A 144,059-nucleotide genomic window follows, 5' to 3' on the forward strand; every position below is an offset into this window, starting at 1 on the left:
AAAAATAGAGTGCCTTTTGAAATATTGGATCAATAGCACTTCCCGTGTCTGTATAACAGAGCATTTATTATGATACATAAAAGATTATACTTAAATTGTATTCATAAAAAATGAACAAAAGGAATTCCAATTGGTCGATTTATTTTATTAAAAAGCAGGGCATGTATCATGTTATGAATAACACAATCTGTATATTTTTCTCAAATTATACATCGTTTTTAATTTAATATAAATTTGGGTGAAGCCAGATTAATTGTCACTGGTAGTTACATTAGTATATCAAGAGTTAGTACAAAATGGCCAATCTGCAATAGCTGCCCTATGACAATTGACAATTTCTGCATTTTATATTGTACACATATCTAAAGATGCAACCCATGGCAGCTATTGGAGGCAGTACCTTCATCATGCATCGGTCCAGTCTTAAATCAGAACACCAATTCTGCATTTTTCATCGCTTACAGCAATGAATTAATTAACTTTCTATATTATAATAGCTAACCTATTTAGTATTCATTTTTCATATGAAATTGTTTTGAACTTTACATGGCATGAATGTCAACTTATGATGTCGTTTTTGAGTTGATGATGCGAATAAATAAGGCTGATGAAGACGAAACTGGAACAGTCACAAAATGCAGTGATCAGAAGCAAAATAGTGAGGTCAAGATTATTGTCAGGGTATTTGGATTCATCAGATTCACATTAGTTGTGTGAAAAGTAGTCATAATAATGATCATACTAGCATCATAATGATAAGAGATGGAAACCTTGGCGATCATAGCGACTTAGCAGTCAGTTTTGAAAAATGCCTCAAGAAACTCAAATGTCAGTGTTACCTTTGAATACCAGCACATGGTAATTTGGTGACAATTCTGCCAAGAAGAGTGTATTGGGTGAGATGGTGTGAAGAAATTGGCTCTATTTTATTTATTTGTTTGTTTGTTTGTTTGTTTGAATGGATGTGTTTTTAAGATATTTATTAAAAATTAATTGTTAATTTCAAAATTTTGACAATTTTAAAGAATTTTTTAGATGGAAAGCAACATAAGAGTAGGATTTCCTGGTGATATCGGTAGATATAGGGAAAAGATTAATTTTGGAACATTTTGTGCCTACCAATCAAACCTTTGAATTTGGTCAAAATTGGAATGACATCAGAAGAAAATGATCTTGGTTCCAAGTTATAAGGGGTGGTGCAATAATTAAGTGTACTACCCTGGGGTGGTGAATTATGGGGGTGGGGTGGGGTTGCAGGACAAAAGGGGGGGTACAAACAAGCAACTTTTGGCACAGATGTTTTGGGCACCATTCTATATTTATGCCTAGAAAAAGGTGTAGGAAAACGTTAGGAACATGTTCAAATATATGTAACAAAATTTATATTTGGGTTCCCAAAAATCTTCAAGAATTCACCACCCTGGTGGTTCAGATAAATATTGCACATCCCCTAATGGTTTTAACAATAATATTGTTGAAAGTTTAGGTAGTATCATGAATTGCACTTTTTTTGCTTGAAAAATTCACATAATTTTCATACAATTTTAACACGTGCCACATTATGTTGCAAAACACAGGGCACTAATTGGGTTGAAAACAGCACTTTTATTTGTTGATCTGCAGTGACCCATGGGTTCTGACATCATGAGTAGAGAAAATTGAAATGAAATTATATATCCTTACTTGGTAAAATCTTCCATTTTGCATAGGATTAAGCCAAATTTACACCACAAATTCCTATACATGTACATCACTTTTAGCACGGAAATCCATTAGACTAATAGATAGATAGCTTACTTGGCCTCTTAAAACAATATTTTTAGATGAAACCCTTCAGACTGCAAAGTACATTGTAATAATAATAATCATGATAATAATGAAAATCCAGGGTTCGGAGAATTTTACAAAATGAGAGCAATTGAAGGCCAAATGGCATTTTGCAGTGATTATGCACTATAGTAACCTGTGTAACAGTCCTAACCATAAACCAACAAGCTTCATTTCATAAATAACAGAATCCCGGTGAAAAATAACCAGTTGCCATGGTAACATAACAAAAATAAGTCAGCTGCTCTGCTGATACGACCATGCTGTGCACGGTAGGTAGGGGAGCAGTATTCTACATATATCACCGAACCGTTAGATTGTTTACTCAAAAAGGGAGTTTTGCTAATTTTGGAAGAGAGAGAAAAATTAGTTTTTCTTTGCCGTAACTTCCCTGTTGATTGAAAATCGGGATAGCAGTGAAAATGGGACATCCTGGGGGTTCTATATTTGACCATATTTGGGACTATTTTTTTCTGTTTTGGTGTAATTACGTGAAGGAAATTAGGGTACTTGTTTGTGATAACCAAACAAAGTAGCAAAGTGTTATGAAGGAAGAGAAATATTTCTTCGCTACGAAGCATGATTCCACAAATTTCCTCTGAAATCTAGATGAAGCTCTTCCTGTTTAGGAGGAGATGTTCTAGCTGTGAGTTTGTTTAAAAATCTAATTACTCTAAGAATGTGTATTTTTAGTTTGATAAATTGAAGGGTATGAAAGAAATACTGTCGTTGGGAAGGTGATTTTTTTCTCAACTCGTGCCTTTTTGACGTAAGAAGACACATTTTACAAATGAGTGAGTTATTCACTCATTTCTGGTTGCCATGGCAATTAATGCAAGTGCTTGGTAAACATGAAATGCTTTAATTGTGGCAAAAATAAATGCAACAATAAATGTATGGATTTTAACATTTGAATCATTTATGGCAGTGATGTGGTGAAGGTGGTTAGGCTTGGTGCGAAGATAGTAATTACATTTAATTATCATCTTGGCTTGTCCGAGACAGAAATAGGGGTCACTTTAAGGCGACACTGACCGCAGACCTGGAATAATAAAATAAGCCAAATTTCCCTCTAAAGTAACAATATTTTCTGCACTTTTCTTTTGTTTTTCTTTATTTGGAGAAGTCTACAAATATGCCAAAATTTCCTTCCATATTCCAAAATTCCCCTTCAAATTTCCAAAATGTCCATGCAATGCCAAAATTCCCCTCCATGTCAAAATTTCCCTGAAAGCAGCACCGTATTCCCAGCCAGGTTTGACTGAGCATGGCCTGTCAGTTGGTTTAGGCAAGTCACTTTGCACTCATTTGAAATCCAACTATCATCTTACTTCAAGAATGTAATAGGTCTTGCATTGCATGAATGCCATACAATAGCTGCTGTCTGTCAATTTTAATTTTAACCCCCATGAGAACTACCTGCCGATTGGCCAAAAAGAAGTTTCATTATCAATTGGCCCAATCAGCAACATTGTTAGAATAATTTCACCACGCACAAAAATTGGGGCGAATTATTTGCAAACCTCCATTCTGATTGGTGATTGAAGTGAAGATATCATGATGTAATTGACCAATCAGAGGCAATGTTAGATTGGCAGGTAGTGCTCAGGGGGGTTAAAACTACTACTTTCTAGAGTGAAAATAGTAAAAAAGGCAGACATTTAACAAAAAATTTTTTTGAAGAGTTAAAGTCCACTTTTTATGCAAGCCACACCCATCCACATTTTTAACCAATACGGTGGCTACTAAGGCCAAGTAAAATAAATAACATGTATATCGTCCCTGCCCTCACCGATTTTTGGAGGTTTTCCAATATTTTTGGTATTTTTCTTATTTCTTATCTACCAGGACACAGTTCTTTAATCTATGTGTGTACATTCATACAATGACCTATGGTACAAAAATTCATACCCCTACAACTTGAGGTCAAATTGTAAAGTGGTTACTGAACTGTGCCATTGGAAGTGAGGCCATTGTGCTCAAAGTGCAAGTCTTGGCAATTTGAACCATTTCCTTGTGCCAGTTTGAGGCTACTCATTTACATACTGTAAAGTCAAAATTTCTGCACAACAGTAATTTTCACATTTCATACGCTTTCCTAAGCTTACACAAAATTAAAACTCACCGAAAAACAGGTTTAATTAGTCATGAATTTATGTAGAAAACTTAAAATTAGCAATAAATAAGTAAAAACCAGCAAAACAAAATAAAAATGTATAATTTTAAAACATTGATGCAAAAATTTGCACATGTTATATTACAGTTTGCAGATCGAACATAGTTAGGCAATGACATTGGTATTACCTTAGTGCTAGTTTGATCATCATTCTTTTAAAAAAAATTGGACAAATGAGATATTATAAACATGTCCAACTTGAACACACTGTATATCATGTTGTATGTATAAATAGTAACTTTCACATGTACAATACTGTCAGTATTTGCAATTTAGACCATTTCTGAATGCCAGTTTTTGTCCCATTATGCTGTTTACTGTGGAGATCTTTTCTAAGCCGTCTTGATCCTTTCCCTGCTTGGGGCTACTCACATTCATGTATTTATACACCACTAAACATTGTCATGTGCTCTACGTAATACTTGTACATAGCACTGATAGATGGAAAATGTGACTGATAAAAAGCTTTTATGTTTTTATCTTCAGGTTTTTTTTTTTTTTTTTTCGTACTGTGGCCGCCCCAACTCCTTTGGGCTGAAGAAGAAACAATTTTGCCGCCCCTTCCTTAACAGCCCGAAAAGGTTGACCTAATTTTTTCACGGTCGTTTGAAAAAGTGAAGAGCAAAAAAAAAAAAAAAAGGAATTCAGGCGCTAGCGTCCCAAAAACAACCTTTTTCCACAATTTTTTACACTTTTTCAATTTTTGGCGCCTTTTTATTTGCTAATTAGTTTTGCCGCCCCTTCGTTTTTTGCCGCCCTGTTTTTGCCGCCCTTCTTCTTCCGCCGCCCTTCGTTTTTTGCCGCCCCTACTAAGACCCGGGGCTGGCGCCCTAAAGCCCCCCCAAAATACGCGCATGCTATTGCCGTGGTATTTTTTTTTAGACCGGCTACAGTATCATTTAGTGTAATAACCGCAAAGATAATAGTTGTAATACGTATTTTATTGATTTCTCTTTATTATCACAGAACACTGGCTACATGAACTTATGACGGCAAGGGCTTATAAATGCAGTTGAAAATTTGCAGTAATTCATAGCAAATCATGACTGACAAATGCTCTGAGTGAAGGTAAGCTGTGTGTATTGTTTTACTTTCATATTTAATGTCACTTTTGACATTTTTAGAGAAATTAGACTCAACATTTTTAGAGAAATTTGGCATGTTATTGTAACATGGTATTTTTTCAAACATTCTTAGCCTCGTTAAGGAAACATTAATTAGTTTATGCTGCATTAATGTTATTTCTGCTTTTTCACACATGTCCAAAGTGCAACATGTATACACTGAGTACAAGTCACATTTATATGTTTCACCATATCATGTATATGTGCAATGTAAATGGTAATATCTGTTGTAATTTTGTCAGTTTTGGATGTCTCACTGTGACTTATGAGCAAACCTTTAAATGTGACAGTCGGACCTGATGAAGCAAATCAGGACAATGGGCTATTCCAGTTAAAATCCACACTACCCCCCCATGTGGAAGATTTTGGAAATATCTTCTACAGGGGGAGTATGAATTTCAAATGGAATGAACACATTAGCAGCTCCATTTGAAACACACCCTCCCTCAGTGGAAGATTCAGGTTGAATCTTCCTCAGAGAGTGTATGAAATTCAAATGGAGCTGCCTAATGTGTTCATTCCATTTGAAATTCATACTCCTCTGTGTTAGATATTTCCAAAATCTTCTACAGGGGTAGTGTGACTTTCAAATGGAATAGCCCAATGTTGCTAAAGGTGTTGTCGAGTTGTCCTCTGTTGTTTTTATTGTTCTTGGTTTTTTATCACAGGCACCAACATCTTAGAGTATATATTTTGTGTCACATTTTCGTCTTATTGTTTGTTTGTTTAAACGGTTGTTCCATGTGGAGACACACTTGGGTCCTGATGGGACCAGGCTCAAACAAAATGCTCACGCCAGGCTATATGCCGATTAATTGTGAGCAACATGGCCCAACCTCTGTTATATATGTTTGACCTATGTAACAAAATTGTAATGTTATACATGTAAAGTAGAAAAGATAATTGCATAATAAGGACAAAATCAAGCATTTTAAACATAAAAATTACAATTACAGGTATAAGGTAAGGTACTGGTAGTTGAATTCAGAAACCTTGAAAGAACGTGAGCAGTTGTTGCTTATATGCAGACAGCCATTAGCAACAAAAAAAAATGATATAATTTGCAATATTTGATGAAATTTGTATATGAGCCAGTGATCAAATTGACCTATTTATTGTAAATTGATCGATTTGTTGAGCATTTTGCCGTACTTTTGTCTTCAGATAGAAACAGTTGCTATACTAATTTGGAAAAAAGATGCTACATTACATATTGTGGTTGGGTGCTGTTGAACATTCCATTACCGCACAATTTTAGATGGTGGGTGAGGGAGGAACCCACTAATCTGCTCTCAAAATGATTTAACTGGCAGATTTGTTTGAAGTATGTGAAAATTGGTATAATTTGGTTTATCTCAAGTTCGGTAGTGACGTAGGTGCCTATTTCGCTCGCTGCAGTATCGAATCGCAAGACGCATAAAGTTAAACGCCTGAGTGTACACTCACGCAGCATAGGGCGGTTTGTCAGGACGCTATATGGCGCAAATATGAAAGAGCATTAGCGTCACTACCAAACTTGAGGTGAACCAAATTATAATATCGTTATGAATTTGCCCATAATTATGTCAATTTGCAGAATTGAGATTTCTTCAACATGTTATGCTCTTGGAGATTTACGGAATAAACACCATGAATGGCACTACTTGGAGGTTAGCAAACAAGCTATGCTCCAGGAGCTCTGCATGTTGATGATATTCTCAAATGTTCAGGTAGGGAAACAGGCCTGAAGGAACATACACACAGCAAGTTTTGATTGATTTTAGCTTTTGCCCTAATATTTCGAGCTGATGGGTGGAAGTAAGTTGACCCCTTCCCCCAATACCCCTGGCTAGTGCACCACTGATCCATTTTCTGAGGGAGTTTGGAGTGAAATTGCCCATGCTAGTCATCTTATCCATCTCACCTGTATTAGTAGACACCTACCTACCCAGGGTCCCAATTGTATGACAACTTCATTAAATTGTGTACAGAATGAAAGTAAGCAGTCAAATTATTAGACAAATTTTGTCAAGAATTACCCAGTAATGAACAACTTCCTCCACAGTGACTCAGCCCTAGTATGGCTACAGTGTGTCCCGGAGAAATAGGTAAACACTGCTAAGACAACAAGTACAGAAGATATATACATCAAAGTGATTAGACCCAATATTAGTACCAATACAGAATTGCATGTGTGTAATGCTATGGTAAAGCCGCCATCTAGGTTTGTCACTCATGGAGACCAAAAAGTGTAGCTCCGTCATTTATCGGCAAGCGCCTGAAATTAAACAATAATTTGCATCTTTGAGAATAAGCGTTACAAAAGTTTGCATGTGTAGTTCTTAGTACACGTTATTGACACAGTGTACTATCACACAATGCACATAAACCAGAGGTACACTACTTTGCCCTCCATGAATGACACAAAGATGGTAGAGTAGGTACTCTCTATTTCTAATCTCTTTAATTGATATTGATAGGTTTAAGCAGGGAAGTGGGACTTCCCTGGTTTAAGGGTCAAGATTAGGTCCAGGATCAGTTTTAGAAAGTTAGGTCCAAGATTAGGATATTTTGATGTTGAGATAAGAGCTAGAGAATGGTGGTCGAGTGCTGAATCGTGTAACCCTAACCCGCTAACCCTAACCCATTGGTTTACACGATTCGACACTCGCCCGTGTGTTAGGGTTAGTATTGAAATGGCATCTAAAGTTGCTCTGTGAAACTTTAACCTGCTATTTTTTTTGATACACTTTAGAAGCACATCAAGAGGTGTAAAGTAATAAAGTCCAACAAGGCAAAGACAAGGTGACATGTAAAGCACATTATTAACAGTTTGATTGCCTTTGTGTGTAGTGTTGCCTAGGATGTAGATAAGACACCCAATTGGGCTCCGTCCAAGAAATGATGGCATCTTACTTGCAAGGAGTTGAATACATACAGCTCTGGTTTACATACATCTATTTCAACTGCAAAGACTGAAAATAATAAGTCCATTTGATCTGTCCTCTGCTCAGCATCATCATCAGGGGTCCATTTCACTCAATTTTGCGAAGCTTCGTAAGTCTCAAAATCATTCGTAACTTACGACAAATCGTAAGTTCCATTTCACTAAACATACTTACGAATGGTACCCTTCGTAAGTAATAGGGATTACTACATAACCCTTCGTAAAGTTGCGTCTAGTATTGGGTATTCATACAATTCGTAACTTTACAAACAGTTACTTGAGTTACGAAGGGTTAAAATTTTAGTGAAATGGACCCCAGGTATTGTCAGCATCTTCAGTGTCATCCTTCTAAATGTGTTGTGATGAAGTCAATTTAACAAGAGTCATGTTTTCACTAACATGAATATTGATATGTATTGCCAACAAGGACCATTCAAGGTATTTTCTTTTTTTCCTCAACATGAAAAAATAATCTTATGTCCGGAGCAGAAGAAGTGCAATTTTGAGGGGATTTTCTGTTTATTGTAACTTGCTCAATGGATAAAGGATAAGCAATGGTGGGGTAAAAGTTGGAATTTGCTCAACAAAAACATAATTTTGCCCATTGACATTTTGATTTCAGTGATTTGGGTGGCAAATGTTTTCTTAGCAACTGTATTTTCCATTAGATAATATTAGCTCACTTTGCAAGGAAGACTGAATTGCCCATTACATGTTTGTCACCTGAGTAAAAATAACTGATAAAAAATGTTATTTTTGGTTCATTTGGACATGTGTGTACTAAATGTTGATTGCCAGGATCGCTATGAACCAGATAGAAAGTGCTCTCAATGTCATGCCCTCTGTGGTTCCCTTTTTATTTCAGGAAATTTGGAATGGATTTTGGTGCAAATGAGAATTATTTCATCATACCTCCATTGAGCAGGACATCAAATAGTAGGCCTAAATGATTGGCAGATAAATCAGTGATCCTTCTAAGGATTTTCGGAGCAATTGCGGAATAGGGTGCAACTGTACTAGCCTTACAAGACTGCCCTACCCCAACCCTAAACCTTAACCCTAAACTCCGTAAACGAGGACTGGACTCAAATCTAGCAAGTTGCACCCTATTTGGTAATTGAACCAGATTTTCAGCTTTGGCATGTTTGGGGCAAAATTGCCAAAAGAGCAACAAAAATTCAAATTATTGTTATTATTTTCTATATATGCTAAACTCAAATTGTGGACCAATTTCTTATCAACTTGCTGGGCCAATTGAGCATCATTTGGCCCAACATGTAGTGGGGAACACTGAGCAGATTCATCAAAAAAGTACCAGGGATTTAATTGTGTGGCAAAAACTTGGGTGAAAAAACTTTGCAAGAATCGTTAAAAATGACCTTTTATCATCAAACAAAATGCTTTTTTATTCTTTGTCCATCATTTATCGTCTCCATAGAGTGCTCTAAACTACAGCATTCGTACATACATCTTATGATGCGATTTGGTTGAACTTGTCGTAGAAATTCTTTCTTCTTGCCTTTACCCCCGCAGGGTTTCAAACAAAGATTCAAATAATGAGTTGATTGACTATCTCTATGTGTCCAACAAGATCTGCAAAATACAATCAATAACTTTACATTACCTGACAAGAATGAGCGTAATTGCTAACCAGTTCATGAGGTTTACCCTCAAAGAATGAAGCCAAATTTCCGATGATGTACGATCTATAAGGAGATAGAATTGCTAAAAACACCCCCTGCTCTAGGTTGTGAATAATGCGCAGTGCATGTCCAGGGTGAAACAGAGAAGAGCAGTTTGCTTTCAGAATTTGTTGGGTTTTTTTTTAATGTTTTATGTACAAATTTTAGAAAATGGGTTCAGGAAGAAATAAAATACTATTAAATGAAAAATTGGTGTGTTTTAATGGAATTTGCCCATCAAACTCGATTTGAGTCGATTTGCTTTTCATATCAGATTAATCATTGTTAATAGCTAATTTTAGACAGTAACTTGCAACATCATTTATAGGCCAAATTATCATTTTGGGTAAACCAAACTATCAGATATTATGATATGAAAGGTAGGTTGTTAAACTGTATGTTGTACAGTTTGTTTTAACCATGTTGGTATGTTGTAGGCCGACACAGTTTGTTGAACCATGATAAAAATGAAGAGAACTGAACCAGAAATTGTCTAACTAAACCAGGGGTGTGATTCTTCAGGATTTATCCAGATTTCCTGGAGTTTTTGTGGCCAAAATTTATGCAATATTATTGATTTTCAGCTTGGTTTTTTTTTGGGGGGGGGGTATTTTAGCCCAATTTCACGCTGTTGTCAGGATTTTCTACTCCTTCCTGGATATTTCACAAGCTTTGAATCACACCCCTGCAAAACTGAGGCAGAATGTTCCTCAGAGTAGGGGAAAAACATTCTTGAGAACTTTGTTTTACTCCTTTTTCGTAATTTTAATTGAAATAGATGGAATGAAAAGTTGTTTCATTTTGCACTCAGTGTATGTAAACTAAAGTACTCCCATCCTCATCCTTGTTGCTGTAAGAATTGACAGCAGCAGAACTCATGTAGTACTTGGTTGGTTGAACCAAATGTGAGAACATGCAATAGCTGCCCTTGGTAGATTATCAATTGTTCCTCTAAAACCACTATCAGAATCCTATGCTGCTTAGTGTGTAGGATTTTGTATAAAGTAGCTTGTGCAGTACCTGGTAGGTTGATAAAAATGTGAGAAGATAATAGATGTTAGATTATTTTAATTGTTTCATTAAAATCACTCATAACCCTATGCAGATATGTGTGCAGGATTTCACAAGTTGGGAGGCTATCATTGTGGAAGACTATTCAATAATGTAGCTCTTGTAAGTACTTGGTAGGTTGAACCAAATTGAGACTGTGTAATGGCTGCCGTAGGTAGATTTTGTAACTATTTTAGTCGTCAACTATCAGAATCCATCTGTATGCTGATTCATAGAATAAGCCCATTCGCAATTTCAGATCATGGTGCATCATGGGTAATATTTGCCGATAAAATTGGAGATAAACACGATGAGGCTACTGTACATTTCCAATGCGGTGAACTGTGCCGTTTGCATAAAAACATCTTGTACTGGGATTTTGCCAATTATTTTGTCGTTATTTCTTCATGATAACAATATATTTAATCAAATACAATGTATCATGAAGAAATAAAGACAATATAATCGGCATAATTCCAGTACAAGATGTTTTTATGCAAACGGCACAGTTCACCTCATTGGAAACGCACTGCAGCCTCCTCGTGTTTATCTCTCGTTGAAGAACTGTGTGACGATGTCTGAGCATGCGCAGTTGCAATTTTCCGAAATTGCGAAAGGGCTTATACTAGTTTGGAGGAGTGAAGTCTTGATTCTCTGAACTCAGATATCCCCAACTTCAGCCAAATTGAATAGAAAATGAGGTTAAAAAAACCCTTAAAATCTGCCGATTTTCTATACTCGTACACTGCATCAAAAATTATGTGAAAAAATTATAAACAACTTGGGATGTAGGTTTCCTGAGATGTGACTTGTCAAGTAGTTAAAAACAGTAAAATACAATGTAATTTGAACACTTCTTTTATCCATGATTGTTTTTAGTGACAAAATTTGTTTCTTACGGTTACAACAAACACAAATAGTGAAATACCAACACGGCAGCCATTCACCATGCCGGCTTTTTTGTCGTAATACCCCAAGCCCCAGGGGAAGAGCTTAAAAGAAATTGTCAAATTTACTCCAGCTAACCCTAGGGACTCCATTACTAATACCCCTACTACTTTTGGCTGGCTATTGCTTGTTTCCTTAAAGTTTCCGGAATTGCTTCTGAATTTTGCGTTTGTCACTATCGTATGTATCGAAAAGTCATGAAATATGTGCTATGTGTGAAAATGTGTAGGTAGGATGCATTCAAGGAGGTTTGTTTGAAATTCATTGTGTTTTGTGGTTTTGTTCGTTGACATGACAATTTCAGCACTGATAATTAAGTGCATAAATTTCATGTTTGTATGAACATTTCAGTTATGTTCACATCATTGATTTGCGAGCGAGGGTTATTTTGTTTTGCTAAAATAGATTTTAGAATAAGTGTTGAATTTGCCACTTACAGAGTAGGGTTAGGTTTAAGCAGTGCGGGTGCAATTAACACAAATTTAATACCATACGGGTATGCTCCCTGGAAAGACCCCTGTTTTTGGATCGCATAGCTCCGAAAGACCCCTGAATGTTACAAAACAGAGTGCTGAAAGACCCCTGATTTTAATCATTTTAGCTCTAAAAGACTCCTAAATTGCTCATCCCTCACATTTCTGGGGTTTTTTTTGGAGGGGGGCAATTTTCAACTAGAAAGCCAAGAAAGACCCTTGATTTGGACTGATCGCAGCTCCCAAAGACCCCCCCCCCCACATCTCTGAATTCCGGGGAACATTGAGGACCCACCAAAAAATTGATGATGTGTTCCCACCCGGTAAACAGTGGCATAGACTTCTTTTTGACATTGAGAAGGAAGGATGTTGGTGAAAAATCTGGAGTATTTTTTCCCTGAGCAGATATGCACAGAAATTTGCCATTTTTAAGTTAAAATGGTCAAGTATGACGTTAAACCAGAACAAGTGCGCATAAAGTGCAAGAAAATTTTTTATGTAATTTTGTACAGCTATAGTGGTCTTGAAATAATTTGGTAAAAAACATGCATTTGTAGAGTAATTAGTATTTGGGGGGGGGGGTGATTGCATAGATCAACCACCAACGCTAACTTTGCTGACCCGGCAGAACCCAACATTCCTTGAGTGGGTAAGGTGGGCAACACAGGGTACCTCCATCCAAACCACTCTTAGAGTTGGTATTAATCTTGAAAAGTGCTAGAAAATAATAGGGCAACTTGTAAAATACGAAAAATTACTACAATTGTCACCACTAAGAAAATTGTATCCAAACGGTTACATTTCAGCACATCACATCAAAGCTCCCATTGGGCGCCCCATTCCTTTTTAAAGGAATTTTTATTATGTGTGATTTTGTCATTTTGTTTTGTCTAATGCTCATACATCAAAAGGCCTTAGTTTTAACTCACAGAAAATTTCTGATATTTGCTCGTTGGTTCTGAGAAAAGTAAAATTATTTCTATGGCCTTTCATATAATGAAGTCAAACTGTTTAATTTCCAAGTAAAACTAAGCTTCAAGACCATAATTTCAATAGCGTATGTTTGTATAATACGTCAACAAACACTATAGAAATAGACTGGCAGAGTTTTCTATATAATGATAGTCCAAATACAACATACTAAATGTAATGAAACTGATCTTGATGTGATTATTTTCAGCGCCAACGAACCTGCAGTCGGGTTTGCTTTTTAAAGCTACTGGTACCGGAGCAAATTACCCTTGCTTTGGCTTATTCTGAACTTTAGAAGAGACAAAACCAACAAAAATATGCCCATGAACTTGAATTTCTGAGTGAGGATGGTATGTTAGCATTGTATGTTCTCATCTAATCATGCTAATTACCATTGATATGGATGTATTCCTTGTGGCCACAGGACATGATTACTTCAACATTAGTCTTTTCTATTTGTTATGATGCAAAATAACATATTGCATTCCATGAGTAAATTCACCAGCAGACTGTCGTGAAATGTAATACATCGGACAGTGAGCTGAACTCGGGATGGGATGGGTTTGCGAGCGAGAGTGTACGAGGACATTTTGAGCACAGGTGCTGATATTCAATTTTAGCGATGATAAAGGCCATCTTTGAATTAGTAAATTGAGGGATAAGTCAGTAGTTATTACTAGATGGGGATATGAAGCTAGTAGGCCTCTGTGAATACTAGAATCTCAATCGATCCCATGTACCAGGGCACAGTTCCATAACCTCAATATATGTGTACACTCATATGATGACCTCTGAGTGTAATGAGTACATAAACTCATACTCTGCATCTTGAGGTCAACTTTGAGCTATGCTTTGTTGATGGTTGATGAACTTTGCCACTGGGGATGAGATCATTTTAGATCATTGTGTATGCAATGGCAAAAAAGGAGTCATTTGTGAACTTGTGATGGAATGGGACAAGGTTGGGATTGTCTCCGAAATATGCAGATCTATGTGGATGTTTAATTTTGAGATAATAAAGGTTGTAAATTGAAGGGTAAGTTTAGTAGTTACAAGCATAATTTGTGCAAGATAGTTTCAGTAAATTATGTCATCTTCTTGGGGATAGGGGATAACTTGGACATTCATTGGGATGGGGGAGGGGGGGGGGGGGGCAAGGATTATGTATGCTACGGTTGCTACCTAATCATCTGGTAAGGTCTTGGAGACTTTATTTTCTCCCCCAAATCTGGCTCAAGGAAATGGATAATCCTAGCTTTAGTCAACTTTGATGATGAATGAAACAAAAATGGAGAACTTTAACTGATGCAAGTTGATAAGGGGGTCTTAAGCAGCAGGCAAGGATCCTGAAGTTGTGGACAAGGCAGGACATACTCATATGCAATATGCATACACGCTATCATGTTGGGTTTGTCTTATTAGGACGATCATCACTCGACCAGCAATTTTATATTTTAAAACAATAAACTTAATAGTTCAATTATTTCAATCAAAATTTCACTCCTCTCCTTATAATGACAAATGATATAAATCAAAGCACCACTGTACTACACCTTTATTGTGACAGTTCCTCATTTTGCTCGCCCTATTCCTTTTAAAAGGAATTTTTATTTATGTGATTTGCTTAATATTTGGTGAAATTTGGTAATGAATGCTAATTGCAATCTCGACTTCATCATCACAGAAAAATAGTTTCTTTTTGAAGTGTAATCGTTGGCTGTGGAACTGGATGAACTTGAGTACTCTTGCATTCTATATACTGTAATTGTAGATTAGATACACACCATGATCAGAATGAATGGAAGAGTGATTGGGTTGTTAATGGATTATTCACTTATCAGAGCAAATCAAGCAAACTTAATGAACATCAACAAACAAATTATTTGATGAATTGTGCAGAAACAATGTGGCTGAGTTGTGTCTTCCACCCTACTCACTGACACTGTCAACCTCGTTGAAGGCTTAGGGATGGTGAAGTCATATTTATCTGTTTCCTTAAAATGTCTTCATGAAAGTCATCTGTAGTGTTGGTACATTATGATTTAAGGAGGAGAGCGTTAAATAGCTCTTCTGTGGCCTTCAAGGAGAGCTGTTTAGAGCATTTATAATAAAATGTAAGGAGGGAATGGTCAACTAAGGAGAGCTAAATATCACTCTCCTGTATCAGATTTAAGGAGAGCAGTAGAGAGTGATTGCTCTTGATCTCCTCAAAAGGCAGTCCCTGAATTTGTATATGGTCATTTTCACAGTAAAGGGTGTAACTTTTGATTTTTAGGGTCAAAATTTCAAACCACTTAAATTTGTTTCTGTTTACTGTAATCATGCATAGAAGCAACTTAAATTCCAGTAAAATAGTGTTTCAAGGCTTAAACCTTTTGATTTCTGATAAAAAATTTGACATTTCCATAACATTTTGGTTAAAATCTAAGAAAAAATGTATTTTACATAAGCTCAGAAAATTATGACATGAAAGCTGGAATACATGTGAAATCCCATTCCAAAGTAAGTCAACAGATATAAGTTAAATTTTATACCATGTTTTGCTATGTTTGTAATTGCAATTTTGAAAAATTTTAACATCAAGGGTCATTTGCAATGGAAATTTCCCAACCTTAAACATATTTTTTAAGTTTTAATTGGGTTCCTAAAATAATTTAAATGTCTAACTTCATGTACAAATACTACTTGATGAAAGGAACCTCCCAGCCAAGTTTCACAGAAATTGGAGTTATTTTTAGAATTGGCAATTCAAGCGATTTGTGTTTCGGAGGCTTCAGTTAACAACACAGGTGATCATAAAAGTAAAATATTTGGCTAACTACTACAAGTTGACATGAAAAAATAGGTAAAAAATATCACAATTACCAATTTTCATGCTTTGCTTCTAAGTATTGAATTTCAGTTGTGACAAAATTAAATTATCACAGCAAGTCATTTTTTTGTTTCGAGGCTTCATGTTAACAATGGTTAAACATTGCAGAAGTAGTTTTTTTTTGAAAACAACACTGTTGGGATCATCTAAGCTGTTATTTTCTTGTGTGTATTGAATCAATGATTCTATGCGGCAGATATTGTAGATTTATAACATGGTAATTTTTTTCACCCATTTGTTAAGTGTGGTGTTATTTGCATGTGAAGCCTCCGTAACGGGCTTTCTTGGATATCAGTATATTTTTCAAGCGTTAACCATAATATCAATTTTTTTTTCAATTTATGACATTCTGCACATATCATGCAACAATTACAATGCAGATATCAATATGGACCATACCAATTTAGATATGCATAGATGATAATTAAGCTTACTGTTGTTTCATAGGCTTCATTTGTTTCGGAGGCTTCAATTGTTAACGGAAAGTTTGTATTGGGTCCCATTTTCAAACGGTGATATATATCTCCATGATTTAAAAACAAGTGACTTGAGGATCTACTTTGCTACATTTTGATAAATAGATTGGATGAGCTCTTTTATTTATATTTGCCCAAGCTTGCTGAACAGTTTGTTTCGAGGCTTCAAAAAGTTAACGGAAAATCGGCTCTTTGAAGTCAAGATTTTATAAAAATTTTAAAAGCTTGCAAATCAACTAATTTTTGTTACCCATTTCAAGTTAAGATATCAACTGTTATGAATCAAGAAGAAGTGAAGAAATAACCAAGAATTATGAACCAAAGCTATACCCACAAAGTTTGTTAACAATTGTTAACGGAAAATGAAGCCTCCGAAACGACAAATATCGAAGTCCTGTTCTCAAAAATACAGGGCTGTTCACAATTAAATCTAATGTGGCAGTGTTTACTGAACATATGACCGTACTTTCAGGATAAGAAAAATTATCCATGAACTAACTGAAGAAAACACAGGGTTTTACAAAAATGTTACTGTTTTTTACAGTTTTTCAAAATGGCAATATTAGGTACATTTAAGCCTGCTAAAACTGAACGCAGTAACTCCCGAAGATGATTATGCTACCCAAGGTAGCTGCTAACTAGATGACTTATGTGGCCACAAATCATGGAATTCTGTGGCTTTATTAGAAAACTACGGATCAAAATGTTAAAAATCCAAAGTTACACCCTTTACCGTGAAAATGACCATATAGATGGGGCATTGGGGAATTAGCCCAATTTTGTGTATCTTGAGCCAAAATTTCCCAAAATATTTTGCCAAAATATGGGTCTCAGGTATAGAGATGGGTCCCATTTTCAGTGAAAATTGGTATTCATAATACATAATGGGTCCGGCACACTTCTAGACTTCTAGGCATGTTCCTACCAAAAACCAAGCCAGCCCATTCCCACCAATATGCAATGATTGACGCACATATGACTAAATAGAATCATGAACATACGACTTAATTATTGTAGCTATAACTTACAAGATTGCAAGATATCACACTTTCAACATTTTGAACATGTCCTCACAATAATTGCATTAATTGAACCATACTGTTACAATATTTTTGACTGTACAAACATGTCTTAGATCAGTGATTTCTTGAGAGTCGTTGCCATGGCATCCAAAACCTAACAACAACAACAAACATGGGAAGCTACAGTTACTGATATTAATGCGACACAAATTTGACAGAGCGTGCACTAAAATTACAACCAAAAATGTGGGCGGATCCCAATTTGAAAAGTCTTTTGACAGAAAGCCAGAATTATGAAAAAAAGTGAAATCTAGGGTGTTGAAATAAAAAATCATAACAACAGACATGACGCTTGATTACCCGCTTAGAAATTATCTGCCATAGACGGCATGTTTGCGAATATTTGTACATGGGAAATGAACTGCAGATAGAGAAAACGAGTTTAGGAAATCAGACAAAATTGGGTGTACCTTGTATAAATACGACATTTTAGACTAGTGTTTTCATTGCAAAGACTCCCAAAGTCTTGTTACTTCAGACCTGGGGCTTTAATGATTATTAATATACTATATACCTGGTTTTAGCCATGCGAAGAGCGTCGTCGGTCGTCATCACAAGGTGGGTCTTGCATGTGTGCAATTATGTGTTTGGCATGTTACATTGTTTGGCTATCAAGTGTATGACTTATGAATCAATCGTAGACATTTTTTTTTGTTTTCAATAACTGAGGGATGGTGGTGATTTGTTGTGACCGACGTGATCTGTTTTGTTTTTATTGCAGGAATATTGTTTTCATAATAAGATTTCCCTCGCTAAGAATGTCAGTTTATCCAAATAATGACGCAAAAGTCGAGCCTTGTACTTTTTAATCTTGAAAAATATTATTTTAAGAAGTGTACTTTATTATAAATAAGTATTTGAATAATGTTTGATCTTCAAAATAATGGCCAAATCTTGGAATAGTTTGCACTAGAATTAGGTTGTGATGAGGACCATCGGGTTAGGCACCTCAAGGTTGGCGCTGTCTTGCATTTTGGGGTTTAGGACAAGATTTTTTTTCAAAATATTTGTAAATTTTTCTGTTTTTCACAATTTAACACAGAATAAAGCAAAACTCAGTCTCACTGCAAAAAAAAAAAACTGAAAAATCAACTGATTTTACCACATGCGTTACAAATATGATGTACAAAAAAAAATATCACATCCAGGACCCCAGGTTCAACCACTTGGAACCCCAGAATATAACTTCCATACTACTGTAGGGAAATGTCTCTGGACCCACAAGCTTAACCATAAAGCTGACAGGACTTTTTGGTGCTGGGACTAAAAAGTCAGTTTTAAAGGAAGGAAATGATGAAAGAAGTTGTTTGTCTCCCTCAGGATTCAAACCCCAGACCTCTAGGGTGACAAGCATGCCATCGGTGACCAGTAGCCATGGGTGTTTCTCTGGCCCAGCCAACAACTTGGGGTGATTGCGTCATCGCAACACATTGGGCATGCATGCACAGTGGCTTCGCTTTGTAAATTTTGACCGATATATTAGCATTAGGGTTAAAAGACTTGCAATATCCATTGTTACAGTAACAAATAAAAGCCAATTTCAATGTTTTTTGTATATTTGACACAAAAAAATTAAGCCACTAGTTTCACATGATTTCATTCAAAACAATAAAAGTACAGACTTTACCCAAGTCTAAGCACTTAATATAATACTGAAATATTAATTATTTATCAAATTTGTTTACCATGATATCAATTAAATCAGAATATGTAGGCATTATATTGTCATGGCAATAACAGAGTCTGTGCATACAGAAGGGAAAGTACTAAAATGCAGGTGTCTTTGGTCCCTTTTTATTGAAAATTTTCTGGATTCTGGATGTTGGTTTTCATATTTGGCTGCCACTAAATGAAGGTCCTTTTTGATGAAATGAATTAATATTCTTGAATTCAAAATCATTTGTGCTGTATCGTACAACCCCCTCCCCAGCCCCACCACAAACACACCCTGGTTGTCAAATAATGCAATATTTTTATTTAAAAGTCTGGGTACCTGAAACCATCAAAGATTTATTTTTCAATTAGCCATCACTTTAATAAGAGGTCTATTAAAAAACATTGCATAATTTTTTTTGATGCAAAAAAATCAAAAACCCATCATTTTCATGATTATGTTTTTCCCAAATCCCAATCTTCACTCAAAGACCTATTTACATAGCACACTCACTGAATGCCCCCTTAAGTTCTAAGGTGTGCAGCATAACTATTACCCACTATCCATTCCAAGCATTAGTTCCCCCTTTCCAAATGATTGATGTCTTTTATTGGTTGAAATATTGACTCTTTTTTTAGGGGTCAGGGTCCCAGCGGAGTAACCAGTCTTTTGGGGGAGGCAAGGGGGGGGGCACCATGTAAAAGTGGGAGAAATCGGGATGTGCAGTCATGCTATAAACTGCCAGGTCATTGAGTTATTATATCATACACCAAATTGTTTAGGGTTAAGTGTAGGGGTTAGTGTTAAGGGTTAAGGGTTAGGGTTTAAAGCTAGAAAGTGAGAGTGTCAGTCTCTTTCACACTATCACAATTACACTCCTATACTTTTTACATTGGAATGACCATGGTCAAAGGAACCAATTTAGTCGCATGATATAACTGGGTCATTTGTGGGGGAGGGAGGAAAATGCCCCCTCAGCTCCCCTCTAAATGACCCCTTCCCCCTTTGATGCCACGAGAAGGGTCCACCATAACATATTTGGCTTGTACTTTTACCATTGTCACTCACTCATCGTGCACAAAATTTATATCTTATCAATCTTGTACCTTGGTACCATAAATGTAAGTTATGTTAAATATTTTATTGAATACATCTATGACGTATCTGTCATTTTGATATATTTATAGCATTTAAGAATCTTTTTCTGGATATTTGTGGGCTAGCGAAAAGCTATCCAGGAATCCTTGAAATAGAAACAGAACAATTTGCATTTACCAAGATGTATTGTCGTTATTACTGTAACGCTGCACTTTATAACATATTTCTACTTAACTCATTTTTTTTTTTTTTCTATTCTCGAGTCTCCATCGGTATTTTTCTAAAATTATGCATTCCAAACTTGGCATATTTATTCAGGCTATATTTCCACTAGTATGCCCGTAGCACCATCATTGAATTAACAAAGCATAAACAGTTAACATTTTAACAGATTATAATTCCATCCAGCGAGTCTCTAGAGTAGCCAAAAATAAAAAAAATGGGAAAAACACGAGCCCGACCGTTTTGTGCCACGGGAGGCTGGAAGGCAGGCGTTTTTAAATGGAAAGCGGCTTATTCGGCACCATCACCATATATTTTTTATTCAGTGTGCTATTGGCCTTAGGAATTTTATGACCTGTTTTCATAAAATCTTGGCAGAGACCTCTGAAAGATGCATGGAATTTCATATGACATCAGTAAGAAATGCTATTTGACCAATCAACCCTATTACAGCACGAATCCGATACACATGGGGCCCAAGTCAGTAAGCAACGGTGCTGAATCCATCGCTAGCTAGCTATCTCTGACTGAGAGCTCTGTTGGCTCGACTCTGTATAGGATAGGATAGATTGGGACGAGATCTGGTAAATATTTTCCCTTCTTCTCATTTGAGTATGCACTGTTTTCTTAATTATATGTGAAAACAAATATTGTTGTGTGTGGCCGTCTAAGGTATCTTATTTGGCACTTGGCTTTAATTTACATGGTTTATAATTTGTATCAAAGTTGTCCGGTGTGATAGATGTTATTTTGCGCAATAGTTGTGTTACATGGTGTTTGTTGTTTGTTTGTTGGACTACTTGGGGTTGTCTATTTGGAAACAGTGTTTTAAAAGTTGGGTGCATGACAGTTACGTATTTATTCGATACATGTATGGACGTCGTCTGAGATGGCTGAGGTTTTTATTCATGTATCATAAGTGTTCCTATACCTTGCTTTGTGACATGGCGTGATATGTTGAAAATGTGGACTTTTAAAAAAGTTGCAAAGATATTATGTCTGTCTCTCTGTATTTCTTTCTTTATCTCGGTATGACTGTTTTTTGTTTGTTTGTGTGTGTCTCTCTCTCTCTCTTTCTCTTTATGCCCATTCTTGTTCTCTCCCTCTCTCTCATGATGTCTCGCTCACACTTGTCTGTCTCTACCTCTCTCTTACTTCTTTCTTCTCTCTCTCTGTTTGTCTGTCTGTGTGTCAGCCTGTCTGTCCAAGTCTCTCTTCCCTCTCTCCCTGTCTTGCTCTCTATCACACTTGTCTGACCCTGCCTTTCACCTTCTGACTCTGTCTCCATCTGTCTCTATTTGTCTCCATCAATCTGTCTGTATGTCTATCTTGCTCTCAGTCTCTCTCATGCTGTCTCACACACTTGTGTCTCTGTCCCTTTGCCTCTTGCTGTCTCCATCTGTCTCTGTTTATCTCACTCTGTCTCGCACACTTGTGTCTCTGTCCCTTTGCCTCTTGCTGTTGGTTTATCTCAATCTGTTCCGCACACTTGTGTTTCTGTCCCTTTGCCCCTTTCTGTCTCTGTCTGTCTCTGTTTATCTCACTCTGTCTCTCACACTTGTGTCTCTGTCCCTTTGCCCCTTGCTGTCTCTGTCTGTCTCTGTTTATCTTACTCTGTCCCGCACACTTGTGTCTCTGTCCCTTTGCATCTTGCTGTCTCTGTCTGGCTCTGTCTCCGTACTTTTGCATTAACTTTCTGATCACATTCCTGTTCACATTTCTAATAATTCTTCATGTCTTATTGGATTTATTAATATTTAATGCATGAAATAAAAATAGGTATTGTCAATATATGCATCTTAAATCAATTTAGTGTTTTGTGTTAAGCCTTGAAGTTAAACAATTTTGGGTATTGTTGAATCCTTGAAGAAAGAAAATGTGATGTTTAAAATTGACATAATTTGTTTAAATATGTGAGAAGTAACTGAAGTTAGAAGTTTGCATGTATTACTTCTAGACTTCTTAACACTATCTCTTTTCACGCCAATTTGTATTTAGAAATTGAGAGCAGTACAAAGGTGGAATTATGTTGCACTTATGTTATTTATGTAACAAATTTGTTAAACAAGCAAAAATGTTTTGAAATTGAATCAGCTTAGAAAATTAATCATAGAAAAATTCCTATTTGTACTGTTGATTAATAATTGAGAACAATCTCTTTGGGATGTTAGGACATGAGGCTACTGGTCAAGACGGTGTTCATCATCATTGCTGTGTGTTCATCATCCGTATCACACCCTCTGGCTAAAAAAATCATCGTACTAAGGATGAACCTTTCATACTCTCATTTCCCAACGCGTAGGTCTTTAACCTTAAATCATCTATGAAGTGTTTACAATTGACCTTTGGATTGAGGATGATGAGTTATGATACCCAAAATGTAAAGTCCATTTTATGAGTGGTGCTCATGTTGAGGTTAATGAACTATGGCTTCAGGAGATTGGAATATAATTGATAGAACCAACATAGGAAGTGTTCTGACCTCTGGCTGCACTTGAATTACATCAAACTTTATTTCTAAACAGAAAATAAGAGAAAAAAATGTTAACTGGATTATCGCTCTCATCAGCGAAGTCACCCTTGTTCATCAGAATCGTGTGTAATTGGATTGAGGTCGCCATTTTTATTGTTTTTTACTTAGAAGAGGACAGTAGTGGCATGGAGTAGTGGAAATGAGGCTGAAAAATGTAAATTTTATGCAGTTAAGGGAAATAAGCTCTACTAGCGGTGACCTCTTTTGAAATGGTAAATCAGAGCTTTTAAGCTCAAACTGAATGCAAAAAAATACTAAAGATGCAGAAAAAAAGGGGTTTCTTTGAAATTTTGAGCAGAGATGAGTTTGTCGTGGATGTAATAGAATGGTTTTAGCGGTAATTGAATGCCCTGTGGTAAGAAATGTTGGACTGGATTAAAATGTTAGTGGGTAGTAACGGAGACCAAAGTTGTATTAGGTTGAAAAAGAAAATGTCTGATTTGATATTGGACCCAATAGCCCATGGTATGGTGAGTTAATGTAAAAGGACGATAGTTTTTGTGTGCAGTTTGTTTCTTGCAGATTTTCATCATATATTGTTAAAAAATATATTTTACGAGTATTGGTAATTTTGTGGAATATGTGCCATCTTTAGTGAACGTCTGTTATTTATAATAGTGCATGGCTTTATATTCTCATGATCAGGTTGATTTTGAAAAATAAAAGTATTGTGAAAATAATATCTTTATACGGTTAGTATATCGCAGAGTAGACGTTTAAGCATAGGGTTTCTATCTGACGAAAATGTGTATCTTTTGCTTATTTGTTTGTAGGGGTGTTTGTGTTTGTACTTCACCATGTTAGCAGTTTCACTCTAACCACAGATTATATAGAAGGAACCTATAAATTATGTACTCTAACCATAGGTGTAAATCTGGGGGAGGGGTAAATCCCCCCAATATTTTTTATAAGGGGGATGGACCATCCATTCATCACCTAAATGTTGATGCCTGTATGTGGATTTCTGACCAAATTAACCTCATATTTGGCCATGTTAGCCTAAAAGTGTTTAAAATTTTAGTGCCTACAATTTTTTTAGCTCTTCTACAATATTTTATCATTTTAGCTTCCATAGGGCAGCAATTTTCACATGCTTTGCATGCATTTGTACCATAAACTTATTCTGTTGCCAAAAGGTATTGGATTAACCCGGGATTAACTATACTTTTCCATTTTTTATCCTCCTCCCCCCCCCATTTCAAAAAAGAAATCTATGCCACTGGTTCTAACTTTGTCAGTTTGTTCTGCCAAGTCTTGAGTTTCAGTGATTCGCCATGATCACAAAATTTACAAAATCATCAAAACTTGTAAATGGTATATCTTGAGTGCTACATTAAAATACTCTGCAAATGGCACAATCCAAAGCAAACTAAGGTGCATCTTACCATTTTAGTTTCATCTGTATGGACAATTTGCAGCCATAAACAAAATTTTGGAAAACTTGTAAATGGTATATCTTGAGTGCTACATTAAAATACTCTGCAAATGGCACAATCCAAAGCAAACTAAGGTGCATGACCATTTTAGTTTCATCTGTATGGACAATTGCAGCCATAAACAAAATTTTGGAAAACTTGTAAATGGTATATCTTGAGTGCTACATTAAAATACTCTGCAAATGGCACAATCCAAAGCAAACTAAGGTGCATCTTACCATTTTAGTTTCATCTGTATGGACAATTGCAGCCATAAACAAAATTTTGGAAAACTTGTAAATGGTATATCTTGAGTGCTACATTAAAATACTCTGCAAATGGCACAATCCAAAGCAAACTAAGGTGCATCTTACCATTTTAGTTTCATCTGTATGGACAATTGCAGCCACAAACAATTGGAATGATGTTTTCTTTCTTTTTGTTAATTTTTGATCAAAATGTTATATATTTATCTTTCACTTTCATGCTATTTCTGAATTTGTTAACATATTTCTACAATTTCGCAAGGATCACTGATTAAGTGAGGAGAAGCGGGAGGAGAATTAAGCAGACAAAGTTCTTGCCGTAAAACCCTCCTCAGAAAACCTGCCATTGTATTTCCCTCTCAGATGATAATAAATTCATGCAAACACTCTCATTTCAAGAGTGCTGACCAGTATGTTGTATGCAGGATTGCCACACTTTTTTAGACCAAAGAGGCAGCAAGTAATCTTCAAGTAGCCCAATTTCCAGTCATAGGAAAAGGCACCCAAAATTTTAATATTTGGGTGCTTTAACTGAATGTTGTAAAGAAATTACCCCAATTGGGTGTAAATCACCTGGAAGTCAGCACTTTTGTGATTTGAAAACCTGTAAAACTTAGCAAAATAAAAGAATTTACCATCAAACAATCTTGTGATCTTTAATAATTATCATTCTGAGGTACCTTCAAAAATAACCCAATTGGTGAGGAAATGTAGCATCACTGGTTTAATGTTATATAGGGTTGCCAAACATTTTCATGCTGAATCGCTGGTCAAGTCATCAAAACCTTGCACAATTTTTGGGACTATTTTTTCTTTAAAAATTCTATCATGGGTTTCTATGGGGCAAGAAACTACCATAAAAATAAGTCGCAGGAGCCAATGTTGAAAAGTCACCCTTTTTTTTTTCTTCATCATTGGTGTCTAAGGAACAGTGAAATGGGTGTAAGTCATGAGGAACATCATCAAAAGTCACCCAATTGGGCTACCAAATCACAGGTGTGGCAATCCCCTTAGTAGTATGTTGAAATACAGCTCATATTTTACCCTCATTTGGTGGTGATGATGATGGAAATTTATGTAAAACCCTCAAAGGCTGATGACCATCATGGTTCTTATTGATTCATCTTCTGAATTCCAATATTGATTATGAATTTTGAAATTGTCCTTTTCAAGATTAGAAATTGTCGTGAAATTAATAAAGGGGCACACATGTTTTGTACATCTGCCTGCATTTGCTATTGATTTTAAGAGAAGACAAAAACAATTCTTTTATTGAGATTACATTGAGAAAAGAAAATTGTTGGTGACAAAGACAGGAATATTTAACTGATGTTTATAAGTCAATTATGATGTGCATATCTGTGTGTGGGTAGAACTTGATCCGATTTTTTACTACCTTAAATTGGGGTCACACCTGCAACCGAGGATGTCCACCGTTGTCGGAATCCACCGAAAATGCAAAGCAGCAATTGATTCGCTGTGTACACCAATGTTCACATTTATCATGTTTACAGGGGGACCCCTTGGAATGTAAAAGTTTGTTTAGCGGATGTCCACGGTTTGGCAGTTAATTTTGGTCCACGGTTGGTTGGTTATTTTCTGCTAAAAAGGTCCAAGCGGCAGGTCTTTACAAATAATGTGGAGTGAGTGAGGGGTGTGGATTGGTGCCAATTGGTTTAGTGCTAGCCTATGTTAGTTTGGTGGACCCGAGTGTGTGTGGGGGTTCGTATACGTTGTTGTTACTACTGAGGACTTGCACATGACAACACATCAACACAATGAGGACCACATGCATGACAGTCAAGAACCTAGACAAGGGTCCTCAGAATGTATGTCCTCAGAAAACATAGGAAACAGGGCCACAGGGTCTTATACCCTACTATATCTATAGATATCATCCTTCTGAGGACTAGTACTTCCACTTCTCAGTACCAGAACTGGGTGCAAGTACAATAGCTGCCCTGTGAACATTTGCCAATTTACACACATATATTGTACTCATCTACACATTGCAGCTATATTTGCACTTACCCACTTCTGGCACTCAGCAGTTGGCTTGTTCAGTATTACCGAATTGGTAAAGCCTTAGTAATTTTCCCGGTAATTTTGGACCTCAAAAATTCGTCACTTTTCAGGTCCTCGGATTTTGCATAATACAAGGGTGTGTGAGTACATGTGATTAATTGTTTTTGTCTGTGACTTGATCAGTAATACCAGAGAAATAAAAATTCAGAGGAAGCAAATCTCTTGATGATGGTGCAATAATAATGATGATAATACCAATACAATAGTTTAGCGCAAAATTAATGTTAATTGCCACAAAATAAGAGACCATTTAAAACATTTTACCCCACGGTGTGCTTACTTTAGATTACTTCAGTCCATTTGGGGCAATTTTGGTAGCAATGTTTGTCCGTTTTGTAATTTCAATTTACACATTATCCAGCTAATGATAGCTTTCAGTGCATCATTTATAGAGATCCTATTATTGATTTATTCCTTGTTAATATCAAATCACTCAATGCTTATTTTCTGCTGGGTTTTGATCATTTGTCCATCTCATCTGCTGTTATGATGACTGCCAAACCAATTGGGGTCTAGTAACAATCAATACTGTATACTTTTTATGCCCAATACAGTCATTTATGCTTGTTTAGTATTGAGCAAGTCCATTTCACAACCACTACTAGTAAGTAGTGCTAGCATCTTCACTTGGGCTCTCCATAAACATGATAAGTGGTCACAAATTGCATCAAGTTTTTGTGTGAACTGTGCACACCGAAGGAAAATCTTGAAAAGGAGCCTACTATACTGCAGAGGAATATACAAAAAAAAAAGTGTGGAGTGTCAGTAGTGAGAATAAATTGGCTTAAAACGCACACGATGTATGCAGGGAGAGAGAAGGTATGAGCCGAGTTGGGGAGTCCCATAGCATATTGGCCGAGATCGGTATGTGAAGTCATGTTTTTGATTCTTTTTTGGAGTCTTTTCTTGTTTTCTTGAATGCACTTGTCTTTTTAGCGGGGATGAGGATCCTCGCTTAGTGCCTTGGGCTAAAGAATGACTTGTTTACGAGAAAAATCCTGTGCTTAATTCACGATGATGATTGGGTTGATGTTTTCCTGTTTAATTTGATTAATGCAATTTCTAGTGTGAGTGTATTTTGTTTGTTTGTTTGCTTGGTTGTTTAATGTGTGTGTTGGGGTGTGGGGTGTGTGGACACGATGGTTGGGGGGTGTTATGTGTGTAGGCGATGTGCAAGGAAGGTATGTGCATGGGCACCTATGCCTAATGTGTTTCACAGCAAAAAACAAGCTCTGCAGAAAGTGTTGTTGCTAAAATTTAAATACTACTCAATAGGGGGACTGGGGCTATATAGAGTGACCCCTTTCCTCTTCATTAGGTATGTTACTATTTAGGTGGAGCCAGGGAGATGAAACCTTATTATGTAAGATGGACACGAGGCTTCATTCTGTTTGATGTCAAATATCAATTAAATTTTTGATCAAGGAATGGATGTCTGATACATAATGATTTCTGTATCATGTTTAAAATTTGGCAGGGGTACTCTTTTAATCAGTGGGCCATTTAAATATTATGACCCAATTTGTAGGAATGTCAGATTGTGTATGATGTGCAGGGATGCAAGTTTTCAGGGTTTTTGTAGTCCAGACTTGCACACTTTCTAGTATTTTCAGCTCATTTTAATAGGGCCATTCTGGTCATTTTCATGCTGTTTTCAGGCTTTTTGTCAAAAGTGGACTTGCATCCCTGGATGTTACATGTATGAGAGTTTGGAGGTAAGGCCATCAATATCTGCCCCATATTGCTGGCTTTAAATTGACACATATTTTCTTATCATATTCCTTATATTTGATGAGAAAAATGGATATTGGCCTATATCGCTTTTTGCCCTTAGCATCCACACTCTTCAAATGCACATGCCTTTGTACACTGTACACCCTATGTTTTTGTTGTTTTCCCTTTCATAGATGCTCACATACATTTTATAGAAATCTTCTTCTTAGTTTTTAATGAAAATGTGAAAATGTGTTTTAGAGATATTGAAGTCTGGCCATTTAATTACCATTTCAGACAAGTACCACAGAATGCTGGTATAATTGGTAAAAGCCATGTCTGAAATACTCATTACATGTCTGCTGCCGAAAAAAAGTGGCTATTTTTGTCAACACTTGTTTTTATGAGTTATTTTGCTGGTAGGTAGCAAGGAAGAAAGCTTATTATCATTCTATCAGCGAAGTGTTCACACATTAGGAATACGATTATGATGACAATTAGGCAGACAAGCTTATATGTTAGGATGGAAGGAGTCTGTGAGGTAGCCAGGTAGGGACACTATGGACCACAAGAGCCTCATCCCAATGGCATAGTCCAATAACCTCAATTACATAATCATAGTGCAAAATTTGACCTCAAGTTGCAGAGTGAGTTTTTGTACCCAAATTTTCAGAGGTCATTCAATGGATATACGTATGTATTGGGGTTAAAGAACTGTGCCCTGATAGATGAGCATGTTGTGGATCCTAGTGTTAAGGATGGAAGGAGTCTGAGTGAGGTAGCCAGGTAGGGAGGGTTTGTGTACTATGATGACCTCCGTATAGCCCATGCTCAATTACCTATTTTCATTTTCTGAAGGAATATAATAAAGAAATGCATGTAGTGTGTAGTTGTTGTATGACATGCGATGTGATGATCGCAAGATGTCGTTCTAATATTACAGGTGCTGGCCTCATTTTTTAAATGTGGCGCTGACCGGGTTATCTGTTGGGTTGTATTATTAGTTTGAAAACAAATGGGGTGAGTGTCAGTGTCACATTAAAGTTACTATGAAAAGTTGCGGATAATTCATTACACATGCAAGCACCCCTACCTACGCCTGCTGGAAACTGCAGAGAATTTGTATTGCTAACAAACCGAGGACATTTAATTGAAAAACCGAGGACCAAAATGTGGGAGTTTCCATGTTTAGGCCCTATAATAGCTGTGTATGATACACAGGGGTTAAACCGAGGTCGATATATTCACTGAATCGAGGATGGTGCTTGTTTACAAGTAGGTCCACGGTTTAAATGCAAAAGGTCTTGTGTTGTCCTCGGTTACAGGTAGACCCTCACACACCCCCACCCTATGCACACACACCACACCCAATCATATATGGCTCATCTTGAAACCCGTGTCACAGGATATAGACCATAATGACGATAAGTATTCTGCAACTTTTTTTTTTGATGGAGCCAATCAGATGCTGACTTCTTTTTACCCCCTGGTCATCTAACAGCATTTCTGATTGGTTGATAACTTGAAATGTCATTTCAATTGCCAATAATGACTAGGCTTTAAACTATTTATGGTCAAACTTGCATTTGCCTATGATCTTATTAATACCCTCCTTTATTGGTTCAAACTTGGACACAATATTCATTTTGGCCAATCGGTAGGTAGTTCTCATGGGGTTCAGGACCACACTTTTGTTTGTTGAAACTCACTCTCTTAGCGAAATGATGTGAAATGGTTGTGATGGCAGCAAATTCAACCTAATTAGTGATCTGGGTGCTGAAGTATGTTCTTATTATAAGGGGGTTTCTTAATACCATAATTTAATTGGTACTGAATAAAATGAAACAAAAAAATGGATAAAACAAAGGCTGTCATCAGTAAAATTCAAATCCCATATTACTATGGACCACAATGACCTCATCCCAATGGCATAGTCCAATAACCTCAATTAGTAAAAAATTTGACCTCAAGTTGTAGAGTATGAGTTTTTGTACCCAAATTTTCAAAGGTCATTCAATGAATGTGCAAATTTTTTCGGGTTAAAGAACTGTGCACTAATATATGAGAATGTTGTGGATCCTAGTGTATGAAACATCCGCAATTATGTTCTGGCTTTGACCCAATTCAATGGAACCTAGACAGATCTAAGTTACTGTGCTAACTAGTTTGAATGTACACAAAATAAAAAGTAAGTTAAATGAAAAGACTTGATCACTTTATCATTGAATTTTGGATTTACACATTTGTCAACATATTCATGGCAAAACGTCACAAGTTGCAATTTCACTTAAAGACGTCACGCTGACAGGAGGGCAAAACCAATACCGTATATTTCTCTTTAGGATCCATGGTATACATGTATATTGGATACTGACACGATGTTGACGTAAAAAAATGTGTTTGTATGTATATGGGCAAAAGTCACAAGTGATATTGGCAGGGCAAACATGGTGTATTGTTGTCAGTGGAGAGGTAAAATAGCTTGCCATTTCCACATCACTTGATCATGTGTGAGTGTGAATATGAATACACCTGGGTTGGTTTGGTTGGTTATCATGGATGCTCTCAACATAGCTCATCATAGCTGCTATACGTATATAAGAACATTTCTGAAGAAAGGAAAAATATAATCGTTAGGTGATGATAAAAACACTTGTTCTACGGTTGGACAGACCGTTGGTCAGGGGGTTTTTTTGGGTTTTTTTGCAAATGATTAAAAATTAAAGATCTGCAGAATCTCTAACAAATTTGTAGTTTCCACTTGCTACGCTTTGTTAATGTTTTTCAGTCAGAATCAATCAATTTTCACCAAAAACAACTTTAACATTCATAACAAACACATATACCAAAACACAAATTCATGATCAGTCAGGCATGTAAAACATGTTATTTTTTTGTGGGGGGTCATCCCCTTAGCCCATACCTAATCATGAGTAGGCAAACTATCACTCAAAAACGATGTTCAATACTATAAAACAGATTAATTAACACTGTAATATACACATTTTGAAGATGTTTCAATTGGTAGAATTACTTTCTTTATCTTTCTCAAGGCCCCCTCCCCTCCCCAAAAGCTCAGTTGTGGTCACATTGCAGTGGCATTTGATATCAGTCCCACCTTATATACAATTTTACAATCATTCTTTAGAAAAGGAACAGTTTGTATCTGGTATTAAAAGCTTTATTTTATGCAAAATCTGTATGCAGGTAATCATTTTTTTTCAAATGTGTGTTATTATGTACACAATCGCTATGTAATATATCCCAATGGTAGACATTTCTTGTCATGTTTCTAATGAGAAAGACCTCGCCATCACAGAAAAGTCAGTGCATATTCTTATTTCTTATTTCTATGCATAAGAGGCACAAAGCAACCCCAAAGTGGGGACCTCAAATTTATGCTCGAGTCTGTAACTAATGGCTCCTTCATTGAACAAAAACAAACAAATACACTATTACTTGCAACAATCCATACTTTGTAAGTGGCCAAGCCAAGTTTGACCAGGCCCTGTACATTTAGCACCTCGCCAATTTTATCCATCTCTGTTCCGTTGGCTAATGTTAACATCTCCGTTACACAGTCTTAAAATTTATACTCACACTCAGGCAATTTGTAATGACACGCTGTCCATTACAGCGACTTTTGGGTGAAAAGTAGCTCCAGAAATAAACTTGAGTGCTTTTTTCAAGTGAGAGCGAAGATAGACGATGAGAGGTTACCATTAAGAACACAACTCCTATAGCCGAGACACTTGTGTTTTGAGATGCCCCATGCTTGTAGTGCTAGTTAGCTCTAGTTATCACTGTGCACCAGAAATGCTTTAGTATTTTCATGTAATTCAATCAAATGTGTGGTTGAACGGCAGTTGACACTGATTTTCATCCTGTTTCTTGCGAGTTTTCAGTTCAGTGAATCTTTGAACGTTGAGCAGTACTGAAACTGGCCGGGTGTCATATGGGTCCATGTGACATGACAGTGTCAGTGGTCAATACGCATTTGTCCAGGTCTTTTTTTACTTCAAACTTGTGCAGTAAAGCGAGGTGAAAATATGATTAATTCTTTATTATGAAATACTTTTGTTTTTGGATTTAACTGATATACTGGCAGCACTAAATGTGCTAATTAAAGCTGAGCATTAGCATCAATCCGTCTTCAAATGTGGGTGGGGGGCATTCAGCCTGAATTGTCAAGAAGTGGCGGAAAAGAACAAAAATGGGTCATTTTGCCAAAAGGTGGGAGGTGGGGGAACACATCCCCCTGCCCCTGCCCCCCTTCCAAGATTGACACCCATGGTTGTGTGTGACAGCTGGTATCTACAAAATCGGTTGAGGAGTGGGGTTGCATAGCTTTCCAACTCCTGCTTGGCCAATTTTCATCCAACTTTTGTTTGGCCATTTTAGAAATTGATGTATTGAGACTTTTGGTTGGAAATCAAATCAGAAGTGTAATTTTGATACTAATATAGATGTTAATGTTTGATGCGAAAGTTAACATCAATACCCGGACATGATACGGCTATATATTTCCATTGTTGTCATTTTAGGAAAACTTCCGTCCGGATAATGAAAAACTAGTACCTAAAATTGACCCTGACTAAGTTGCCCTCACCTACATCGTGAGTGTCATATGGTTTAAATACAGAAACTTCACATTAATGTGCATGAATCCAATTGAAGTCGTTCAAAATTGGTTTTGAAAACGCTGAGTGACTCGATAGCACTACATTTTCAACGATGTTTGGAGCCTTCGCTACTTAACCGGAGGGATAGCGCAGGGGGCTTGGATTTTTTACACAATTAGCGTTCCATATTAAGTATAGGGGTTTTGCGGATTGTTCAAAATTTTGACCAGTGTTGTGATTTAATATTCGTGTATAATTGAATGAGGAGGACAAGTATGTTTTATATTTGGACTGGTCAAGGAGGCATGAGCCATGAGTGTTAAGGAGGCAACTTCTCCTCTCATACATAATGTTGTTAATTTGCATCTCGGAGCATGCTTTGGATTAGTTTGAACATTTCAAATTTGAAATGGGGACTGGACCATCTCTTTTTACTTGATATTTCTCCATCTGAGTGGGCATGGGTTTGAATATGCTGTGAGGACAGTGTGACACCTTGTTGAATAAGGGTACTTGCAACAGAAATTTGTGAACTGGACTATAAGTAAAATATATAGATCTACAAGATCAAAAGGGAGCCACTCAGAGAGGCCAGGCCCAGGTGGGGCTATATGGTCTATGGTGGATGTAAATCTGCAACTTATGAGGGTCTTGTCTGTGAGGGGAGCACAAAATAAGGGGTCTGTATGGACAGATACATAGCACAGTATCCCGAAAGAAGCTCCATTCAATGAGATCATTTATTTTAAAAAAATTTTAAAGTTGATCAGTGAAAATAATATATTGGTCATCAGAGAAGACTGAAAGCAAAAATAAAAGAAGTATTTTGTCTTTCATTTCATGTGAAGAATATACAAGGATATTGCATATACTTTGATCAGCTTGTAAGTTGTAATGGGCTTGAATTATTGGGCTTTTACCACTACGTCGAATGGTAGACCCACGTGAAGAAGGATATAATTGCTCTGCCTGGTCTACATTTTCCGTGTTAAAGAAAGTAGACAAACTTATTTGTAATACTTCTGGCGAGATGTCACAAGACAATTCTCCAAATAAAATATATTGATATTAATCTGCGATGTTATAAGGCCCACCGATTACGAGCTGATCAAAATATAGCTTCTTTGCGCCTAAATGGAATGAGCCAAATTTGGGTTTTTTTGTCAGGGTATGTCATATTCAGACATAAAGTCGATCCCCATAGAATGATAGAACTCCACATTAAAATTAAATAGCCAAAATAGCCAGTGGGGTTTCAGTTTTCTTTCACTTTCCCTTGTTATTTCGGCTTAAAATTGACAGAATCCTTTCCTGACAGTTATTACTAATTTTTTTTGCGGCATTTTGAGTACATAATAACACAATTAAAATTTGATGGAAATCCTACATTATATCTTTAAGAGCACATCAAAAATATGTATGGGGTTATTAAATGCTTTCATTGCTTTGTTTTGCATGACCCCAACAAATGTACTGTTTAATATTCTAAATTTAAAATAAGATAATAAATTTTGTATTAAATGTCCGCTACAACAACACAATATTGATTATTTTTTTCTCTGTCTATTAAATTAATTTTTCCAAATTCTAATTGAATATGTCAACATTCAGTTGATAAATTAAAAGTGCTGTGTAAAATAAACCAAAATGCCCTTTCAAATCAATACCATTTTTTATATGATTTTAAAATATTCTAACAATTTGTTAACAATACAAACTCATAATTATGCGGAGAATAATTATAAATCAACATTCTATAGTCAGTAAATTGCTATTTCAAAAGCATATGCCTTTCATCAAAAACTAGAGCTGTGTATCAATACCATCAATTATGTTTTATCCATATAAAAAACGTCCAAATATTTGCATTGAAAAAATGAAAAATTTGTCATCTACTGCTGTGATATGTATTAATTTGTGGATAAAATCATTAATTATAAATCAACTTTAACATTTCAGGAGCAAATGCTAACTTCTCATGCATTTTTGTGTGCTTTGTATTAATACCAACATTGATCATAAAATTTCACACGTTTTAAAATAGAAACTTAATTAAAAATTATCTATTGTTCACATAAAATTTGAAAAAATTTTGTGAAGAGAAATAACTCCACATTAGGTGATCCATTTTAGTAGAAAAATTCTGCCTACCCATTACCAACATATGGTCTGCACTTATAGCTTTTAAAATTCACCAGACTGGTCAATTGCTATTTCAATTTACGCAAATGGTACGTTTCGAGATAACCAATGTCCTTGCTGCGGCCAGTGTTGCTAAAAAAATTAGCCCAATTCGTGGGACAAATCAGCGAAAAGTGGCCCAATTATTCCCTTAACCATTGTTCTCTATGGGACAGGGAATGACCGAAAATCACATGAGCCAATGTGGAAAAGTCACCCAATTGTTTTTCTTGACTGAATTCTATGTGATTGAAAACTGTCTAAAGTGAGAGAAAATCATTAAAAGTTGCCCAATTGGGCTACCAAAATACTCAGGTTTTACTAACCCAGGCTGCGTCGTATATTTTCAAATATAACAAGCACATTCATATTTTGTCGTGCCATGTTTCATTTCCTTAGTCTGTACACGGCATCCTTTTATAGATATAGCAAGGGGCTAGTGGTCATGCTGGTCGTGGAATAAAATCCCATGTACAACATTGCTGATTAAATTGAAATCAATGTGCGGACGGAGGGAAAAAAATGTTGAAATGTAGGAATGCAAAATCAATTTGTGAGATGAAAAATATGTAGACATAGGAAATGCATAATTACTAGTAGCTGGCGATGGAGAGTGGTCATGTATAAGCTTGGATTCATTTGGGAAAATATGGACAGGTAACGCTCAAAAAAGGAGATTAAATTTGAGGAAAATTATAGCACTGTGTTTTTCTTTCTTTTTGATTATTTACAATGTACAAATGGTAGGATCTCAAACATGACAATCTCTGGGACACAGTTCCTTAACCTCCAATATGCTTCTACACTCAAATAATGACCTTTGGATGTGGTGGGTACAAAAACTCATGTTCCACAACTTTGCTTGTTTAATGAGGGTCATTGAGCTATGCCATTGGGTATGAGATCATTATGGTTCATAGTGAAAGGAGATTTAGTCTACTTCATAGGCCCTTTTGTGAAATTCATATTAACTCATCTCATATTGATTGCAAGTTGCGACGCCCGAGGAAAAGGGGCAGAGCGGTCAGTGGGAATGTGTTGTGTTTTATAGAAATGAAATAGCTTTTATCTAAAAGGGAATAAAAGCAGTCTAACAGAAATGTAGCGCTTGGACATGAAATAAGAACGTAAATTGCATTAATTACATCTACATAAAACCCATTTAATTCATGTGTATTAATTGTATTATCTATCATAAAAATTCAAGTTGACATACAGTTTATCTTATGACGATAAAGATCTTAGCCTTGGCATTACCCCTCTCAGAGAAAAACTTAAGTGGTACTAGTCAGTGTGCTAGTGAACTAGACTGAACCCCGCCCACCCCCTAACCATCCTACCACACCGACCAATCCAACAATGCTGAATGAAACAAGAGCTATCAAATTCTGCGTTGCACGTTCCTTCCTTCCGCTATTATGAAGCTATAATATCACCGAGCCTAAATCTCGCGGGAATCGGCTCTCATTAGCAAAAGGCTCAAAAGTTGCACTCTCTTTACGATATCTATATTCTTTCTCTGGCTCTGCCTCATCATCTTCTCATGATCTAAGCAGTTTATCTTTGGCATATTATTATTGGGCTATTCTTGTTGAAATACATACACCCCCTGTGAAAAACATGATCTTAATCTTCCATGCAGGGAGTGTGAATTTCAAAAGGAGTTACATGATTAGGTGATTCTTTTTGAAATTGACACCCAATTTTGTGGGAAACTTAAGAGCATGTCTTCCATAGAGGGTGTATGGATTTCAATTGGAAGAGCGTATTATCAAAAGCAACTATTACTCCAGGCCGAACTGCATTGGAATGATTACAAATTAAAATTTTGTTGCGCTAAGTTGAGGAAATGAGCTTGCACGTAGTGAATTATTTAAACTGAGGCGTCATATCAGAATTTATTTTAGGGACCTCTTATTTGAAAATATATATTTTGTTCAATTGTTGACACCTATCTGCCGCATAGTGTATTTTATGATATTCGTTGTCTGCTGCACCTGTACCAATTATTTTTATTAAATTTCAAGATTACCTTTATATCTGGTGGCAAATATTTTCAAATTTATTGCATTATTTTCCATATATGCATAATGAAATTAATTAAATTAATAAACATAGAAAAATATAGAAATTTTTTATAACAGAAAAGTAAACAAAGCAAAAGCAAAGTAGACTTTTTTTACAAAATTAATTGTCAAAACTAATTGAAATATTTACAAATTTATTGAAACATATAATTAGGTCATTGGTTATTTAAAAAATCAAATCTGTTTTGTTACTGAATCACAAACCGTGCATATACGAATATAAAATAATAATAAATATGATAAAGATAAACTTGGTTTATAATATATCCATGAAGTTTAATTAAAAATGACATCGCAATCGAAAAAAATCATGCAATCAAATATTCACTGACCCATGAGTAAGATACTGATAAAAGAATGAACTAAAATAATATTTTTAGTCTGATAAATATCATAACTTTAATAAAAGTATTAAAGTTGGAAGCATTTCTTTTTCAGAATACTGTCTGGTATCAGCGAACATATCTGTCTCTTCCCAGAATCCTTTGCAACATGCATCTCCTCATTACACCAAATGAAGCTCATATTGCAGGTTCCGTTTGTTTTCATGTTGAGAATAGACTGGCTAAACATCGGTCGGTAGTCAAGAAATCAACATTTTTTTGCAAGATCTGGATGTGCTCTGTTCATTGAGGTCATTTTGTCACTCATATCGACTCTTGTCGCACTTATAGCAAATCAGTACAGAAAATTGAAATGGAAGAAATGCATTGTGGGAAGTGTAAGATATCTTTTCTGGTGCGGGATACTGTACCTATTTTGAAACCTTCTAAAAGTTGTTGAAAGTTTAATGGTGAATTAAATAAATTTCCTGTCTAAAACAAAAAAGGGAAGGGAAAAAAAGAAAAGGAAAGGAAAACAAAATAATACAAGGAAAAAAATGCTGAAGAGACAAGATGTTACGTGTATTTATAATCTGCTGATTTAACATTTTAATAACATTTATATGCAAATTTAAAAATGGACTAGTAATAGATGGACAAACGGAACATAAAATGTATATCAATTATCATCAGCAATTTAAAAGTAACAGTCCCGCACAAATAAATAATATTGTGAGAGAGAGAGAAAGAAATTATCCATGCATTGCCGACCCTGTTGGAATGTGTTCTGTTTGCACAAGCAATATCATCTGATCTGGTCATTATTGTCTTAGATCAGTCCTTTGATATCTAGCCTCAGCAAATTTGGCTATTCTAATTGAAATCCATACACCCCCTATGGAAGACATGACCTTAATCTCCCATACAGGGGGTGTGAATTTCAAATGGGTTTACCTAAATGGGTGACTCCATTTGAAATCTACACCCCTTGTGTGATAGATTGAGGTCATGTCTTCCATAGGGGGTGTATGGATTTCAACTGGAACAGCCCAATATAGAGACAGTGACTGGCTGGCTGGAGGATGGACTGGGGTATGCAAATTACTTACGCAATCAAACGCTACCACACTAAAGCATCATGCTACTTGTGCCTTTTATGGGCATGCTTTATACAGACCAGCTAGGCGAGAAAGTGTGTTTAAAATGAAAATAACCATGGCCAATATTATTAAAGATGCATGCGGATTATTGCAGGAGGATTTTTTTTCTGTCTCTCTCTTTCACTTAATTAGTAGTAGCGCCATGTCGCAACCAAGGCCATTTTTGGCGTGGTATTAAGCTGGATAGGTTTATTTTTTTGGTTTTTATTTAATAATAAATCATTTTGGATTCTAACACCGAAACAGGCGGCTTATGATGAGTGGTATCTCTCTCACTCTCTCCGTTGTAGCATAAATTGGAAAAATTGGGCCGGCTTACAATTCATGCAGTAGTGTAATTAAAATGGTATTGAAGATAAAATTGGATGTTTATTTGGCAAAAAAGTGGACTGGCGGGCACGGCAGCATGCACGTCATAGCAGGGGTTTTGACAGGACTATAGGAATTTGTGCTGGGGTTAGTATCACTTTCAAAATTTGTTCAATATTGGCTGCGTGCTATGTTTAGTGGCGATTGGGTAAATTGTGTTAATATTATAATGTGGTTTATTGTACAATTTGAGTGGGTTTATATTATTGTAGCTTGTGTAGTGGAATTTTGTGTTCTGTATTTTATGTAGCGACTGTTTAAAAAATAATGTTATTAAATTTTCTTTGTATTAGTGTATAATGTTTGTATTATTAATTGTAATTGTTCGAACTGTAGATGAGTTGATGCAATGATGCAAAGTTATTATTTTTATTATTATTGTTATTATTATTATTGTTATTATTATTATTATTCTAAAAAGGCCAAAAAAAATAATGGTTTGTCTCAAAGCTCACGAGTGGTTTGAAAACAAATGCGAAATGCGATTTATTTTTTTATTTTTTTTTATTCCCAACTTTTTTCATGGTATTTGGAGAAAAAAGTCTGATTTTCACCGAATTTTTCTGGAAAACTAAAAAAAAAAAAAATTGAAATAAAAAAAAATTCTGCATTTCTTTTTTTCCATATCTCACGATTTTACAAATGCGCGCGCGAGCTTTGGACAAACCATTTTTTTTTTGCCTTATAATATTGTTATTATTATTATTATTTTGTATATCAACAAATTAACAAATTATTAACTTTCACTTGATGAAGGGTTTTTTGTTACACAACTTGTACAGTTCCTTCTTCATGGACAATTTGCTGTGTTTTTGTCTGTGTAATTTCCTGAAGACTTTAAGTATTTTTCAGGGGAATATATTTTACCAAAGGACTGATTTTTGCATGCATTAATTTTCAAGAGATATATTTATTTTTCTATGACTTAAAATGTTTTTAAATGTTTGAAAGGGCTTTTTTCTTCCATTGGTTCCAAAAGTGCTTATTTTTTTCAAAGTTCCAAATGTTTAAATTTAAATACCCATGGTATTTTTTTGTGGGGATTGTTTGTTTAGTTTTAGGCAAATCACAATTCACATTTTAATGTTTAGAAAACTTGGATCCCTTGAATCTAAGACTTTGGCATTGAAGTGACAATTTCTCCTCCTGACTCCTCATCCTCTCTTTGAGCCTCTATTGCCATATTTGGTATGGTACAGTAGATTCCAACAGTATTATGAGTCTGACCTCAAGAACTGGTTAATAAGCAATCACCAGGAGGCCAAGTCTTGTGTGCATAGTACGATCAGGCGGCTAATTTTGGTGCTAAATATCCTGACAAAAAGGACGAGTTAAGGAGGAGATCAAGATTGGTTTTACACTTTGGCAGGAATTAACAAATTACCCGCAGAAATCATTAAAAATAAATACACAGGCAGGTGTAGAGGTAAAATCATAGCCCGGCCCAAATTTAAAACTTGAGAGCCGCCCAGTTAGTCATTACGGCTGCTAGTGTTGTAAACCTGCCGTTATTACTCAGGTGCGTTACCTGTACTGTCCAGGGATTGTGTTGATTTGGGGCAAAAATAAGTGTAACTTTGCTATTTTTGACTTTATATAAGATCTGTTGGTGTGCATCAAGGTGTTTTGATCCAAAATAGATAACGTGGATATTGCTGTGTTTGATCTTGAGATCTACTGATGACTAAATGTTGAAATATTTGTCATCACTTCCTTGTTGAGAAAACATTAATTAGTGTGAAATTATAAATGTGTTTAATCTCAAATAAGGCTCATTTAATTATAAATGTGTTTCAAGCTCAAAGACTTAGCTTTTATACATGCTGGTGTCATTCAGTCATTGGGAGATTTGAAGTCCTATTGAGATATAGAATTTAATCTATGTATTTATTTATATTAATAGAGCCCTATTTGTTTGCTAGTTTATTTATTTGTTAAGATTTTGTTTGTTTGTTTGGTTTTTTTTTTTTTTTGTTTGCTCATAATAGTAGGGTGGAAATTGAACCATTTGTACAAATTTTATTGTGTTTTTTTTGTTGTTTTTTTTTGTTAAATTTTTCCATAGCCAATGAAATTGCTTTTAGAGTTAAACTACTTCCTGAATACCACGGAAAAGGACTTTATATTGAGAACTACAAAAAGAGAAAATAAATACCATACGTAATTAATTAATTAATTTAAATAACTTTCAGCTGCTCGTTAAGGACCAAAAAGATTGCGATCGTTAAGGAAATTCTTCACCATTTGAGAAAGACTAACTAAGGGAATTCAAATCACTGTTACATAATCAGGACTTATTAAAAATTATTGATTTCCTCTACAGCACCAGCTCATTTTATGATGTAATGGCAACAAATTTGGACACATTGAAAAGAAACAGTTAACAGTCCTTTTATTTTTTCGTTAATTAACGGACACTGGATGTGTTATTAACAGCTTTAAAGTAATGCCCGTCGCCAAGGGTTTTAATTGCAATTTTAATGGCGTTGCATAGTTACGTCATATCCTCTACGGATCATGTGAAAGTGATGATGAATTAAAATTACAATAATTAAACTGATTTTTTTTTTTTTTTAATTAAACACCACCATTTGATGCTTAATCATTGATGAACGTTATAATGTTGTGCATAATCAAGAAAATACTTATTATTATTGGATTGAAAAGAGCTAGGCAAAATCATAACAAAAAGGTGATCAAATGTGTGAAGAAACTAATGTATAACAATGGATTGGGAACTCATATCTATTTATATTGATAAGCAACCAGGACTAGATAGTTAATCGTTGCTAAGGAAGAGGCCTCTTGATGGCGAGATGGATGTTTTTGTCAATTCTGCGAGTAGATCTTGAATAGCCTGATTTCCACGCTACATCATACATTGCCATGGTAGTTTTCTATGGAAATTGTATCGCGTTGCTATGATGATACTGCAGGATTGGCAGTGAGAGCTATTGCACAGATGGTGTTGGTAGGAGTTGGAGGAGCTTTGTAGAAGCAGCAGTTTTGGTATGGAATAACTTTTTTTGGAAATTATTGTCTGTTAGATATCAAGGCTGAAGATATATCCAAGCATTTACTGAATGCAAAGTTTCTCTTTCTTTAAAGGTGAGCAAATTTCTTGTTTTGTAAGAAATGTAACTTCAAACATTTTCTATACAAATTGTTGCTATGCTGCTGTTTGGAATGGGAGGGAGCGCTATTACACAGCTGTTTAGGTTATAAAAGAGCCCATGTTAGGAGTTGAAGGAGATTAGTACAACTTGAGCAACATTTTTGGTATGGATGAAGTTTTTGGAAAATGTTTATATGTTAGATTGAGGATGATGATGTTCAAGGGTGTCCTGGATGGAATGGAAAGATTCCATCAAGGTGAGCAAATATCAATGTTGTAAGAATTGGCTTGTCAATCATATATGATTGGCTAATTGCTGCGCCAATCACCCACCCTGCAACCCAGTTGGATAGTACTAGTAGTAGTCTGTCATAGGTTGATACACACAGTGCAATCAGTATTATGATAGGGTGCTGATTGGTAAGATGATGTTGAGAGGTAAATGATGGGCACTTGACAGACTGATGGGTTATAACAATAGATGTATTGTTTAAGGAGGTGTTGATCTTGACAATGCCCTAATGGGTTGGTCATTTAGAGCAAAGTGGAAAGCAATTACTACTCAAGTTAGACCATGGATTGTTGGTACTTTATATCAGCAGTACTGCAAGAGTTCTGTTGGACCCTGAGCTCATTTGCATGACCATTGAAAGCAGCCATATTCCAGTGAACAAGGTGTTGAACTTGAATGTGATTAGGCCCCAATTACTGTTTAATTAAATTTTCACATGGGCCTAAGGTCAAAAGTCTTTGATGACGCATTTGTATGTGCAATTTTCACTCTTTTCAACCACATTGTATAAAGCATTAACTTTGTGTTCTTCCAGTTTAATTTATATTACAACAATTAAAGACAGACTTTAATACTTACTAAGAAGAGTAAAATTACGTATTTATTTTATTAATTTATTATTTATCTATTTATTTATTTATTTATTTATTTATTTATTTATTTATTTATTTATTTATTTATTTATTTATTTATTTATTTATTTATTTATTTATTTATTTTATCTAAAGCTTATGAAAAAATACTGGTTTGTTATTTTCATAAATTGTAATTTTATTTATCTATTTATTCATTCATTCTATTTTAAAAGTTAATATACATAGGCACACACACAAAATAATATAACTTTGGTTAAAAGTTTAATACACTTCAATAGCTCACAATTTATACAAGAAGTTTTAGAGACATAAAGAAAGGAAAATATGAGAAAATAGAACTTCCCATTTCCTTTCCTATAAAGTTTGAACTAAATTTGCATAAATGCTTGATCAAACAAGTCACTTAGTAAACATTACATCAGGTACACAGCTCATTTTCTTTGTCCCGTTTATTGATTAATCTTCAAGCCACTAAAAACACCCTTCTTTACTACCCTGACTAATTTGCCTGTTTACTCCACTACACAATCAAAATTAACATGATTACTGCTAGAGGAAGACAAAAGTTATGTAAAATAGGAAACAGATAATTTGGGTACAAAACGGCTGTATTTTTAACCAATCCACGCTTTTGCCTGAGCCAATTAGGACTTCCTATCTGTTGTAAAGGAACTCATAAATTCTTGTGTTATGCTTCCTTTGTCTTTTTGCATGCAAAACACTCAGTTTCCTTGAGGGCTGTGTTTGCACAAACAAACTCACTTCAAGTGTGCTGCATGTGTACTGTAGCATTGCCTGCATGTCTCTCCAACTTTGTTGAGTTCATATGGACACAGTCTGTGCCTTAGCACCCTTGGACTAAACTTGAAGTAGGAGGAGTTTGCCAAACTTGTTTCTAAAGTTTGGAACTGGAGGGTTATTTGCACCCATTTTTAGAGAGTTTTACCTGGCCAAAAGGCCACTTGGAAGTTATTTTGTATGTCTTTGCTCTGCGGAGATGGCTAGTTTAGTGGAGAAACCGCCAAAATTGATGGCTTGGGGAGAGCTAGAATTGGAGGATAGTTGGTGAGTTAACTGATGTTTATCTGTAGATTTAGCGGGAAAAGGCCTACAAGTACAATGTAGTGTATTCTGCTTTGAAAATTAGTGTTTTTATTTTTGTAGATATTGATCATGTTTAAAGCAAAAGTTGTGTAAGGCAAGGTAGCAAGAAGGTATGGAAATGGAATGATTTTGGGGAACTTTCCCCACTAATTTTAATTTTTCCTTTGACCTAAACTGCAGTCTATGGCCCTCGACAGACTTGGCAAATTGGACTGTGTGGTCAGTCTGAAGGGCTTGACTGATTGTGAAGCCCAAGTCACACCTTCTCTGAATAGTCTACTACATAAAGCAACAGAGCCCAAAAGTAGTGGAAGTTGTAGCGCTACTCATTGACCAAGTTGTATATAGGCCTACATTATTATGCCAAACTTGCATATTACCTCTCTTAATTAATGTTTCATTGTTGTTCTTGATATTGCCATTGTTGTCATTCAATGATTTTGAATTTATAGATGTAATTGGTGGACTTTCAGAATACTTGTGTCCCAAAGAATATAAGGCCTAATCATGGGAAGAGGAATAGTGAAAATCCTGTACTGAAGTATAAGACCATTAAATTGCATTCAAAGTTTCCAATTCCTTATTAGGTGTAAAAAAAAAGAATAGTCATGTGAAATAAATATTTTCATTATGTCTTTGGTCAATGTTTGTCCTTTGTGGTCACGGTCTCAATAAATCCAATGGTTCTTGGCCTAGTAATAATATACAGAGTATTAATAAGCTTGCATGGGATGGTATTGGGAGGAAATGAGCTGGAAATAAGTGTAAATTGAGCCTATTCTTTGTGATAATTAGCTGAATTCAGCTCAACTAGCTAACACTAAAATTATCACATTTAACTGAAATAAAACATTTTTGTTAATATTGATCATAAAGATTCAGTTTCATCATGGACACATTGGGTTTCATCTTGCACTACTTGACTTTCCATCCCATCTCCTTCATCTTCATTTCAACCGATGCTATTTATATATTTTTTTCCTTTTCCCCTGCCCAGCCCCTATCCAGCGAATAAACCATATGTTGTTTATCATGTCTTGCTTGAAAATGTGCCGGTTTGCACATATGTAAGAGTGTTTTTAATTATTTGGTTGTTATTATATTGTAATGACGGAATGGTCAGAAGTAACGTCAAATGCAGACCTTCAAGCTAGGTGACTGACTCATGTGATAGTCAAATTGATTAGAGAATTATTGTCAGGAGATGAGTCAATTAGAAACTTTTTTTGTTAAATTTTAATTAACACCAATACATGTAGATAAATATCATGGTTTTCTCTGTTAAGGGATTGGGAGGCCTTCGTTTGATACAAATATGCAAATATTGCCTTACTGCTCTGTCCAGTTTGCATTGGTCCTCATATTTTGGACGCCAGATTTATTCTTTTTTTAACACTAACCCCCTTCATATGAAGAATTAGGAGAAGAAACTCAAATTGATCATGTGGGGTACTCCATAGTTGGGGGGAAAACATTTTTCATCAGTTTTCTACTTTACCCCCCAATCCCTCCACATCACACATCACGGACACTGTTAACGGCCATTCACCTAATAATAAAAAGAAATCAAGATAAAACCTCCAGTTGGATGAGTCAATTTTAAGATGTTTTTCATGTTATTATTTTAATTACACCGATAGAGAAATGTTTTCTGTCATAAAGACGGCATCTGTTTTTCTGTTTGGATCAAATTACATACTTGGTCGTCTGATAGCTAGGCAAAAAAAGGGTTTCACTCTTGATCAGCGTGGTGTAGAAATGCGGTAAGCAAGCATAGTGCCATCAACCAACAAAATGCCCTGGAAAAAAATTAGCAAAATAAGATGATCGTGTTTCTGCGCAATTAAACCAGAATTCCTGGTGTCTCGGTTTCAATGCTAAATTTGGGTGTAAACTTGGTTGGTATTGGTGTAAAATTCCGATAAAATGTGTCAGTTGGCTTTTTTGATATCACTTTTCGTTGACTCATTGACACTTATAATGTTATATTTTCCTGTTTTGTAACCTTATTCTTCTCAGAAAAAGGGTTATTTTATTATATTATCATGTAATACTGCGAGTGAAAGTCTATCATTTAGTTTTAATTGGTTCAATAGTCTTAATTTTGTGAGTGTTAAAACAGAGACTTTAATATTTCTGTATAACTACAAGTTTGAGTTTCTATGGACTTATATATTGCATTATATTTTCCCCAATTATGCAATTTTCTGAGAAAGTAGATTGTTTGCGGGTGATAGTGGAATAAGATATATTCCTTTAATGAGGTTTCATACCTTATTTTTCCTTTTATATAAACTTATATAGGCCAATATCTTCATTGTTTTCTTTCTATTGTGTTATTGTTTGGACTCACAGTAACCTGTATACATGTATACATAGTTGTAGTACAGGTTACTTTGTGTTTTGATTATTTGTGTATTTTGTTAGCAACTTGTCCTTTTTGTTGTCCAATTTATAGTGAGCAATTCCAGTTCAAATCCACCCTCCCCATAGAAGACATGACCTTAATCTTTCACACAGGGGGTGTAGATTCCAAATGGAGTCACCCATTCAGGTAACCCCATTTGAAATTCACACACCCTGTGTGGGAGATTAAGATCATGTCTTCCATACGGGGTGTATGGATTTCAACTGGAATACCCCAATTATTTTGTAAACAGTGTTGCCTGTAGTAACACCTTTTTATGAAATATGACAGTGCTTTGGATAAAAAGAATATAATCCAAGCGATTAATATGGTACATCCTTCCCGTATGCTACCAAAATACTGCCCGATATCAGGGTTGCCACCTCTTTTATCGCACCAAGGTGCAGTTGCTGCCTCTTTTATTGCACCAAGGTGCAGTTACTGGCTCTGTTATCGCACCATGGTGCAATCCAATGCAAAGTTATCCAGTTTCTATGAGCCAGTGATTCTGTGTCATACAAAAATGTGAATCAAGGTGTGACAGGGGCTTGAAATAAGTTGGGATAACTTGTGGGTTTCAAAAACAGCCCAAATTGTGCAGAGAGTAGGATCTATGGCAACACTGTACCATCTTTATTGGAGCATTATGAAGCTATTTAAGTCAGCAGACCATATGAATTGGAGTTCAGTTCCTAACCAGTTACAATAGTGAGAAAATTGGACAGGAAAAAGGAGTGATTTTGAGAGTAAAATGTGCCCCAATGGTTTGGCATGAGGCATTCATCCCCATGACTCTCATTTTCTGCTCCCTTTGTTTAATCTTAACTCTAATCATAACCCTTGTCCCCAACCCCACTGTAATCCTATCCTTAAGCCTTACCCTAAATCAAACCCTAACCTTAACCCAATGAGAATTTCTAAACCTAAGCATATACATACATTTTGTAAGAGCATGCAGGGTATGTGTTCTATGCAATTGGGCTATTACAGTTGAAGCCCACGCTCACCCTGTGGAAGATTTAGCTAATGTCTTTCACAGAGGGAGTATGAGTTTCAAATGAATAGACAGTTGGGTAATTTTCATTTGAAATACTCACTCCAGTTGTGGAAGATATAGGTAAAGCCATAATTCAGGGGGTGTATTATAGGTTTCAAAATGATTAACCCTGACCAATTGCATTTGAAAAACATTCTCCCCCTGTGGAAGATATTTCCAAAATCTTCCACAGGGGTAGTGTGGAATAGCCCATAGCCCATTAAATATGGTTCCCAGATGGTGATTTTTTTTGGGGGGGGGAGGGGGGGGGGTTGACGGGGTGTACCTTAACGTTTTGTCAAAATATTTGCATTTTGGAAAAATAAGTACCGGTATCCACTTGTGGTTCTTGAATGTCTTAAAATGTGTCTAATGCGAGCAAATTGTGCCTGAAAAGTGCAATCACCTCCTTTTCCCCTTCTTCCATATCCCAAAAGACGGGGAAACTTCAAACTAAATCAAAGCGAAATGAAATGAGAAGAAAAAAAATTGCACATCATTCTACATTGCCGTCATCATCTTCATCATCATCGTCTTCTTCGGTAGTAAAGATGTCCCACTGGCCTCTTGTCAAAATTTGAGACATAACAAATCAATTTGTGCCAAATCGGCCCGGCTTTCTCACATTTCCACTGCGCTGATCAAAAGCACAGCCACAAACACTCCACACTACTCGAGCCACACTTCATGTACAAAGTAAAATTGCCAGGTCATATTCCAGAGATTTTATAGGGGATGATTCTTTGCACCGTTTTATGTTCGCAAATTCTGAGCATCAGCATGTAAACTTGATTTCCCAGAACATGAGAAACTATTGTTAAAAATAGATAAATTAAGTTATAAATAATGGTATAGTTTATTTTTAAAAGTGAAATGGTGAATTTGTTGAAAGGTGAAATTATGAGTATAGTTGAAGTGTGGGAGGGAGAGACGAGATGAGTATGTAATTATGTTGCGTAGTATGGTCAGGAGATGGTGACATGACCTACTCGCTACAAATTTGAAACCCATCGAGCGAAATTGTTTCAGAATTGACCGGACATTTTAACCCTGTGTGCACTACTGTCTTTCTTACAGTGCCTCTGATTGGTTTATTACACAAAGTATTAAATCATCCCAGTAACCAATCAAAATAGAGCTTTTAGATCGTAACAATTGTAAGCTATCTTACCATATCTCCGATTGGTTCAATACATGATATAGCCCTCTTTGTAACCAATCAAATTAGATCTTAGATGCTGATAATTTGCCAGTAGTACCAGCGGGGTTACCTGTATCTCTATGTATAGCTTTTCAATTGGTGTAAATCTTTATTTTTGATGTCCATAGCGATGAGTCTATAGCTGGTATTTGTAACATGTGAATTATATTATGTATTACATGAGATGAGAAATGGATACTATCTGGACAGATTTGAAACCTATTATATGAAATTGTTTCAGAATGGCCAGAGAGGAGTATTCATTTCTCTATGTCCAGAGTTTTGAACGTGGTTCAATTATTTCATATAAACCCCAGTCATTTTGTGTTTGGAGATAATCTTGTTTTGTTTAGTACATTATGAATTGTGTGATTCTGGAGAAATGGCATAAAGTGAAATTTTAAAATGGAAACTTTTGACTCTTGATGGAATTAAAAACTGGTGCTTTCAAAAAAGACCTGCAGTTAAAATTCAAATAAAATGTTTAAATCATGTCTATGTAAGGGATATTAAAGAAATATTAATTTACTAGGAATATTTTTTTTTTTAAATGAAAAAACATGCAATTTTTGTACCTGTGACCAAAGCATGACTGGCAAATATCGACAAGTTTGCTCACTAGAATTTGACTTTTTTTTGTGTGTGAAAAATACATCATTTCCATGTCTTGACAAACTAGCATGATTTTGTTATAGGAACATTTTAATCCCTGGAAATAAATATATTTTCCTCAGCCCAGACACATTTGTGAGTTGGACATTACACAGCAAATTCTTGTGTGTATTCCTGTCCTTTAGACTTGAATTTAGTATGCTTATCGGTGTACCAATGAAATATAAAAATAGAATATTATAGATCAACATTTTTTGGATGAAAAGAATGCAATATGATGGAAAGAATTTGACGCCACCTAAGGGCTTGCAGTACATTTTTCACTTACTAAATCCGAGGCAATCATCTTAAATTACCATGTCATTTCTTGGCTGCACAACAGGAGAGTGGGGTCGAGCTAGGACAGCTAGAATCCATGTTATTTGCCCCTCTTTGATGTTATTGGAAAGATGACCGGGTAAGCCCCAGATGCCTGCCCAGTCAATTGCGATGCTTGGATTTGATTAGACACTAGGATCCAAAACATTCTCATCTACCAGTGCACAGTTCTTTAACCCCAATGCATTTGTACATTCATTGAATGACCTTTGAAAATTTGGGTACAAAAACTCATACTCTGCAATTTGAGGTCAAATTTTGCACTATGATTGTTTAATTGAGGTTATTGAACTATGCCATTGGGATGAGACCATTGTGGTCCAAAGTGAGAGGAGAATTTTTTCATTTCTATGATGAAGATGGAATGACGGGATATCCATCAATGTTGAGTTGTGGCAAAATACAGAATAATTTTGATTTTCAAATTTAAAGGTATAGGATTTTTTCCATTTGTAAGTTCAAAGAAAGACAGACTCCATAATTCCTGATCAAATATGTGACAATCAGCTTTTGTTTGTATTTTGTTTTTCAAATAAATGTTATAATTTGTTTTAAATTGAATTTAAATTTGTTTTGTTTTTCAAATAAATGTTACAATTTGTTTTAAATTGAATTTAAATTCAGAGAAAGCACTGGCATAATTCCTGATCAAATAGGCACGTATGTGAAAATTTACTTTTGTTTTACATTTTTCTATGTCTTTCAAACATTATGTACTTTTCAAAGCTACGTTTTGCCAAATCTCAAGTTGTACATGAATATGATCATTACAAAGCTCTAGTTTCAAAAATTATTATACAGTTAGATGACTGTCCAAAGCTGCTTAAATCTCCAAGGCACAATTTATTTTAGGACAGAGCAAGAACAAGACACTTCTTCAACAGAACTATGTTATTTTCCACATAACGGAAAAGTCATAATATGCAATTTAAATAAAGGAGAAACAATATAATTTGAAAACTACCACTTCCATTATATCGAAGTTACCATTAGAAAGCTCTATTTTACTCCAGCCAAGTTAATGTCCAAGTGGCTGCAATTCTCCGGGGCACATTTTACGCTAAAACAGAGCAAGAACATAGCAATTTCTTGTATCAATTTTCATCAGAAAATGACACTACTTCGGAGGTTTTATTACTGGTCTCAATAACCGGGATTGAGGCATTATGTTCGCCAGGTTCTCCACTGGACAACGCAAAGTGCTGTCCGTATTACTTCTATTTTTACTCCACCGCAATTTTTACATTTTAAGCGTAATGTTAACTAGATGCAAAAATTCAAAATGTAGCAAACCACATTCACATTGTGAACTGGTTTGCATTCAACTTGGATTGGAGCAAGTATTGAAAATAATGTGTTAGGAATTATTGAAAAATTAGATTCCGTGAAAATTACCGTTTTTAGCGTATTCGGCGATGGACTTTTTTTTTATTAGCTGTCATTTTCTTGCAATAGTGTATCCCGGTGATGATAATCGGTCTGCTAGATATATAAGAAAATGTCTAAACATGCATTTAGATTAGTGTTGGTACTGGGTAGCTGGCTGTAGACTAGCAACACATGTGGATGGGTGATGGACAAATGCATCTAGGAAGGGGTAATGTATTTATTTGTGATGTGCGTTTATATTGTGTGATTGTATTTTTATGGAGAAATTTGCCTCAATTTTGATTTAAAACTGGTTTTAGACTTTAAATTAACCATTTCTGTAAGAGCTTTATACATGTAGAGTTAGTTTTAAATCTTTGTATACTTTCATTGCAACCAGCAAGTTTTATTGTATTTTTTTTTCTGGTTTTTTTTTTAACAATAATTATTATCATGTTCATACGAGTGTGAAATCCTGCTCATTTTTTTACTTCATAAACAATGTTACATGTACTTGAAATATGGGCCATGATAACAGAATTTTATTTTCGTTCACTTCTGGCGTTAATAAGTTGAGAGCGACTGACATTATATATTCATATGGCACATACTTTCTTATAACATGTACAAATGACTTGATGGAAGTATTTGTAATGTTTTGTTTTTTCATTTAGTCAAATGAAGAGCTTTATTTCAAAACCCCTTACATCCACTTGCCCAATTTTGAAAACAAATCAAAAAATCATCAAAATAAGTACTGATATTGGGTGTTTTTCAACAAAAGCAGTTTTTCGCGGGATGCTCATCCTATCCAAGCATCCCGCCAAAAACTGTGTTTGTTGCAACCCCCCATATATCAGTGATTTTTTTGATGATTTTTTGATGTGTTCTCAAAAATGGGCAAGTGGATGTAAGGGATTTTGAAACAAAGCTCTTCAATTCAAATATTAACTTTGTTCAGCAAATGCTTTCACCCACCCATAGAACCAGTCTGTACCTCATTGTAAACAGAACTAAACTTGAGCAGTTTCATTATCGGTGGCAAAAAAACAACATTTTCAGTTTAAACATGCATGCATGATATAAATTTCATACTATTAAGTATTATTTCTGCATTGTTTGATTAAAGCAACATACTATTTCGAGAATAACAGGATTGAGACTGTATGGGTCAGGTAATTTGGGGCAAAGTGATCCCAAGTTAGGTCCCTGCCAATTCCTGTTCAAAACTGGGCTCTCTGTGAGAATTTTGTGGTCAGGAAGCAACAGTGTAATACAGTAGACATTGTGTTTTATTACATCCATATATGGGCGTAAGGGGAAGGAAACTTATACCAATCTGATATTAGGCAAAATGGGATGTTCTCATTGTTCTGTCAAATTTGGGTTGTGGATTTTTATTTTAATATGAAAATGATTACTAAGTTGATATGTTTTTCAGTCAACCTTTGTGGTTTACAAACAACAGGAAAATCAAATGCAATAAAATTACAATGAAAAAATGGTAATAGATTGTTTTGCAAATTGTTAGCAAAGTGTATAATATTCATTGTGTGTACACAGAAAAAGGAGCATTTTGCTTGGATTAAATTGTTATTTTCAGATTTTATTCTATGGAACATAAAGATTGATGAATGCAAAATTGGATTTTAAAGAAGTGTTTAGTTCAGAAATCAGAGGCATTTGAATTTTGAAAGGCTACTTCGAAAGCATTCAGCTCCAAGTTGGTAGTCTTTCTTTTATTTTATGTAACAACTTTACTAGGCTTATTTCACAGTATATACATTGTTTTCATATTATTATAATGACCAAAGTTGCACACCTTGCACATTTATGATATTTTACATCATATTTACTTTTACTGGTTTGGAGGTAATAAATGAAGGATGAAATGTTTGTCCATTTACAGAAAATAAAAGTTTGTAACTGAAGTTTGTGGAGATGTTACATGCAAAGGGTCGTGGATGTGAATTATTGAAAATATCATGTCACTGAAATATTTTTGCTGCGGGGCATTAAGTCCAAAAGTAAAATATCATCATAAGTGAGCAGAAGTATATGGTACTAGCGGGTGTGCATAGCTACTTCAGTGTAAACATGAGAAACAGTGAAAGCATTGGCTCTAGTAAATTCTATCTATTGACTCACAAACCATTTGAAACAGCCAGTATTAGTAGCAGTCGACTTGGTTGTGGTCGTCCGTAGGGCTGCCAACTTGTCCCGAGTCATCTTCACAGTGATGTGTATGTTGTACAACATTGGGCCGTACTAAGCTATGTTTCCATGTGCTAGTAACACCATGGTGTATTATGCTGACCTGTATGGTCGGTTGGACCCACCCACAGTGGCGACTGCTAGGCAAGGAGTAGACAGGTAGGGTGTCGCTATTATTTAGATGGCCGCTACGAGGGGCTGTATGGATAGTGGCAGTACTGGGTGGGGATACGCTGACTGGGGATACAGATTGGGTGGGGTGGGGGTTGGGCAAGATAACACATAGGAAATATAATTGTAGGCAGGAAGAGTAATAGTTTGTTGGTAAGTTCATTGAATAGGGTGTGTATGACAGGACTGGAGAGACATCAAGGTTGGGTTATTTCAGTTGAAATCCATACACCCCCTATGGAAAAAGGGGGTGCAGATAGGCATGTCTGCCATAAGGGGTGTATAGATTTCAACTGGAATAGCCCATTGGAGAAGAGCCTTGGTCTCAAAATACTTTTGGCGTGCAGTGGTGTGCGCAAAGGGCAGGGGGCATGTGGCCCCCAAGTTTTGTCAAAAAGTCGGAGGAAATGCACTCAATTGGGGGAAAAATTGGGTAAATAGCTATAACAGGAAAGCGAAGGGAGTCGAAAATTTTAAAACAGTCAGGGGAATCAAGACCAGTGCACCCCCCCCCTGACTTTTGAAAACCTGCGCACACCACTGGTTGAGGGGACTGTTGTAGACAGATTCTACCAAAAGGAGCTCCATGTGTACATTTGCCATTGACAAATATTTTTCAAAGCACTTCTTTTGTTCAATTTTGGAGCAAATTGCCCTTCAAAGTCCCTGTATATTTGAACCCTGAGAGGGGGTTGAGTGTTTCAGGCATGATTTTCATAATAATTTGAGAGCATATTCCATATCAGTGAGCTATTAAAAAAATACAGGGTGGGATTTTTCCCAATTTCCTGGATAATTTTGGCCAAAATGTACTCAATTTAATTGATTTTTAGTCCATTTGGGGCATTTTAGCCCAATTTCACACTGTTTTCAGGATTTTCTACTATTTTCAGGATATTTCACAAGCTTTGAATCACACCCCTGAAGTATAGGTGCCTGCGAGAATCTGATATTTATACCAAATTGGACCCATTTATACCAGAAGTTCAGATTTTTGGCCAAAAGTTTGCAAAAAAATTCAAATTGATTTAGAAACGGGGGTCATTGTTATACCCCAACATTCGGAGACCAAAATTTGAGGCACATCCCCTTATGGTCATTTGTACTGAGTAACCTAGCATAATAGCATTATTACACTATTTGATTGTAATGTATTGTGTTTTTGTGTGAATATAAAGTTTTAAGCAAAGACGAATTAAGCTCACTTGGATGTTTCGTAATAGAACCACACTTAAATGCTTCAATATGTGTAACATAGAAAGGGTCAAGTACTAGTGAATGTCCTTAAGTTACCCCCACACTTTATAGTGGACATAATATTCGCCAACATTCAGTGCAAAGAAGAGGTCAAGTTCTCTTGAATGTCCTATAATGACTACAGATAGTCAAATCATACTTGATCTGGGCTGGACTCATTAAAGCTGGGGGAAAGAGCGATACAGTGAAACGAGATCGAGAGGGGCCCCATTTTTACTCTCTTCATCTCGTATTTTTCTCTCAAGTCATGCCATACGACGGAATTTCCATATCGACAACGTCAATGTGCCGTGAAATGATGGGCACATACTATGCAGATTATTTACTTCTTCCCTTGTCTTACCTGTCCACGTAAGAGTCGCAAGTCTTAAAAATAAACCCCGGTGCATGGGGTGACATCTTGTTTAGTTGCTTAGGATTTTACATTGTGGCTATTTTACTTATTACAAAAGTGGTCAATAATTTTGAAACTGATATACGTTGTCTCAAAAACCGCTGAACCAATACTAGGCTTGTTTGTACTCATTTGAATGCATTTTTCAAGCATATCTCAAATTTGGATATGAAAATGCATAATTCTAAAAATTTTGAAACGATTTATTCCAAAAAATAATCCCTTGTCCGTTGTACAGAGATGTCTGCACGGAGAGGGGTAAAGCTGGGAGGAGCAGCTATGATGTACATTATGAAGGGACGCACCGGACAGTTCTCCTCAGTTTGTGTACATTGGCACAGAAAAACTTGGCAGGAAACATCGATTGGTGGACGAAGTCTGTAAACGTTATTTGTTATGGGAGGGAGACAACGGCCTAGGGCTGGTAAGAGGGTGGGGATTCGAGAGGTAGTCTTCTCTGTCTTTGATTGTTTTTTTTGTTTATTGTGTACTTTAAACTGGGAATAGGAGTTAAGATTTGGTTGATAGGCATTATAGTTTAGTACCCATATGATTTAATGGAGGAACTATGAATATCATGGTTATATTTTGCGATTATTGAATTGGCAAATGCGGTCTTTGGGGGAGCGCAGTCTAGATACGGCACATATATTGAGCATATACAAGAGAGGATGCACTCGTGTAAAGCAGATTTTAAAGCTAATTTCTGAACCAATTGCACGGAAAACAAGATAAAAAAGATGTTATCAAACATTTTTGATTTCAGATTACTACATGTAGTCATGTATGATACTCATTAGGCGATTCCAGTTGAAATCCATACACCCCCTGTGGAAGACATGAACTTAATTTCCTACATACGGGTGTAGATTTCAAATGGAGTCACCCATTCAGGTTATTCCATTTGAAATTCATACTCCCCTGTGTAGGATATGTCTTTCATAGGGGGTGTATGGATTTCAAATGGAATAGCCCATTGTTCAGAGTGGCATGAATTGCATCAAGACATGATGGAAGGGATGAATTTTAATACCAGGTCATCTGAGTGGTACCCCTCCAAACAAACCCATCTCACTTTTCAATTTAAGTGAAGAAATGGTGGATGTAAGAGTATCTGGTCTGGACTTACATATTTGAGATCATTAAGGCTATTTGTGATACTGTGTACTACTCATTACGAGTTTATGTTGCTGACTTTATTAATATTTTGATGGAATTGGCTGAGCTATGCCATTGTATTAAAATTGTCTCTTGTAGTTGATAAAGTAAAGGTTTATTAAGAAAACATTGGAAAGAAAAAAAGGGTGAGAGAGTAACAAAAACTTGGTTAGTTTCAACTGCTCAGTATCAATGACCCTTTTAGATTTCCCACAACTCAGCGGCGTCCTACCCAGAAACACAAAATGTCACTCTCAATAACAACGACGTACTCCCGAGGAGGAACAAACTGCAGAAAACAAAAACCACCAAATTGTTTCAACAATGTCCCCTCTTTAATTGCTATTCAAAACCTTCCACTCTTGTGAATCAACTACGCAACATGAATACGTTACTGCTTACAAGTTAATCGTGTTAGTGAAATTTCTTGTATTTGTGTATTTTTGCGGAGATAAAAAGGAAATTGAAGAGAGGGCAAAGCTCTTTTTTTTTTTTTCAAGCAAGCACTTTTACGTTATCAGATCTTTGCATTTCATTGTCAAGAAAACTTTTATTACTATTTCATAGGCTACTAGAGGGAAATGAAAGACGGTGACAAAACGCTTTTCCACTTGTAATCCAACCACCCCCTATGGAAGATGGGATCTTAATCGTCCACACAGGGGGTGTAGATTTCAAATAGAGTCACCCATACAGGTAACCCCATTTGAAATTCCCACTCCCTGTGTGGAAGATTAAGGTTGTGTCTTCCATAGGGGTGTATGGATTTCAACTGGAATAGCACAAAGCTCTTTTAACAGGCTAGTGTCAGTTCGATTGAAAGTTTTAGTGACAATGAAATTTCTCATTTCAATTTATACAACGGAAGAAAGGAAATGGAAGAAAGGACAAAGCTTTTTATAAAAAAGATTCACTGTCACAGGTATAAAGATAGACTGTCGGTTTAAGTGACGATGAAATTCTGGTTATTTCTTTGCGAAGGGAAGTGGAAGACAGGACAAGCTTTGTGTTGTAAAGGGGGCTGTCAATTTGTAAATGGGAAAGCAGCATGAATTTGAGTTTAGTTTAAGGGAAGATTGGAATGGCATGCTTTCTGATGATGTGGACTCTAAATCCAAATTCTGAAAATATATTTGATTTGGATTGAAATGAGAGAAATACTCAAATTGGCAGAAAGCATAAATGAAGTGATTGCAATATTTAAATTGATCAATTTTGCATTGTTTTGGTAAATTGAAAGTTTTTTCCCCTGAAAGCCCAGTTCCTTATTTGACAGGTTCTTTCTTCCTCCCCATATCTAGGCCTGCAAAAAATGTGAAATCCAGGAGCTCATCCTTGGGAAATTTTGGGATTTAGAGGGAAATTTCTGGGATTTGGGAGGGAAATTTTGCTTCCCCATGCATAAAGTAATACATAAGAAATTATGGGAAATGGTACAATCTTGTTGTGAAATTTGGCTTATCTGGATTTTATTTTCTTCTGACCCTGTTCATAGCTCTCATCAATTAATGCTGGTTTTTCCTTCCCATTTCTTTACCCTACATATTGTAGTAATTAACTATTTTCTCTAATTTTTTATTGAATGGAAAAAGCTAATCAACCTCCTTATCTTTGCATGCCCCTTCCCAATTTCCATGTTTTCAGTTAAAAGAAACCTTTTCCTATCCGCGTTTTCTCCCGGAAGGCCAGCGAGGAAAAAAAATGTTTACAACAAAAATAGCTAAATTCCTTTACTTGAGCGTACACCATATAGTATTCTTAATCACATATCTTGTATTCATTATGCACTATTACATTTGTATTTCACATCACTTGCAAATCGCCACTTAATATGCAAGCTTCTAACCCACCAGTTTGGTCTGGCACATTTACTGCTTGTTTTTCAAGATGTGTAGAATTAATAATTACTTGACAAACCCGGCAAACCACATCCGACTATTGCGCAAAATGTGAAAACAACCCGTGGACGACATAAAAAAAAAAAAACGTGGGGAAAATGTCTGTTTTGACAATCCGGTGTTGATGAAAATTGGCTGTTCCAGTTGAAATCCATACACCCCCTGTGGAAGTCATGACCTTAATCTCCCACACAGGGGGTGTAGATTTCAAATGGAGTCACCCATTCAGGTAATTCCATATGAAATACACACTCCCAGTGTGGAAGATCAAAATCATGTCTGCTACAGGGGGTGTAAGGATTTCAAGTGGAATAGCGCAATATAGAGGCACGTTTGGAGCATGGTAATGTTAGGATGACCTGAGACCATGAGTGAAGTGGCGTACAAGCACGGTAGATATGATCTATTTTACCCTTTCAGAACACAAGTAGGGACGATTCTTGTTAATCTTTTCTGATCTGGTTATAATTCGTCATGTAAAATAAGACGGCAAGGATAGGAAAAAATGTGCGTTTTTTTAGCCTGCGCAAGCCGGGCAGATTGTTTAGCTCAATGGGGTGCCTCTTCAATGCAAGATGGACAATTGTTGTTAATCATAGAGATAAAGTATAATTAATTTTCCAACATGCATGTGAAATAATGCTTATGAAAAAGATAATATCATGAACCTGGCAGTAAGATTTTATTTCTTTCTCGTATTTTACCCGAGTGCAAGTAAATTGCCAAATTAGGTTGCATTATAAGCTTGAATTTGATAAATAATTGAATAAGGGACTGTGTATTAGTAATTCTACAGTGAGAGTTAAGATGGCAAAAAAAGGGCAAAAACCTAGATGGACGTAGGAGAAACTAGCCACGCATGCACTTAGCAGGGCATGGCATTTAGCATATTCCATAATGAATAACCAACTGTCAAATCGATTCGCTCCAAATCGGGGCTCGGATTAGGTCAAAATCACTCGGTTTTATTTTCTCTTTCTCGCTCTCTCTATCCTCTCTCTCTCTCTCTCTCTTTCTATCTAATACTAACGATTCAATGGCGAGTGTTATTCTAATGCTTATATTCTTGCCCTGAAGGGCATTTTGAAAAAGTGTCCTTTTTCTGAATTTAAGAATAACAGTCACTTTTTTTCAATTTCAAAAAAAAAAGCAATATAAATTGACTTTGTGAATACAATGACAAGTTGATATTTTTTCTCCAAATTAGTTTTATAACCTGTCATGGCAAAGAAAGAATTTCATTTATTTATTTATTTGGTGGGGTTTTTTTATTTGTTTAATTTATTAATTTGTTTATTTATTTATTTATTTTTTTTATTTTTTTTTTTTTTATTTATTTATTTATTTATTTATTTATTTATTTATTTATTTATTTATTTATTTATTTATTTATTTATTTATTTATTTATTTATTTATTTATTTATTTGTTTGTTTGTTTGTTTGTTTGCTTGTTTGTTTGTTTGTTTGTTTGTTTGTTTGTTTGTTTGTTTGTTTGTTTTAATGATTTTGGTACATTTCCAATTTGAATTGATGCCAAATGGTGAAAATAAGATTTAACAAAATCAAGCCAATATAATGTAATGAAAATATGTTTTCCAGTTAAAACCAAGTTCCTTATTTTAAATTTGCTTCCTCTTATCCTCTGCTGACATATTATCCATAGTTAACATTGAATAACCAACTTCATTAAAATGATCAAGTTATACTAAATCTGCCGCTGTCAAAAATTATGAAACATTTTATTCATATTTGTTGTTTTTCAAACTAACTCCACCCCTGAAGCGCATCAAAAAGCCAAGTTACTAATTTTACATTCACTCGCTTTTGCCCTCTGTTCAGCATGTCTGTGTTTCATGGCGAAAGATTTGTAATATGCCCCAGGCCGAATTATGTCATATGTTTTGGTAGTAGGAGAAATTGAACACTGATACCGGAGAAATTTACAGAAACAATTCCTGGTCTTAGTTGGGCCTCATCTCGAATGCCAGATTTTCTGTAATTGGAGATTTTTTTTTTTTACCGGGGCATTTATTTTTAATGCTCTGCAAACCGTCTTTAGCACAGGGGTAACATGAAGGTCAATGCTTAATACTAAAAGTACTGCATACCAAATGCCGAGAATGCAAATTTATTAATCATCTTAAAAAACTAAGAAATTAACAAAAACAATCGGGCCTCTATATGGAATGCAGACTTTTTAAGTTGTCAAAGCTTTTTATTTTTAATACAGGTAATTTTTATTCGCAAAACCATCACAATTTTGGAATGGGGGTAAAACAGAGGTCAAGGTATACTTGCATGTACTATATAGTATGGCAATTTAATAATAATCTTAAAACCAAGTATAATTTTCTCCGAGTACATTTTCATTTAGGTGACGGCGTGACATGATAATGATATAAATATCAAATAAGCCTTGTATGTATGTCTAAATTACACAGTGGGGCATTTTAGGGGGAGTCTGGTAATATGCGTGTTGTCTCGACGCATTTTTTCTATTATATTCTTTACTATTTTTTTATTTTTGTAAATCATGGTCTGACGACGTGTGGGAAAGTGGAGATGTCGGGACAGCCAGTAATCTGGTAAGAATTAGGGGAGTCTGTGATGGAACAGAACTGGGAGAAGGTCAACATATTATGCTTCGTCGCTGATTAGGAATTCAAGCCAATATTACTTGTTATTTTATTTTTATCATTCAGATGATGGGGATGAGTGTTTGGCCAAAGCTAGGCAGGATGAGGAGGATGGGTTTGAGTAAGAGGACGGGTTTTAAGAGTGTGCGTGGCGGTGACATTCTTGTCATGATGGGGCTCAGAATGTGTGGACTCTGAGTGGAATTTGTGATTTGAAATAATTTTCTTGCGCCAGTCGATGGAGTTGGTTTATCTTGTGGCGACGTCACTGATTGAAATTAAATTAACTAAATATGGTCTGGTACAGAAGGGGTTTTGGTGTTTATGTTGGTGGATTTTTTTTGTGCAGCTTCTTTGCTTAATAAATGATTTAGTGGATCGTGTGACTCTATGATTCATTTATAAAATATACTGCTAGATTGAAGTAGCGATAACATTTTACACTATTCCAAGATTTTATTATTAAACCGCCTGTCACAGTGATCTAGCCAATTTTCTTAGAATTTAGTATTTCCGTGGATTTTGACTTGTGTGTGATGGTATGCGTGTGTGATGAGCATATTAATGAATTCATAGGAAGGGGGCATTTGGGCTGTATCGGTATAATTTGTGAGTGGATTTGCTATGCATGCTGTCAGAATAAGGGTCATGTTACAAATGTTTATGCATGTGTCCATCTATGCTTGCTTGTGTGCAAGTATTTTGGGGAGGGGGTGATCATGATTCAGGGATGATGCCTTGGTTGTGTGATGGCGAGAGGTTCTTGTGTGATAGGGGGGTGATCATGATAATGTGTACACATGGTTCAGGCAAGATGCCTTGGTTGTGTGTGGGTGAGAGGTTCTTGTGTGATAGGGGGGTGATCATGATAATGTGCACACATGGTTCAGGCAAGATGCCTTGGTTGTGTGTGGGTGAGAGGTTCTTGTGTGATGGGGGGGTAATCATGATAATGTGCACACATGGCTCAGGGAAGATGCCTTAGTTGTGTGATGGTGAGAGGTTCTTGTGTGATGGGGGGGTAATCATGATAATGTGCACATGGTTCAGGGATTCCTTGGTTGTGATGGTGAGAGGTTCTTGTGTGATAGTGTGAGCCCAGTGTTTGAGTCAGTATGGGGGTGTATGTGCAGGTGTTGGGGGGGTTGTTTGTGAGGGGGTTTATGTGTGTGTAGGGCCCTGTGTGTTTGAGATGAGGATTTGAATCAATATTGGAGTGAGCGTGTACTGTGGAGGAGTGGGGAACGGTGAGACATCAGTAAAAAAAAATTCTTCCAAATAGTAAAAATATTTTATATTGACATACAGCTATCATTTTCTCAACCTTTTACACCAAATTAATTGCATCAATTTAAAAAACCACTCCCCTGAAGATTTCTCCCCGATGGCATTAATCACCAAAGCTCCCTTTCTCTTATATTTCTTATAGGATCAATTATTGGGTGTACACAAGTCAGTCCCTTCGGTGCAAATCCATCTTCAGCTTAATTATATTTTTCTTTTGTCTGATCCCTAATAAGTGAAAGGTCAATAGGATGAAAATGAATGCTCAAAAAATGTTATTTTTTGGCTCGACTTTATTTTCATGATTTTCTCACACTTTCATGTGATACAATATCAACATTCATAAAAACGATCATTTATAATATGTAATTTGTTAATAAATCATAGACAGTAACCCGGGACAGTAACACTATGGCTGTCGAAAGATTTTAAAAAACATTTGATTATGGAAAAAATATCACTTTAGTTTGTGTAGACTCATTTAATGAAAGAAATAGTAAAATTAGTAAAATTATTTTTAAAAGTGAACTTGTGATTAACTGAAATATTAAATTGACAAAAATTTATGTACAATTATGTGATAATTATGCGATGATTTTTGTTATTTCCAGATTTGCAATGTAAACCCACACGTTCAAGTTACACGTTTTCACACGTGTTAAATTTCACAAAAGGCTTACAAAAAATGCAAAAGAATATCACTGGTATAGACTCATAATGAAATGGCAAAATTTGTAACATTAGTTAAAAAGTGAATGGGATTGGTGAAGATTGAAATATTAAGTTGACAAAAATAGCCAAAATATTGTACAATTATGTGATAATTATGCGATAATTTTTGTTAATTGCAAATTTTCACATTTTTAATTTCACTGAAAAACTTAAAAGAGTGCAACCACAAAAATAAATGTAACACACAAAAAATACATTTGCCAGTGGAAATTGTGTATTGAAGGACTCCACAGGCAAAACTGCATTTTTTGTCTTTAAACAAGCACATAGGAATAAAGAATAGAGAGAAAAAATCAGGGTGAATTCCTTGATATCATCAATTAAACATGTCATTCTGAGGGCATTAATCTTGTGTTTGCATTGAATTAACACTTCACTGGCTGCGTTTCCTTGTCACATCGTCGGCTATAAAATATATCATTATATAGGAAAAATACTCTTCAATGTCAATGTTCGATTTCCTATTTTTATCATACAAGTGTATTTGATACTTGTGTAGGGATGGTGCGATTTTTTTGTGCAAGTACAAACAGGTGCAGTCTTGGTATAGCTTTGGTTGTGTTAATGCATGCTTAGCAGAGGTATTTAAACAGTATGCAAATTGTTTCTATCTATTGGAATTCTCATTGGGAAATGATAAAAGAAGAGACTATAGGAAAAAAAATCGCCAAGGCCAATTGCATATGAATTCCTAAACAGCGACAGTTCAATATTATTTTATGAAAACCCCTCGATAATGCCCTTGCGGATGATGAATTTCATGAATAAACAAAGCAAAATTTTTTCAGATGTCATTTTATTATATATTTTTTTTGGTCGTAACTCATGGCACATTGATGTAATAAACAATATAGCCCTCCATAGCGTCACTATGGAATAAATAAATTGATGCTCCCTGCTTCAGTTTTCTTGTAGCGGTGGAGTGAAACTGGGAAAATGAAAAAGGGGCCACTTCTCAGTAATAGCAGTTATCCGATATGGGCTTGTATTGCAAATCGTTTTATTTCCATCGTTTGACAGACGAGGAGAGGGAGAGAGTGCCTGCTTTGGATAAAATGCCATTTTCAGCTTGTTATTTATTATTATAATCATTTCTCATGTGTGAGGTGGGAAGGATTTTAGGATGGTCCATCTGGAGAGACACGTGTGCGACGTCGTTGAGGTAGGCCTGCTGTTGTTATGATTTGGTGATTTGGAAATGAGATTGGGAGGCAGACAGATCAGACTATGCGGTAGAGGAGCAAAGTTTTAGATAAAATGTCATTTCCAGGTTGCTATTTTTATCAGTCGTGTAATTTCTTATGTGTGAGGCTTGTACTATTTAATGGTCTGCTCGAAGATGTGAGATAGGCCTCATATAATTTGATAATTGAAGTGAAAGAGAGAGAAAAAATACAGAGTTTGGGAGAAAGAGAGAGAGGGAATGGTGAGTGAAAGGGGGAGAAAGCAAGGGGGGATGAGAAAGAGGGAGGGAGATGGGGTGGGTAAGAGAGAGGAGAAAGAGAGGGTGGATTGAGGGGAGAGTATGGGAGGGAGGCAGAGTGAGAGAGAAGAGAAAAAAGGTGAGAGAAAGAAAAAAGGCCGGGAGAAAAGGGAGATTGAAGTGAAAGAGAGAGACAAAATACAGAGTTGGGGAGAAAGAGAGAGAGGGAATGGTGAGTGAAAGGGGAGAAAGCAAGGGGGAATGAGAGAGAATGAGGGAGATAAGAGAGAGGAGAAAGAGAGGGTGGAATGAGAAAGGAGAAAGTATGGGAGGGAGGGAGGGAGAGTGAGAGAGAAGAGAACAAAGTGAGAGAAAGAGAAAAGGGAGGGTGAACGAGTAGAGAGAAAGGTCTGAGGAGGAAGATTAAGAGAGGGAGAGTATTTGTTAAGGAAAATTCTTGATGCAAATAACATTTCAAGTTCTCAAATTCTACAAAATACTTACGGACATTTTTTCATATGGTCTGTCTGGAATTAGCGGGTTGCACAGACATACGAGGCTTGTCACAATTTGATAATATTTAAAAATGCAAATGTATTATTTTAGCTTAGGGGACTGATTGCACCGATGATAAGAGAAAACAAAATTAAATTTTGTAGTGTATACGCGCTTACTTATACACTGAGAGAACAATGATTTAATTATAACAGGGGCTAATTTGGTACAATTATGTTATTTTTAGAGCAAAGTTGGTCGGTCGGTGTCGTGTTGGTAAAAGATGGGAAACACATGGTAGCTTAATTAGGCAGGGAAATTCTAGTTTGGTGATTTGGGTAATGTATCAGCCTGTTTGGAACATTAATGTTATTTGATGAACACTAGAGTATGATGATATGAAGTATCTGTTATTATGTGTTTATATGTGATAATGGTTATTGTGTGATATTATGATAAGCATTGTTTGGTTGAAGCCCCAAGATTATACTGCTGAGACCTTAACCCCCTGAGCACTACCTGCCGATCTAACATTGCCTCTGATTGGTCAATTACGTGATATCTTCACTTTAATTCACCCCAATTTTTTTGTGCGGTGAAATTATTCTAACAATGTTGCTGATTGGTCCAATTGATAATGAAATCTTCTTTTTGGCTAATCGACAGGTAGTTCTCATGGGGTTAACCATGACCAACAGACTCATTTTTGAGCTTACTAAGTTGCAGGAAATGGTACAACTTCTACTCCTGGAATATCAATTCTAAGAAATGAGGCCAATTTTGTGGGAAATCCTCAAAATCATTTCCTGTTTCTTGAAATAGGAAATAAAAAATAAAGTGTAAAACACAATTTGATAATAATTTTATCAGCTGCTGAGTTGGATCAAATGCAAAAAAACAATAAGATCAATAAGGATATTTGTCAGTGTGTAAAAACTGTATATATCATTAAAATTTGCCTTAAAACAAGACTGCTTGGATCTTGCAAGGTTTCAGTTCTATAAAACTACTGAGCTAAATTGATCCAGATAATATAGTACCCACACTCCCCCTGTGGAAGGTTTAGCTAATGTCTTTCACAGAGGGAGTATGAGTGTCAAATGGAATAGACAATTTGGTAACTTCCATTTAAGCCATAATAAAGGGGGAGTATGGGTTTCAAAACTATTGACCAATTGCATTTGAAAACATACTCCCTCTGTGGAACATATTTCCAAAAATCTTCCACAGTGGAAGTGTGGATTTTAACTGGAATAGCCCATTCGGGAGCCCATTTACATTGCATCATGATTGTTCTTGGAATATCCTGGAATTTGTTCCCCAGGAAATGCTACAAATACATTGAGTTCACCATCTAGACACTCGTAACAATTTGAACTGAGCACCGTGTTGTAGCAGCTCTAGTACTACATGGTACATTAGGCACCCAAGTATGCCCTGCAGCGGTACTACGCAAGCAAGGCTGACTTTCCACCCTGCACCTGCCAAACTTTTGTCCAATCAAGTCACCCCATGATTTCTAAACGAGTAACAAATAGCTTTGTATTGTTAACTTAGTTGTGTTAGGTTATATAAGTAGGTAGGTCATATGTGTAGCCTATGGGGTTAGTACAATGCAATTCATGTGTAATTCTGTCATTCACGGTTTGCTAGGTAAGCAGACATTTTTTTTTCTTCTTACAAGTCGGTAGCCTTTCAGCTCGAGATGTTTTACATGTATGGCTCGGAATACAGAGTTTATCGATGCGGCGGGCGAGAGGGGAAAAAGCACTTTTGTGAAGAATTTTCCGGCCGTTATACTCGTGGCCTGCATTGAATACGTAAGATAATGAGCACAATATTGTGGCCAATTTCATTATCCTCGCTGGCTGACCTAAATCGAATCACTTTTACGTCATCGGCTGTGTCTGGGTTATTAAAAAAGATAAAGAAAAGTTACATTTTTACCTTCAGTACTAACTTAGTGTTATCTTATCGTGCTAAATTTAAATTTTGTTACATCACAAGCTGTGTGTGGGTATTAAGAAAGATAAAAAAGTAACATTTTTACCATCAGTATCAAATATGGGTAAACAGTTCTGTTATCTCATCGTGCCAAATTTGAATTATTTTATGTCGCAAGTGCTGTCTGGGTTATTAAGAAAGATAAAAAAAAGTTAAATTTGCCCTCAGTACTTACATAGGTAAAGAGTAGTGTTAGCTTACGGTGCCAAATTTGAATGATGTTATAGACAGTGGTTTCTATCGCTACTTTGGTATAAACCCCATGAGAACTACCTGCCGATTGGCCAAAAAGAAGTTTTCATTATCATTTGCACCAATCAGCAACATTGTTAGAATAATTCAACAAACAAAAAAATTAGGTTGAATTATTTGCAAAGCTCCATTCTGATTGGTGAGTAAAGTGAAGATATCATGTAATTGACCAATCAGAGGCAATGTTAGATTGGCAGGTAGTGCTCAGGGGGTTAAGAAAGATGAAAAATGAGGCATTTTTACTAGCCTTTGCTTTTAGAGTTAACATTTCCAATATGCATTGATATACATCTATCTATATAGAGCAGTGTTATCCACTGCTACTTTTTGAAAATCTTATATTTTATGAGAGTGGTGTTTTTATTGCTGGTTCGAAAGTAAGAAGATGAAAATGTGATATTCTAGCTTGTCAGGAATGTTTTTGTGGTAACACTAAGAGGTCTGACAGTTTTGGGGAGTCTTGAGGATCTTTTTCTTGATTCCCCTGTAGCGATATGAATGAAAGTAACAGGTATGTCCCATTGTATAGGTTTTAATAAATGTAAATATTGAACTCCAAGCTTAACGGGTCATGGGGTTCTTGAGATATGTGTCAAAATAGTATTCACAAAAAATAATTCAGATACTAGCTTGGCTTTAACCCAAATTAAGCAATTTCATTAAGCAATTTCAATTGTTTAAGATTTACAGTCATTTTAACTCTCTCCACGCGTGTGTCGACTGCAGACGACAAGTTTCAAATTTTGTGTAAATTTTTCAAAAATTTAAGAATTGTACATTTTCATGACCATATTTGAAATCAGCATGACAAATGCATTAAAATGAGTACAAACAAGCCTAGTATTCGTTCAGTGGTTCTTAAGATAGCTCTTGATATTTTATATCTAAAAACTTGAACTTTATGTTGAAACTTATGGCTAGTACGCAGAGCATTAAGTACCAACATCCATTAATGAAAATACTTAGAGCACTTACTTGAAAGGCAGGCAGATTTGTAAAACAATATTTTCTTCAAAGCAGCACTAAACCTTTTATTGATTTTGTTTTGTAGCATTAATTTTAAGTACCAACATGCATCAGTGTGAAAAAATAGCAAGTCTACCTAGTCGAAGTTGGTTCACACGCAAATTCATACAATAATCAATTTATGATATCTAGTTAGTATGTGTTTAGCCATTAGCAATGTTGAGAATAAATTATTTCCTACATTTTGTGAGTGACCTCCAATGTGAGAAAAATGTTAATTACCAAGCAAAGATGTAGAACATTTTTTTTTCTCTACATCATCTATGTTTTTCCTTTGTGGGCATGCCATAGTACATACACGTCTTATCTTTCTTATTTTTCTCGCTCGGTCGTCTCAAGCGCTTGCTTATTTTTGCCCCTTTTTTTTACCTAGCTTGACTGCAATGCCGATGATGGAATTGATAAAAAATAAGCCCAGTGTATCACCTTTGGGGGCCAGCACTATGTTTACACAGGATTTTGTTCACATTTAATAACATCGGGGAAAAAATTTCATAATGAATAATCCGTACAGTGTGTCTCTCTCAGGTCAAATATACGATGACGCATGCGTTAAGGACCACGGTCCGGCACCGCACGACAGAAGCATAGGAATGCCAACAATTTGTGTTTTCATGCTGGATTTGTGCGAAATATGAAAAATTAGTATATTACTCAAAAGGCTTGAATTATTAATAATCCTCTTGGTGGCTTTGGGTGACCAAATTGCATTCGCAGTGTATTTACCAAGCACGATAGAGATAATTGGAAATTTTTAAAATTCAGATTAAATTAATGAAATGGCAGGTTTTGTTTATTTTGAGCAGCGGTAAAGCTGGAGTTTTATTTTTACAAGTCGCACAACAAATGCGGCAATGCATATTCATAATAGCTACAAGGTTCTAATGTTTCTGTTTATGTTATATTAATTTTTATTTCAAATTCTCCAAGGTCTGGTAATCGAAAATGATGTTTTAATTGGGGCAAAATTCCCTGTTTCTGAATTGATAAGAAGGGGTTTCAGTTTCATGCATATAAAATTATTGCATTTAGGACAAAAGTGGGGGAATTTTAATTGTTTTGTAGTATTGTCATTTGGCCATGATTTTTGTTTCATGGTGGCTCTTTAATGTTTCTCTTTGGTATCTTTCTCTTTGGTATCTTTTCCTTGTTGTGTTCATCTTTTGTTTCTCTTCATCTTCTAATGATGTTGGGTCAGCCATTTCTTACAAGCTGTTTTATTTTGTGCAATATTGAAACGCTGGGTGAAAAGCTTTAGTAAAGATTAAGGCATCTTATGATATGCCCATTGATGTTTTTGTAAACCATTTGAGAGTTTATCTTACTCAAATTATGTGGGTGGGTAAGAAATCTGGAGGTAATGATGATATTTGTTCCAACTTCGGTGAACAACACATAGTCGCCTGGCTTCAACGGTTCATCTTGATGATGGTTGGTAAGGGTATGTAAACCAGTAGCATTTGTGACACTGAGTGTAATCAGCATGTAATTTTGTTGTGACATTGGGCTATTCCAGTTAAAATCCACACACCCCCTATGGAAGACATGGCATTAATCTCCTGAATGGGTGGCTCCATTTGAAATCTACACCCCCTGTGTGGGAGATTAAGGTCATGTCTTCCATAGAGGGTGTATGGATTTCATCTTCGATAGCCCATATTTTTGTGTTTCCCTCACAAGCACTAAATGTATAATTTATTTTTCTTTGATGTTACAGCTTCCACGAGAATCGCACTAGCACCAGTCACACATGCACCAGTCTAGCGCCACCACACTGCCGCACTGCAGCTGCATCCACCACCAAAAAACACACCACCGCCACCAGCAACATGCGAAAAGTCACTCTCAAGCTAGACGCTATCTGCGCAAAGCTGAAGAAGGGTCTCGGAGATGCCGTCAGCGGAGAAAGCGACGCGTCGTCGGCCAGCGCATTGTCCGACAAGATACACAAAGAGGACTCGCTGGAGAAGGAGTTAAATCACAATGCCATCAGGTCAGAAGAAACCGGAGAGACAATATGCCATGATCCCCTGGGACAGGACAGACTGGGCATGAGAAACAATGGCCTAGACAATGGGTCTGAATCACATGATAGCTATACTAATAATCATGTGGATGAAATTAATGTGCAATCACAAGAAAACAATAGCAGCTTATTCTTTAATTCTTCCTTTGACAACGGTGGTGAAGATGACACACCAAGAAGTAATAATAGACACAGGGATACACCAGTACTGGACTGTGTGGAGTCGGAGAACAGAACAAGTACGCCAAAGAGTTTATCAGGTGCAAGCAAGCGCAAGTCGAGAGGTGGCGGCGGACTGTCCACTCGGCGCATCGTCTCGGAGCTGACGCCTGGGGACGATGCCGAGGAGAACAGTAACGGTGAAAGATCGTTATCGAGTCTGCCTAACGGAACGAGAGACGGGTTGTCGGACAGTGTCCACGGGAAAGACGAGGAGGATGATGATGTAGAATCTCAGGGAAGCAACGCAAACTTTTCTATGCAAAGTCTACCGGATAGCAGCAGCAGGTTAGACGCCATTAATGATCACACAAAAGACGTTGAAAGCAATAATGACGATTTTGAGGATTCAATGAACAATTCCACCACCGGAAACGGTGCGATGGACACTGCCAGTTTTGTCGATGATGAAGAAGATGAGTCGGATCCGTGGGGAGATTCCCAAGCTTCCCAGGATCCATGGGGTGATGACGATGATGATGATGACGACGATGATGGGGACAATCCAGACATGTCACACCCGATAGTGAACACTCCGGCGCGGGTAGCAACGATCTGAAAGCAATAAGAGAATATGCAGAACGCAGCGCTTGGGATAATGAAGAGACGCCAGAGATCGAGGAAGGTCTGGCTTCCAACGACGTCATCACCGACGTCGAAGTCGTTAACAATAGCAATAGCAAAGACAAAGCAAGCGTTCCATCAGATACTTCCAGCTCGCAACCATCACAGCAACAGCAATCTCCAGTCCTTGCTCTTCCTTTCGCAGTACAGCACAGCCTTCAACATCTTCCACCCCACCAAGCTACGATGCAGCAACTGGCATGACATCAGCGGCGCATCCAAAATTTGACCAGAAGGCTGTCAAAGAATATGCCACCGATACGATGAAGGAGCTTCTAGGGATGTACGGGTACGAAGATTCTGGCAAAGAAATTGACAAACATGCGCTGGATAGTTTCAGCTTCAGTAAGTATTTGTTTGTTGGCTTGCTTTTATGTTTGTTTGTTTATTTTTACGTACTTGGTTTAGTTAGTCTTCCCTTGTTAAACATGCATATATTTAGGCACATGACACCACAATACACTGGCTGAAGCATATGCACAATCATATGCATAAACTTACCAATTGATGCAAAAATAAATCCCTTTTTTTTTTTCTTTTAATTTTTTTTAGTCACCATTTCTTGATTTCCAAGTTTTTTTCAGAAAGATAGCTTTGTAATTTTCAAATTTTGGCAAACATTTGCCATAAATTCTCACATATATTTGCCATTTCTCACTACTTACTGCCACAATGTTTTAAACTGTCATCGCCTATTACAATTTATTACACAAATATTTTGTGTTTTTATGAATCTTTGAACTCCCCCAAAGGGCACCTCAACTTCTTTTTATACATCAAAATAGACTATCAAATTAGAAAACAGTGCCATTTAATTGTATTTTTTGCTGACTGATGTATTTCAATGTTTGTTTAAGCTTAGAAAGTCGGAGTTAAGAAATGTTTTTGCAAGTCTTTCCCCATCCAAGGTTTACATTATAAACAAGCCCCACTCTTGGTGATCTTCTTCACTTTCAACTATAATATATGTACCTGTATCATTTTCAGCCAAACAATTTTCTTTTTACCGAGGTAGTAGAAAGAAGTTGAGCACCGAGGTCGCAGATTGTTGGGTCAGGTTCAGAAATCGGAGAAGTTTTAGCTTCAGACTTTGACATTTTAAACTAATAACTCAACGAGTTAATCATTGTTATTATTAATACTGGTGTTATTCCGCCAGAAAGATGTTTTCATTTGAGCACCGAAATGTTCAAAACTCTCCAACATTAATTTTGATTTTAAAAAGTAATGAAATTGTTATTGAATTTTAAGAAGTTAATAGATTTTAGAGTAAGCTGTGTTAATTGATGGTCGGATGAATTGCAGAGGATTTGCGTTTTTGCGTGATATTTGAGTTTTGATGCATGAACTCTGACATTAAGGTGTAGTCTGGCGCCGTACGTCGTTCATAGAAATTCATATCATAATATTATAGGCTGGTATTGTGTGGAAACCAAATTAAAGATCGGTTTGATGGCGATTTGAGTTAGTGTTGATATCCACGACAGCTTGCCGGGGTGAGATTGGGGATAGAATTACAGGGAATATCAAACTGTGTAGTTAAAACAGTAAATATGCCACAGGGATGGAAAGTCTACATAATTTTGTAGCGGTGCTATCCATTTCTTCCGCACAAAAAACCTAACCCTTGAATCAAACCATACCTTGCCCTACCCTTAGGTGAGGGGAGATGGACTGTCAGTTGCAAAGGCACACATATGATACTTGCACACATGGCGGCACTAGAAATTGGGGGGGTTATGGGGAGTAAAGTTAATAAAAAATCAAATGTTTTGCAAAATTGCTGAAAAAGTGAAATTTTTTCATAATTGTGGGTTTTTACTGGGGGCATTTCCCCCTCCCCATGCCCCCATGGTGCTGCTGTTGCTTACACACCCTCCTACCCTCACCCCACTCCCCTTCACTGTCTACACACACACCCCCACCCTCCCCACATACCAACCATACAGCACACACCTTTTTGAAAATATGAGGACCAAGATAAAAAATAAATTAAATTTGTTGAAATTTAAAAACATATGGCCCATCATTCCACTACTGGCTGTATGCTATTGCCAAGTTGAAAAGGCGTAAATTGCTTGAACAATTGACATTTAAACTTTCCTCAATTTTGAGACGAGGGAAGCAGTGAGGTGTTTTTTTGTGTGTGTTTTTTTTTTGCTTCAAAATTAGGCAACTTTTTAACAAGACTCAAAATTGTCTGAATTTCTACCTATCCTCCCTCTGTCCCTTATTTGACCCCTTCCTTAGAATGATTCCCCTCTTACCCTAGTAATCTTTCCAGGTAATACATTGCCTATTCTGCAAGGACAAAAGGACATGCTAAGAAAGTAATAAAACCAACAAGAAAGCGAGTAAACAAATTCTAAATTTGCAGCGCTCGTCTAATTTTGTTGGCAAACGATAATATCATGATGATCCTCATTACACAGCAGCTGGATATGGTCACATGAAGATGCAGCAAACTATTTCTATTTATTACAGATGCCCTGCCTGCTACCTGATATTCTAGCTATTTTTGTTTTACATTGCTGTAACCAATCTTTTTATAAAAGGGGCCCCACTCGCTCATTTTTTGTCCTGACGCAAGGACTTTTTCTAGAAATACTTAGCGTATGTTAAAAATTCACATGGTCACGTTAATCACTGCTTGTACCTTGGTCAGAAATGTGATTTGGAAGGAATTAAGAGAGGGAAGTCGTGGAAAATATTGTTGACAAATAAAGATGTAGTTAGAAGCATGTTGTGAATGATGGTATTAGTGATCTAGGGGTGTCTTAAAATAGACTCAAAATACATGCACATGTTTAGTAGTAGGGATGACCAATGAACCATCAACTTGATTAGAACACTCCCATAGACATGCAGGGAGCTCAACTGTGCACTGCTTGCACATACATTTCTAAATTGATCTCATTCTTTTATTTTTCAATATTTTTCTGTAAAATTTGGGGAAGTTACTGCCAATTATATTTTGTAACTATCTTGCAAATTACAGCAACATAACTTATTTTGTTTTTCTGTAAGTGCGAGTCAAAATTGGTCCATCGCCACAGTGCGCTTAATTGCCAGTGGCTGAGTTTAGCACTGCTCAAGAATGGCACAAAATATTCAAATCAGTAAGATCAGGTGAAAAACGTGGCCTACTGAGCTGTAATTTGGCAGAGTTGCCAGTAATACCTCTATCGTACCCTCTGTAAAAAGGTTAAAAAATTGAACAAGTAGATCTCGAGTTACAAATTAAATCACCAGCTTCCCTTTGGAATTTTTATATTCCTTTCAAATCATGTTAAGAAGACACCTTTCTGAACATAAATGTGAAGTTTCGTGCTCATTCGATGTATTGTTCACCTGATCTTAACCCTAAATGTTTTCTTATATTTAGGCCTATAACATCTACAACTTGCTGCTGGCTATACCTTGTTTAGGACTTTCAAAAGAAGTACCTGAATGTGCAACCATAACTGTTTCAAAATAGCCCGCGATAGTCATGCAGGTAACTCCGAGGTCAAGCATTGAATTGGTTTGAACAAAGATACTCATAATGTATTGAGTGCTACTTTGGTTTGAATGAGGAATACTACAGGAATACACATGAGCATGATGAGGATAATCTCTATTGTTGTGAATGAGTCAATGACCTTCAAAACTTAAGATTTTGTTTACATACACCTACTAATTGGTCATATTAAACCCAATAACATTGAAATTCTTGGTTGTGAAAAAAAAGTTCACCTACTTAGTGCAATTTTGATTTTGTGCCATATCGGCTATCTTGGATGATTTTTGGCAAATGTCCTCTAAATGCATGATTTCAATGAAAAAAAAAAAAAAAATAAGTTATGCCAGTGACTAGTTAAGTGCCATTTCATAAGAAACCCTTTGATACTTTCACAATATGCTTGTTTCATGTTTGCAAATATGTTAAAATAAAGAAATATATAAAGGTAAATATATGCTTATGCCAATTTTGCTCCCAACTGCTATTTTTGGACCTTGTCATTTTATTTCGTTCCAATGACCGGTCAGAATGGGAAACTTTGATCATTCATCATTCGAAAAGTTTTTGACCGATTTTGACCATTTAACCACCAAAATACTTCTGTTGATTAGTTCTACTCAGAAAACAATCTTTTGTAGCAATAGGGTCAACATGAAATTTTGATGGTTATCCCTATTAGTAGCCATATTTGAATAAGGAATTTATTCATGGTATTTTTTGTTTTATATAATGATGTAAATGATCTTTTTGTAGGTGAGGCCCTGCTAGATTATTTTGGCTCAGGATGTGCATGTTTCGAGAAATATCGCAACTTTGGTCGGATTTGGGTTGGTCTATTGGTGGTATTGGTAAAATGTTGGCATTATTTATTATACGGTCTGTTTCTCATTGAGGAAGCTAGTTTGGTGTGATTATTAGTTTTGAAATGACTTTTGACATAAATGATCCAACTCATATTTCATTATTTTTAACTATTTTATTTTATAGTAGCAAAGTTTCTAGAAATGCCGCTCTCAAGTTAGTCCATAGGGTATATTGCTGATCCATTAATTATCCTTTTCTGGTGCATTGTGGGATAGAAAAGGGAGCAAATTAGCGATCGATTTACTCCTTTTCTATCCCACAATGCACCAGAAAAGGATAATTAATGGATCAGCAATATACCCTATGCTTAATATAATGTAATTCCAAGTAACATTTAAATGTTTTGATTCGTGATGACTGTTTTCAATGTGAAATATTATGAGATGAAATTAGTAATAGAAAAATAAAGGTAAAATTAATAACTGCGGGTTACTACTAAGGTATTGCTGTTCATTAACATGTCATGTGTAGGAAAAGTGAGCTGGGCTATTCTTAAATAGTAATGGAATAACATGCACATATATACTAGGCATAATGTAATCTGATGCTGGGTGATGTATGGGGATAATTAGGGAAGAAAAGAGAAATCAAATTCAAGTATAGTCATATCGTAGACTTGAAAGGAACAAATAAGTACATTATTTAAAGATTAATTTAAAAACAATTTTGAAAAATAAATTGCTTAGTTAATGTAATAATATAATAAGAATAATAAATTCAAAGTATAGATCTCTGGTAAGGCATCCGTAATAAGAATAATAAATAGTTTAAATAAATAATAATTAAATAAACAAATGTAAACATAAATAAATATTTAAAAATTTTTTTTATTAAAATGAACTTGTACCAAAAGGTTACAAATCCCATAGCATCGTTCTCAAATCTAACTTTATGAAACAAATAAATAAGCAAATAAATAAATAAATAATAAATAAATAAATAAATAAATAAATAGATAAATAAATAAATAAATAAATAAATAAATAAATAAATAAATAAATAAATAAATAAATAAATAAATGATAGGATAGAGGAGAAGATTATAAGAATAAAAAGCTATAGAAGATTGAATATTCTCAATTCGCACTTTTCGAACCAAATTGTCCACATTTCATGTACCATACTGACGCGAGTATTGTCCCATCTACAAGTAAAGTCCCACCCCCAAATTGTCGAAAAATGTCAGAAATTTAAAATTTTGAAATTCGGGTATAGTCCCACCCCCCAATTTTGAAAAATGTTCTCCCAAAACGGGGTGGGACTATTCTCGCGTCAGTACGATATCTTAGAACTGCGCAGAGGAGGGTTCACAGCCGTCAAGCGCGAGCGCAGAACTGGTGGATTTTGTAACATCAGAGATGGTCTGTCACTGTTCCCTTGCACTGAACAAGTACTAAATGTATCTCGAACTTTTTAAGCGAAATTTTACATTTATCTAAATAAATATTGCAAAACTCATGCAGAATTGTCTAAAATGTACTGGCTCATTGCAGATTCAAATGCTCTTTAATTATTAAAATGTTCATTTTAAAAATGAACTGAATTATAACATAAATGTATCTGTGGGGTAATAAAACATAGTTCAACATCAATTTATATTGAATAATTTATATCAAGTCCACTTTCATAATGGAAATCCGATTTAAATCAAGAATTTTGTCTACGCCATTCCTGTACATCGCAATCTCTTATTATACTCATACAATTTTAATCAAACTTTATTGCAAATACATATTGAATATATATCTGGAAACGATATTAAAACCACAAAAGCAAGAAGATGAAGAGAAAAATAAGCGACCGTGGTACTAATTTAGCAGCCATAATCATCGCATGAACTCTACATAGCCACAAGACCAGACTTATGTTCCATTAAAGTGAGTCGGCTTTTATTTCAAGATTTGGGCAATAAAATATAATAATTTTAGACAAAAATGACTCATGAATCTTGTATGGGAAAAGGAATTGAGAAACAATGTATATATAATGCTGTGGGCTGAATCTATTTTGAAAGGTTGTGGCGGTCAGGTCCAGAAAAAAATGCGTATCATAAAAAAGATATCCAAACATTTTCACATATAGCAATATATTTCACAATTTTTAAGTATTTCATTATTTAGGGAAGCAATTTCCTACCAAATAGGAAAAACTTTCCCTCCAAATGTCCAAATTTCCCTCCTTATGCCAACACTTCCCTGGAAAGAGTTTCCTAGATTTTGATGTTTTTTCCAGTTTTATGTTCTTTATACAATTCACAATAGCATTATTAAAATTCGATATGTATGGATCTTTTGTGTGTGTGTGATTATCCTGATATATCACCTTTTCCAGAGTAGCAAGTGTGGTGGTTCTTAAAGAAATTATTTTAAAACTTTTCTTTACAATCAAGATTTACAAGACCAACAGAATTATTATTATAAAATTTGAATATCTGGACAATTTTGCTTTATGCATATAAAATCTGGTGTGTTTATTTTTTGGGGTTGTTGGTGGGGTATTTGTTGCAAAACTGGATTAATATTGACATTATGCAAATTTATACAGATTTTCATGATTTTTAGGGTCATTTAATACATTTGAAAAGAACTTCAGACCTATTTGAAACAGGGTTTTTGTTGTTGCCTTAGATGTACATTTTTATAAAAAGTCTTTTTTTTTCTTTAAATATGTCAATAATCTTCCAAAACAAGATGTTGAGCTGGGTGTGACCTTTCAGCTGGCTTCACTAGGATCCACAACATGCTCATCTATCAGGGGAACAGTTCTTAAACCCCAATACATTTGTAGATTCATTGAATGACCTTTGAAGATTTGGGTACAAAATTTGCACTATGATTATTCAATTGAGGTTATTGGACTATTGCCATTGGGATGAGGCTCTTGTGGTCCATAGTGCTTGCTATCCATCTATCCTAGGCACTCACTGATACCGTGGATTTAATAATAAAATTGCTTTTTTGTACCAACTGCCTGGCTCAAAATTTGCTACTGAACCATTAAAAATTAAATGTCAATTTTGATTTATATGACTACGACTGCAGACCAGGATTCGTGATTATTAGTTTCGTGATTTTTTCCCTTTTGTACATCATTAAAGTATGCTTTAAAATTAATGATTTTTGTGTGATGACCAGATCTTTTAAAGATTTTGGTGCTGTTAAATGTTTGGGGAGGGAGGGGCACGAGGGGGATTTGCCCCCAGTCAGAACTGTTGCCCCCCCAGTAAACCCCCAAATTACAAAAAATCACCTTTTGCAGCAATTTTGCAAAATTTGTTGATTCCCCCTGAAATTCACTTTGCCCCCTCAATGCCCCCCGAAAAAAATTCCTGGCACCGCCCGTGAATGTTTCAAAAACAAGGTTGTCTCTGACTTCCATGCTGGGGGGTACACTACACCTAAATCTTGTCACCAAAAGACCCTACTTTTTATACAATCGTATCAAAGCCTAGGCATCATTTCATACAGGGTGACCCAATAAATGCAGAGCCCAAAAAGTATGTTAATTTTGTCTGAAGACCTGCATTGGCCCACACCTCTCAGTAAGGCTTGACTTAAGTTCTAACAAATACTTTTTAAAGTATCATTTCTATCATAAGTGTTGTATGTTGCTACAGTGTCCTCTAAAATTACTAAAATATTATTGTGGTTAAATACAGATAAATAAAAAAAGGTATTGAAAATTCCACTGGTAATCAAAATATAAAAATGTAACCAGGAAAAGTGAGAATGATGGCAAGGATTAGGCTGTTCTAGATCTCCTAAAAGCCTAAAATTGTTTTAAAATATCCTATGATTTATGCTTTCAGTCATTTTAAAAAACAAGTCTTTCACTTTGTTTATTCATTCTCTATATCCACATGTCTACAAAGTACTTATTTGACATTTACTTATTACAAACCCTTTTCCTCAAATAAACCACACATTCTATGTGCTACGTCTATGTATTTTGATTAATTTTCAAAGTGGCAAATCCCGGTGTACTAGAGAGCTATCATCAATTTTGTAAATTATCATATTTTTCTGACACATGCAAGTTTGTTTCAGTATTTTGCCAGATGGATACAATGCTAAATTGTGATTATGTTTTTGTAATTAAATGGAGTTGTGGAATCTTTAATGGGTCAGCAAAAAATGAATTTGATATTTATGCTTAAAATCCTATTCAGTAAATTACTGAATGAGATATTTTGCCCTGTTGTGCCACAAATTTGATAAATTAGCGTTAATAGGCCAAAATGAATTTGGTAATATAAGTTCTATTCAGTAAATTAATGAACTAAATATTTTACCAGTTGCTCCACAAATTGATGAATTAGCCTTAATAGGCCCATTTGGTAGAAATAGCTCAATGCTTTTTTTTCATAAAACAGCAAATAAGTCAGATGTAAATGTTGATGGCTTTTGCTGTGTCCGCTGCTTACATTTACATGTATGTTGATTATGAGCATCGGTTCTGAATTTCTTATGTGCTTTAATTCTTATTTCCTTGTGAAATGCATTTATTTCTTTATTAGATTGATTTTGCATTTGCTAATACACAGTTAATCACATATCTGACTGAATCTTAATGTTGAATAATTTAGGCTGCCCTGCATACTCCTTAGAAAAGAGTTCTACAGAGTCCTGTATATAGAGCCTCAAAAGAAAAAGAGTTCTTGAAAATGGTTCTTTCTGCATAATGATATTCATTTAGTTCATGGTTCTTTCTGGCCTTTGCAGAACTATATTAGGTAGATAAGGTTCTTCAGGCAGTTCCAGAACCTTTTTGGTTCTTCATAGAACCATTTAAGGTTCTACAGGCCAGTTCAAGAATCTCTTCAGGTTCCACTTGAAACCACTTTTTGTAAAAGTCGGGCAAATCACCAAAAGGCACTTTTGTTATTTCAGTGTTTTGAAGCAAAAGTGAAAGCAAAATAATAATTTTAGGTATATAAATCAACATGAAAATCAAACTAGATTTTCTTGATTGTCAAATAAAACATGCCAAACAGAAGAGGAACTAAGCACCGTCTATATTGCTTTTTTTTTTTCAAATTGCCTCAATATGTAAACTAGTAATAACACAAAATAGTTTTACATCAATTTATCGTTAAAACTCATCAAAATACAACCCTCATTCAGTGCACTTTTCCGTAATATTAGGCATGCTTTTATTACAAATCCCAGTGAGTTTGATCAAAACCGACATCAATACGGAGGCGATGAAATTTGTGTAATTTGAGCGGATTTTTTCCTAGCTTTTATTGTTTTTTCTGTGAATAATTTAAGGGAAAATGAAGCCTCTTGAAGGTCAGCCAACATTACATTTTATTCACTGCTATTCCTCATTTTTGCCGCCTCAGGGTACGTAGACCTATGAGGTTTATCAATATTGTACTGTTAGCACAAAAACATCTGCTAGTTTGGTCATATTTATTTTATCTTTATTATTAGCTTCATTTTATATCATCTTAAATGGATTTCATATTCAAAATTGACCAAAAAATATCCTCGATTTTGTTTCCAATATTCAGAACGTCAATACGGTGGACTTTTATTTGTGTAAAGCGAAATGAAATATTGTACTTCTGGCTTTTTGTAATCTTATGATCTACTTGAAAATAAAATTGATTTTGTCGGAATACAAAATTGTCCCTTCGATTTAATTTCAAATATTTGGAAAAAAGTCAATGAATTTTACCATTGAGTCTGGTACAATGTCCTTTTTTACCACACACATATTGATTTCAAATTGAATTTTATGTCATTTAAATTCATTTCATAACCATTTTCGTTTACGGCTAGAAGTATGACTAAACTCCTATTTTTCAATTCACTAAAATATCAGTTCACAATTTGAAAGTGTCCTTTTTATAACCACAATGTAAATTTTCTTTTCTGAAACTATTGTTTCTAGTTTACTTTAATACACTGTGTACATTGGAACATTTTTACTCAAATTCACAGTAAATAACTCATGGTTAGCTTTTCCAGTAGACTGTATTGATTTTGTACTATGTTCAATATAAATATCAGGCCTCTTCTAAAGAAGTTTTGGACTATTTTTGCCTCCTCAATTGTGCAAATGACACTGTGAGAACAAAGGCTACCAAGACAACCAGTCCATGGGAGGACTTAAGATAATACACAAACAGGGCAAATTTATTTGGTAAGAAATATTGATATTTTACTAGGAGTACCTTAGCAACCGGATTGCTAGACTGGCATCAAGTCTGGGAGGGCATTGTAAACTTTTGTGGTGGTGTTTTTTGTGGATTTGGTTAGAATTTTACCATTCTCTAAAAATTTTGTGTTTATTCATCCATTAGTTTTGTTTGTTTGTTTGTTTGTTTGTTTGTTTGTTTATTTATTTTGTTTCAAATTATTTATTGATTGATTGATATGTTGATTGATTGATTGATTGATTGATTGATTGATTGATTGATTGATTGATTGATTGATTGATTGACTGATTGATATAATAGTTCAACTATGAGATTAACTTTTTGTAAGTTTGAGCAGGAATACTTTCTGGCAGGAAATTTTTGCAAGGTATTTTTTCTTGCTTTTCATGATAAAAGCCCACCGAAATATTTTGACCAAAATGAGTATAGCTAGGGTTTTGGAACCACAAATCAAAAAAAAAAAAAAACTGCAAACTGTTCACAGCAGATAAAAATCATTAAAGTTGAGGCACTATCCTGTTATACAGCCATTGATTATCTAGAGGGCAGCAACTACCCCCTTCCTCCTGCTGCAATCATGATAATATCAAAGAAGAGAGTCTCCCTTTCCCCCTGCTCTTAGAAAATATTCCAACTAATGAATCACATGATATCCTCACGAGTGACTTCTCTCATTAATATGCATACATATTTCAATGTTATTAACTTAGCTGAGTTTATGAATAAAGATGAAATATAATGGTCAGGGAGTAACCGGAGGGAGTAAGAGCACTTGAAGGAATGGTTACTGCTTGTAATTCGGCTATTAATTCCGTCACCTGACCGTCCCTATGACTGACTAGTCCCATTAATATGGATAAAGACCAAGTGTGTGCGGATTGTCTCCTCATAACGGGATGTTTTGATACGTAATAATTGTATTATTTCTTCCTATAGCCAACTTGTCTATAAGTATGTGTGTGTGCGCGCTCCAAAAACTGCACACACACTTTGAGTAGCCTCCGATGTGACGAGTGGCGTAATCTCCCGTGTGGGTCCGCTGCATAAACAAATACAACATTTTTGATTGATCTGTATAAAGACAACAAAATAACACATGAATCAATTGGGTTCATATCAAGAAAATAATAGGGAATAAAGAGAGCGAGCTCTGGTGGCCACCGCCAGGAACATTGTGATTATTAGGAGAGAAAGTATCTGAAAATGATCAAATTTAATATTGATTAATGTTAGTTGAGACCGCAAAATAACACATGAACCAAATTATTGGTTCATACTGACATGACTGGAAATGGAATGGGGACGATGGAGCTAAGCTTGAGGAGAAAAATATTAGGATGATTGTGAGGTGGAAAAAATTAGAAAATCTAGACAAATTAAAATCTTGTTATGTGCAGTAATTTGTTGGGAGTGAAAAAGAATAAAAAGTTAAATTCCAAGCACTATTTTCAGCTGATAGTGCAAATACAACATTCAAGTTCATAAAAAAAATCAAAAAGCTGAATTTGTCAATTAAGTCCATGGTGTGTTTTTGCAGAGTTCCTGAATTTTCAGGCAGGTTCAACATACATTTTGGGCTGCTCTACCATATCAGACTCGTCTTTTGGAGGGGCTCTACTTAAATTCTTCCCACATCTGCGCGTAACTCTTTCTCCCTAGCCACCTCTTAAGTTTGTTTGGCTTATAATTGGCAAAAAATAATGAGACTCATAACATCGTGTATTGATATAGAATGGTGTGCACACATGTTGGGCAAATGTTGGCTTATGTGAATTTGCGCATGCGTATGTTGGGACTTGATTGATGGACGCAAAAACAAAATCCAAATAATTTTGGCCAAATATAAGCAGAACAAACTTTAGTCCCAGTTTTTTATTTCTTGTGCAAACCTGATTTCCATTTTACCAAGTCTTGGTTCAAGCCTATGGGTTTGTATATACCAATGTTGTGTGTTTTGGGTTGGACCTTGGGTCTTGGAAACGGGAGAAGGAAATAGTTCCACTTCTCTGACTTCTAGTATCATGTTGCTGTGTGCATGCCATATATGAGTGGAGTTGACTGTAGATCTAGGTTTTCCTTATTTTTTCTAAATTATGAAGAAATTTATGGAACATTTCCTCCGCTTAGTGTTCTCACATTGAAAAAATGATTAAATTATGTAGAAAAGGCCAGGTTTTGAGTCATTCACAAAATCCATGTTTTTTTTGAAGAATAATAAGACATTCTGAAATGATTGCAAACTCAGTAGAAAGCATCCTTAATATGCTTTTTGAAAAGTATAATCACATTTTTAAATGAACTCTGTAGCACCAAAGAAAATACTTTTGAGACTTTGTACATTTTTCTCATATTTTGAATTGTTGAAATGACAAAAAGAAATATTTCTGAAAATTTATATTAATATTAATGTATTGACCAGATTGTACTTTAATTGTCTCTACTAAAACAAGATATATGGAAATATTGAGCATATTATTATTAGATCAATGGTGTCAATAATGCTCTACTTGGTCAATCATATGGTCACTACTCGGTGGTCAATCATACACAATTTTTAACAAAATTGAATTTTGTTGTATCATATCCAATTTATCCAAATGAGGAATTTTTAAAGAGATTCATGGCAAAGCTTAATAAATTATAATAAAAATAAATCAACTTTGGAATAATTATAATTGTAGGATTATAATGCATTACATTTTCCCTGAAAGTGTGCGCTCGTGATATATGCTACACAGAAATGAATGCATCAGTGAACCGATATAAATATGTCGCCATAATCTGCTTTAAAAGGAAAAAACAAAAATACCCTAAAAAAACGAGCAAAGATGTGAAACTAAATTATAAGCTTATTAAAAATAGCCCAATGCTGAATAAGCAAACTGGCTAATTGGCATATCCAAATTTGGCAAGCGAGCACGGAGCGAGGCTGGCTCTGAGTATCATACAGAAGAAGCTGCTCATTTTACCATGAAATAAAGGAGCAGTGACCTTGCTACAACATCACTGTCTTCTTGAAGGAATGTGCAACTTATTCTCTCAAAAATAGATCATCTCATCGTAGCATGCTAATTAAGTTTTCTTGTGTATGCCAATGTAGTAATATGTTCACTTCCTGGCCTGAAGTCTCGTATAAAGTGATGACTCGGTTTCCAAATTTGCCACCGACACTGATTTTATTCCAGAAGCGGCATGTATTTGGCCTGAATAAAGACTGAATATGCTATATTCTGTAACTTATAGATGCTATTATTTGACTTGTTAGTCTTTGGGCATTTGGAAAATCAAAGCGATATTCTGTAAAAGAACTTGTGCCTCTGTGAAGTTTTCAGAACTGTGGATCAGGGATTGAGGCTATTGAAATATTGGAGGGTTTGCGATGGGTTGGGTTATGCTCACCTACATGTGGCAAAGTTCAGTATTCTATATGACTATGTACTGGTAGCATACTATCTGGGTATTAAGTCTCATATCTTGATATTTGGAGAGTCACAACACACATGTAGTTTCTAATAGCGGTCATCAAACTGTGCCTGTATGGATGAGGCTAATGGGTCGTGATATTTTGCCTGGGAATGATTGATGAGATTTTGGATTTTGATGAAAATTTCCAATAAAAGGATTAGATTAATATACATGGCCGTGGTGTAATATTAACAATATTGTTTTGCACCGTTTCTGGCTGGTTTAAAATGCCACTTAAATTAATTCAAGTGTGTGGGTCTGATACCTTGCCGGTTCAGTGGAATTAAGGCCCTTACATTTGATTTATCTGGTCTTACATTTAGGAGTGAATCATGCTGAAGCTATTGGGAAGATTGGCAATTTTTATTCACTAAATATTCTATTTATCGCTAAATTCTATGGACAGGGTTGTCATTAAGTGGGAGGGGGCATTTGAGGTCCTTGAGGGTCCTCATGCAGTTCTGAAATAACAGAACAAATTGAAACACCAAAATGCTAGATAGAACAAAAATTTGGTGCAACTTAAAAAAAAAATTGAAAATGAGATATTTGTGACTTTATTTAAATCCCATTGCATTCTACACATGTATTTAGTATAATTTAATTATACAGCCATATTTTCATAATACCCTGAAGAATCTGCATTTTCATCAAAAATAATGCATCTACATCAGGAAATAAAATATGAAATATGGAGCCTAAAAGGTGGCGAAATTGACAAAATATGCTAATCTTGTCAAAATGTCAATTTTCTAGCTCGGTTAGCATTCCCCAGGGTACTGGTACTAATATATTCATTATTATTCATTATTCACAGAAAAAACAGACGTGGTCATTCCAATGGTTATTGATTTGGCATATATCATACGTAAACACGTTTTAATTAGTGGGTATGATGAACAGCTTACTGATCATGTGATCACGACCCCTAATATCGGGCAGGGATTCATTGAGTGAAATTGACCAAAGCCAGCAGATGAAATTTTGAATATACCTGAAAAAATAACTGCAGTTATTATAATACATCTAGTAAAATCATAAGATAAATTGAATTGTAATTGTATAAAAATGAGTTCCTGTAGTAAGACTTTGCAAAGGAAGGAAGTCAGTTGCTGTTTCAGAGATCAGTTTTAAGCAGGGTGGTGCAGGGGTGCAATACAATAGTTTGTCTTAAATAATGCTGCTTGATCAAAAAAGCATGATTTCTAATGTCTTCTTATTCTACCATTCGGGGGGAGGAACATTATTCTGTGTTAGGAATGATGTGGATGTTTTTTGGAGCTGATGGCTTATAATAGGTACAAGGGGGGTTTGGGGACTATGAACTGTCAAAATCAAGGATCTTTTTGGCTTTCTGGTTGGAAATTGCCTAGTGACAAAAATAACAGAAATGAGCAATTTAGAGGTCTTTTAGAGCTCACATGATCAAAATCAAGTGTCTTTCAGCACTCTGTTTTGATAAAATTCAGGGCCTTTCAGAGCTGTGCTGTCCAAAAACAGGGGTACTATATGATCATTTGTGTTAAGTGAGCCCCTCATATGACATTTACTCTTCTAAAAGTTTCATCAGTATCAGGAGAGCAGATTACAGCCCTCCTGCAATATTATCAAAGCTCATCCAAATCAAGAAATCACTCAGCACTTCATTTGTAGTGTCAGCAAAATTGCACCTCATTTCATTGGTCACTAACTTATCCTTCAAGAAACCAACAAAGAAATTGTTATATAGGGAAAACAAATAAAGAATCTTAGGAAAGATGTTAATGTTTGCTTTTCTGTCTGTGTGATGTAGAAATGTACCTTGAGATAATATTGGACTATGTGTGGAGATGAGAGGCTAGCATAGAATTGTACTGGGAGTTTGACCATATCAAAGATCTTTTTAAAGTACTGTTAGTAGTATGTCGTGACATTTTGGTTTGGCCAGCCCTTAGTTAATGTTTGTGTCAGGCTATATCAGCTTCAAAAGTCAGAGCAGCGAAAAGATTTGTTTTCCGTGGAAATTGGAAATGTTAGCTGAATTGGTCGGAAATGTTATCTGAATTGTTCCTGTGGGATGCCAATACTCAACACAAACAATGAATGTATGTCTACACCACCCAGGGTCTGTACCCCCACATCAGCCACCCACACACACTCCAGCTTTGCCTTTTCCTATGATCTTTGATTTTGCTTGTTTGTTAAAATATTTTCCCCTTAATTTACATACAGTTCTTGTCTTTCAAAATGATGACAATGACAATATGTAAAACTATGTAGATGCACTTGAATTATTAATATTATATCAAACCACAATATGGTTAAATCACTACTGTTTTGGAATCCATTTTCAACCTGATTAAAATTTTCATAGCTACAAAGCCAGGCAATCAATTTTCTCATTATAATACATATTTGTCCCCAAAGAATCTCAACACTGCAATAAATTTATAATGTCCGATGTGTATGAATAATTTATTTTGATTCACCCTAGCTATTGGGTTTTTTTTATCATCATGATATTGGTCAGTTAGTGAGTACTTTCATTATTATGATCACCATAAATCACTGTGGAGATTCATTATTGATTCTTCATGATAAGTCATATCCAATTGAGACTGAGTGTACTAATTTGTAGCTGTGTCAAAATTCTATCCAGATGGTTTTGTGAGAGAAAGAGAGGAAAAAATTGAAAGAGGAAAAATATGAAAAAGGGGGAAATGATTTATTACAAAGCTGTGTGTAGTTTCATTGATTAAACGGCAAACTGCGCTGGCAGGTTTTTTCACAGCATATTCCTCAAGTCACTCTTGTCTTACGTCATCAACAGCGTCGCATCCACAGTGACCATGGGGCAATAATTCATGAAAATAATTCATTTGTGGGGAAATTCTGGATCTATTATGGAGATTATTAAAATTTAATAACTTGGAGCCATATCGAGCTGCTAAATTCCATAGTCTATTCGGTTTCTGATTGCATAGTAATTTAGTGAGACAGTCGGTCGGCCCAGGATACCTGCCTAGCTATGCCGGTTCATGCTAGCTAATTTAAAGTGATGTTTGATGAGGTTATCAAATTGTTATATGACAGAATGGACCTTTTTGGGGTAAAATATTCCATTTAGAACATTCCTTTTGGCGATTCATTCAGGATTAGTTTTAAGATAGTACTCTTACTAAGTCTTTTGTGTCTGTTGCTGCTTTGTTATGCTTCTTACTTCTTTTTTCACAATAAATTATTTTATCTGCTTTAAAATTTACCAGTGATATTGACCCAAATGATGAGGCTTCAGTGGTATTGCTATAATTAGCTGCCCAGATGGTACAGTAAATTCAAATTGATGGGTCAAATTTTCTTCTGCAAATGTAGCTATAGGACCTGTGTTTCCAACATCTCAAAGAATCTGTTCCTCTCTGCCCCTCCCTTGTGCCAAAAGCTTACCCCTGCATTTGCTCAGGGAGATGTGTAAGTTTCATTCCAAACTAAAACAGTCCAATGTTGCATGATTTCTGTGCCAAAAATCATGTAAGCTATCTCTCCCTCTTGACTTCTCTTTTTTACTTTTGCTCTCCCAAATTCATCATTTGAACTCTTTTTGGGGGAGGGGGGATGATTTCACAGCCCCTTCCCAAGGCAAGAATCATGCAATGATATTTGAGGGCTGGATGGCATTTTAATGGATAATTGTCACACTGCTGTAATTTTGTCCTATTCAGGTATGGTTTTACATAGGTATGAGTTCAAGTTGAGTTCATATACATCATGTTTAACCCATCACATGCAGGCATATAAGCCCTAAAATAGCATCACTTCTTTATATGACATAATTCAATAACTTCCATTCAACTGTTAATAGCTCAATAAGTGACCTCATGGTGTGGAATATGTACCCAGTGTGTTGAAATGTCAATTTAGGACTGTATAATGTATTGGGGTTCACAGAACTGTGCCATTATGTGTGGATCATTGTCAAGTTCAGACATCACACTAGAAATCTTACAGCAGGCAGCTCGCACTGGCTCACAGGCAAGCACGTGTACGCGTGTGCATGCACACACAGACAAACACTCAATCAGAAATGTCAGAATGAAATTATTTGATTTCAACTTCAGAATGCATTGAAAAAAAGTACCAACATGCTCAGTTTGGGATTGGCAGATCTAAAGTTTGAAAAAGAGATGCCACGATCGACATCTTTGCATTTTGCATGTGGAAGCATTAAGTGTGTCTCCTAGTTGGTAGTGTACCATATATATCAAGAGCAAATTTGCTCCAAATCAGCCATCTGGTTTTCATATTGTAACAATATGTAAAATCAAATTACATTGTATGTTGTTGCACAAAAGAGGACAACATTTCCTGCCGTAGTGATTGCAAGAAAGAGAAATTCTTTCATGGTTGTTAGATGACCAGACTGATACAAAAATTAGCATATCAATTGGTGAAATTTTATTGGGTGCCCTTCCTTCAAATGATTCCACCTCTTCTTTTAAGGATTTGTGCCAAGGCATTTAAGCCAGAGGGGTATCTTTAGGGTGTTCAAAATGGTCAAAAATACCTTATTCTACAAAATCAGGATGTCTACTTCCTATTCACTCCATTATAAAAATCAGAATTTTAGGGTGTCCAAATTGAAAACAGGGTGTCCAAATGACACCTGAACACCCCTCTGGCTCATGCCTTGATTTGTGCCTCCCGCATTCTCTCTAAATATTATATTATTTACTCATTATATATATCACCTTTTCCCCGATAGGAATACATGTAGCTCCATAAGACCTGCTCATGTCAATTCCCACCCACCCACACCAATAAGGAGAAAGAAAGGATGAAGGGAGGAGAGGAGATGAAGAGGAAATAGGATGAAGAGGAGAATGGTTTAGAGGAGAAGGCAGAGGAGAGGGCTGAGGAGAGGAGAAGTGAGGTCACAGCTTTACCTCATTTGTGTATTTTAAGGGATCTGTTTTGAGCGTTTCGACAGTATTTTTTGTGGGACATAGAGCACATCAGACATCGAATTGCATTCTGAATACGAAGAATGTCTTTCTGATATCAAATAATTTTCATTTTTGAAATTCACGATATAATACAAATTTTATGACAAATTATTAAAATTTGATATTTTTCACATTTTTGATATATTACAGTCCTCAAAGTAAATTTTATAAATCTAATGACATATTCTTAAAGTGTATATAGCTGGGAGAAAGTCGACGATCAATTGAAAATTTTGACCTTTCATATTGAAGATATGGATTTTTTCCCCAAAAGACCTCATTTTTTAGTGTTTTGGGGAAAATCCATATCTTCAATCTGAAAAAGGTCACAATTTTCAATCGATCGTCGACTTTTCATCCCACCTACATACACTTTAAATATAAATCATCAGATTTATAAAGTTTACTTGGAGTACTGTTAAATATCAAAAATATCAATTTGTAATCATTTGCCATAAAATGTGTATTACATTGCTAATTTTAAAAAAATCAAAATTATTTGATATCAGAAGGACATTCTTCGTATTCAGAATGCAATTCGATATGTCTGATGTGCTCTAATGTCCCACAATAAATACCGTCCAAACGTTCATACCCCATCCCTTAAGAATGACATGACAGAATATCATGAGAAAGAATTCATGATTTTAACAACAGAAAAGCAGATTTTCTACAAAAGTAATTTGTACTTCCAAATATACAATATTTTCTGAATAGCTGGCCCCACATGGACATCTTCTCCCTCTCCAACAACACATACATATATACACACAACAAGGTTATTGTTTATTTTATTTTCATCGTTATTTCAACAACATCTTCGATGCCAATGTTTAAATTGAAAGGCAAAATCTAATTTCCTAGCCTGGAAAACTATCATCATGTTGTCAATTTGCTCTCATGGCGATTCAAAATTGAGAGAAAAAAGCAGCGTAAAGGGGGAAAATGTTGCGAGAATGTTCACCTCTACAGATTGGCGGAACTGATTTTATGTGCCGAGAAGAAGAATAAACTCCTTGCAAAAGAGATAATGTGGAATAATTTGTACAAATAATGCAAACACCTCGTGAGGTCGTTTTGATAGTTGCCTTGGAGGGTGAACTTTTTATCTTTTCTTACGAGGAATTTAGATATAAAGCTGGATGAATATAATAGATATAGTAAGCTACCAGGAGATTGATAGAAGGAAGAAAATGGCTGTCCCATTTATTATAGTGCCTTATAGGGGAGAGGCTTTTCTTTACATCAAAAAGAAAACTGCTTTCGTAATTCCTTTGCTAATTTTTACATCACCTGTCCCTTTCTCAGCTAACAAAGATAACAGTTTTAAATAAAGAGACTTATGCGTAATGTTCATTTAGCTGGTAGCCAGTTTGTGTGAAATGGCACAGCAAAAATATATTTATGTCAGCAGGGGGTGATTTTTTATTCAACTTGTGAGAAATGGATCATATGTTTGCCCACAAGTATAAGCAAGAATCAAAAGGGTTAGCTGTGAGTAGAATAAGCACGATTTTGGAGTCTTTGAAATACAATTCTTGTTGAAATTAAGCTTTTGTTCATATTTAGGTTGTTGATTTCTTGCTCTTGCTACTATAAGGACCAAAAGATCTATGATGTCCTGTAAATAAACTATATTGCTTGGGGGAGAGGGTCAAAAGTGCAATTATGTTTGTGAAAGTAAAGTATAATTTTATAGATGCAGAAAAAACTTTACTTTCAGGGGTTTTATTACGCCACTGAAAGTCGATTTTGAGTTTCCCGTCACCCGCCCTCCCTTCATTTTCTGACCTTCACTTGAATTCATTATTGTCATTTTCCAAAAAATACCGATAAAAACTGGTTATTTTTGTGGAAAAATCAAAATCAAAACATATTTTTTGCTGTCAACCTTGCAGACTCTTTTTAATATACTTTTGAATCTCATTTGGGCTAAACATCCATCTTCAAGTGAGTGAGCTGGCAAATAACAACACATTTTACATGCGTGTTGGTCATATAATGAAAGGCAGAAAAATAATGAATAATGAAAAAGTTACCTCACTTGTTTTCAGAAATTATGTGACGGGAAACTCAAAATTGACTGTTAGTGGCCTTATTGCTATTGCTTATGTTTGATAAACATATGCAATTTTTATGAAAAAGAGAAAAAAAAATCTCTTTGTTTTTAATTTGTGGTCATTTTCATAAAAAGGGTGTTTCCATCAGACTTTTAGAGAAGAACAATTTCATATAAGTTTGCAAGATTGGTACTGCCAAATTATGGTTTATCACTTGAATTTCTTTTCTTCTTCATTTGGACAAACATATACATACAAACACTTCATAAACCAAATGAAATGATAAAGATACCACATATAAAAATGCATTCACTATTTCTGTGCAGTTAGTGCACTCACACACTATGACCCAACTCCCTGACCAGTTCGTGCTCGCATATTGAGATCCCAGCAGTAAAAATTAAAAAATTTCATCTTTATAAAAGACTCAACATTATTATAGATTTTGTCATAAGGTTTTTTAAGCGGGCTCCATGCATTAACATACGCTGGCTAAATTGTATTAATATTGCCCGAGGATCAATGGTGCTTATGGATTATTTGCACCATACGGGGATGTTTTGACTCAAAATTCCATCAGTGTATTTTTTTCTGAGTGACTGATATGCTTACGGGGCTAAGTGAAGTCCTGCAAAGCTTCTGATGCAACCCATGGCTTTACTGATAATTTTCGAGGGGCTAACTTGGCAATTTTACGTGTCATGAAACCGGCAAAGCCGTGGACGGAAAATATGAGAATTGGATCAAATTAAGCCACTAAGATGGGGCTGTGTGGTTACATATTATAATCTATGATTTAGGTTATTTCAGATCTGCTTATAATTTTTAGAGGCTACCAGAGAAATTTGTGAGAAGAATTGAAAATTGTTTGATATTGAAATAATGAGAAAGAACAGAGATTGAGAGGGAAAAAGGGTATTTTTGGATTAAATTAACAAGATGGTTTTCAGCATCTCTATGATGGCAGACAATTTTCTGGTATGTTGTAAAATATGTCGGAGATGGACAATATGAAAATGGATAAAATTGAGTGAAATATTAATTCTATCATTTTTGACTATAACTACAAGATGACATTTGTGATTTTGCTGGTCAGCGATATCTTTTTTATGAAACTTAAGAAGATTGTCCTGAAATACAATCGAATAGAGCCTGTGGTTCTTATGTTGAAGTCAAAGAAGTATACATATAATATCTTTGTAATCCATTTTACAAGAACCACAACACTTATGAGTGGATCATTTTGGTATTTATGGTTGTGACTTGTTTATTTGTTTGTTTGTTTTTATGGCTTGGCTTACTGTGAATAAGAAATGGAGTTTTTGGAACATTTGATAAAACCCTGTAATGATTCAGTTGGCATATTAGCATGGATGTTATAACACATGTAAGAGAGAATGGTTTTTTTTAGCTTGTAACATGGGACCAAACTGACCCAATATCTTGAAACATGCATGTTTAACATATTTACATTACCTATCACATTAGCAATATTTATACCCTACAAGAATAATTCTTGACAAAACTAATGACCCCTAGTCAGTCGGCTTATAACCGTGCCTTGACAAAGGTAATGTGAATTTTTAAAGTGTTTACTACAAAATACCTTACCGTTGGGGGGAAAATTCACTTAATAGTTAATGTAGCGGAATCATTTATGTAATGCGCCTGCCAACGAGGCTCGTATTACCTGTCCACAATTTGAACTCTGGGGGTGTTTGGGATAAATGTCAATTGACTGAAGTATTTTATACGGGGTCAGATTGGTAGATTCCGATGATGGCTTTGGAAAAAATGCTCGCATATTAAACTTCACTCGAAAATTGACCCAGCATCTTACAAAATTGATCTGAAAGTATTGGAGAAAAAATAGTATTAAGGGTCTGGAATGAGCGTTTTGAGAGTTTCGACAGTATTTTTTGTGGGACATGAGAGCACATCAGACATATTGAATTGCATTCTGAATACGAAGAATGTCTTTCTGATATCAAATATTTTTCATTTTTTGAAATTCACGATATAATTCAAATTTTATGACAAATTATTAAAATTTGATATTTTTCACATTTCTGATATATAACAATCCTCGAAGTAAATTTTATAAATCTAATGACATATTCTTAAAGTGTATGCAGCTTGAGTGATCAATTGAAAATTTTGACCTTTCATATTGAAGATATGGATTTTTCCCCCAAAAGACCTAATTTTTTTTGGTGTTTTGGGAAAAAAATCCATATCTCCAATACGAAAGGTTAAAATTTTCAATTGATCGTCGGCTTTTCATCCCACCTACATACACTTTAAGTATAAATCATCAGATTATAAAGTTTACTTGAGTACTGTTAAATATCAAAATATCAATTTTTAATCATTTGCCATAAAATGTGTATTACATTGCTAATTTCAAAAATCAAAATTATTTGATATCAGAAGGACATTCTTCGTATTCAGAATGCAATTCGATATGTCTGATGTGCTCTAATGTCCCAAAATAAATACTGTCCAAACATTCATACCCCATCCCTTAAGTAGACATTTTCAGTAGAAAATTAAGTAGAAATACTTACTTGGACATATTTTTTATTTGGCATACAAATTAGCCAAAATATACAATCTTTGCAAGGAACCTGTCTGCAGCAATGGGCTATTCCAGTTGAAATCCATACACCCCCTATGGAAGACACAACCTTGAATCTTCCACACGGGGAGTGTGAATTCAAATTGGGTTCCCTGATTGGGCGACTCCATTTGAAATCTACACCCCCTGTGTGGGAGATTAAGGTATATTATGTCTTCCATAGGTGTGTATGGATTTCAACTGGAATAACCAATTTTGAAGCAGACGACACCTAAATGGGTGACTCCATTTGAAATCTACACCCCCTGTATGGGAGATTAAGGTATATGTCTTCCATAGGGGTGTATGAATTTCAGCTGGAATAGCCCATTGCTACTCATCTTATTATATTTTGCTCTTACAAGGTTTAATCTCAAATGTGTATTTCAAATCTGTATCTTTGCAGGAAACATCCTCAAACTAGAAGAAGAAGAACTTACCAAGCAGAAGAAGGAGGCGCTAAAGAGATACAGTAGTCGAGGGCGCCCACCTTTCTCATCCAGCCATGCAAAAGCCATCGCGGCAGCGGCAGCAGCTCAGGCTGAAGCCAACCTCAAGCACTTCGGGACCGAGCACGGGGATGATGATAGAAAGGACAAAGTGGGCATGTTGGATCTAAGAACGGCCCCTCATATGGTGCTATCTTCAGATGGTATGTAGCATTATGCTTGTTATATAATATCACTATTTATAAGCAAAAATGTCCTCATCCTCAATTGCATAGTTCAGTGGCCCTCTTTAAATAATCATAACTCAAAAGTTAACCTCAGGTTGTTAGATATGAGTTTTTATACATGGTACAACTACATTCAGAGGTGATTTCATGAGTGTACTATCATATTGGGGGTAAAGAACTCTGTCCAGGCAGATGAGGTGATCCTTGTGTATGTTTAAAACTTTTCAGCAGTTCTGTAGTAAACAGACAAATAGTCAGTCATTTGGTCAGTCAACTTCAAGCATCACCACATGTTTAAAAGCTGATGAGGGAAAGAGAACAATACGGTGTGGTGGCTGTTAAAAATGTTCTTTGAGTTTAACTTTTTACACGTACGTATGCACCCCCCACACACACACCCCCCCACCCCAGGCTTTTCTTGTGGGGGTGTGGAATTTCTAAAATACAAACTTTTCCCAAGAAAAAAATCCTTGCATGTAAAAAGTGGACTTCACTCCCACAAAAATGGAACTTCAAACTGAGCTTGTTCTGAAACTTCTTTCAGGTAAACACATGATAGAGCTCCCTCACAGTTCCCCAGATGGTCAGCAAGCGCCGATCGCCATCCTACCCTCAGGACAACAGGTCAGCCTGGCCGGTACGAGTAGCGCTGCCGGACCAAGCACCGGTAGTGGACCCAAGACGGTCAAGCAGCTTATCCAGGAACAGTGTGGTGTAGAACTTGGGGAGGGGGGATCGGCAGACAAACCGGGAGATGATCAGAGGTTTTCCAAATATGAGTACTTTATCCAGAAACTAGAAGCAGGTTAGTGGTTAGAGGTAGTGGATATTGACTTCCAATGTAGGCAAATCCCATCAAGCAATGGGCTATTCCATTTAAAATCCACACTACCCCTGTGGAAGATTTTGGAAATATCTTCCACAGGGGGAGTATGAATTTCAAATGGAATGAACACATTAGGCAACTACATGAGTAGCTTTAACAACTCTAACTGCTTTTTCGCATAACTATAGAAAAATGAAGATTTTGTTCTGAAAACATCTGTTTGCATTACAGAGATATATTTTAAGAGCATACATTGCACTAAGTTCTGCATGTCCTACAGTTTCAGTAGAGAACAAAATTGCCTTTTTGATACTTCAAAATGTCTCAAGAGCCACAGAACCAATGAGCTGAGAGTATGATGTTAAAATTCCTTCAAAATTTCTTTTGTAAAATCCTAGTGTTCCTTTGCACACTTACTCTGAATTTTGAGGAAGATCGTTAAACTTTTGGACTTCTTGACGGTAACAAAATGCAGATATCTGTTTTGGTAAGACTTTTCTGGGATGAAGATGGTTAATCCTTCTCCTTTATTTTATTGTCTTTCTCAGGTGAATTCATTTCCAAAGACATGCCCAACCTAAGAGTGTCCAAATCGACAGCTACATTCGCAAACTCAAAGCCGGCCACTCCATAGACAAGGTCATAGGTCGCCGTACCAGCGCCTCGCAGAAGATCCGCGACATCATCAGCTCACAGATCCAAAGAAAGCATGGCAGCGGAGTGCCGGATTCGCCGCAGAAACCAAGCGGGATCATCAACGTGGGCACTATCACGGGATCGAGAAATGGCGGAGATGATGTCAAATTGGAAGATGAGGAGGAGGAGGAGGAAGATGTAAGTGAAGCTGCTCTTGCCGACAAAGGCTTCAGGCGGCTATCAAAGTACACTTCCAAGTACGATTACTTTATAGAGCAACTCCAGAAAGGTGCTGCATCCCTCAAACGGGATCCGGAAGCAATGGCAGCTGCCGCAGCCAATGCAGCTGCAGCCAATGCAGCATTCCACGCAGCAGAAGCGGACAGGGTAAGCGAGGCTAAGGAAGGGGCGACGGCTCAAGATCTTGTCACAGCCGAGTACATCAAATCAGCGTTTGGATTCCCACCGATGAAGGTCAAGGATGAACCGATGACGGTGACAAACGATGGAAACTCGGTGTCGGACAATATGAAAAGGAAAGACAGGAATGGACTACCGGCTGATATGAGTCTATGTAACAAGTACATTGCAAGGTAAAGTAACTACTTAGAATTAGAATTGAAAATTGAAGTGAATTGGAATCTTGGAATCTATCATGATTTTCAGCTAGCTTGACTGATCCAGTATAAAGAGGGCCACATTTTCTGGTAAAAGGACCTGTGTTTGACAAGAACTTATTGACAAGATTTTATCCTAGGGTCTAGTGTTCAAAATAAGCCATATCATAGTGTAATTTGCACCACAAAATTTGCCAGTTGCGATACAACTTTAAAAAGTTTGGTGCAAAATTGCAATACCACAATGTACTGACTTTATGTATTGATAGTCTGAGACTGCACTTCAAATTGCTCTGCGTCAGATGAAATTAGGGTGAGGATTTTGATGGGTGAGGGTCTGTGACTTACACAAAGATTCATGTGAATAGATCTATGCGAACTAAATTTGATTCTTATACTCCATTATAGTAGTGTAAAGCAGCAGTGATTTCTGGGGAATCAATGAACACCTCTAGTCACTGTCAAGAACTAACTATAATGATTCAGACAATAAAGAATTAAAAAAATTTCAACCCATAAAACCCATAACCAAAGTTTTCTCTCAATTTTTGTGTGCAGATATTCTGGTGCTTCTCACTGTGGTCATCTACACTGTGTGTATCAATACAAAGAACACTACCACTGTATTGACGAGGGCTGTAACTTTGCTGTAAGTATACCATGCAAAACCTGGATCATGCCCTAGTCTCCTAAAATTGCAAATGTTAGGACACTAGGCCAGGATTCATTTTATTGCCAGGCCCATACCCAGGATTCATTTTTGTCTCGCCTGATAAGGCAGGAGACTATATAATCACTTTTCCGTATGTATGTGTGTGCGTGTGTGGGGGTGTGTGTGCGTGTGTGTGTGTGTGACAAATTTGATTAAAGTTTTGGTTTTCGCCTATTTTCTCGGAGACTAGGAGTCGCACGTTTCTCAAACTTGGTGGGTGGGTGCATCTTGACCGAGACAAAACCGGTTTGTATTGGTTAGTGGGTCAAGGTCACTGAGGACCTCTAGAGGTCATCTGAGGTCAAATTAGTAAAAACTGTCGTATGGGCATGAAACTTGGTAGGTACAGTCAACATTTCAAGCCAAATTTTTTGAAGGTCATTTCAAGGTCACCAGGGGTCATCTGAGGTCAAATTAGTAAAAACTGTCGGATGGGCATGAAACTTGGTGGGTACAGTCAACATTTAAAGCCAAATTTTTGGAAGGTCATTTCGGGGTCACCAGGGGTCATCTGAGGTCAAATTAGTAAAAACTATCGGATGGGCATGAAACTTGGTGGGTACAGTCAACATTTAAAGCCAAATTTTTGGAAGGTCATTTCGGGGTCACCCGGGGTCATCTGAGGTCAAATTACTAAAAACTGTCATATGTGCATGAAACTTGGTGGCCATAGCCACTTTTTAGACTCAAACTTTGTGAATGTCCTTTCAGATTCACCAGGGTCATCTGAGGTCAAATTAGTAAAAACTGTCGATGGACATGAAACTGGGTGGGTACAGTCAACATTTAAAGCCAAATTTTTGGAAGATCATTTCGAGGCCACCAGGGGTCATCTGAGGTCAAATTAGTAAAAACTGTCGTGTGGGTATGAAACTTAGTGGATACAGTCAACATTTAGAGCCAAAGTTTTGGAAGGTCATTTCAGGGTCACCATCAGCCAGATAATCGTGCCTAGCCGATAACCGCCAAATTCATTTACCTCTACCAAAAGTAATCACAAAAGCAGGCGGTTGCGAAAGCAGGCGAGACTCGTGGTTCGAGAACCGCCTTGTTCAATATTTGGTTGCGTTTAAAAAAAGTAGAATTCAACTCTTCCGAAGAGGACTTTGTGGGTCTTTTTTTTTCAAATTTTATTCTAGGAAGTGGACTCTTATGTGAATTTTTCTTACCAATTTGGACCTTTTGGGGCACAGTTTTGGATCATTTGTAGTCAGATATTTACTTTCTCCAATCACCACATTGTTTCTTATTATGATTACAACTTATAAACCAAATCGGAGAAGATGTGTGGAAGCGATTACAACTTACAAACCAACATGCGCTTCCACAGTGCCCTCTTGGACCAGAATTACACTTTTCCTTTAATTATGTTGCATTTTATACCATACTAGATTTCGCGGTTCTCGGGTTGGGCGATTCTCGTGATAGGCCTATCTCTAATTACCCAACACCCATTACCCATATACCTACAAACCCTGTAGCCGTGAACCGTCCATGTTCTTTTTTGTCCTCCTTTCTTTTTCCTTTCCGTATTATCATGTCCACTGGTCTCTGGGACGTAAGTATGTGGCTCTGCGTCGTTTGCGCGCGCGATGGCGTAGTGCGAATTACACACGCGACGCGCGGACAGACGGACAAACTCTCTATCATTAGTATTATGATGTAGGATATTTTCTCTAGTCATCATCATTTTATTTCACCAGACATGCAGATTTTTTGTCAGCAAGATTTACCTGTGATAAAATGGGGTAATGGTTATGACAGCTGGTTCATCTAAATTGTCATGTATAGGACTGGAAACTCAATCAAACGACCAAGACTATATCATATTTAAAGAGGATGGTCAGACTATTAATCTCCTCCCCACATTTTCTCCATCAAATTGGATGGTATCAGTGGAATGCCCATTTGGTCTCAGTGACCCTGTGAAATGTTACGGCTGACCTGGGGTAGATGTTTTGTTTGGACTTTGAAAGCCAAAATGTGTCTATAATGGGTTAATAGGCCTATTATTCACACATTCAAATGCACATTATTGGCTCTCATATCAAAATAGAATTGAATTGATAATGCATGCATGATAACAGTCTATGAAAAATCCATAGGTGGCGAGATTGAATCAAGGTCATTTGACTTGGGTGGAAATAGCATGTCATGAAATAGGACCATCATCATCATATAATACTGTGGAAACATCAATTTTCATCACTAAATTGGGAGTGAAGATGACATTTTGGTATAATTTTGGGAAACCATTTGCTTATTTTATCTAGGGGACCACCGCAGAATTCATCCCTACTTCAGGACCAGAATCTTGCTCCTCCCTACAACATTTTTACATCACCCTCCCCATTAAAACAATGTTTTACTGCACATTTTGTAGTTATTTCATGCTTAAACTTTAAAGCACTGTAATGTGGTAATACATTTGAGGGGGTAGTTGAAGCTGTGATAGCTACCGACAAACAGTTGACAATTTCTGCATTCTGTTATACACAAGTCATGTAAAATATGACACCTGGCAGCTATTGCAGATTGGAAATTGTTGCACTAAACCCTTGATTTATTTGAAGGCAGTGGCGGTGCCAGGAAATTTTTTTGGGGGGGCATTAGGGGGCAAAGTGAATTTCAGGGGGGAAATCAACACATTTTGCACAAAATTACCGCAAAAAGTGGAAATTTTTCGTAATTTGGGTTTTTTCTGGGGGGGGGGGAAAGTTCTGCCCCCCCTGGTGCCGCCAATGTTTGAAGGAAGCACTTTTGTTGCAGAATGAAGAAACTTATTTTATCCATGGAGTGCAAATCGTTCATAAAAATTCTGTTTTCTTTAACCCCATTGGAAAATTTGAGGGGGAAAATTGAGCAACTTTATTATCACTACTGACACCCCAACCCTTATCTCTCAATCCTTACCCTATTCCTAAACTCTTAGGGTGGCAACAGTGCTAATTAACTTTAGCCAAACAAGTTTTTTTTTAATGATTAAGTTCCAAAATAAAATAATTATAGTTCCTGGACAAGAGAATTTCAAGTACCAAGTTATGAAATATTAAAGGGATGGTAAATTCACATGTTTTTAAAATTCCATTCATGTGCATTACTTACTGGAAGTAATTTTAAAACAAAAGCTCCCTAAAAGTTGCCGAGTCATGCCCATTTTAATAAATATCGAAAATGACATTATAAATTTTGACAAGTCATGTGGTGGTAATGAATGTGAAACAATAATCTGACTATCCATCAAGAATATTTGCATGCCAATTGATCTGATGCCACATTAGATAACTGATATGGTCAGAAATGACAGCTTTTTTGACAAGTCATGCATAATTATAACAAATTTACGATGAATGAAGGATTGTTTTTTTGTTTCCGTACCAAGGTATGGGTTGTTTTAACAAGGATTTGATGTGTACATACAGGATATCTTGCATTGTCTTCAGGGTTGCCAAAAAATTTCAGCCCGAATCGTGGGTCAAATAATCGAAAAGTGACCCAATTTTTCTCTTTACTATTGGTTTCTATGGGACAGGAAACTATTGGAAGTCGCGGGAGGCAATGTTGAAAAGTAGTCCAATTTTTTTCTTTAAACCATTGGTATCTATGGGACAGGAAATTGTCATAACTCACAGGGAAAATCTTCAAAAGTTACCAATTTGGGCTACCAAATTGCGGGTTTGGCAACCCTGATTGTCTTACCCAGGGCAGGCTCTCTTGTATATTGAGCTATTCCAGTTGAAATCCATATACCCCCTGAGGAACACAGGTCCTTAATCTTTCACACAGGGAGTGTGAATTTCAAATAGGGTTACCTGAATGGGTGACTCCATTTGAAATCTACGGTCATGTCTCTCATAGGGGTGTATGGATTTTAACTGGAATAGCCCATTCTGGACCACCAATAAATACTGCAGTAGCTGTGAGAATGATTTCCTGCTTCCTTGCAGGAAATTACTGATATTGGGTGAAAGAAAATCAAATATTGGTCACTTTGGAACACTTTTTTGTTATATTGGTGTGAAATTGGGATAACGATTTTAGACTTTCACCTAGTCCAACAAGTACTACCTGCCCTTTCTCTTAGATTACTCTATAGAGCACCAAAGAGAAATCTGGAACTGCACAAGGAGAGAAGGCAGTTAATTTTACCAATTCAACTTTCAGGCATGAATATTTCTGCGTTTCAGCTGATTTCAGCATTTTTTGTTTTTAAAAACATGGTTTTCAGTGTTTCAAGACCAGTTTTCCTGCCTGAACTTTATTTGGAATCATTGCTTGATAAAACATTTGTAAACATCTCTCTGATCTTGTTGGAGTAGCTTGTACTTCTAACAAAATTAATACAACTTGATTTTGTCAAGAATTTTTATTCCAAAATATATAAAAAAGACCTTGTTATGCTATAGGGCCCCTTACAAGCTGATCAAATAATAATTTTCATTAACTTTAATAAATAAGTTTCAAAGGTTTCAAAGGTTTATTGTGTTACAATGTTTTTAATGCCTAGTTTTAAATGCCTTTTGCAATTAAATGTTAAACTTCTCCTTTAAACCTAATAAAATGAAAATTGATCGTTCCTGCATTTTAGGAACCAATATAGAAATATGGGGATGATAAATAAACAGACCTGAAACTTACAAAGTTGAGTAGCTGATATATTATTACTAAATCCGGTACAAATTGGGCATTTTACTCTAGATCAATGTCCTTGTTTACTTGTTTCCTTCATGTTGTCAGTGGTAGCAAAAGGAACATTAAACTTGAAAAAAGATTAATGTTGCCTTCCTGTTAACTTCTAGTTTCCTTATAAAATATTCATGTATTTGGTACTTCTCAGTTTATTGTGAAATACATTTGTATATTAGGTACTTTTCAGGTATTGTGAAATAGGGTGGGATATAAAAACTTTGGAAAGCAGAAGACATGTGCGCTTCACTTTTAGAGTGTTATTGCACTGACACAATGAATAAATTGAAAGAGAGAATAATTGACAACATTTCAAATTGTTTTTAGAAATTCTACATTTTTATTCATTTTTGTACATCCATATATCAAAAGGATACACTTGTCAGCTGCTAAATGTGTCTCTCTTTTCAAAGTAGCTAGGAATAAATATCAGACTTGTCTTAAGTAAAGGTAATTTCAAATCATCACCAAGTCACATGGCTTAGATATGTTCTCTGTATTCCTAAACCATGTGACTTGGGATGATTTCAAGTGACCTCCACTTCAGATGAGTCTGGTATTTTATTCCTAGCTATTGTGTAAAAATATTAAAAACACATTTAGCAGCCAAAAAGTACATCCTTTTGTTATTGATATACACATTTAATAAAGTATGATAAATTTATGAACCATCAGACTTGTGCACAATGTGGATGTTATGATCAAGGAAACGTGGTCCTTTCTGCAGGACGTTACTGCTTTTAGTAAAACAAAACATTGGCACTGACCAAATATTAATCACTTAAAAAATTGAGTTTTTATTCATTTTCGGAAAAGTTTTTTGGTTTTATGAGATGGGCATATTTTCTCATGAAAGCAGTCTCACGTAAATTGATCTCTGGCAACAAGAAAGGAGATTAAAGTCTTAAGGACAATGTGGAACTCTGCATAGAGTTGTACTATTGTGTTCGTAAGAAAGTTTTCGTTTTAATGTATCTTGTTCTTTTCCAATTTAAATCATCTTTGCAGAGATTCACACGCAAGGAGGATGTGATCCGACATTACAATTGGCACAAGCGACGTGACAACTCACTACAGCACGGATTCATGCGATTCAGTCCCTCTGACGACTGCGCCGCTAACTATCCTGGATGCTCACTGAATCTAAAGCATACACACTACCACTGTATGCAGGTAAATGAATGCTTCCCCCTCCCACTACCCTTCCCCCTCCCTGCTGCAATGGCAAGGGAGGTTGGTTGGAACTGGTCTATAACAGTAACTTGATGATGTGATCAAGGAAAACTTGGGCTATTCAGTTGAAATCCATACATCCCTGTGGAAGACATGACCTTAATCTTCCACACAGGGAGTGTGAATTTCAAATGGGGTTACCTGAATGGGTGATTCCATATGAAATTACACTCCCTGTGTGGGAGATTAAGGAATGTCTTCCATAGGGGGTATATGGATTTTTGAACTGGAATAGGCCATTGTGTTGGATGTCAGCTAAATTTGATTTTGAGCTTCGATTCAAAGAATCAACAAAGTGCTCAGTTTCTAATGCGTTTGGTTGTTTTAACAGCATTCTAAGGACCTAGGAGTCATATCTTGGAAAACTTATTCAATTCTGATAGCTCTTTCAGAGAAATTGCACATTTGCAATGTTTAATTTACCAAAGAGTTGAAACTGAATATGCTCGACATCCAAAACATTTTGCTTGATCATATCATGTTTACTATGCCAATATTTTGAAAGAATGTTTATGGTGCGATGAGTTTGCTGCCTATCTGAGGCCAATCATGGAGCACCTTGCCAAGGCAAGAGGCTAAACATTCTTTCAGAACATTTGCAACAGAAAAATGGTATGGTATGGTTTCAATGTGTTATGTAAAATGTACATCTTTTTCAACATATTTTTGTGTTGTTCCTATTGCATAGGATCATTGTGTTAAAAGTGGAGAAGGTAGAGTGCCATGTTTGCATGTTGCTCAAAAGGAGAATATAATACCTCCAAAATATTGTTGCCAAGAATCTGGCAATGACAAAGCGCCATGCATACAATGGTTTTTAACGTTCATAATTTTGCAATTTTGGCATCTTTGATCAATGCTGGCGGTACATCATTTCATGGGGAATGTAAGAAAGTTGTGAAGTCCTTTGTGTTGCATTGTCATTTACATTATTCTTACTTTCTCTTAATGATTTGGTCCCCATATATGACAAACCAGTATGTCTTAATGATGGTATCAACAGCATTCTGCCTTCTCCTCCTTAAATTTTGTTGTTTTGTTTTAGTTTTCGCTTTGTTTTGTATGCGGTTTTACACAATTATAATTGTTCTGTTAAATCCAGATACATTATTTATTTACTGAGATGTACATTTTCCATCGCACATGTTTTATAATGTTTAAGTAATTGTTACTTGCTTGTATATACTACACTTGTTAAGCCTACCTACCACAGTCAAACTACGCACAATAACTCAGCAGAATATGTGATAAACTAGTATTGCTATTCGTCTTTGGCATATTGCTATCACATCAGGGCATCTAGTCGATCACAGTGAATCTGTACAGCCCAAAAGTTTTTCAGTTGTGTGGAAGTTTTCTGGTCTGATGGATGGTGCTGACTTATTGTGCGTAGTATTGGACTGTGGTAGATAGGAATCACATGTTACAATATCTCTCTCACACTTTTAAGAGGGTTCTTTTTTCTGCATTGCAAATATAACTGGTTGAAGTGGCTAATTAACTAAAGCAGGCATTATTATTTCCATTAATCAATCCAATACCTTTCATTAAGAAGTTTCTTCACTCTCTTCAATAATCTTTGTTTAATTTAAATCCTTATTCATCCTAACTTTTAAAAAAAATTCTTTGGGAAATGTTACCAATTGAATTCCTAATACACACTGTTATATTTTATGACTGGCTTGTCACAAATAGCACTTATGAAGAGCAACTTGAAAATAATAAGCACCACCTTCATCTGTACCCTAATCCTAATCTTAACACCAAAATCTATCTCTTAAATCTTATCCAAAGATCCTGCTAATCCAAACCTAACCCTAATTCTAACACCTAACCCCTATCCTAAAACCTGAAGATGGTGACTTTTATTCATAAGTATCGCTCACTAAAACTAACACTGCCATGGTGCATGCACAAACAATTTTGTTAGATGTTGCTATTTTCTTTTTGGTTTTGGTTTCTTAGTTTTGGTTTCTTAGTTTTGGTTTTGTTAAAACGCTTTTAGTTTTTGCTTTACAAATAGTTATTTTTTGTAGCTAATTTGTCTGTTACCATTTTAGCATTGTAAGAAAATGTCACATTTTAATGTAGGTCTGTTTGGTTGTTTTAAACTGAATTTTTGCAGAGATTTTTTTTCAAAGAAAAAAAATATTTAAAAAGATAAAAATTAATAACAAAAATTATGCACAGCAAAATGATTTGAAAGAAATAACTAAAACAAAAAAGTCAAAAGGATTTGAGGTCCAAAAAAAAAACAGGGAAAAAAGTTCACAATTTTTACTTTTGTTAAATGTTGAATTAACCCACTGCCTGCTTACTACTAACCAACCAACCTATGTACCACCCATCCTGCATGCCAAAAAGTCATGTGCAAGAGGAGAGTATAGTGAGCTTGCAGTGTTGCCAAACTAGTGGATAATAATGCCTAACTTTAGTAGCTGCTGTAGAATAAAATGCAACAAAACATGCATCCAAAATAATATCAAAGTCACCCATTAAAACAAAAGCATGAATCGGCTTGCTTAGATGTCTATATGTATATATGCTATATTTATTTATCCATTTTACGCATGGTGGTAGATTGCATGATATGTGTCTCAATGTTGCATGATTGTATCCAGTGGCAAATTGTGATGTTGAAAATATTACTAAATTTACTCGGTTGAATCGGAAGAGGTCAGTTTGAATGACAAATGGTGAGGTTTGTGTACTCTTGTTGCTAAACCTGATCAAATTCTTTGATGGGATCTGTCAAACCTAGACAAATTCTCAGAAGGGGTCTGTTAAACCTGGTCAAATTCTCAGAAAGAGATCTGTTAAATCGATTAAATTCTCAGAATTCGAAGGGATATGCTAAACCTGGTCAAATTCTCAGAAGGGATCTATTAAACCTGGTCAAATTCTCAGAAGGGGTCTGTTAAACATGGTCAAATTCTCAGAAGGGGTCTGTTAAACATGGTCAAATTCTCAAGGGATCTGTTAAACCTAGTCAAATTCTCAGAAGGTATCTGTTAAACCTGGTCAAATTCTCAGAAAGAGATCTGTTTAATTGATCAAATTCTCAGAAGGGATATGCTAACCCTAGTCAAATTCTCCGAAGGGATCTGTTAAACCTAGTCAAATTCTCAGAAGGGGTGTGTTAAACCTGGTCAAATTCTCAGAATTGACCTGGAAACTTGTAATCCATGGGTTCTCAACTTTATTTGTTTTGATGGTCACAAAGGCACCAAACACATTTCAAACATACATACTTCAGGATCAAATACACCCCCATTTCTTATGATTTCCTGCACATTTTAGAGTTGGACAGGGCCAAATATTCAAATGTAAGTGGTTGGCGGGCAAGATTTGGCCCGTGTGCTTCCTGTTTAGAATCCATATTCTAATAAACTTGTTAGGTCCTGCACTGTCAGATCAAAATGAAGATATACATGAATTAACAAACTGGCAAAGTATAATTCATGCATTTCTCAAAATGTTCCTTTAAATCTGGAAATCCTAAAGTAATTTCGGTTATTAAAGAGATTTCTTCAATGGTGTCCATTGTTCTGAAAGTAATGCTGTTTTAATAAGGAGGTGATTGCATGATTTCTTCTCAACAACAAAAATGAATTGTGAGTAAATCTTTCCCTTGAGAAGTCCTTCTCAGAGAGCTGAGCTTTCGAAACTCTAGCGAGTGCCATTTTCACAGGAACTAAATAAACATGATGATGTGCCCTATGAATAGTGCATATTGTAGAAACTTATGGTTTGAATTAGTCTCATAATTATGTTTGTGGGTCCCACTAGTAGCAGCTCATCTCAATGCACATGTTCAACAGAGAAATGCAATCCTCCATAATCTAATACCATCACTTCATCCTGGAGGACATAAACAACTCTGTCCTGATGCTTCTGACATCACCTACATCAAAAGATATATAGACATCTAGCAGGACTAAATTTGAAGATCTGAGCTATACTTCTATGTGGTTCCCATTTGAGAATTTGAAACAAAGTAAACTGGTCCTGTTTAATGAATTGTCATTCAACTTGTAGTTGCAGGCTTCCTTTCTGGGACTCAATTTTGGTTTGGGTAAATCGGGATGTGCTGTAGCGAATCTGACAGTGGAACCATATACCTTTTTTCCAAGAAAATTTGACCTATTTTTATTCCTGAGACCCCTGATTTTTGGCTAAATTTGTAAACACAATTGCCTGAAATTCAACAAACAAATTATTATTTGGCTCTATTAAAGTGAAAATGGGGTATTTGTTTTAAAAATGTTGAAAAACATTACCCATTTTTATACCAAAATTGACCAGAAAGGGGGGACATTGGGCTATTCCAGGTGAAATCCATACACCCCCTGTGGAAGACATGATCTTAATCTCCCACATTGGGGTGTAGATTTCAAATGGAGCTTCCTATTCAGGTAACCCCATTTGAAATACACACTCCTTGTGTGAAAGGTTCAATTCTTGTCTTTCATAGGGGGAGTATGGATTTCAAGTAGAATAGCCCATATCAGAGGCACAAATATGAGATAAATGACCATAAGGAAACCCAGCATTCAAAGAAAGAAAAAATCTCATCCAAGAGTCATTCAAACTCGCTACCTCTTCAAAAATGATTCAACCTGTACATAAGGGCAACACCGGAAAGCAGCTCAACACAAATCCTCCCAATGCTCATGTCTTTCACTCCTGGCAGGTCGGGTGCAATAAAGTGTACACAAGTACATCTGACGTTCTAACTCATGAAAACTTCCACAAGAAGAACGCCTCCTTGCTGAGTGACGGCTTCCAGAGGTTCAGAGCCACCGAGGATTGCGGCACGCCAAGCTGCTCCTTCCTGGGCCAGAAGACGACACATTTCCACTGCCGACGACCAGGCTGCGAGTTTGTCTTCAAGAATAAGTGTGATATTGAGAAGCACAAGGCGTACCATGTGAAGGATGATGTCTACCGCAAAGATGGTTTCAAGAAGTTTTCCAAGCATGAGGTAAAAAACTGGTACAGCCCATTAGTCCGGGGTCATTAGTAAGAAAAGGGTTAAGGTTAGGGTTTAGGGCATTGTAGGTTAGCATTAGGGTTAGGGTGAAATAGTTTGTGTTAGGGATAGGGTTAGGATCAGAGTTAGGATTAGAGTCAGGGCTTAGGTTTTAGTTAAGGTTTAGGGTGACTTTTATGGTTAGGGTAAGAATTCATGTTTTAACTAAGTTATTGGGTTTTTGAACTGATGAACTTTCAGACTATCATCCTGTAGCCAAAAAACTTAACTATCTTTTCTGAATTATTGATGAATGTTGTTGTAGAAGAAAAAAGTGTAAGTTATAATTTGCTCAGATAGGTTTCACTACTCCTTTGACAGATGATAATGTTATTCTGAAATGTCTAAAATGAACAAAAATAAAATTATATGACTACAATTTTTATCATTTTTAATCCTTTTCAAAAAGTGAACATTGATGTGAGAATGGATTGTGCACATTTTTGTCATATTTTAAACTTGTACTTTTCTGCTGAGACAAATTGGATTTTGAAGTCTTTAAGATTTGTGTTGTTATATACCTGAGTCTATGTGTGGTATTTTATCAGCATGTTTCTTGATGCCCCCCTTTTTTTTTCTTTTTATTGAAATCTATACAGCACTGTAAATTTCCAGACTGCAAGTTTTCCAAGAACACCAACCACTTCCACTGCATCCGAGGTGGATGCGACTTTGTCTTCACAGCAGCCAACCAGATGCAGTCGCACAGACGTAAACACGATCGACGACAACGCATCATGGAGTACGAAACCGCACGCAAGCACCACAAAGGCGGCGGATTTGGCTTTCGAATCATCAAACCCAAACCTAACATGTTGGGAATGGATCTGTCCGAGCACACCGCTGCGGAGCTTGCAAGTCAACTCCATCACGGTAGACAGATGCTCCTCCAAGGTGACAATAGCACAGCGGTTCATCACAGGGCTGCTGCAGCAGCCGCATCTGCGTTGTTTGTTCCGCCGACGGTGCTGAACATCCCAAATGTGTCTGCCGCTAGCCCAGATGATTCCCCACCATCAATGGTACCGGTGATATCTAAAGCTCCATCTATATCAACCAGTGGAAGCAGTAGCCCACCATTGACAAGTCCAACAGACAGTCTACCAGCAGGATTTGCTAAGATTGCAGGGAAGAGTACTTCTGAAAAGGGTGAGTGATAAAAATGGTTTCTATAACATTTTTTTTGATATCTCTATGCACATCATTAATGCATGATAGACCCTTCTTTTTTTTTTTTTTTGGGGCGGGGGTACAGTTGTAAATGTATCCAGAACTATCTAGTGAAGATTGAGCACCGTATGTATTATTTGGCAAAAGAAGAAATTTGTTTCATCTGCAGCTCAAGTGAAAATGTGGCTGAGCCTAATACCCTATTCGAATTTATAAATCTGAACTCATTGTAAAAGTTGCTTCTATATTTTCTTATACTTCCAGAAGAGGGCAGCGAAAACCTAAACAACTCCCTTAATCTACCTGTTCCTGACGAGCTGTCACCTCCCGTTCAGCCTATAAAGATCAACCTACGCGGACCTATGGCGAGTATCGTACCACGTGAGAGGGGTCATAGTTCATCTCCTAGTAGCATTGTTAGCAGCCCCATCACGTCAATGCCGAGTCTGGCCAGCAGCGTGATCAGTAGAATGGGTGTGGAAGGGAAACCGGAAGAAGTCTGGCAGAAATTCTTGAAAAGGTGAGTGGATTAATACTGACTATATAGTTTTCAGCATAGAACTTCAGCGGTCGGCCAATTTGGCGCAGTTTATGGCGTATACGAAAGTGTGGTTCTGTTTGGCTAATTGAATCACATCATCATCACATCAGCACCTCATTCGCTGGTCAAGCTCTGTAGCAATGCGTGAGCTAATCAGACAGAGCAGCCGAACACTGCTGAAGTAATTTGCTGAATGGTATAGTTGCATGAAAACAAAAGAAACAAACATGACAAGATAATTAAGACTACATGGACAACCCACAAACTGAAAAAACCAGTGACCATGGGTGATAGGAAGAGCAAAATGCAAGGTGCCAGCAAAATCACTCAAATTACTTGTCTTCTCTCCTTTCAGATTTACAGCGAATGACCCATGTAGCCCCAGATGTGAGATGCTGTACAAGGATCATTATCACTGTATTGTGGAAGGATGCTCTGAGATCTTCAAATTCAAGGATGGTGTCAACAGACATGCAAGGTGAGTTTTTGGTTGGAGAGTTGATCATTTTAAGGAGTTCTTTATTTGAAGAAACAAAGTTTACAACTCCTGTTTGTTGGCTGCTATTTGAGCCATAGTGAGCAAAACTATGTGCAAGGAAAACAATTGCTAGAAGTGCTCCAAAATCTTTCAATATCAAGACAATTCATGGTGATTTCTTGTAGGAAGGAAATATTCAATGACAAACAGGTCATAGCCCGTGACTTCATCTACACAGTACGCCCACATCCCACTCACAAATTTGAGATAAATATTTTATTTTTTGAGAAACAGAATGAACTCTTAATTGTGTCTGCTACATCATGATGATAAACCAACATTCTGTTTCACAACTCATGAAAGTGAGCTGTAGAGGGCAGTATTAGTATATAATCAACAGTGCTATCTCATCCATGTTCTGTAATTCAGGAATTTTGTAACATGTTAGAAATTTGTCTCCACGCAAAAGTCAACAATGTTATAGTGTACCCTGAGCATTGGCGTACGCAGGGGGGGTGTTACGTGTGTGAAACACCCCCCTTGGGTTTGTCCAAAAAATAAAAAATGGAGGGAGAAAAGGCAAAGAAAGAGAGAGGAGAGAAAGAAAGAGAGAGAGAGGGGGGGGGGGGGGGGAAGAGGAGAGGAGGGAGCTGAGCATGGCATAGGGGACCGTCATAATATCAAATTATCATAGGCCTATAGATATCTTAACTACCCCCACTCAAATTTTTCTCTCCCCTATACCCGGTATTGACTGACCGGCAACGACGTAAATATGTCGATTAATGTTAACACCCTCCCACACACACCCACACCCCCATTTAATTGTTAATTAACATGGATATAGGGCCTACATGTTAACACCAACACCTCTCTATATCGTCACACCCCTACCCCGGCAACGTACGTATATAAAGGTTGTAATTGTGCAAATTGAGTTCGGGCCCTTTTTTCTGTTTGAAGCAATGATTTAAATAGTGTAAAAATTATGCACCAAATGGCTTTAATCGGACCTTCATTTTGCAAAATTTTCCAACTTCTGCAGGAGGGAAAACTCTTGTTCACGAAAGGCTTCATGGACCGTTATTTCACCAATTTTCGGCTTTTTCAAACTAAAATTTTACACACATCGGTGCCAAAATGGTCCGCCAAATCGCATCAATTAGGTCTTCATTTTGCAAAGTTTCTTAATTCTGAAGGGGGGGGGGGCATTCTGTGTAGTGGATAAACAAGTAGCCATTTTGGCTCAATTTATATATAGGCCTACAACTTTAAGTAAGACTTGTTCACGAAAGGCTTCATGAACCGTCATTTCACAAATTTTCGGCTTTTTCAAACTAAATTTTTACTAAATTTTTATACACTACTAATCATGCTAATAGTGCCAAAATGGTCCACCAAATCGCTTCAATGAGGTCTTCATTTTGCAAAAGTTTCTTAATTCTCAGGGGGGCACATCCCCCTCAGACACCCCCTGTGTAGTGGATAAACAAGTAGCCATTTTGGCTTCTGCTTTCGACATTTACCAATTTGTGTTTAACACTAAATAGACCTACAACTGTAGGGAAAACTTGTTCACGAAAGGCTTTTTAGCCTGGCTTGAGCATTTTTGTTTGAGCCTGGTCCCATCAGGACCCAAGCGTGTCTCCATACAGAGCGACCGTTTGAACAAACAAACAAACAAACAAATTGTCGGCTTTTTCAAATTAAAATTTAACACACTAATACTAATAGTGCCAAAATTGTCCACCAAATCGCTTCAATTAGGTCTTCATTTTGCAAAAGTTTCAAAATTCTGAGGGGGGCACATCCCCTCAGACACCCCCTATCGTCAGCATAAGCTGACGGGATGACGCTTCACGCGGTCAGTTATTTATTTTTTAGTTTTTATCATCACACCCCCTTTAGAAATTCCTGCATGACGCGCATGACCCTGAGGTATTAATATAGAAGTGAATGAGGTATGCAAATTTGTATTCATACAATGCAATATTTGAAGAGACAGGTGCAAACACAATATGTCATGTGCTGCCCTGTGTGGTTTTATCAATATTGTAATTGATGAGGCAACAAAAACCAACACTTTTCTAAGAGCAGACAGACCTTTAAAGTATGGTGCAAATGCATTACGCTGTGTGCTGCCCTGTTTTGTTTTTATCAATATTGTAAAGTGATATATAACTTCACAGGTTTGCTTCCTCCCATGATGTTCATAAGTCAATACTTCAATGAAGAATTCTCTTCTTTTCAATTGTTTTCTGACTTTCCTCTCAATTTGTGTGAACCGGTGTTATCACACTTTACATCTGAACTGTTATTTGTTCATTTATTCTACATAGAAGACATGCAATAATGAGACTAAACATTTTAACTTTCCTTGACTAATTGCAGGTTTCACATGTTGTCCAATGAAGCTTCCGAGCAAGGATTCCGTTACTTCCCTCATGGAGAGAGTTGTGAAGAGATCTTTAAAGGCTGTGCTTTCAGTCCACTGGCTCACTATCATTGTATATGGGTAAGTCTATAAGAAGAATTTTCCCTTGTTGTGTTTGTGTATCTGTCCCATGGCATCTATTTAGATGCCACATAAAAAATGTGTAAAGCAGCCATATTTTCCTAGAAAAATTGTTGTGTTATTCTTCAGAGCAACAAACTAAACAAGATGTTGGGCCTTTATACACTAGGAGAACTATCCCTGGGCAAGCTGCAGGGACTGTCCTTTGACAATGAGGTTAAGGGCTGCTCTTCTTTTCTCTTCAAGAAAAACAAGAACTGTTTGCACCTGTGGCCATTAGTGTAAAGAATTTTAAGAGTCATCAAGAGGAGCAATTGCTCTCACTCCTCTCAAAAGGCAGTCCCTGAAGCTGTCAAAGGCTCACCCTTCCACCTGTCCTGCCCTTGAGTCTTATAAAATGATCAGAAACTTGGGAGAAACATAACTGTGTCATGTGTTTGATGAATTTACAATGAAATATACAGTAAACTAATTGTTAATTATGAAATTTTTTAATTTTTTTGTCAACAGAGCCTCAAACCAGGTGTGTTCTGTGGAGAAGTTGTCCATGTTGGCAGCTCCCTGATGAAGCCTCACCACGAGAAACACCAGAAGAACCCAGAACTAGACAGCATCCGTGACCACCAGGCTGTGCAAGACTCCCCAGCATCAGTACCAGTCATAACCTCACCGATTACCTCACCGCCACAGGTCCCACTCAATCTAGCAGCGCACTCTACAACCGATACCTCAACTGGATACGCCAAATTCTCCCCAGATGACTGCAAGGCCACAGAGTGCCCGCTTCGTTCCAAAGACCACTACCACTGTACGAGAACGGAGTGTCAGTTCGCGACAGAGACAATGGACATGATGACGGACCACAAGCTGAACGAGAGTGTGATTTTCAGGAGTTTTAGACAGGACAGTCGCAAGGTGGATTGCAGGCGACCTGGTTGCAAGTATAACCTGCTCAACAAACACTTTCATTGTCTGCATCCAGGATGCAATTTCTCCTTCTTGCAGGTAAGCTAGCAGCGCCCTCTACAACCGACATATCAAGCTCATCTCTTCACTCACTTGTTTCTCTTTTCCCCAACTGTAATTGGTGGTGTGCCCTGGGGGTTACTTAGGGGCTTTAATCCTTCTGGTTTTTTTTATGGTTTTTTTTAAATCAGGCTATTTCGGCACATGTGACCATCCATGACAAACCCAGTGTAAAACCGCAATTCTGAGTTTCTTAAAGAGTGGTAATCGCCATAAAACAAGCTTTAAAATGATATACCACTTGTCATAATTGCTTGGGAAGTAGGTGCTCAAAAATACAAATTTTGCTCTTGAAATTCTTTTGTTTTCTATTGGTTTATGTTAGCTTTTTATGGTCAGTATCTCTTAATAAGCACTGGCAACTTTACACTGGGTTTGTGGTATTGTATAAGTCCTATTTTAAAGGGGTTTGGACATTACTAATAATGAAAAAATATCGTCGATATTAGACTCTTATCACATTTTATCATCATCATTAATTAACCCAGTTTGATTGATTACATCTTTTCTCCCACAGATGCAGCAGATGGAGTCTCACGGCCGCAAACACATGCGCCGCATCTACGGCAAACATTTCAACAAACCCGGCGGTCCGACACTAGGCCCTCAACAGATGGTCATGCCAATTCTGCAGCAACCATCACAACACGTCAACATCAACCCGTCACAGGCCATGGTAGTTACCACTCAGCCCACTCTCATGGTCTCCTCTCAGCCAACATTTGTGCTGTCGTCGGAGCAAGCCGCAGTAGCAGTTAGCTCCGGGATGCATCTCTTCTCCACGGCAACGTCACCAATAGTTTCAACTAGCTCAATAGCACATACACTCAATAATAACAACTCTAAACCACTCCCTCCATTTTTGATACCTCTGGCACCGCTTGACGATGAAGAATCAGCTGCTGCTTCTTGGCAGCATCATGCTCAGCAGATACAAGCACAACAGATAGCACTTAGTCGCAGCTTACAGCAGCAAGCAGTGGGGCCTATGAGAAAGCGTCCGCTAACTCTGGTGGTTGAGGATCCCGGCGCACCGTCAGGTTACAAGCGCTATAAGCGCGGACCACTTGACTCTGCCATGCAGGAGCGTTTTGAGCGCTATGAGCGCAGCGAGCACTGTGGGAGCGCCAACTGCCAGTATGCTATGAACACCACCCACTATCATTGTCTTCATGCCGGATGCGGCTACAAATTTGCGGGTAAAACCATGATGTACAAACACGCACAGCATCATGATCGTGTAGACAGCATCATACAAGACGACTTCAAACGATTCAAAGCAGCGCAACCGTGCGACCGCACCGATTGCGAGTTCAGCCGTAAAAACACCCACTTCCATTGCATGCGTTGCCCGTTCATATGCTTGGACAGCGGTAAAGTACCTGTTCATCGCAAGCAGCACAGCAAAATGGACGCCATCGCTGCAGCCGGATTCAAGCAGTTTGGTTCAGGCGATCCGTGCAACATGGAAACCTGTAAATATGCCCTCAAGTATTCGCATTTCCACTGCGTGCAAGATGGGTGTATGCAGGCTGTTATCGGAATGGCGCAGATGGATGCACATAGCCGAAAGTATCACAACCGCTGATCAACAGTCTTAAAAATCATAAATCACATTGGGTGGAATATACTTTTGGCCGTTCAAGTTGTGATATTCTGTAAGAAAACTGCCATGAATCTTGGTATAAAGGAAATGGACACGGATATTCTGGTACTAATGCTATGCATACCTTTACCCCCTGAGCACTACCTGCCTATCTAACATTGCCTCTGATTGGTCACTTACATGATATCTTCATTTTAATCACCAATCAGAATGGAGCTTTGTAAATAATTCACCCCAATTTTTTTGTGTGGTGAAATTATTCTATCAATGTTGCTGATTGGTCCAATTGATAATGAAAACTTCTTTTTGGCCAATCGGCAGGTAGTTCTCATGGGGTAACAGCACTGGCTATGATATGAAAACCAATAATTTCTCAAGTATGCATAGTAAATAAGCGGCTTCTCATTAGACACCTATGCATTTTTCACTCACTCCTATAGATGGCAAATCATGTTATACTAAACAACCTGTTATAGCCATTTTTGGGGTTGATTACAGGATTATTTCTTCTGCAACTGGATTTTGTTATAAGGATATGGACTGGTGCCTCTCTACCTGAACTACACTCATATAAAAGCATTGGCTGCGGGTTACAATAGGCAACTAACTTGAGTCTCAAACTAAAGTGGTTGTTAGTCAAAAGGGATTTTATTTTCCAACTTTCATGAAGCTCTTGACGTATCAAAAAGGGATGTGATTGCCAAGAATACTTGACTCTGTTTACAGGTTTTACTTTTTTTTTAGAAATTTGAATTTGATTTCTGAACATTAAGAGCCAACCTATAAATTGAAAAGTGTTGCCAGTGATTGGCCCAAATAGGTGCAGAAAACCACCCAAATCAATATCAAATCACAGCAGCACTATACTAGGCAATAATCCAACCTAGGAATTGAAACAAGGTTGCCAAAAAGGATTAGCCCAAACAGGTGCAAAAAACCACCCAAATTAATAACAAATCACAGTAGCTCTATACTAGATAATAAACATGTAGAAAACGTTTATTAATTTGGGCTTACTGTGATGCAGGCTTGGCATTACTGACCGCGCACTATTTTAATACAGGACATAAAAGTTAGTTTCCAATTTTTGAATTGCAGCCATTGCATTTATACTTGTCGCTGGTGATTTTTTTGTACCTGCTTGTAAGTAAACAAGTTGAGTAAGAAACAGAGGAGAGAGAGTGTTGACAAGAGTTTTTGTACTGCAAATAGATACTAGCAAATAAGTGAGATGGGAGAATTAAGAGAAAAGTTGAAAAGCAGCAACTTCCTCATATTAGTTTAATGTTATGTAACTATTTATTTTCTTGTGTAGTTACTCGGTTCAGGAATTGAATGGACAGGCGGCATACATACAATTTATTCATGTACTATGCAAAATTAGATCCATGCAACCTGGTTAATGTCACTCGTACATTTGTCCATTTGATTTTTGAAAAGAGATTATATGATAGTGATGCGGTATTTACTTACGCAGTAATTGTTTCACATGTGACTACTGTTTGTGATATGGGGAATACATATATGAGTTTGGCAAAGTGCCAAATAGCGATTCATTCAATCCATCTTTGTTGTAGGTTACGTCAGCAAAGCTTTTAACTCGACACCATTCAATACTGCTGGCATATTTAACAAATTACAAAAGGAACTCACAAACAGTGTATCGTTCCCACATGTCAATATTTATGTACACTACTTAATTTGGCACCATATTTTGGCGGCCATATTGAATGTGTGCATGTACAATGTAAAGCGACTTGTGAAACAAGAACTGTGATTTTATACCCATAGTGATTTTATTTTATACCAAAGATTTGTAGTATCGTAAGTCTCTATGTGCCAACAGATACCATCTATTTCAGTTTATCATTCTGTATTTATTATTAATTTATATTTAATTGAATATTATCGTAGTAAACCTAAGTAATTTTATGTTGAATTAATTTTTCGATACCTCTCTAACCAAAGTTAATGAGTCCCTTTCAATTTCTTTCCCTACACCTTCCCCTTCCCCTCCCCACCCCCTCCCGTATGTCTCCCTTTGTTGCGCTTTTTGTGCTTGAAGAAAAATGCAATTTTATATATTATATAAGTTAACTGTAAACTTGGGGTATGATATTATTATGCAATATACCATGATAAGCTGCTGTATTTCAGAGCAGCAGATCGCATTTTAAAAAAAAAAAATGGAAAAGATAATGAATTGCTATAATGAATAATGAATAAATAATCTAGTTTGTACAAAAATGGTTTTGTGTGTAAACAGTCGAGTTTTACAGTAAATAGCCTGGCCGCTGTCTGCCTTGGGTTTAAACACCAACAAAGGATCAGGAAACTGAAAATATCTCAGATTTTATCAAAAATTTGTATAATGAGTAAACATTTTTCTGAATATAAACAGCACTATAAACTACTGCATGAAACAGCCATGTAACCAGTAATTCTAAATACCAATGAACTCATCTTTAGTGATGCAAGTTCATGTGTCAAAGGTCGGTTGGATTGGATATAATGGTTCATGCATATGGTTTTGTGTGCTGAGTATGTAAGGTGAGATTTACATAAGAATTGTCAAAAACATATTATCAACCACTGTGCCAGTGATGACTAATGTATAGAAAGACAGATAAATACAAGAATAGCCTCAACTTCCTAGATGGCATGCAAATTGGTAGTGGAGAACCATCAAAACTGGTTTTGAGGTCTTCATTGAGTAACATCAGTATGCAATTTACCAATTAATAGTTGTGTTATAAAGCTACATTATCATGTTGAGTCCATTGCAAAGATGACACATTGATGTGAACATGTCTTGTTGCAGACTCAGAAATTCCAAATAACATCTAATTAATACTACTGTAATGTCAGTTTTATAAGCTACAGCTTAAACATTAAACTTAGAGCCAATGAAGATCAGTGCAGCTTATTTACGATGCTGCTGATGTTCTGGATTGTACGGTATTATTTCTGGGTAGTGCTATTCTTGTATTTGCAGATTATATGAAGAGTATATCAGAACCAAACGGACAAGTTGTATATCTTGATATGCAAATTGTAATTGTATAAAATCAGCAACATCAGTGTATAGTTTATTCGGTCAGTAATGAATAGGGAAGAAGGGGCTTATAGTCTGTATTGCCTATTTGGTTCTGAAGAGACTGATGCACAAGACATAACAAGTATGGTTCCATTTCAAGGACATAGTGTACAGCTAGAGCGAGTGTGTTCTTACAATCACAAGATCTGTGTATAATTAAATCGGATATGTATACTTTTTACGATTGGTGCTTTTTTTAATTGTGTGAAGTCATGGTTTCGCTGCAAATCAGCTTTTTTTGTTTGATATTCTTGTTGTTTTGTTATAGATAGGCATATGAGAATGCAAGCAATCAAATGTCGGGTTATATCCTTGTATAAGCTGGATGGAGAACCTACAGAACATCGGTGAGATTGTTCCTGAATAACATTTATCGTTCACCGTGTTTCCAACTTACGAAAGGATATTGCTATTGCGGACTGTAGTAAATTAGATTCTTTATTGGATTTTGTGACTTTATTGAAGAATGATTGTGTTATATTGAATTTAGATTCCAGTCATTGGTGATAAGCAATATACTTTGGGCCATTTCTCAAAGACTTACAAATCAATCATATGTTTGATATAGTAAGGTTTTATATGTGATAGATCAAATATATAATTGGCTGTAAGTCTTTGTGATATGGGCCCTTGACCAAAGACTTTGATGGTTTAGTTACAAATGAACTGGACCATATACTGTAGAATTCATCTACAAATATGTGTCTCTAAATTAGTGTTTTTTGACACAAGAGTGGCTGTACAAACATGTATTATTGTGAGACCAATCTATTGTAAATGCTTTTGTGGAAGGTGTCTGCCTTTCGTCAAAAACGCTCATTTAGAGGCATGCTTGTACACAGAATTTTACGGTATTGTTGCTTTGAAGAAAAGATCCACTTGATTGGTCAAATATTTAACCCCCTGAGCACTACCTGCCGATCTAACATTGCCTCTGATTGGTCAATTACATGATATTTTCACTTTAATCACCAATCAGAATGGAGCTTTGCAAACAATTCACCCCAAATTTTTGTGTGGTGAAATTATTCTAACAATGTTGCTGATTGGTCCAATTGATAATGGAAACTTCTTTCTGGCCAATCGGCAGGTAGTTCTAATGGGGTTAATTGCTTAGTTAAGGATGTGAGATTTGTACCCATCAGGATATATTGCTTTTTCTATTGTACCATTGCATAGTTGCCTATGATTCTCTATCATGTTTCCGTATCAGTCTCATTTCATCAGGAGTATTGTGTATGTGTGTTAGAGGTTAGTAGCACTCTCAGCTATATGAAGTTGAAAATAACTTGGCTTGATACTTAAGCAGGATTGGGAGGGATAAGAAACCAGAGCTTGTATGGTTAATAGTGCTACCAATTCTTATGTCTTGTACTTGTCACTTGCTACATAACAATACACACAAAAATATTAGCTTTTGCCGTACCCCAATTGCCATCTTTGTGGTACATCATATGGAGCTAAATTTTGAGTGCAATGATTAGACATAATGTGTTTAAATTGTCATCCAAGACAATTCTGCTTCCACGCATACCACAAGCTCCTGAATAATCACAACAGGTGTTAAAAAAATATATCATATAATTATAATGGCTGCCGTATGTGATTACCATTAGGTATTGTATGGTAAATTATGCAAAGATGCGTAAGGCAGCTAATATTATTAACAGTAGATCGACAAATAGCTGCCATTTGCGATAACCATGGATGTAAATAGTACAATGGGAATAGTAATCATCATAGGGCAGCCATTTGTGATCAAGTGTCTTACCTATACAAATCAGTCAACTGTGTATACCTCTGTGCTTCCAGTTATATCTATTTCATAGTGTTGAGTTTATTATATTACTTTGTATATCATTGTAGATTGGGTATGAGTATGTCAGGCTTCAAGTGTGTGTGTTGCAATTTTTTCATGACGGCGAGAAGAAAACTTACGCAGAAATTCAGAACGTGAATTCCTGTCCTGTCCTAACCATGAATTATAAAGAAAAAACTTACGACAAACGATTGCTGATTAGATGGTACCTTCGTGAACCTAGTCCAAAGTGATTGAAGCTCCTTTGATAATGTAAATGATATCTAAATCCTACACCATAAGAATTCAAATACAGCCCGTTCTTAAGTTTGAGTGCTGTAGTTTGACAAGTTCTGTGGTTATTGCATGTGTTACGTTAGCTGTAGACAAGACCAACTTTTGTAGATTGAAAGTGCAAGTAGGTTCTGTCTTTGCACATGGAACAAAACAAAAAATAAGACTTAAACCAACCAATTTTGAGTGCGCAGATTTACTAAGCAAGCAGTAACAAAACAAGCCCCTAATATCATTCAATAAAATCCATCATCAGGTTTTGAAATAAACGCATGCACGTTGCATCATAAAACTGGTGTATGTGCTTAGAATATCTCTACTTATTTATACCATTTTGTACAAATCACCTCTGATGATATAACATGGCTGATACGTCGGCTTTCTTATCAATATAATGACAATGTAAACCACAGTAGCAGGAGAGAAGATGTACATTTCAGTCTTCCACTGGGCTAGCTTGTATTTTGAATACAACTTGCATGATTCCAGACCTTTTCCAGATGAAAGTCTACAATTTCCCAAATTTAGTCTTAAAATGGCAATATAAGACAAATGATATGTCTAAATACTATTAATATTGAACCAGGGATTCCAGTGCTTGTAATAAAACTACAATGTATGCACTTTTTATCAAAAAATATACAAAGTTAAGTGAATATACATATTTCCTGTTAAAAAGTGAAAACATCTCCTAAAGTTTGATCACATATCATCACCCCTGTAAATATGTCAGGTCTTTAAATAAAATCACACCTTTGTGAAAGAGTGGTACAGTCCTATATTCAAAATGGGAACATTCCATTCACTACAAAGGGGTGATCTGAATGAAGCAATGCTATTTGAAAGAAACCAATACTATAAATAATATCCTCCATGCTAAAGAATGTTATAAATAACAGTATGTGTAATTTAATTGGAATGATGTGTCATTTTCAACTTAAAATCTGTGATATTATTATAATGATTTTTTTTTGTTACTATTTATTATCATTATATTTTTTTTTCCTTTTTTCTTGTGGCGAGAGTCCCACTAAAATACTAGCCATTTGTAAATGTATGAGTAACAATAAGACAAGTTGCCGGTCTGATCCTAGGCCCGCGGCCGACCACTGAATAATAAATGTTTCCACATGTATACAAACTTTCTAAGCAATATGATAATTCTAACCCACTGATGCAGCTATTCTATACAATATCCTTCATATAGTGTTTCTAAATTAAGGAAAAAAAGTTAATATATTCTGTAGTTCTTAACAGGAGTGTTTTAATAATGTGCATGGTTGTTTGAAGTAGTTTAATATGCAGTGTTCTAACTACACCCATTTTTGTGTGTCTTATAAAGTATCAAGATTTGATGACCAAAATGATAATAAAAAAAGAAACCGATTCTGATTAGGGCCCAAGTTGTAAAACTTGCAACATTTTGTAAGTAACTAACTCCACTGAGTCGAGGTTGACACTTATTAAGTGTTGCAAATCCTGGTGAAAATTTATCTGGCCCAGAAATAAATCGGGTGATCAACAACTTGGTCACCAGAGTACCAAGTTCAGTAGACATTAGTATAATCCTATTGTAGGTATGTAAACTTTGTACAAAGGTTGCAAATATGTCGCCATGTCCACCGTGTATCGATGAAACAAAATAAGATTTTATACCCTCTCTGTAAAATGTAAAAAGAAAAAAAAACTTGAAACAAAGTTTTGATGTGAATAGTGCAGTGTTGAAAACTGATAGAGAACCTGGATGGTTTTGCATATTAAAAAAATGATAGTACTAGTCAGACTTCTTTATATAAAAGAATCCATCTTCTGCTGAAGAGTCCTATTTTATGGACAAAAAATGTATTTTCCCTTTCTATTATAATTATTAAGTCTCCTCATTTTTGTGATATAACTTTCATTTTTTCCTGAATGAATGATTTTAGTTTCGCTTTCAGAAACTGTAAGCAAAACAAGACCGTTTTGTATATCATGATAAGGATTATAAGGCCCAATAATAATATAAATATAAGTAGATATAGATCGGCCGAGTCCTAAGATTATTGTGATATGAACTCCGTCAACCAATGTAGATTTTCAAATAGCAATAGTCAGTAATAAGTCTGGGGTTATGGCCAGAGTTATACAGGGTTATAAGTTTCCTGTTGAGTGTCCTGATAACTAAACCATTAATATTGATGATACGTCAAAGCCTCAAACCCCCTAAGATAATTCTTATGTCAAATATACTTCATGACCCAAACCCAAATATTATGTAAATGAATTCTTACAATCATTTCTGTGTTTTAAAAGATTATTGCATGATTACTGCAGCTTTAACTTTGGCACAATTTGATGGAACTAATTACACTTGCTTGCAGAGAAGAACATTCTTTGTTTACCTTTTTTGTGTACACAGCGTAAACACCAAAGTGGGAACCCGGTTGGCTAAATCAGTCGTCCAGTAATCATAACAACGACATAACAACAGACTAGTAATCCGCTTGTCAAATTAATTTACGGTTTTTTCAAAGCTCATGAAAAGATTACAAAACCCACATATGTCATGTTGCTCATTAACAGGGGCATGCATCGTTTAGAGCAAGCAAAGGCCATTCGTCTCTGGAAACTAGTGTATGTTCCTTACTCCCTTTAGCGATAAAACATAATGTTCTTAACATTGTATCCCATATACCTGTAATTGGAATATTTTTAATGGCCCATATTGGCAAATATTATTAGAAATGTATCCAAAATATTTAAAAAAAATATATAATAACTTCCAATTTTAATTCTTCATAAAATATGAAAACAAAATACAAGAATGAGGCTTGCAGTTTTCAAATGCAATGCTAACTCACCCACAAGTGTCAAAGTTCACCGAACCCACCCAAGTAATACAAGATTCTTTGATATGTGCAGCTGTGAATGAGAGTACATTTTTCCTATTAGGTTAGTAATGATAGTGTAGATTTTTATTCTAGATCTTATAGAATCCAATTTAAAAAAATCTTTACCATGGAAGAAAAAAAATAATTGAGTTTTCAAGGGCATTTTACCTCTAAATGTATCCGTATATTTGTGTTCCCATATTGTCCTAGGTGTTTTGACTAATATATCGTCCCAAATTTTGCGGACAATTGTATTTTCTCCAGAGAAGTAGCAATACATGAAATAACTTGTATAAAATACCCACACAGTGTGTGGTCTGCCCACCAGTTTCCATAATATGAATATTAATTACTCTAATGGTCAATTAAAGCATTCTTGTTAATTAAGGATCCTTTGATTATACAAGTGATAATTGTTGACCTTAAATTGCATGTAAAGACAAAAACTTATAATGGTATCATTGTACTATGTGTTTATATTGATGTGTTCATATAAGATTTGTTTGCTCTTAAACTTGATTTCCCATGATTATCGAGTCAAATTCTCTCTTGTTAACAACAAGACCTTTTTTTGGCAGCAAATAAGGCTTAAGTTCTAAACACACTTAGCTTTGTTTCTTTGCACCAAAAATGCTTTTATTAATATATTAGTATTGATTGACTCAAGAGAGCCATTTAATGTCTGATTTCGCATATATTAATCAAAATATTCAACTGTCCTGTGCAAATCTGTTTGACCTTTGACATATGTAAATTAATTTCCAATTTTCTTTTAGCATGTGTGCCAATTACAAAATCATAACATTTAAATTTTTGTTTCAAATATATAGAGTAAATACTATACAGTACAGTAAAATACCCTATGCACTTGTATTGATTCCCATAATAAAAGAATTGTAAAGTATATAAAATTCAGGAAACTGTATAAACCCAGTAATTGTTTGAAAAAAAATATTAAGGGAAAAGTAGTTGATTCGATTGTATATTCAAATGACGTCAAAATGGAGAGGGAATATGTTTCTCTTAATTCTTTTTCCATTATAAGTATTAGTTAGATACAGTATTTCTTAAGCTATGCAGTTTGACTAGTCCCTAAAAATGATCTCTAATTATTATGTCTCATTTGATCAGTCCATGTTTAAATGAGTTGTGATTATGAGTTATGCATCCCGATTGCCCCATTGCATTGAATGTACTTAAAATTACTATATAAGAAGGCATTTGATTGGTTGATATCCTAAGTGGTTATAATAGGGACTCTGTACTTTGCATGAGTATATTCAGTCCATGTTTAAACTGTGTAATTTTGAACACAATTTTGAACAGAAAGTACATTGTTATATAAGGGGAGCTGCTAAAGTATTAAAGATGGGATTAAGGACTTCATGTAAGCCCATGATGTCTGTCATATTGGGCTACCCCAAGAACACCAAAACCAGAATCATTTTCATCAGCAAAGGCCAAAATACAATGTTATTGTACAATATACATCGTAGAAAGCATGGGCAACACAAAAGGCTGCCCATTTTAAAAGTGCTCAGCGATAAAATCTTGTTAACAAAAGAATAATGTATGGGGTTTAGCCAAGAATACACCCAGTGACCCAAATTGATGATAATTTAAGAATGTCACATAATTTTGGTCCCATTTATTATTAACCACAGGGATTTTTTTGTTTGTTTGCTGAAGTGACTATTTGTATTCTTTTATTTAACCTGTAGATATATGCAAATGCTTATTAATATATACAATAGTTGGTTGGTGTGTGATTATAAATAAATAAATTTTGTTCTTATACTGTGAAAAATTAAAAAAAAAAGCATAGAAATATTATCATTGTATTATTATTATTACTATCATTTCTTGACCTGTCTCTTGACTTTGTGACTATGTAGAATTTGTACAAAATTGTAGTAAAAAAACAAGAAATAGAAATATGTATGCAAATTAAGTTAGCTCAGGTGACAATCTGAGGTTATAGGTCACAGACAAAGTCCTGGGTCAAAGGTCACAGCTCAGATTAGTTGATTTGTAATATTATTTTGTATTATTATTATTACCATGCAACTGGATTGCCCATTTATTTATCCCAAACGGGTCACAATTTGGTTGATTTGTTAAAAAGAAGTGTGCAAAATATGTGCCACTGCATTCCATTTGGTACTATGAAGGGTCGAGCGAGCGTACTACAAATATTGAGGATATTGCCCAGCCCTACTAAACAGCCTGGCAGCTGCTGTTTAATTCTGTATCATTTATTTTTTATTATTACTGTTATTAGAAATGGCAAATTACATAGGTGTGCTTGGAAAATATATGTTATAAAACCACAATTTTATTAGATTTTTTATTGCTTTATAGACAGTCTTACAGACAGTCGTGATTTGTTGCAGAGACTATCATGTAATGACACTGCCGCAGTGTCAGTTGTTAGGACTGTGAAGAGACTAATAGTGGTTATTATGTACTAATTGATAATAGATGTGCTACAGGGTGTTCCAAAAATCGCTACACTAAGGTCCTTTTAATTAAGGTAGTGCGGAAAAAATGCCAATTTAGAACCAAAATATAATTTTGTGTATAGTTGATTGATTTCTTTATTTAATAATTATTATCTTCATTATTTCTTGTAGCTGCTTTTATTTTTTCATGTTAAAGTCACAGCTCTGTTTTTTTGCATTCTTAACATTTGACCCGCACATTGTCTGTTTCGAAGATATATTTTATTTGTGCGCTGAAGTCCATATGAGGCTCTTCCTTGTTGCGGGACTGCCTCAACTAGAGTTGGAAATTTTATACTCATGATATCATCATACACAGGAAGATAAGAACTATGCTTTTATATGCAAAATTTACAAGAGAACTGTGACTTTAAGATGGGGATATGGCAGTTGATTTCTATTTGATACAAGTGGCAATCATGGAATCTGAATTTCCAGAGGGAGTCAGATCCATACGTAGAATAGCTAGAGAGATTATTACTATAATTTATGTGCAACTGTGTTGTGTATTCTTAAGTTTAAGCTGTTTGATTTTGATGCATGATCTTAAGAACTATGAGATAATTGTGGGCGAATTCAATTTGTGCTTTCACAGTACTTGTTCAGTACAAAAGAAGGGAGAAACGCATTTCAGATTTATTGCTTTTAATTTTGTAAGCGCTACGATGTAAATTGACCAGTTCAGAGTGAATAAAAAAGCAATTACTACATTCAATCATGTACTTAAAACAACTGATTCTTTTCAATGAAATTTGTATAAATATGTAGGTAGAGATTGAAGTGATATTATCATAACTAGATGAAGAGATTGGTGTAAATTGAAAATCTGTGGAAGAGATGGGTTGCTATAGAATTGAGATAAAATTGACAGTTGCTACGTCACTCTGAACTGGCCAATGAATGAGGTGAAAGGTGATACACACTAAAAAAAGTGTGAAATGGTTGTACAAATTCTTTGCATGTTTTTGAGTGCTAGATTCACTGACTAAAAAACAAAATGGAGTGTTCAGGTATTTCAGTGTGTAAATTTTTGTGTTTTTTTCTTTTCTAAAACATGGCAAAAAGTTTTGATTTATTCAATCTGCTGTTTTCATACTTTCATTTTTGTTAATTTCTAGAAATACTGTACTTTGATTAATTTATAGAAACACTGTACTGTATTGAAGACAATATTTCTCAAGACTGTTAATAATTCTTATGCATATTTTCTGTAGTAATAAATGTCAGTCAATACTTCCATATTTCAATCATGCAAGAATTTTTTTTCTTAATAAATTCATAAAATGTTTCTATTCTTGAATACAATACAGTGTTTTTGATTTAAGTTTTGATTTTTTTCTGCATAATTAATTTGTGTTGTGTTATTGATATTTCATTGTTTCCTCAATGGAGTCTTCCCAATCTGAATCGTTTTCTTTTGTTACTGGAATGAAAATAGAAGTACCATTTTAGCCCTTGAATGAAATTATGACTTGTCTGTTGTTTTCTTTCTTTTGTGTGGTCTTGTGTTTTTACATGAAAGAATTTCGCTATCGAAGTGATGTAATAATCGGATTAACTACCATAGCAATAGGGTAAAACAATATTTGAATATATCGTGCTGCTATGTCTGCAATCATAGATTGAATACAATACCGTTCTTTTCAAAGATACTAATCTTACAGGTGCGAGTGATCAACATGATATGGTTCAATGCAGAGGTACCGCGTGAATGTACTGGTGAAGTGCGATATATTCAAAAATTGTTTTACCTTATTGCTATTGTAGTCAATCCGATTATTACATCACTTCGCCAGCGAATAGTATACAGGAATATGAAACCAGGGGGCCCAAAACCTGTCAGGATCCTTGATCCATGATAAACCTCATCCCATGCACTTGCATCTTAAGGGATGGGTTTATATGTGTGTAAATGGAGGAGAAATGGGAGGATTTGGGCATGTTTGCTGTGATTGTTTGCCTAGCAATATTGATCACAAGTACACAATTGATGGCGCATATCAAGGACCAAACTCTATAGTTTTATATTTGAGCACGATCACTTCTGTAAGGTCATGGGAAATTATGTAAATCGGCTTTTATATTTGATGTTGCATATCGGCTCACGCACTTTTTTTTTGTACCCAGTATTTCACAAAGTCCCTGTACTCTGATGACCCTATGACTTTTTGCTGGTATGTTGAGCACTTTAAACAATTAATTATAGTACTTACCTCCTACTTTAGGAACATGCATATGCCTTAATGTATGTCGACCATGTCAACAACCCAGTGTAGTTTTACATGGTTGGAAAAGTCTATTTCCTTTCGCTATTTTGCCAATCATAATTCATAAATTGTCCAACTTTTTTGACAAAAAGAGTTTTGCAACTATTCCGCCAGCAAGGAAACACAAATTTATGTGTATCCAGTGCGTCCTTTACGTTTAAATAGTTCAGTTTATTGTCAAGTTGTGCCTCTATACGCCATATTTACGGAATTGATGATACGAGCTGATACGGAATTTGTGAACCCAAATTTCTTGAAATATACATTACCTTTATAAATTATCGCCACAAAATTGGATGCAGAAGAAGGTCAAATAAAGCCTTCCATTATGGCTGGTATCATCATCTCGATTGGTGTCTTGTGTTAGTATTATTCCATATTTTGCTGGTAGAAGTTCAATGAAACCTCCATAATTCACGACTTGTGTCACTTGTGTTATAAACTCGATGTGTTTACTATATTGTCGCTCGGGTCCGCGACTAATCGCAGGGACCGGTCTGTCATTAGCTATTCTATACACTTTTCAATAGCCTTATTGTGATGTGTGGGAGTTTTAAAAGCCGAGCCATGAACAAAATATAATGCGAGCACCCGGGGGCATCAACTTTAGAGGTGACGGTATGTGCCTGTCAATATATGCCCCTCTTTTGAAGCCGACTATACCCGATGACCAGGCACCTTCAGTTTTCAAAATATTATACCCAATGACCCCTTTTTCATTTTGATTGTACATAATGACCCTTTTTTTAATAAAAAAACCCAACGTTTTGTATTGATATGCGCCTACTTCGCGACGCTTGTAGGCACATATACCCATCAATTCTAAAGTTGAGTGCCCTGGGGTGAGCGCATACTGCGGGCCAATGAACAATGAGATAGTGGCTTTTCTGATATCGCTTTGAGGAACTGTTGAAGTATAAATCAGCCAACGAGTAGGTGTGTCCAAATTGCACATCTTGAATTGAGACCAAGACATGCTGTTATTTCAATTGTTATACCGTTCCGGTTGGTTTATTACCTACCATTGCCTACGAGATGCAGTTCTAAGGTGACAGAGGGACAGGTCTGCAATTCGATTCCACAACCATTCATACCTTTCATCTGTTTTATTGTATTATCGTGCGAATTGCTCCGTGGTACCTTACGGGTACCTGAATTTTATTTGAATGAAGATGACTCTGTCATGCTCGACGTCATATTGCATAATTTCTATACAGTATATGCAATAAACCAACCAGAACAGTATAACAATTGAAATAATAGGCAGTTCTAAGATAGGTTAAGAAGAATATAACGTCACAATTCTGTATTATTATTCAAGGTTGTAACGTGTGTCTATGCTGTCATGTAGGCCTACCTGGCAACAGACACGCCCCGGTACAAACAGATGAAATTTGTAGAAAAGCGTGATTATGACAAAAACATTAAAAATGATACTTTGAGGTATTGTTTTTTAATTTTTGTATGGCAGATCATACATACACATGTGCTGAGGTCAAAAAGGTAAAAATTTTGTTTTTGACCCCTGACTCACCTGTCATTCCAAACAACCCCTTAAATAAGCAGGTTTATGTAGACCAAATTACATTCCTGTGCACACCTCCCCCCTGCAAAACTACTTCGAAGTACGATTACACCGCAGAGTGTTCTAAAACTTCATCCTCTTGATAATTGTAACTTCAATGAACTTTCTTCAAATGAGAATGGCATTTCATATATCAACATTTGCAGTTTAAAAATGTTAAAAATAACAACATATGGACCGAGACAGTTCTTGTATATCAAAAGCCTGATCAAAATTAATGTTTTGGTCATTGTTTGGGGCCCAGGTGGTCAATTTTTGAGGGTGAGCACCCTGTCAGCTGTACTGTCACATTTCCAAACAAAACAAAGTTTTGTAGAAATATTCATAATTCAGTATCACTCATTAATTGGGACATACTGCAATTAGAGTTTTTAAAACTTCAAGTGTACAAAACTTTTTTTTTTTTGTGAATTTCTATGATTTTTTTTTTGAATTTCTGTTTTTATTGCCCTGTACTTGGAACTGGTGGGTGAAGAAAGATACATCGAGATAACCACCAGTCCCCTTCTTAAAGTGTACACAACTTAACAAAACACTCCAAATTTGAAGATTGAATTTTTATATCTTTATGCCAAAACTGATTAAGATTGGTGTTTAAAGAACAGTTCCCCTCCCCCCAAACTAATTTGGTTCTCAATATGTTGGTATAGGCATACTCTACCATTTGAGGGTATACGAATACCTTTTGCGTTTGGTAATCCCTCAAATCCCAGAAAATTAGGGAACAATCCTAAAGATCAATGAGGCCCTGTGAACGTATTTAACTGGTGTTGTTACAAATCTGACCCTTCTCATCTGTAACAAGCCTGAAAGTGACAATAGATGATTTACAAGGACGTAAAATTAATGATCCCTCCCTCTCCAATAAAACAATATCGTTCACAGGCCTCTCCGCCAGTCTTTTGGTTTATTCTCTTATCAAAACCAGTAATGAGTTTTTATTTTATTTTTTAATCCTCGAAGACGGGAAATCCCCCTGGCTACAAGATACTTGCACCATGCACATATTGCTGTAAACGGGCCCCAGTTTGGGGGGTAATTAGTCCAAATGACCATACGGGGACGTGCCGCAAATATGGGTAGCATTTAAAAAAAAAACCGCCTTATGGTACGGTATATCAATGACCCCTTTTTCTAAGCCAATTTTGGTATATGAATGGGTCCTTTTTTCAAATTTTTTTTAATTTTCACGAAAAATAGCCCAATTTTGCCTCAATCTAGCCAAAATTTCGAAATTGTCCACAAAAATTTGGGAAAATTTGTAAAGACAATATGGGTTAAATTTGGCCGAAAATTTTGAATTTTGGTGTATCTATGGGTCCAAATTTCTTGAAAATTTGGTATATTTATCGGTCCACTTTCAAATTCTCAGCGGCACCCCCCCCGGGCAGCACCATTAATGTTTTTGGCAAGGCAACGTACAAATCTGGAAGGGGGAATTTGCCATTTTATGTCCTCAAAAGTGGGATTTTCGATCTTTTTTTTTGACTGGGTGTGAAGTATTTATTGTTCTAGACAGTGGACACCAATTCCTGGTAAAGATGCTCACCACATTTTTATGAGCCGAATTAGGAGGGACAACTTGTCCCCTGCCACCCCTCCCCACCATCTCCACCACCACCACCACCTAAGATGGGTACGCCACTGAGTAATAGGCCTACTCCCTCCCCTCCGCTCAGCATAATCAAAATCCTTGCCAACTACGCTCAGAGGGTGTCTGATGGCTTTCTATCGTCATTTCAGTGTTGACAGAAACACCACGAGGTCACAAAGCAATGAAAATGTTTTCAACAAGAAATGTCTTTAAAAAAGACAATGCCTCCAAGATACAAATGGGCAACTTTTGTTATTAGTTAAGGAGACACTTATAATGCTAGCTTTAAGGTAACGCTATTGGATATAGATTTTGTCTGATTGAAATATGTGAGCCCATTCTCTCCTGATTACAAGACTGAAAATTTTATTTTAATCGGATATTCGGTTACCAAAATATGGCCTGTCAAAATGGCTTTTTTTATTTTTGTTATGCAATGTTGTCAGGTAGGCCTTATTTTCTAATTATATATGCAAGAGTTATACAAAGTAAAATGTTCAGATCGGCTACAAAATAAGATATAAAACCCATGGATGTTTTTGGCAAATTTCCATTTGCATAATTAATTTGGGCCCTAATCAACTTTTCTAATAAGTGGCCCTGATTAATTATGCAAATTGAAATTTGCCAAAACGCAACCGTAATTTTGTAGTATAGTGTGTGTTCTACCCATGTAGGCCTACCATGCCTCAGTGCCATAGCTCTTTTAATTGTATCTGATTATCTGAAATCTTTACTTTGCATAATTCATGCATGTAATTAGAAAATCATCTGGCAACTGGAAACTGCAAAATATAGAAAATAAAAAGAAAGTTGTTGCCAATTTTTGTTTTGGTTTCACGCGCCATTTTGACAGGCCATATCTCAAGAACCGAATGTAATCTACAGGGCATAAGCTTTAACATACTATAGTATTATTTAAATAGAAAGAAAATCTAAATTTGTGCATTAGCCAATAGGGCCACGGTCACCTAAAGCCATCTTGCAGATAATTCTGATGTATGAAATAAGACCTTCAAACTTTCAGATATGAAGAGTTCCAGATGCAGGCAGCCGATTCTGTTTTTAAAATATAGGCCTAAGTTGTATCAAGAGTCATTTCTTGTGGATTTTTTGACTGAAAATTACAATTGTAACGTTTCAGAGTAACAGATTTTCGTATCAGATTCTTTTATGCTTGTTTATTACATTTTGTATTCAGGACTAAAATAATATTAATATTATTATATTTAGGGGGTCTTTTCATAGGCCATTACTTTTTTGTATGTGTAATTGAATAAAAAATCAAAACATTATTGTTTTGTTTTCTTTCCTTCATTTGTGCTTTGTTTTGCATCGAAAGGGCCAATATCAACACCTTGTTTGTAAGAAGTATTGTGTGGGGAAAGATGATTCTTGCATTTTATTTTTATTTTTATCTTAACAAACAAAAAGCAAATTTCTCAGTCATAGTCTTGAAACGGTCATGGGTATGCATACAAAAATATTGCAACAGTACTCAGTAGAATGTAAAAACTGACATACATACCACCAACATGACCAACCACGCATGGGAAGCAAATACTTTAAAACGAATTATTCGAATTATATCAACGCAATAAAATTGCAATACTTTAGTACATGATTTGAACAGCAATGAAGCCGGCCATAGGCGCGGCTATAGGCGCGGCTAGGCGCATCATAGTTGAACACGGCACAGCACATACATCTCGTATGCAGAGAAATCAAATAGCTAGCCGGTCTTTTCAATCCCATCATTTCAACCTATTATTATGATGTAGACACGCATGCACGATGATTGCGGCCTAGTCGAGCCTAGCATGCATGCCAGTCGGCCTGCTGACTCACCGCGTATTAAATGACACAAAATACCTCAAATTTTGCACAAAACAATCCATGATGTCAAATTATCACATCCAAAGTGTCGCCATGAACGTCAGCTTCAACTTCTCCAGCCAAAGTTTTTGCATTGATAATCAGGTTTCATGTAATCATGAAATTAAACCTTGTTTAATGTGTTTTCCCATTGCCACACACAGCATAACGGTTGTCCGACTTTATTTCTACGATATTGCTGATGTGCTCTATCTTTATTCCATGATGAGGTTACAACCCATAATTAAATACCGAATTAAAAATACTAGTTTGCGTCTGACGTCATGACAAAGGCGCGCCGTGATTGGTTGCTGACCTGCGCAGTATGGCATTTTTGGTCTGGTTGACAGGACGGCATACGCAAGCTAGTCTTTTTAATTCGGTCTTCAATTATACAACATATGAGTTTGAAAAATTCTAATGCATAATTCATGAGCTTGATAGACTCGCACCATTGGCGCCACGTGCTAGGTGTTTCTAGAATCCCTATAGAATAAGATTAATTTTAATGCTAATTTATTGCACATGCTGAGGAAGCGTGATTACCTTTTGAACATTCGGAAATGGCGATAGGCGAATTTATGTATGGCGCAAAGTGGTGGGGATATATATTGGGCTTTCGATATTGGGCGGAAATTAGAGTACTTGTCAGAATATAAATTTGTACAATCGGCCTATATGCCGCGCAATGTGCGGCATTTTAGGTGTAAATTTCAAATCATACTACCTCCTGGCGGAGGCAGAAAAACCGCCCATATTGCCCTCCAATGTTAGCTTCTATGAAGCCCAGATCATCAAAGGAGCCCAATTAGGCGGTAAATGACGAATGGGCTGTTGCTACCCCGTTTACGGTCCATTTTTGATATAGGAAAATAGCGTGTGTGTACGAAATAAGCACTTGGCAATTCCTGGTTTCAACAAAACGAATGGCGGCGTATGTTATTCGCGACTAGTTGCAGCCCTGAGTTGCAGGGACTAGTTGATTTACTTGCTATGGTAGTTTCAGCTAATTTTTCTACAGACTTCCGCCAATAAGAAGCAACAAGCGAGTAACAGTGGTATTGCATCCAGCGGGCCAGGACGATAGCTATCTTCAGTAGATAGCAACCGTATCAATAGGATTTGACATTTGCAAGATAGCAGGATTCACGCGATCTAATTGTGGGTTATTCAGTAGATAACAGGGTTGGTTCACACGATCTAATATCGGGTTATCTTCAGAAGATATCAGGATTTACACGATTATATTGTTATCTTCAGAAGATAGCAGGATTTACACGATTATATTTTTATCTTCAGAAGTTAGCAGCAGGTTTCACATGCTCTAATGTGGAGTTATCTTCTTCAGAAGATAGCATGATTAACACGATATAATATTGTGCTATATTCAGCAGGATTAACACGATATAATATGGGGTTATCAATTGATTGTTTACAGCTTTTCAAAAAATTAATCTCATGATATGATAATAAATCCACGTGTAGTATTTTAGGCCGAATTGATAGGTATAGATTGACCAAACACCTGCACAATTCAAATCCTCAATTGAAAAAACACTTCTATATTGATCAGGAGGCTATATAGGCATAGGCCTACTCAGGCCTGTGTTTTTCACAGTACGTCAAAATATCAAGGAATGCGCGTGAAGCGCGAAAATCTGGGGTCCGCAATTAACCAAATTCAGTCTCGTCCTGAGATTAGGGCGAGCAAAGCAAAAATCAAAATTTGAGCAGCTGGGGGGATTCGAGACCCGTGGGTGCCCCCTCCCTACTTTCGAAAACCTGCGTACGCCACACTGCCCCTCTATCTAACACTTGTTACGACACTGGTCGGCCTACGGTCTGAAGACAAAATGGGAGGGGAGCAAACTAAATTACCGCCGATGCGTCTTGGATGACATACGCCTCCAGTCGTATTGTTGAAGCCAGGAATGGCTAACTGCTTATTTCATAAACACACGCATTTTTTCCTATATCAAAAGTGGTCGTTAAACGGGATAGCAACAGGCCGATCGTCATTTTCCGCCCAATTTGGGCTCCTTTGATGATTTGACTTCATAGAAGCTACCATTGAGTAGCAAAAAACAGGCGGCCTTCTGAAAGGTTTTCATGGTTTTGGGCCGCGCAATGTTTCTGTCAACACTGAAATCACGATAGTAAAGCCAGCAGGCACCCTCTGAGCATAACCTGGCAAGTTTTTGATTTGTAAACGCTCGGCGGGAAGGAGGGTGGCTTTTAAAAATGATTCTTACTGCATGGGGCGGGTGGTGGAAGTGGAAATAGCCATTGGCGGTGGAAGCAGAGGGGACACCCTATGATTATTTCCATATGGGGACCGTCTTATCTACATATCCTGCCGAAAAATAAAGCAATATTTGCCCTTCATTTTGGACAAAAATAGTCTGAAATTGAAAACTGTTGTGCACAAATGTCCCCCACTAAATTTTAATTCTGGTGCTAAGAAAATAGTTTCTATAGGGGGGGGGGTTGTTACCGCCATTAAAATAAGAGTGATTTGTTTCGTTGGGCGAGAGGTTCGATTATGTTTCTCAATTTACTCGGCGCTGAGTAGCTGCGAAACAAGTTAAATATACACAAAGACCAGATGGAAAATGTCTTGTGCTTTCACCAGCGAGATCATCAGTTGATTGCCACCTGTCTTGGGGAGTTTCGGCCCTCTTATAATCAAGACTCCCTCGAGGTGGGGGGCCGGCAGTGAAAGAAACACCACCTCCCGCTGGTGAGCTACTAAATAAAAAACTCTGCTTCTAGCATCTGTTGCTAAATAAACAATCTGCTTCTCAGAAAATGAAACCGGCACAGGCCAGCTAACCAAAATAGAAGATCAAGCACCAGTTAGCACCCATACTATGTCAGCATGACAAAGCAAGACGCTTTGCCCATATGGGGATACGCCATCACCGTCAAAAGGGGGGGATCTGTGTATATGTACCCCCAGATGACCAAACTAGTCTGTAGTAAGCAGACGGGATAAGGCGCCTCTAACCCTACCATGCAGCTGGAATCACTTAACCCTAGCTAACTGGAGTTGATATGAAGGAATGAGAACAAGTAAAAGATATGGCTAGCTGGTCTGCCTGCTCTGGCTGAGGATACTGATGATGTACTTCACTTCCAGATTATCTACTCCTCTGAATGTACTTGGACCACACCCACGACGATCCTGATTCTGCAGCCTCTGACGCTGCCCTGCTAACCGACTTTAGCTCTCTCCTGTTGAAGCCCAAATCTCGCAGCCACTTCTGCAAAGAGTGTGCAACAAAACCACGGCAGCCGACTTCGAAGGGGTAGCAAGAAGCCTTCCAACCTCTATCCTTGCATTCTGCTCTCAATTCTGAATACTTGGTCAATTTTCTCTCATGAGCTTCATCAATGTTGTCTTCCCATGGAACAGTCAGCTCTCCAATGATCACTTCTTTTCCAGCCTCTGACCATATGACAATATCTGGACGGAGTGTGGTGATCAATATCTCTCTTGGAAATCCTCCTTTGCCATCCAGATCAGCTCTAATACACCAGTCATCTGCTGAAGAAAGGATGCTCGATCTTGAACTGGAACTATATGACCTGGACTGGGAGCCCTCCTTCACAAATGATATGTAACGCTTGGTATTGGTTGGAGCTTGTGAAACATTATTTTGATCAACTTGCAGCTTGACTGCCTCCACTAACACTCCGAGGACGTTATTGTGCCTCCAGGTGTACATACCACTCGCAAGAGCAGGTGTACATGCACTCAGAATATGCTGCAAAGTTCCCTTCGTTCCTCACGCAATGCAACAATCCGTCTTGTCCTCATACCAGACGCTCAGGTTGGCTGGTGTTGGTAATAGGTCATATGTTGACCTGCACAGAAATGAGATGCGAAGAGGTTCCATCTGCCAGAGCACGCTCCAAGACATGTTGCGTTGTTCAACATTCTCCCACCGTGTCCAAGCGCCTTGCTTAGCTTGACCTACTGCTGTAGCCAGTCTCTTCTCCTCTTCTGCCTCTCGGATCTCCTGCGAAACCAGCTTGCGACGTTCCTTGTCAGAAGAAGATGACCACCATTTGTGCGTAGTCCAACCAAGCCCCTGACGGCCTAGCTGGGTAGCGCCAACCATCTCCTTGTGCTTCAGTCTTGATTCTGCCTCCTCAACTGCCAAGTTCGCTGTCCACTTTCTCCCTGACCTAACATCCGGCTGGGTGTTCTTGATTACCGGGTCCTTTGAGTCTCTCAGGGTCATAAATGATCTTGCCTTGGCCACCTTGAACTCTTCAACAAGGGAACGCACGGAAAAGTCAACTTAGTCCGGCTGCTATGGATTGCGATGTTTGTTAAGCTGCGTGGAGCTCCAAGCCACTTTTTGACAAAGTTGTTGATCTTCCGCTCCATTGCCTCTACATGGGTTATTGCTACCTCATAGACTGTGAGTGGCCACATAATCCGTGGCATGAGACCATATTGCAAGCACCACAGCTTCAACTTCCCAGGCAAGCCGCACTGATCAATGGCTTCAAGACCTTCGTTGACTTGCCGTGCTGTCTCCTTGACTCTTCTTGTATCCTTCAGATCCTCTGTGTACCAGCGCCTGAGACTCTTCACTGGTTGTTCCTGAATAGTTGGGATTTCCTCTCCATTAAAGGGTGAAGTGAAAGTCTGTCAACTTTCCTCGTCTGAGTACAAGACTCCTTGACTTCTTGGTCTTAAACTTCATCCTACCCCACTCCATCAACTGTTCAAGCTTACGTAGAATTAGCCCCTGAAGATAACCCCACATATTAGGGTAAAATGGGCACACAAAAAATTTATGTGGCACCTTGTAATGCTCTAAAAAGGCTTAGAAAAACATTCAAATATGCAAGATTTCCTGTTCACTACCTTTGCATCATCATAATTTACCATGAATTTGAGAAGTTGGAAGTTTGGCAAAATTTGGCATGTGCATGGTGGGGAATTAACACGATCTAATTATTGGGTTATCTTCAGAAGATAGCAGGATTAACACGATCTAATATTGGGTTATCTTCAGAAGATTGCAGGATTTACACGATTATAGGGTTATCTTCAGAAGATAGCAGGTTTCACATGCTCTAATGTGGGGTTATCTTCAGGGGCTATTTTAACGTGCCTCACTGTCACGTTCGTGCAATGAGATAAAAGTGTTGATGAAGTAGAGTGCGTTTCAAAAATAAAAAATTGACATTTTACCTGAATGTGACCGTAAGAAAGGCTCTACCATTGTCTACTATTAAAGCATATCTGCACGGATTGTTAATTGTCACTGTACGAATATTTTATCTCGACACGTACCTTCAGAAGATAGCAAGATTTACACAATCTAATATTGTGCTATCTTCAGAAGATAGCAGGATTAACACGATCTAATATTGTGCTATCTTCAGAAGATAGCATGATTAACATGATCTAATAATTTATATTCAGAAGATAGCAGGATTAACACGATATAATATGGGGTTATCTTCAGAAGATAGCAGGATTAACTCGATCTACTATTTGGGTTATCTTCTGAAGATAGCAGGATTAACACGATCTAATATTGTGCTATCTTCAGAAGATAGCAGGATTAACACAATCTAATATTGTGCTATCTTCAGAAGATAGCATGATTAACATGATCTAATAATTTATATTCAGAAGATAGCAGGATTAACACGATATAATATGGGGTTATCTTCAGAAGATAGCAGGATTAACTCGATCTTCTATTTGGGTTATCTTCTGAAGATAACAGGATTAACACAATCTAATATTGAGTTATCTTCCAAAGATAGCAGGATTAACTCGATCTAATAATTGGGCTATCTTCAGAAAACCATTCAATTATGCAAGATTTCCTGCTCACTACCCTTGCATCATCATAATTTACCATGAATGTGAGAAGTTGGAGGTTTGGCAAAATTTGGCATGTGCATTGGTGGAGGAAAGGAGCAACATTTTCGGCACATTGAGGTGGTCCTGCGGATGAGCAAATCACTGAATTGGCCTGTAATTGGTTTTAGTTCAATATTCTCTCTCTTCAATATGCTCTCTAAAACGACTATAATCTTGAATATCTTAATGGGTCTCCAAAGGGTTACCCCCCCAGTAAACCTTTCTGACACAAGTGCTGCATGCGGATCTTGCAGAGGGGCGTGGACTCGAGGTGTTGTTGCCCTATACTCACATTATATATCCACTGTCAATATTTTGTAACTGTACACCAAATATTTGAAAGCTTCTTGTGCTTTTTTTGGGGGGGGGGTAGTGCAAGAAGGCCCTGTCTGCAATAGCTGCCATGTAGCACAGTGTCATCGCCCCGATATCTTCATGGCAGAAATCGCCATGGTAGGTTGAATCCACCGCCACGCATGGCCATTTTGTTTCGACCAGTTTAATAGTTTTGAGACGCATAATGGGCCGAAGGACATCTGACTAAGGCTACTGACCTCGCTGTGTGTGAGCATAGATTATCAAAAATCTATATGGTGTGAGTTAGCATGGTACGCCATAGGTCACTACTTTTAGACTACCTTCACGATTGACCTATACACTGCGCTATATAATTCGGCACATATCGTTATGAATTCGGCAGACGGCCGAATCCCGATTCGGCTTTTGGTAAATTCATTTTACGCATGCATAACATTTGAATTAGAGAACAAGGGATCAATGCTGTACATAATAGAGGGCAGCATATCAATTTTTTAACGGAGATCAGATGATAACAGCATAATAAGTAATCAAAAGAGGGCGACATACAGGCTTAGCTAACGGTGCATCGCAGTGCGGTCAACGATGATAACCGTTAAAAAATCGATATGCTGCCCTCTAGGTAAAGCATAGATCCCTTGTTCTCTAATTAAAAAATAATGCATGCGTAAAATGAATTTACCAAAAGCCGAATCTGGATTCGGCCGTCTGCCGAATTCATAACCATATAAAATCAGAATTATTGTCAGTTTTTGAGTTCAAGACGCAAGCTTCTTCCTCAAGACGCTAGCTAACGACTATCATATCTGTTCAACATGTATATTCAAGTTTAAGGAACCACATCTGGCTTCTTTATACAAAATCATGGGAGATATTCATAATTTTCTATCCCGGTATCCAAAGATTTTCGTCTGAATATCAACATCGTGCATAGCACATTCACGTGTATCGATCCCGGGTATTTATTTTAGTATCTCTGCTGTACCAAGTAATTATTAGCCAGGCGATGTCGGTGTGTGTAGATTATTGATATTTGACAATTTCTGCATTAGGCCTATTATATGGTACACATCTAAAATATGACACCTGGCAGCTTTTGTATAATGGGGCCTTCTTCAATCATACACTCAGAGATGTAAGTGGCCTGAAGTGACTTTGCGGGGCAGGAAAATGTGCGTGAATTTGGTAAGGGACTGGTCACTATGCCGGAGGAATAGGGATTTTGATATCTTTTTTTCCACAAAATATCTGCATTCCCCCTTCACTCCCATTCAAAATTACCACATTCCCCCTTATTGAATGAAATTTCCCCGGTACCCCAGGTCAACATAAAAAGTGGTAACCATGTGTGTTCTAAATTTCGCGGAAAAGGAGTATTTTGTTGACTGAAATCGCGGACCGCGAAATCACAAAAAAAGGGGGTATTCTGAGCATTGTCTCCATGAAATTTTAAAAAAAAAGGGTATTTCACAGGTTCGATTCGATCGATGTCTTCAGCCCAGTCTTCAGCCTCCATCCTCTGGCATTTCATTGATTCCGCCCTCAATCGTCACAGCGAGAGCGTCAGAAGGCAGCTTTTTTACTATTGGCACGGCGGTTTCCCGATATAGTTGTCTAGTGGGTGTTGCACATATGCTCCCGCACGTTTTGAAGAGAGCTGAATGAGCGACGCGAACATCGATGGTGTCAGATGTAACCGTTTTGGCTGCCGTATACACTTTTCCATGTGGTGAATTGAAAACATTGCGGGAAACATTGGCAGTGATTGGAGCGAATTCTACGACCGACCGAGTGATATTTTTCCTTGGTTTTTAATTCTGTTCGAATTCTGATGCAATTAAAATCAGTATACAGGCATTGTAATTACCCCAGTTAATAACACAGGATCATCTGGGAGTACAACAGACACAAAGTAATGTTCATACTTGCACATTTTGTACTTAATATATTAAAATATTTGGAGTCATTGAAAAGGGGTGTCTGGAAATCTTCTCATTGAAAACCTTGAAAAGGGGGGTATTTTTTACCCTGATTATGTCAGTGATTTGGCAAAAAAAGGGGGGTAAAATCAATGAAAAATCAGTGAAAAGGGGGGTTTTGAAAAAAGGAAGAACACACATGGTTACCACTTTTTATGTTGACCTGGGGTACCGGGGAAATTTCTCCATTTAAATTTCACATTCCACTCGCTTTTTAGATTCCCCCTATAAAAAAAAAAAAAAAATGTTGCATGTCCCTTTAAATCACCCATTCCCCAACGTGAATAATGACTGTTCCCTAAAGTCAAGGCATAAAGAAATTGCACAAATTAAGGAACACATGGAAAAATGATGAGACATAATTCGCTCTTTTTAAATGTATAAATATAAATGTTTATTACAAGTTGTGAGTTGACTTAATTCAATACTGTTTCATTTTTTTCTATGAGTTGTTAGAGAATTATGGCTTTCAAAGTGAAGGTACAGCATCTGCTAAGGGATCAGATAGCAATGTTTACACAGTATTTTTGTGGGACATGAGAGCAATTATTAAAAATTGATATTTTTGATATTTAACAGTCCTTGAAGTAAACTTTATAAATCTAATGATAGTGTATGTATAGCTGATAGGAAAAGCCATCCATCATTTGAAAATTATAACCTTTCGTATTGAAGATATACATTTTCCCCCAAAAAGACCAAACAATTTCAGGTATTTTGGGGAAAAATCTATATCTTCAATATGAAAGGTCATAATTTTCAAATGATGGTCAGCTTTCCCTCCCAGCTACATACACTGTAAGTACATCTCATTAGATTTATAAGTTTACTTCAAGACTGTTAAATGTCAAAAATATCAATTTTTAATAATTTGTCATAAAATTTGTATTATATCGCAAATTTCAAAAAATCCAAAATTATTTGATACCAGAAGGACATTCCTCATATTCAGAATGCAATTTGGCGTGTCTGATGGCAGGTCCCACAAAAAATATTGTGCAAACATTGCTATCTGATTCCTTAAGATGGTTAATAAAAATAACCAGAAAAGATACCTTACACTTCCCACAATGCATTTCTGTACTGATTTGCTATTTAGTCTTCTTCTTTCGTGTCCTTACATCAAACTGTACTTATCCATTTAGTGAGATAGTGACAAGAAGTACCCCAATTGCACGATCTGGATGAGCTCTTTAAATTGCAGTATTTTGATCACAATCGACCCATGTTGCACTGAATACGCTGGTGAAGTTATGTAATAATCAGATTAACTACCATAGCAATAGGTGGAAACAATTTTTGAATATACCGCGCTGCAC

At 36.4% G+C, this 144,059-nt stretch overlaps 2 protein-coding genes across 2 annotated transcripts; one reads left to right on the plus strand and one right to left on the minus strand.

Moving 5' to 3' along the window:
• The first annotated feature begins 53,638 nt into the window (after positions 1–53,638).
• On the plus strand, positions 53,639–118,403 carry LOC140168070 (zinc finger protein castor homolog 1-like). The gene is given in 17 exon segments (XM_072191373.1): positions 53,639–53,818; positions 70,108–71,167; positions 71,170–71,463; positions 71,466–71,604; positions 95,319–95,564; positions 96,133–96,393; positions 96,963–97,004; positions 97,007–97,643; positions 98,226–98,316; positions 104,074–104,238; positions 108,992–109,282; positions 109,930–110,479; positions 110,765–111,020; positions 111,397–111,519; positions 113,911–114,034; positions 114,545–115,039; positions 115,578–118,403. Coding segments are annotated over 17 exon segments (5,919 nt in total). The 5' UTR covers positions 53,639–53,744; the 3' UTR covers positions 116,649–118,403.
• Positions 118,404–137,687: 19,284 nt separating this feature from the next.
• LOC140167463 (uncharacterized) lies at positions 137,688–138,275 on the minus strand. The gene has a single exon (XM_072190770.1). It carries the CDS (start codon positions 138,273–138,275, stop codon positions 137,688–137,690), a length of 588 nt encoding a protein of 195 aa, XP_072046871.1.
• Positions 138,276–144,059: the final 5,784 nt, after the last annotated feature.

This window comes from Amphiura filiformis, chromosome 13 (genome assembly GCF_039555335.1).
Source record: "Amphiura filiformis chromosome 13, Afil_fr2py, whole genome shotgun sequence".
NCBI classification, from domain to species: Eukaryota; Metazoa; Echinodermata; class Ophiuroidea; order Amphilepidida; family Amphiuridae; genus Amphiura; species Amphiura filiformis.

What these genes read in the sequence shown, in the direction of transcription:
- LOC140167463 (XM_072190770.1), bottom strand. Translation starts at nt 138,275, where the DNA reads ATGTACACCTGGAGGCACAATAACGTCCTCGGAGTGTTAGTGGAGGCA.